This window comes from Canis lupus, chromosome 6 (assembly GCF_011100685.1).
Source record: "Canis lupus familiaris isolate Mischka breed German Shepherd chromosome 6, alternate assembly UU_Cfam_GSD_1.0, whole genome shotgun sequence".
Lineage (NCBI taxonomy): Eukaryota > Metazoa > Chordata > Mammalia > Carnivora > Canidae > Canis > Canis lupus.
The window spans coordinates 77,345,491-77,489,669 of NC_049227.1; the positions used below are offsets into that span (position 1 = coordinate 77,345,491).

At 43.9% G+C, this 144,179-nt stretch overlaps 2 protein-coding genes and 2 long non-coding RNA genes across 8 annotated transcripts; 2 read left to right on the forward strand and 2 right to left on the reverse strand.

The window, feature by feature from the left end:
- The first annotated feature begins 33,840 nt into the window (after window positions 1–33,840).
- DEPDC1 (DEP domain containing 1) lies at window positions 33,841–56,202 on the forward strand. Of its 5 annotated transcripts, none has more exons than XM_038541692.1 (12): window positions 33,841–33,941; window positions 36,918–37,183; window positions 40,853–41,009; window positions 41,446–41,564; window positions 41,974–42,104; window positions 43,401–43,448; window positions 46,301–46,441; window positions 47,767–48,615; window positions 49,060–49,232; window positions 50,970–51,146; window positions 52,501–52,686; window positions 56,147–56,202. In XM_038541692.1, exons 1-12 carry the CDS (start codon window positions 33,894–33,896, stop codon window positions 56,192–56,194), a joined length of 2,343 nt encoding a protein of 780 aa, XP_038397620.1. In that variant the 5' UTR covers window positions 33,841–33,893; the 3' UTR covers window positions 56,195–56,202. The 5 variants fall into 5 exon arrangements, with proteins under 5 accessions (XP_038397620.1, XP_038397621.1, XP_038397619.1 ...); XM_038541693.1 differs by lacking the exon at window positions 56,147–56,202 and adding an exon at window positions 56,079–56,138; XM_038541691.1 differs by lacking the exon at window positions 56,147–56,202 and adding an exon at window positions 53,371–54,900.
- Window positions 56,203–76,790: 20,588 nt separating this feature from the next.
- On the forward strand, window positions 76,791–100,824 carry RPE65 (retinoid isomerohydrolase RPE65). The gene is given in 14 exon segments (NM_001003176.1): window positions 76,791–76,828; window positions 77,755–77,837; window positions 79,256–79,406; window positions 82,300–82,407; window positions 82,515–82,656; window positions 85,424–85,571; window positions 87,657–87,738; window positions 87,966–88,098; window positions 88,222–88,361; window positions 89,418–89,547; window positions 97,841–97,955; window positions 98,286–98,380; window positions 98,701–98,812; window positions 99,940–100,824. Coding segments are annotated over 14 exon segments (1,602 nt in total). The 5' UTR covers window positions 76,791–76,817; the 3' UTR covers window positions 100,092–100,824.
- Window positions 81,843–87,484, reverse strand: LOC119872375. The gene is made up of 3 exons (XR_005360482.1): window positions 87,345–87,484; window positions 84,663–84,794; window positions 81,843–82,386 (listed from the first exon to the last, which is right to left on the reverse strand). It is a non-coding gene; the product is annotated as an uncharacterized LOC119872375 (long non-coding RNA).
- Window positions 87,685–88,934, reverse strand: LOC119876335. Its single transcript, XR_005360483.1, has 3 exons — window positions 88,691–88,934; window positions 88,318–88,424; window positions 87,685–88,237 (listed from the first exon to the last, which is right to left on the reverse strand). It is a non-coding gene; the product is annotated as an uncharacterized LOC119876335 (long non-coding RNA).
- Window positions 100,825–144,179: the final 43,355 nt, after the last annotated feature.

Genomic DNA, 144,179 nt, shown 5'->3' on the forward strand with positions numbered 1-144,179 from the left:
CAGAAAGATGGTTATCTCTGAACCAAGAAGCAGGCTCTTACAAGAATTCTCTCAATGCCTTGATCTCGGATTTCCCAGCCTCCAGAACTGTGAGAGACACGTGTTTGTTGTTTCAGGCTCCCAGTTTGTAGCATCCTGTCATAGCAGCCCAAACAGACCAAGACATTCTTATTCTGTGAAAGGCCATTAAGTTATGAAGTATTTTGAGTTATTTTTATGCTTAATCCAAATCAATATACCACTATGAGTCCTTCATCTATAAAGTCCAGATATAATCTGGTAGTTACTATACCTCACAAGGCTATGTTAAGAGTTGATACGGTATTTTATTACTATGTTAGAGACTTAGGAAAAATAATATTCAGATGGTAATATTATTACTGTGTTATGACCTCCCTTTTATGGCTTGGGTAATGAGTTATCTAATTCCCATAATATTAAACAATTTAAATAAAACTTTTGGAGATCGTCAAATTAAATGGTTTGATGGCATAATGTTTAGAGTTAAGCAATTGAATAAAACTGTAGGGAGTATCTGTAATCAAGCTAGATTTAAGTAACATCTGATGCACTTTTATGGAATAATAGCCTTGATGATAAGCTAATTTGAGAAAAGTAGGTCCAGCTGTATATTCATTAGAACTAAGGAAAATGCTCTCCCTAAAACATAAAGCAACACACAAGAGGCAATCTAGTAAAATATCCATTAGCTTAAGGGTATGTATATAATTCTAACAGCAGTCTCAGCTTCGCCACTGACTAAGCAAGTTCATTCCAGCTCCTTCATGTTCCAGAGCCTCAGAAAACAGAGTAGAACAATAGTTCCACATTTATCTTGCATATTTTATGAATACATTGTGATTATAAGCCTACCGATATGGAGAAAGGGAACAGGTGTATGATCATTTTAGGCAATGCGTTATTTCCATTTATTAGGACTAGAACTTTGGAATTTATTAGAAACTAGAACTTTCAAACTCTACGTAGTATGAAAGAACAATCTGTTATCATTAAAGAGCCCAATGCTGGGCTCAATCTCATGACCGAGCTGACACCAAGTCAGACATTTAACCAACTGCGCCCCTCGGGCCCCACTGTAAGATGCTTTTAGAAGGCGGTTTTTTAAATGTCTATGAATCTGTGGCGAGGTGTGTCTCCACTCTATGAAGGATTTCAATGAAGTATATCACAAAGAAGATGGGTTTTTTGTGCCACACAAACATGAAATTGAATCTTGACAAATAGTTTAAGTTACTCAGTAATATTACCTCTTCACATCTGTTTTCTAATCTATAAAGAGGATATTATAAAACCTACCAGTGTAGTTTGGAAGATTAAGTGAAAAACATACTTATTTAGTACCTGGCATGACACAGATGCTTATAAATATCCTCTCTATTATTAATTCTGAAGTCATTTAACAATTTGTTCTCCCTTCCCTTGCTCTGCATGTTTCACCTTCTTTCTACACCACAATCCGATCATATAATTCGATCACAAAAGGATGACTGATAATTCATGAGTTTGGAGAGAGAAAATTCAATTACTTTCAAATTCCTTTTTGGATTATAATCATGGGTCAGAAAACTAGAGCTCACGGGCCAAACTCAGCCTGCAGCCTGTGTTTATATGATCCATAAGCTAAGAATACGTTGCAAAGAAGAAAAAAGAAGAGGACAAGGAGCAAAAGAAGGAAGAAGAGGGAAAAAATGGGGAAAAGAATTGACAATTCACCATAATTAGCTATAAAGAAATAATAAATAAAAACTTAGACTTGAAAATAACCATTTATTAACAATAAAGAAACCAAACAAAGATTAAAAGTATAACAAACCTGTGATTATTTTTAGATATTAGTAAAAATAATTCTTAGTTACCTGGAGTCTGAGTTAAAATTAAATTCATTTGAAGTGTTGCTTAAATTACTGGAAAGCTTCCAGTTTTGCAACCAAACAGGCTTGCTGCATCATACATTACTTGAATATTACAGTAGTAGAAGTTAAAGATTCTTAATTAAAATGCTTAAACTGCAGTATTAGTAGTTATTTATTGAGCTGCTATTTCAGAGCTTTGGAGGAAATACAATTTATGTCTTAAGCAGGCAATAAAAATCCCAGTATAAAAATCAAGCCTCCAACTACCTCTTACTGCAGCAGAAATTTAACTTTCTTGCCACACTGGATTTATTTTCATATATCCAAGCATATGGAAATGAGTACTGAACTTAGTCAAGGTACAAAAGAATCAATCTGAAGGCAAGAAATTTAATAAAATTAGAAATGTAACCCATAATATTAATAGTCTTTAGTCCTATGCATTCTGATGATCATTGTGTTGATACATGAGCCCCTTTTCTGGAAACTGACTCACCAACACGCGAGCGTGAGGCCCCATAGCGCTGTTTGTCCCATATGATCATATCAGTCCAACCTTAACCCTTCTAAATGCAGGTAATCAAATCTCTCTTCTAAAATTGGGTTTCAGAGTCATAGTCAGCCTCTATTAGCTGCTTGAGATCTTGTGGAACAAAAGGAGGGTTACTTTTTAGCCATATTTATAGAGACACAGGACAAAAATCTTTAAACAAGGAGAAATTCAGATTCACAGAGCAAAGTTAGGACAGACTATTCTATTCTGTGTCTAGAGCTTTTGTCATTGCTTTGTCTTCTGATGGCTTTTCTGTTTCTGTTTCTCATCCCTTGTGAGGCCTCATTGACCTTCCTATTCCTCACTCAGGTGAAATACTATGAATCCATATGTATACATATAAATTTGCTCTATAGCATTGCTCCCTACAATTCCTGATTAGTAGGCTTGAGAATTTATTTCTAAAATGTTTACAGATAATTCTGATATGTGGAAAGGAGATCGTATTTTGAGAATTACTAGTTCAATGTCATTATATATACAAGTCTTTGATTGGAGTGACGGGATGGTGTGATCAGATAGTTCAGCAAATGAGGAAAAAGAGACTATGATCTTCCATCTGGATGATTCCCCTATGGTATGAACTGTCCAATCATCCAACCACCCCTTAATACACTAGAGTTTCTACCTACTGTGTGATAACTCAGGACTTCAGAAATCATTAATAAGTGTCTCAAGCTATGAATTCTAGTGCCACAATCATCTCAGCCTTATAGAAAAACCATCACTTCCAAAAATGGTGAGTTTGTGGGGAACGAGGTTACTCCCAACAGCCTTCCATCATCTATGACACCAAACTCAAGGCCATCTCTCCCAGAAAGAACCACTTCCAAAGGAATCCTTCCTAGTCTAAAACAATCCATTCACATCACCTTGATGAGCCTAGGTTTTCAAAAATAAGGTTCTGTTTGACATCCTGTGAAGGCAATAAACTAAGTTTCTAGAGAGGGAGGGAAAATCTCTGACTATAGAATGCAAGTAATTAGCTTTGGGCAGGTACTGGAATGGAAATATAATAAAAACGATTCACAAAGTATGGAGCTACCTCATAGTTTGCAAGAGAAAATCCACACAAAATTCCTTAAGGTCAGAACTTCAGGGTATCAGATCATTTTGGCATCAATTCCTGATGGCAAAATCCTGATTGGCAAAATTCCCAAAGCTTATTATTCATTCAACAAGTATTTGCTGGGCACACATATTTCAGTGGAAGATCCAAGCTTTATTCAATTCAGGCTTAATCTAACACAATCTGGGTGAAAAGGAGCCTCTTTAACAAAAAAATTATATAAAATTATACATACAAAATCCTTGATAAAAAATATTTAGAATGAAAAAATAAATCAGGACAAATTACAAACTGTATTAAGTTGTAATACCAAAAATATAAAGTAAGAAAATGCCATATTTCTATCATTTAACTTCATTTACTAAATAAACTTTCAGCTTCACAATTTGTCATTAGTAACAAGATGCAAAATTTTAGGATAGTTGTCACGTTTGGGAAAACCTCCAACAAGAAGAAAGCTGTTTTGACTAGGGGTTGATGAGAGTCCATTTCTCTACTTATATTTTACTCATCTGATATTTGGAAGAATTTTCTACAAATTAACTTCTGGCTCTGAACTATTCTGTTTGTCCTCCTCTTCCAACATACTTTAGGGGCTGACGCTGTAACACTAATTCCACTAATTCATATTATAAATAACTGCTTATGCTGCATTTTTTGTTTCGATCCTGATTGAGTCGGCACAGCAGACTATAGTAATATTCCTAGAAAACATCTCTGCATCAGCATGGCTAGCAATGATTTAACTATATGGGGAAGAAAATGCAAATCACATAAATAAATTTCATCAAACCAAGTATATTTTCAAATCAATTTCCTCTAAGCCAGATTCCGAAACTACCCACAGCAACTTGAATACCAAGCCAACACAAAAGGAAGTAAGACAGAGATGAAGATGCAGTGGAAAGACTGAGTATAGATGGAAGAGATCTTACTTTTTAAAAATATTGCAAAATTTTACAAAAATATGTGAGTCCTGTGAGAGCCTCTCCCAAGACTTTATATTTTTTTTAAAGATTTTATTTATCTATTCATGAGAGACAGAGAGAGAGAGAGGCAGAGACACAGGCAGAGGGAGAAGCAGACTCCATGCCGGGAGCCCAACGTGAGACTCCATCCTGGTCTCCAGGATCATGCCCTGGGCTGAAGGCAGATGCTCAACCACTGAGCCACTGGGGCTGCCCATCCTAAGACTTTAATAGGATCCCAAGTAAGTGAGAGGCCCTAAAACTATGCTTCCTTTAATTCACACTAAACCTACCTTTGCATCTTCTCACTAAAAAGACCAGGAATTCGCTTAATGGATGATTCATAAAAGGTAAATGTTCTGGAATCAAGAAGGCTGGGTACAACTTTCAGGCTCCTATTTAATGCCTGTTTGTCATGGGCCATGCACGTAACTTTAATTTCTTCATATCTAAGATGAGGCTGGTGACAATTGCATCTCCCCAAAGATATATTTAAGTGAGTGCAGTTTTTAAACTATAGAGCGAAAAAAAAATCAAAAAAACAAAAACAATAAAATAAAATAAAAATAAAAAATAAAAAATAAATTAAAAAATAAACTATAGAGCGATTTACAAATGTTTATAATTCTTTTTATTAATAATATCAGCACTACTCTTCACACCATAATTAGTATGAATGATCAACTTAAGGTTATAAAAATTGCTTTTACTCTTCTGCATTCTTAGCCTCTCGTCTCTACAATGTTTGTTCCTCTGTGGCTAACCCAGATGGAATAAAAGCAAGATTATAGCCTTGCTAGGCATGGACTGCTAGTGCACAATTATCCTTTTCCAGTGAGGAGAAGGTTTCCCTGGTAACTTGCCTTACTAAGCCCAATCCCTCTAAGAACCTGAAATAGCCAAGCATTTGGTTGAGTGTGCAAGTATTTTTTTAACAACCTCTGTAAACTCCTAGTTATTTTTTTAAACAGGACTTCTTAAAAAGTTATGTCTTTTTTCCTATTCTAAACATTATTGAAATGTATTGGAACAGAACATTATGATTATTTTTCTTTGTGTTTTTAACCGACATGTAGAGGTTTGCTTGTATCAAGCTCAGGTACCTTAAGATGGCTCGTGGCTGATCTCTCAGGTAAATCGACTTGGGAACCCAGCAAAATCCCCAAACCTTTTAAGAAAATATAAAAAACAGCATTCAGTACTTTTCACCAAATTTTATTCATATTTATCTGACAAACTGAATTTAGATTTAGATTTTCTCTTGAATACTTTGCTAGGAAATCAAGTTTCTGGTAAAGAAATTTTAAAAATTAGAATATGGCATTTTAAAGTGAGTATAAAACTCTTAACAAAGTCACCTAAATGCAAAGGGGATCATTTTAATGTGACTTGGAAAAGAATGAAGAAAAATAACATTTCGTAGACCATGCCTGTTAATAATTCTGAGTAGATTTGAAATCATTTCATAGTATTTATATTATAACAGAACTCCGTAGAAACATAGGAAAGTTTTTTTTTTTAAGATTTTATTTATTCATTCATGATAGACATAAAGAGAGAGAGAGAGAGAGAGAGAGGCAGAGACACAGGCAGAGGGAGGTCCGGGGACCCCAGGATTGCGCCCTGGGCCAAAGGCAGGCACCAAACAGCTGAGCCCCCCAGGGATCCCCGAAACACAGGGCAGTTTTAAATATATCCCCACAATTCTTATAATTATTTAACTTGTAAGCAGAAAGTGAAACCAAAGTATGGAAGTGTAGAAATGCACACAACAGTATCAACGGGGCCAGTTTAAGAAATCAAGGTGTCTTAAGCTATTAAGATCTTGATAGCAATTTTTCTGGGTGCCTATTGCCAAGATGGTGTCTTCTCTCCCTATCGTGTGCCACAGAGATTAGAATCAGCTTTTCTATGTGTCCTGTTTGGCTTTTCATTCATTTGGCAAGTATTTATTGAACGTCTACAATTTTGCAGATACTCCGTGGGACGCTGGAGGTATAAAATGAGAAGAGGAAAAATGAAAACACTAATTTGAACAAATAAATGCACCTCTAGGTTTACTGCAACATTATTTACAACAGCTGAGCCACGGAGGCAGGGGAAGTGTCCACAGGTAGCTGAGCAGATAAAGATGTGGTATGTATACATGATGGAATAGTACTCAGCCATAAGGAAGTGTGAAATCTTGCCATTCATGGCAACACGGGTGGACTACAGAGTATTATGTTAGGTAAAATAAGTCAGAGAAAAACACCATATGATTTCACTTATGTTTGTAATCTGAAAAACAAAACAAATGAACAAACAGCATTAACAAAAGAGGTACAGGCTCATAAGTATAGAGAACCAGTGGTTCCCAGAGGGGAAGGAGTCGGGGGACGGGCGAAATAGGTGAAGGGGATTCAGAGTCACAAACTTCAAGTCATAAAATAACCAAATCACAGGGATGCAAGGCATGTCCTAGGGAATATAGCCAATAATACTGCAATAACTTTGTGTGGCTAACACACGGTAACTACACTTGTTATGGTGAGCATTTCATAATGTATATGATTCTACATATATAGACACACTTATATAAAGCATGTAAATCAAATCACTATGTCGTGCACCTGAAGCTAGTATATGCCAACTAAGCTGCAATTAAAAGTTTAAAATCACAAAAATCAATACATAAAATGAGAGTAGAACAACGGTCCCAGATTTCTGGTATTAAAACTTAGTGGAGTGTAACGGGAGGTCCATAAGAGGTTTTGTTCTATGTTCTGGGAGTTACTGCAAAGGCTCAAAATTACATGCAAAACCTACACAGTTCTTTCATTCTAAAGCTGAGAAATTCATTAGCAATTGGGCTCACACTTTTATTCAAGGCCGAATGAGAGGCAAGAATCCAACATCGTCTCTACTGCGCTCGGGGCTCATCATCTCTGACCCTCACCGCACACAGACGATGGGGAAGGAGTGAACTGCCTTTTCAGACGTGCAGTACCCAAGGAGAAAGGCAACTGTCCTCCTTTCCCGATACAGCTACACGAGGGCTCCTCCTTCCAAAGTCTACTGGGAACAGGGAGCTTCGTGGAAATCACTTGTACATATAGGAACACTACAAGAAAAGGGGAAAAACATTTTGTTCCCAGCTGTCTACTAAAGGAACCAAAGGACTCACTAATCTACCCCGATGTAACCATAAGCTGGGAAGAGAGAAAGAAGACGAGGCTAAAAGAGAGAAGCAATGATGCCGCCCTCACTGCGTTTAAGGCCGAGCCAAGTGACCACCTCAGGAGGAGCTGAGTTGGAGCTTATCTCACAGGAACTTCTCACAAGAGGAACCCTGGACCTAAGCATCCAGTAAGATGCTCTGGGACGAGCCTGGACCTAAGGGTATAGGAAGCGGAAAATACCAAACTAGAGCTGGATCCGCCATCCAGGGAATCGTCAGGGAATCTGCAGAGTCCTCTGCACCATGACAGAGGTGACCGATGGCAGCCAAGGAGACCACCTCTGAGAGTTAACGAGTCAGTGCCTCCACGCTCAGTTCAATACGTAGAGGTTTGGGGTTTTTTTTCCCTCCCGTTCCTCTCCACCAGAACCTAAGGGAGGAGCTAGCACCTAGAAGAGGAAGTCGGATGGGGAAACTGTGTTCAAAGCTATTGAAGACCCGAGAGTCCCAGCTGTGCTTTTAAGAGAAGAGAGAGAGCTTCGGATAAAGTTTGAGACAGAAGTCTTAAAATCTCCAAGACTGAGATGGTCGAGGCTGAACTAGGACTGTTGAAATAACTGAAAGAGCCTGTGATCTTAGAGTCTACTCACAAGTGCATTAGGCGGAGCGAATGGAATTGCTCTCCCCAGAGCTTGGCCCCAGTCATGAGGAGAGCTAACGGCAATACAAGTGGAGTTAAGCAGATTGGTCACTGGAGGCTGGATGCGGCATTCAGGCCTGCCGGAGCGACATCTGAACTAAAGGCAGCGATTCGAAAGCTCTCAGCACCTAAAAGATCACCAATAGACAACAATAACAAAAATATAATATTATTATAATAATAATATTCATGGTAACAAGTAACATTTATTGAACTACTTGCGGGCACAATACTAAGAGTTTTACGTGGATTAGCTAATTTAATCCTTAGGACATTCTAATATACCCAATATACCAAAGTGGATACCACTTTGTTTCCATTTTATATAGAAGGAAAATTAAATTCATAGAATGTAAAGGACTTGCCCCAGTTTCTTAGCTGGTAAACAACGGAACAAGGTATCTAAATGAAAGTAGTTCTGCCTCGATTGGCCAGGCCACTTCCTTGATTGAATTCAACAAGCGGCCTTCTGAACATTTTCAACAACATAAAAGTAGATGTCATTATTTAGAGATACATAAAATAAGAAGAAAAGATGAAAAGAAAAGAATGGTTGGGGCGCCTGGGTGGCTCAGCTGAGCATCTGACTCTTGATTTTGGTTGGGTCATGGTCTCTGGGTCCTGGGTCCTGGGACTGAGCCCCACACTGGGCTTTGTGCTCCGCACAACGTCTACTTGGGATTCTCGCTCTCCCTCTTCCTCTGCCCCTCTTGCCACTCATGCTCTCCCTCTCTCTAAAATAAATTTAAAAAAAGAAAAAAACAAGAAAAGTTAACTTAGATATTTTGTAAGATGAAGACAGTGAGTCATTACAGAAATGTAAAAGTCTGGTTTGTTTGTTTTCCAAAGCATTGTTGAGGCCCAACTTAGAATGAAGAACATAAATTTATAATGACACCTACTTTGCTGGTGGTCGATAGGTCTTCACAAGTAAAATGCTTGTTTTCTTTATGCTGTGACATTTGATCTATCAGTTCCACTCTCTATTCCTTGATAGCAGCAGCACAGAATAAACTACATGATTGATAACTTTTGTACACACACACACACACACACACACACACACCTGTATGGAAACCCTATGGTATGGCTAGAGGACAGGTGTCTATACCTTTTCAAAAACAGAGGTGTATTGGGCAGCCCTGGTGGCTCAGCAGTTTAGCACCGTCTTCAGCCCAGGGCGTGACCCTGGAGACCCGGGATCGAGTCCCACGTTGGGCTCCCTGCATGGAGCCTGCTTCTCCCTCTGCCTGTGTCTCTGCCTCTCCCTCCCTCCCTCTCTCTCTCTCTCTCTGTGTGTCTCTCATGAATAAATAAATAAAATCTTAAAAAAAAAGAAGTATATTTTATGGATCACATTCCTTTAATGCAATTCACTTCATGAGTTACAGAACATTCTATATTTCTGGTGCGATGCAGAAAAACTGGACTAAAATTGCTAAGGTCCATTTGTAGCTAAACATCCAAAGCTATTGCATCCAGTTCCCTTCTCACTTTGCGTAGTCACACTTCATTTAATTGACACAGCTCAGGAAGGAGACGTGCAACATAAATCAATTTTCCAGGGAGCTGAAGCTTACCTACTGTAGGACCAAACTGACTCTACTTTAATTAATTCGATGGAAATGTTCTAAAATACATACTTCCAGTCCTTTATCCAGAAATTACATTATGTAAAATGTACCTTTTCTCGGTGGCCCAGGTTCATCTTATAAATGTTCTGAGAGGGCAGCACCGGTGGCTCAGTGGTTTAGCACCTGCCTTCAGCCCAGGGCGTGATCCTGGAGACCCGGGATCTAGTCCCATGTTGGGCTCCCTGCGTGGAGCCTGCTTCTCCCTCTGCCTGTGTCTCTGCCTCTCTCTCTCTCTGTCTCTCATGAATAGATAAATAAAATCTTAAAAAAAAAAAAAAAAAGGAAGATTTAAACATCCTGAGAGTGTTTTTGGTGCACTCTAAAGTATCAGTACTCCAAGGAGCTACGCAGGTCATTTTCCTCTAGACTATGACCACTTGAGAGTTGGCATAATTTTTTTGAACAAAACAAAGGACAACGAAGAACACCACGTACCTTGGATTCGGCTGCATATGGATTAAGATCTTGGCTCTCCTACTCACGACTTGGGTCTCCCTTTAGGTAAGCTACTAACCTAACCACTTCAGACTCTTTGCTTTTCCGTTAGCAAAATGAAGGTAAAACAAGAGCCCGTAATGAGTAGGTACTAGGTCCTGGCCACCATGCTGTGGTCTGGACTCCAGAACGAGCAGTGCAAAGGGAGCTGGACCATTTCCCAGCTCTACTACTTTAGGCAAAGTACTTAGCTTCCCAGTCCTTAGTTTCACCATCAGTAAAAATGAGACCATAGAGATCTTCTGGGGCGCCTGCGGGGCTCAGTGGGTTAAGCTCTGCCTTCAGCTCAGGTCATGATCCCAGGGTCCTGAGATCAAGCCTCACATCGGGCTCCCTGCTCAGCAGGGAGTCTGCTTCTCCCTCTTCCTCTCCTTCTATTCTCTCTCTTCCTCTCTCTCTCTCTCTAACAAATAAATAAAATCTTTAAAAAAATTTAAAATATAACTTCTTCACAGAGTTATTATGAAAATTAATATCTTCAAAACACCTAGAGGAGCGCCTGGATCCTAGTAAGCATAGAGCAAGTGAGAGTGACGAGGAGGAGGACGGGGACCTCATGGAACCCCCCAGCAATCTTGAGGACCTACTATCACAAGTCCTTATTCTGGCGATGAAGAAACTAAAGCTTAGCGACCTTAAGTAACTTGTCAAGGTCACCCTGCGAGTCAGGAAGTACTGGCCGCAGATGCAAGGATGTAACCAGAAGGCCGGCCAGGGTGCCGACCCCAACCGAGCTCCTCCCGCCTCCAGTGATGACCCCGGTGTCCCGCAGGGCCCCCCACGCGGCTCAGCAAAGCACCCCTGCCACGCCCACGGCTGCCTCCCTACTTCACCCCCTCCGTTTGGAAGGCCGAGTGGAAGTACGGGGGCACCGCACACAGTGCCACACATAGCCTGTCCCCACGTGGTCACTGCTTGTCATCTTGCCACGCTTCGATGTCTTTTACCTCTTGTAGCTGCGTCTCATCTAGCACATGCTGAACCTCCAGAGAAACGAGGTGACTTGTCAATTTAACAATTAGCTCCAAGCTACTTTCCGGCCCGAGGGATAAACTCTTACCCCCTACAGGTAAAAGTTCATGGACTTCTTGACGACTATTTTATCCTGGGTGTGTTGGGAGATCTCTAAGAAGGCCTTCAGTGATCACCACCTCCTGGTATTTATGCCTTGGGTCATCCCCTCCCCTACCGTGGGCTGAACCTACTGATTTACTTCTGACAAACAGATTAAGGCAAATTGATAGGTGTCACTGCCCCGATGACCTAGTTTACACTCCCTCCCTTGCCCTCTCACTTGCTCACTCTGAGGAAGCCCCGCCAGGCCATGGACTGCCCTATAGAGAGGTCCACGTGGTGAGACACTCAAGGCGGCCTCCGAGCAACACCAGCCTTCAATCCAACAACCATAAGAAACCGAATCCTGCCAACAAACAAAGTAAACAAGGTACCCGGAACAGACCCACCCCAGACACACCTGGGGAGGACTACAGCCCAATAGCAACTCCAGCCTTGTGAGACCCAGAGACAGAGGACCTGCTAAGCCAACCTAGGCTTCTGACCCACAGAAACTTCCAGATAATGTTGTTTTAAGCCATGAAGTTCTGAGCTAATAGAACTTGCACTAGAAAGTACACTGGGGCTTGGACTATTTAGTCTCAAAACCCTGCTTGGGTTTCATACGGTTCACCAAGAGAGCACAATACTAAAATGAGATAACAATCTCTGACAACCTTTTTGCTACATGGTATTGCCATCTTGTGACCGATTGCTTGTTTTGCTTATCATAGTAGACTGAACTCCTCGAGAGTTAAAACTTTTGCTTTCTTTTTTTTTTTTTAACCAGGTTTGCCTTCATTTTCTAAAAGCAGGAGCCTTGTTATCTAGTCATTAAAATACCAGAGCAAAGTCAAAAGATAAAGAGCAGACTCAGGAGAAACAAAATGTTGGAGGGTATGTGAATGAGGCAGGGAGGCTGGGATCAAAGGAAAGATTTCCACGTTTGAAGCCCTACAAACAAAACAGTCAGAATGAGGGTAATATGTGCAATGCAGGCTCTCAAGCCATTTTTAACTAGCCCAAAGACGATAGTCATATGAGGAAGAATCGGTGGTGGGCTAAGCTCCCTCTATGCTTTTGAGAAAGCAATCTAGAGCTAGTGCTGACAACCCAACCCCACTCTAACACTTCTTGGCCTCAGGGACGAGAGCCTACGACCAGGACATCACACCCAGTTCCATTTCCAGACACAAGCATGCTACAAAAATCTTGACACCATGCTTGGAGCAAGCTGTTAATTAAAAGCAAACAAACAAACAAACAAAAAACAAAAAAAAAAACAGTCTATACGAACTGAACTTTGAATGGTTAATATTAAATTATGTTAAAAAAAAAAAGAATTGTTAGGGTACTTTATCTCCTCAGGTTGACCTCATCTTTGGTGGCAATTCATTTCCACTAATTTTGTGGGAATATTTCAGAAATATCATAACTCTTTTTGTTTAATAGCTGACTTCACTTATATTTGTAAAGATTTATTTATTTGAGAGAGAGAGAGAAAGTGCAAGCAAGGGTAGAGGCAGAGGGAGAGGGAGAGGAGAGAGAAAAATCTCAAGCAGACTCCCACGATGCTGAGATCTTGAGATCACCACCTGAGCCGGAATCTACAGTCGGACATTTAAATAGCTGAGCCACCCAAGTGGCCCTTAAAAGCTTAATTATTTCTTTAGTTTTATTGTCTTAGTATTTTTGCACTTTTAACTTAATTGCAAAAATATTAGAATATCTGTGTTTTTCTTTTCTGTGTTTTTTATATAATGAGGGACAAAGTAAGGAATAGATTATATATATAGCCTATGGATAAAAAAACAAATCACCAATAAAAAATAAATTTATTATTAATAATAATAATAAAAAATCAGAACACAGGGGATTTGGGTTCAAGTCCAGATATTCAGCTAACAAAATGTGTCCTTTGATAACACTTGACCTCTTGATGGTTTGGTGTCCTTATTAATCAAAAATCCAATTGCTATGATAATTGCTACAGAACTTTTATCTGGATAAAGTGAGATGATAAATGTGAAAAGTCTTTGATAAGGTTAAATGAGCTGTTCAATGCAAATCATAACATAGATGCCAATTTGCATCAAGACCTCTTCAAGAAAGGTCACCCTCTCTAAGAAACTTTCTCTTACTCCCAACTTCACCAATTTCCTTGCCGTGAAAATTCTTCCGTCATTACTGTGTGGTTTATGTTAATATGTGCTTGTTTGCTTGTTTCTTTTTTTTTTTTTTAAGATTTTATTTACTCATTCATGAGAGAGACAGAGAGAGAGGCAGAGACACAGAGGGAGAAGCAGGCTCCATGCAGGGAGCCCGACGTGGGACTCAATCCCCGGTCTCCAGGGTCACGCCCTGGGCTGAAGGCGGTGCTAAACCGCTGAGCCACCAGGGCTGCCCAAAATGTGCTTATTTCTAATGACAATTTTCACTCAAGTTAAAGGTACAAAAGTAGAAAAGTTTTTAAAATAAATATCAAAGCGAAATTTCACCTTCCCATTAGCATCAAATGAAATGCATGCCCCCGTGTAAGTCTTTAACGTCTCCAATAACCTGAGTGAACGTTACGCAGCTAGAATATTCCGCAATATCATCACCTCTCACCACCAGTAACAACTTAGCAACACTTTCAGAATCATATTTTCCAGGATGCACAGTAGCATTATTTTCAGGAAGTTAGTTTATAGGGGTATCAAAACCTCCCAGTTCCAGGAAAATCCCTGCCAGAGACAAGACCCCATGAAAAGAAGAAATGGAAAGGAATACCTCCTCTCTGGTCCTAAGAAGCCCAGATCCTTCTTTGTTTTTGTTTTTGTTTTTGTTTTTGTTTTAAGATTGTATTTATTTATTTGGAAGAGAGTGAGAGAGCACAAACAGGGGGAGCTACAGAGGGGGAGGGAGAAGTAGGCTCCCCACTGAGCAGGGAAGCCGATGAGGGGTTCAAACCCAGGACCCACGGACCATGACCTGAGCCAAGGGCAGACGCTTAATCAGATGTACCACCCAGGTGCCCAGCCCAGGTTCTTCTACCCAACTTTACCTAGCATGTGATGGAGGTGGGCCATGGTATGACCTTTCAACACACAAGCCCATCAGGTCTAGAACTCCAGACCAACTGGGAGTAGTCATGCTGGACACTTTGACTACCATCCCCCGACATCCCTCACAGCAGAGTGAGGTAAACTTTGTAGGTTAGAGAACTTGACGCCGGCAGGTCTTGTTCCTCTGCTGCTGATACAGGAACAACTTCATTTTGTCCAAAACTCTTCCCTCTTGTACAACCTCTTCATCGAGCACACGTAACATTGAGTACAAACAGTTCCAAGTTTAAGCAAAACTTAGTTGACTGAGATATCAGTGCTCCCCGCTGAGCAGGGAGACCAACTTGGGGCCCAAACTCATAAGCCATGAGATCAGAACCCGAGACAAATCCAAGAGTCAGATGCTTAACTGACTGAGCTACCCAGGTGCCCCCCAAAATATGTGCGTGTCTTAATATCAATGTATATTAACATTCGAACTTTTTGATTTAATGCTGCTTTATTCAAGTACCACAATAAGATTCTCTCACTAAAATAGAAAACTTAATACTTCTCATTTATAAAACAAATATGATGAGAGTACCAAATAGAATTATAAAAGATTGTGGGTGCTTGGATAAGCAGTAATTAGGAAGCAGAAATGCATCACATTTTCTATATTAATTATGATAATAAATTCTTAAAAGATAATAAAGTCTTAAAACTAAACAAATGAGTAAGTTGGATAAGAGATCAGAAACTATTTTAAGTGAAAAGCTATCGTCTCATCTCCATCTTTTAAGTGAAAAGCTATCTTCTCATAGCCATCTCATTTTTTGTTTTAAACCATTAATCATAGATTATTCTTAGTTATTGCTTCATAGAAGTTTTCATATTAATAAAAGCAACATAAGTTCAGCTCTGTGTAGTAATTCCTGATGGCACCTTGATTTCAGAGTAAACAAATCTCTTTAGTTTATAATGTTTTATAAGGGTGGCCATGCTCATAGGGACCAAATGCTATCCTATCCAAGTATATTTCTCTCTCCAACACTGCCTCAAACCACCCACTTAATCACAAATACACATTGAAAACCTCTAAGGTACAACTTTTATTTTATTTCACATGAGGGTACAACCTAGATCTCTCTGAAGAGAGAGACACAGGTTCCTGGGTGGCTCAGTTGGTTAAGAGTCCGACTCTTGATCTCAGCTCAGGTCTTGATCTCAGGGTCATGAGTTCAAGCCCCACACTGGGCTCCATGCTGGGTGTGGAGCCTATTTAAAAAGAGAGAGACAAGGCTCCCTTTTGAGAAGAGCTCAGTATTGCAGTTTATGCCATTTTTTTTTTAAGTCCACAGCATTTACTGAATAGCCACAATGTCTATCAACCCCTTCATGGAATCTGCAGTCCAATAAGCATACCCCAAACACTCAAGCTCATCACATCCTTAAGAACATGGCACATTCAAACACAACTTAAGAAAATTCAGTTATTTTCTTTAAGCACTAAACTTAGTACAAGCCCATCTACACATACATTTTGTAATACCCAGGTTCTTCATCAGAGTATCCACATGCTGTCATTCTCCTGGAGGTCTGGAGTTCACCTGCAAATAACCTACAAATAAATTATCATCATGTCCCAAAGATCTCTTGTCCATGAAGACAGAAATATTCACTTCCACCATCACCTTTTGGTCATGCTCTCTCCTCTCCTTTGATTCATTCTTCTGTGTTGTCCAGCCAAACCAGATTGTTTTTCTCTCTATGCTATGGGAAGATACTGAGAAACTAACTTGAAGGGATCAAAGTCAGAAGTGGAACTTCCAGTGACAAGAGGAAAAAAAAAAAAAAGATATCAAAGAACAGTTAGTAGAGATATTAAATTGATATACCCAATACTTGAAAGCCATGGTGATGTATTTGTAAAACTAAGGATAAGATGATTAATGAATCTGACAAAAATGGTATTGAAATTTGACAAGGATATTTTGGAATTGACATTTTTACCCTTTATTCAATATGGATAAGAAAAATGGAAAGACTCTGAAAACAAAACTCAAAGCAAATAGATACATGGATCCACTGTCAGATAAGAAAACAAAGGAAGAAAGCTGCTGATGGATGTCATCAAGAATCATTATAATAAGCTTGATTTATGAGGCTGTAAACATATAAAATTATTAGTAATAAGAAATGATGTATGATAACATTTATGATCAATAACTTCTACTAATTTATATACCTGATCATAATTCCATATTAATTAGGTTCTTCATTTCACTTAGAGTAGCAAAAATGTATATAAACTTTTCCAAGTCTTCACTCTTTAGAAGATAACACTGAAGCATCACTATTTTTACAGGCCATCGTTATCAGGGAAATCTCTCTGTTCACAGTCAGAAAAAGTCTCCATCATCTTTTCACTGGCCTATTTTGTTCTTGGTCTTGAGTATTATTCTAGACCTTTGAGTTACATGTCCCCCTTATGTACCATCATAATATCTTACACTTTTTTTCTTTCCACATATACTTCTAACACAACACCAATTAAGCTTTGTGTTATTGGCTTGCATTTCCTGCAAGATTGCACATAACTTTGAGAAAAACTTTGTTTTACTAATATAACCCCAGATCTAGCAAAATCCCAGAATCCCAGGCAGTCGATAAATATTTACTAAAGCAATGAATGAATGCTTAGATAGAAGTGATGACTTACCAAAGAGTCAAGACTATGTAGTCAGAAAAACATCTGTTATTTCCTGATAAGTACTCCTGGAAAATCTTAGGACGGATTAACGTCAACATTAAGGCTATGATTAAATGGATTACGGTCCCTAAGAAATGTATGCCTATTAGAAGCTTAGGCCTCTAGGAAGTAAGCATCCAACCTGCAGTAGCCTGATTCTCAAAGTCCAATTTTACAGTGTCCATGACACTATGTTTTCTATATTTAGGATTCCTTCTAATGACTAAAACCCAGTAAGACTATAAAGTCTCTGAGGTGCAGTTAAGATAGAATAACTAAATGTTCATAAATTTTAAAGTATTAGCTACAATACAATCCCTTTCCAATTGCTTGTAACCGTACCTTAGCTATGTTCTAAAAGAGACAAACTCAGAAATAAATTAGTTTTGGTCATTTTTTTTTTTTTTGGTCATTTTGAGTCTTGGTTATTTTGATACATATGAACACTTCCTCCCTCTCCCCCACTCCTTAAAAGCTAGCGTGTTTACTGAGGAGTGGTTTTCTACTTATAAATCCTTCCATTTAAGATAAGTTTAAAGAATGGTCTCTACTCTTTATGTTCAATTACACAAGAATTTCACTTTAAATTTATGTTTCAAACTATAAGAATGAACCTACCAATTTTAAGAAAAAAGGAAGCAAATATATTAATGGACAAAATCATACTGAAGAGATATATAAAACAGAATTTTAAAAAAATCAATCACTTACTAAACCTGCAGCAAATACTTTGAGGAGTAAACAATTATAATTCTGTGAAGAACATTATTTCTTTCAGGATAAAAAGGAACAACTTGTTTATATATAGAGAAGGCTTTTACAAGGGAGAAATTAAATTTCCTCTCATGAAAGAAAATAAATTATTTCCAAAGAATAGTTCATTCAAAAATTTCTCAATTGAGATACTATGATAATCTCTCACCATAATCAATCAACCAGTTATTTATTAACAATTCATTACTATACCAGATACAGCTGTAAAACCTGAACAGAATGCATGGAGTAGCTACTTGAGGACTCTGGAAAGTAAACAGCAGAAAGAAGATCAATAAAGAAAAACTAGAAATCAAAGTACCACTGAACTGACAGTGAGTTTTAATTTTTACTCTGGAATGCTCTGGCCTGTGCTCAACTTAGCCTGAAACTCAGAAATGGAATTTGGTCAGAGATAGTGCCAAGAGAATCCTTCCAGTTCTGGATCAAGGACCTCAGAGCACAGAAAAAAAACTAATATGGGGCTCCTGGGGGGCTCAGTCAGTTAAGTGTCTGACTGGGCTCAGGTCATGATCTCAGGGTCTGGGGATGGAGCCCTGTGCTGGGCTCTGAGCACAGCAGGGAGTCTGCTTCTCCCTCTGCCTCTGCCCCTCCTCCTGCTTGTGTTCTCTCTCCCTCTCTCTCTCTCTCTCTCTCCCTCTCCGATAAAATCTTTTAAAAAGGAAAGAAAAAACTAAGATTCACAAAGAGTAAGAAGTCTGTTCTTTTTTTTCTTTTTCCCATTGGCTCATGCCCCAGCCCCAAAGCAATCCTATGGTGGCTCAGTGACTGTAACAGAGGTGGCAGTGGAAGAGTGGGAGCCTAAAACTTTATGTGACAGGGATATTCATCTCCAGTCATATAAGCTGTGCTCCAAAAGGATAAGGAAACTCTCCTTGCCCCCCACTCACCCACTGCTGTCCTCCTGCTGTTTTGCACCAAATGTGGAGAGAATCACAGGAAGCATGTGAGTGGAGTAAAGACCTATGGTTCTGGCCAGAGGACCAAAAAGGGAAGACTGAGGAAACAGAAAAGTACAGAGAAAATTGCAGAATGAGGAATGTGAGGAAAAGACACCATAAATTGTTTATGAACTCCTGTGCTCACCTACCAGCTGCATATGTGTATATTTGAACTGAAACAGCATACCAACAACTCTAAAAAGTGAACTATGATAGAGACCACTGCCCAGATCTCACACTAGCCACTGAAGGGGACACATACACAAAACAGATCCTTTGCACTGTAAAAACTTTGGAAACAAAACTAATATGAAACTACAACTTGCAGAAAGCTGGTTACAGAACCCAAATAGGCCAACTGCTGACGAGAACAAAAATATCAGTATTTTCCATACAATTTAAACAAGACCCAGAGTCTCATGATATAATATTCAAAATGTCCAGGTTATAATTCAAAGTTACTTAACATATGATAGATGAACCAGAAAAATCTCAACTCATATTGAGAAAGACAAACAACAGATGGTAATGCTGAAATGATGGGGATTATGTAATTATCTGATAAACTTTTAAAGTAGCTATTATAAAAATGGCCCAACAAGTAAGGGAAAATAATCTTGAAATAAATGGAAAGGTAGAAAATCTTGAAATAGAATATATAAAGAATCCAATGGAAATTGCAAAAACTGAAAAATACAGTAACAAACTTAGAAATTTACTGGATGGACTCCCTAGCAGAACAGAGATTAGAAAGAAAATTTGTAAATTTGAAGATAAAGTAATAGCAATTGTATAATCTGAAAAACTGAGAGAAAATGACTGATAAAATTAAATTAAATTACACAAAACAACAGGAATATGTAGTAATATGTAGTACAATAACAAAAGGTCCAATATTGGTGTCATCTAAGTCACAGAGAATTAAGAAAATGTTCATTAAAAAATTTGTTTAAAGAAATAATGGCTAAAAAGTACCCACATTTGAAGGAAAGACATAAACCTACAGGTTCAAGAAATTCAGTTAACCAAAACTGAATAAACCCAAAGAAATCTATGCCCAGGCCCATCATAACCAAACTGCTAAATACTATAGACAAAGAAAATAACACAAAAATAGCAAGAGAAAAATTATGCATCATTTACAGGGAAATATTATTCAAATAACTCTGTCTCACGTAGGCCAAAAGGAAATGGAGCATTTAATAACATCTTTCAATGTTGAATGAAAATGATTATCAATCCAAAATTCTATATCCGAAGAAACTATCTTTTAGGAATGAAGGTTAAATAGAGATAGTCTCAGATGAAGGTAGATAAACCAAGAGAATTTCTTGCTGGTTGATCTGTCCCAAAAGAAACGTTAAAGGAATTTCTTCAGACAGAAGGAAATAATACCCAAAAGATGCCTATAGCATTGAGAAGAAGAGCAGTAGAAATGGTAAATATCTGGGAAAATATAACAGACTATTCTTATCCTCTATAATTCTTTTAAATATGCTTGATATTTGAAAACATTTTGTTTTTAATGTATGTAGATATAAAATATCAGGCCATCACAATATAGAGAGGGATAATAAAGGGAACTGCACTGACTGTTCTATAGAAAATAAATTCTAGGGGAAAGAGTTAAGATGGCAGAGGAGTAGGGGACCCTGATTTTGTCTGGCCCCTGGAAATCGGCTAGATAGTTATCAAATCATTCTGAACCTACCCACCTGCAAAATCAACCAGAGCCATGAGAAAAGAATTGCTACAATTCTACAAATAGAAAAGTGACCACTTTTTGCAAGGTAGGAGGTGTGGAGTCATGAACCTGAGGGGGTATATAGGATGATAAACCATGGCAGGAGGGAGCCTCAGTAAGTGGGTACCAGAATGTGTTATAAGCAGCAGGGAGCAAAATTCAAACTTTTAGAATTTTGCCTGAAAGTTACTCAGGAGGTGAAGCCAGGCTGAATCCCAGGTAGGAAAGAATGGGCTCAGGATCCCCAGGGTCACAAGAATAATGGAGGTGCCTGAGGGCTGCAGAGTCCCCTTGTGCTGGGGCGGGAAAGCTGATTTGAGTCAGTGAGCTCAGGCACAGGCTTTCTGCTCAGGGTCTCCATGAACCCAAAACACTTCAGTCACCAACCACTCCCTGAGCAGGGGCCCAGCAAGAAGCAGGAGAGAGCCTCTCACCCTCCCCACCCCTCCCCCAGGAGGACCAGTGCATGTGCAGGCCACAGGAGTGCTTAAAATTTGGAGACCCCAAACAAACAGGCTAGGAAGGATTGCCATGATCTACTAATCATACTAAATGAGAAAAAGATGGAGCCAAGAATATTTGATCCAGCAAGGCTGTCATTCAGAGTAGAAGGAGAGAAAAAGGGCTTCCAGGAAAGAAATACAGACTAAAAGAATTTGTGATCACTAAACCAGGCCTGCAAGATATATTAAAGAGGATCCTTTAAGTGAAGAGAGATCCCAAAAGTAACAAAGGCCAGAAAGGAACAGAGACAATATACAGAAACAGTGATTTTAGAGGTAATACGATGGCACTAAATTCACATCTTTCAATAATTATTCTGTAATTATTAAATGTAAATGGGCTAAATGCTCCAATCAAAAGACACAAGGTATCAGATTGGATATAAAACAAGACCCATTAAAACAAAAACAAAAACAAAAAAAAACCCCGAAGACCCATCAATATGCTATTTAAAGAGACTCATTTTAGACCCAAAGACACCTCCAGATTGAAAGTGAAGAGCTGAAGAACCATGTATCATGCTAATGGACATCAAAGGAAAGCTGGAGTAGCCATCCTTATATCAGACAAATTAGATTTTTAAACCAAAAACTGTAGTAAGAGATGAAGAAGGGCACTGTATCATAATAAAAGTCTATCCAATAAGAAGATCTAACAATTTTAAACATTTATGTCCTTAACTTAGGAGCAGCCAAACATATTAACCAAATATATAAACCATTTAATAACAAAATTAAAGGACCTCATTGACAATAACAATAATAGTGATAATAATAGTGTCCCACGCACAGCAATGGACAGAAATCTAAGCAGAAGATCATCAAGGAAACAAGGGCTTTGAATGACACACTGGAGCAGATGGACTTCACAGACATATTCAGAGCATTTCATCCTAAAGCAACAGAATACACATTCTTCTTGAGTGCTTATGGAACATTCTCCAGAATAGGTCACATACCAGGTCTCAATCAGTATCAAAAGATCAGGATTATTCCCTGCATATTTCCAGAACACAATGCTTTGAAACTGGAACTCAATCACAAGAGGAAAATCGAAAAGAACTCCAAACTTGGAAGCTAAAGAGCAACCTACTACAGAATGAATAGCTCAACTGGGAAATTAAAGAATTTTCAAAAATACATGGAAATTAAAGAAGAATTTAAAAAAATACATGGAAGAAAATGCAGATTCAACAACAGTTGAGAACAACAGTTCAGAACCTCTGGGATGCAGCAAGGTGGTCCTACAAAGGAAGTATATAGATATAGCATTACAAGCCTTTCTCAAGAAACAAGAAGTCTCAAATACACAAGCTAACCTTACACCTAAAGGAGCTGGGAAAAGAACAGCAAATAAAGCCTACATCCAGTAGGAGATGAGAAATAAGAGATTAAAGCAGAAATCAGTGATAGAGATATCAAAAAAAATAATAGTATAACAGAGCGATGAAACTAGGAACTGGTTCTTTGAAGGAATTTATAAGATTGATAAACCCCTGGTCAGACTTATCAAAAAGAAAAGAGAAAGGACCCAAATAAATAAAATCATGAATGAAAGAGGAGAGATCACAACCAACAATGAAGAAATACACACAATTACAAGAACGTATTAGGAGCAACTATATGCCAACAAATCAGGCAATCTGGAAGAAATGGATGCATTCCTAGAAACGTATAAATGACCAAAACTGAGACAAGAAGAAATAGAAAACCTGAATAGACCTATAGCCAGCAAAGAAATTGAAACAGTAATCAAAAAATCTTCCAACCAATAAGAGTCCAGGGCTGCATGGCTTCCCAAGGGAACTCTACCAAACATTTAAAGAAGAATTAATGCCTATTCTTCTGAAACCATTTCAAAAAATAGAAATGGGAGGAAAACTTCCAAACACATTCCACGAGGCCAGCATTACCTTGATCCTCAAAACAGACAAAGACCCCACTAAAAACGGAAAATTACAGACCAATATCCCTGATGAACATGGATACAAAAATTCTCACCAAGATACTAGCTAATAGGGTCCAATAGTGCAGTAAAAGGATTATTTCTGGGCAGCAGGGTGGTTCAACGTCTATAAATCAATGTGATACATCACATTAATAAAGGACAAGGACCATATGATCCTCTCAAGAGATGCAGGAAAAGCATTTAATGAAATACAGCATCCTTTCTTCGTAAAAACTCTGTGATCGAGAGCACATAGCTGAATAGTGGCGGGCGCTAAGGAGGGCACGTGACGTAATGAGCACTGGTGTATGTGCCACTGATGAATCACTGAGCTCACTTCTGAAGTTGATACACTATATGTTAGTTAATTAACTGAGTTTAAATAAAATTAAAAAAAAAAAAAAAGAAAGAAACCCTAGGGAGACAAAAGTTGATGTCAGACTCCCATTTGCAATGTGACTATAGGAAAATGACTTCCAACGTCAGAAGCAAGATAGCTGAGGGGTAGACTGGGGAGGGGGGATGTGAAATCCTTCGGTAGCATACAAGCATCTTCGTGATCTGAACCTTGCCTTCCCTCTGCAGCTGCGGCGTGTTCTTTCTTTCCTGTACTATCAGATAAAAATGACTTGCAATCTCCCAAATACTCTATATTCACACACTTCTGTGACTCTCTATAAGCTATTCCTTCTCATTAGATTTCCTTTTTTCCTTTCTTCACCTGGGTAAGTCCAATTTATTTGTCAAGATAAGCCGTGGTGTTCCCTCCTCACCCAGGCCCGCCCGAAGATGGATTTCATGACTTTCCTATGCCTCTCACAGGGTTTAGTATGGTTGTCATGGTGCTTGGGAAACTGTATTATCTGCTTATGCAGTCAGGTGTTTGAATAGTACACTGAGACATGCCCAATATAAAAATGTCAAACAAACAAAAACCTTGTAGATAAAAAGAATAAAATTTTTACATAGAGTAACAGTACATAATCTTTAACTTTTCCTAGGCTGATGCATGTTTTTTTTGTGTGTGTTTTTTTTTGTTAAGATTTTATTTATTTATTATGAGAGACAGAGAGAGACAGAGACAGAGACACAGGCAGAGGGAGAGGGAGAAGCAGGCTCCATGCAGGGAGCCCAACACGGGACTCCATCCCTATTCCAGGATTCCAGGACCCTGCCCTAGGCTGAAGGCAGGTGCTAAACCACGGAGCCATCCAGGGATCCTCTGATGTGTGTTTTTCTAGGTTTTTTTTTTCCTGGTAATTTACATAATTGCACACATGCAAATTGGATCAGAGTATTTGCATTGCTTTGCCACTTCTCCACTTAAAAGTGCGCCCTGAAGTTCTATCCACGTCAGTAGACATATGTCTACTCCAGAGCATGGACGTGGCACAGTTTATGCAACCTATTCCTCTTTTGATAATAATTTAGTTTATTTTCTATTTTTTCACTAAAGAATGTTCAAAGTGAACATTTTTGTGCACAAAAATCATTTACTCTTATAAGCTACATCCTTTAAAAAAAAAGTGGAATTTTTCAGTTTTGCTTGAATTCTGCTATTACTGTGTAACAGATCTGCATGCCACTCATTTAATCAACAAGTATTTACTGAATGCCTACTGTGTGCCAGGCACTACTATAAGCACTAAGAATTTAGTAGTGGACAAAAACATTGTAAACCCATTCTTTCATGGAGTTCATGTTCCAGTGGATAAAAGCAGATACATATAAGCATATACCATGTTCATGCTGATACGGTCTAAGAAGAAAAATAAAGCAGGGTAAAGAGATAAAGAGGAGTAAGATTTATAATCATTCCAAAACAGCATCCCTTTGCCGCACTCTGCTTTGTATGTGATACTATCAACTATCTGAACTTCAAAACTAGAATATATTATTTATCATCCTCCTGATTATTTCACTAATAATTATTTCACTTACATCCAATGCATATTTTTTCATATATTGTCATTTTACCTGATTATTTTATTCAAAAGACGATAAGCTCCTTGCAACCAGTAACTCTATGTTTTTTTGCACCTAGATCCTATCAGAGTACCTGACATAAAATAGGCTCAGTGGTTAAGCATCTGCCTTCAGCTCAGGTCATGATCCTGGAGTCCTGGCATCGAGTCCCACATCGGGCTCCCTGCCTGGAGCCTGTTTCTCCCTCTGCGTATGTCTCTGCCTCTCTCTCTCTCTCTCTCTGTGTGTGTGTGTCTCTCCTGAATAAATAAAATCTTGAAAAAAAAGTGACAATATAGATAGTATTTTATATATATGTACACCTTTTTGAGATATATGTAATGTTAATCACATTATTATTTACATGCCTAATGTCACATGCATATAACATTGTACATGTAAAATACTAATTATTTGTTTGAAAATTTCTAATAAACACTATTAAATCAGTAACATAATGAAATTATACATCAGTAATAATTAGTTTGGGAAATGACAAAAGTCCTCTCAAATCAATGTATCACAAGAATAACTGGAAAATAAATGAAAAGATTCAAAGTCATTTAGAGTCACTAAAAAAAAAAAAATAAGATTATGTCTAGGGGCACCTGGTGGGCTCAGTCAGTTAAGTGTCTGACTCTTGATTTCAGCTCAGGTCACGTTCTCAGGGTTGTGAGGTTGAGCCCCCAGGTTGGGCTCCATGCTGGGCGTGGAGTTTGCTTAAGATTCTCTCCCTCCCTTCTCTCCCTCTGCCCACTATGGCCTCTCTCTCTCTCTCTCTCTCTCTCAAAAAAATCCAAACCAAAAAAACTTATCAGGATGTATCTTGGTACCATTATTAGAACAATCCTAACTAATGTATTAAATGTCCAAAGGTAAAATTGCTCTTATGAATAATACTTAATGATGCAGAAGAACAAAATCAAAGGAAGAAAAAATGTCTTTCAAAACACATTTGTAAAACTTAGTATTAAAGTCACTGTCAAGTAAATGAGTGTCTGGCATTTGACAATTTTTTTGTAAATTACTGAAACAGGAAGAATCTTTGAAATCTACTTTAACCCTTCATTTTTCAGACGAGAAACTAAAGAACCAGGATAGTGACTTGTGAAGGCCTCATAGCTACCTAAGAGCAGAGCTAGGGGAGATTCCATGTTCTTTGACTCCTTCCTAGAGCAGTGCTTGCTACACTACTAAGCCTCTCACAGACACAATAAATTCTAAATTTATAGGTGGGTTGTATTTGAAAAACTCATCTATAAATCACTTTCAGTTAGAATTGGGAACCCAGTTTTCCCTAGAAATAATTTTTTAAATTGGGTTGAATTCTTAAATTAGTCCCCAATTATACGTACCCTGAGGAATAATTGTCCTGTAATGCACAATGTGCAATAGGGAAGAATTAAAGTTAAGGAAGGGCTATTTTTAGGTGTCAATCCTTGAACCTCACAGGTTAAGTTCCTTGAACCTGCTACTAATGATTATTGTTACAGCTGAAAACGCAAGACAACTTCCTAATCATGTCTGTGATTCTAGAACCCGTTCCTGACTCTCACATTCTAATTGCACAAGAGTACGATTTTGGGATTTCCCTCTTACGTATGGAAGCTGCCAAATGTTTTGTAGTCGTTAGCCATCCCCAGTTGTGTGTCTCCTTGCCTCCAAAACCCTCCTATAGGACCTGGAAGGACTTTTACAAAACATGGCACATTCAACATAGTCATTGGCTTAAATCCAATCAAAATTCATTGCATCCAAGGCAACTTAATATTCTTAGTTGCTTAAGGCAATCCAGGGCTACACCTGCAGCTGAATTTATGGGCCATGGATCAAAGGGATGGAAGGTATACGAATGATCTGGGTTTATAAAGATGAAAAAGGGAAAGCAGAGCTGTGTAATCCATCGGTAAACATCCACCATACTAGGAGAGCACGTTCCTCGATCCATGACTGTCCTGCAAGGCAAAGAGTCAGTTACAAACTTCATGTAGCCTTTTCTCACCAAGACATTGACAAATTGCCCTTTCCTCTATAACCCCCTTCTCCCAATGTAATTGTCACACCCTGAGTTCACCACATTTCTCATGCACATACTGTGGTTACAGGGCAGTCCACCAAAGGATTTTTTTTAATTTTTTTTTATTAAATTTTTTTTTTATTTATTTATGATAGTCACAGAGAGAGAGAGAGAGAGAGGCAGAGACACAGGCAGAGGGAGAAGCAGGCTCCATGCACCGGGAGCCCGACGTGGGACTCAATCCCGGGTCTCCAGGACTGTGCCCTGGGCCAAAGGCAGGCGCTAAACCGCTGCGCCACCCAGGGATCCCAGGATTTTTTTTTTTTTCTGATTTGAGAATACATACATATTCCACATTCTAAGATATGTCTTAGAAACATACACTTGTACAGCTACGGATTAATTTTTAATGGATTACCTTTAATAGAAAAACATAGAAGTCATATTAAACAAGGGCAAACTCGGACATTTGATTGTTATATATTACATTAGCATTTTCTCTGTATACTTACTGAAATTCATTAATAAATCTTTCTCCATCCAGGATAGTATACAGAGTAAAAAATAATAATAATCTGGCATTAACATTCAAAGCAATGTAGATTATGTCTATAAAACGACATATCAAAAGAAGTCTAGAAGACTAGACTACCGCTTCCCCCCTTACTGCTCTCCACCAGAAGAGACAAAAGAATAAGAAAAAAAAAAAAAAAGCAAATAGAATGAAGGAAAATATAAGGGAAACTACTTCATATGAATGACTTTGAGGAAAAAAATAAAGTTCCACATTAATGGTTGAATATAATCTATGACATCGTATTACTTTTTTTTCATGCACTGAACACACATGCGCACACAAATTAGAATTATTCAAGCAGAAGGAATCCAAGGGGAGGGACCTAAGTGTGATAATATTCAAGTATAGTAAAATCTTAACTAGAATAAAATCGAAAGTTACTGAATTAAAAATTTTCCCGTGCAATTTCTAATACGCATTTCTAAGCATCAACAAGACCTCAAAGAAAAGGGATTTATTTTAGAAAGATTTTCAACAATAATGCTGAAGCTAATAGTATTCTAGTTAAACAAAGAAATTCAAATTAGCTTGAATACCCCATATACACCCAATTATTTTTTTAATCTGAATCTCAATCTTATGCACACCCACACACACGCACACACGGGATATACTGATTCTGTTTTCAGAGATTAGTTTACACATTCATATGCAGTATTGCCATGTGAAAAGCTATTAAATGTAGCTATTAGTTTTTAAGGGAACGTTCAATTCCCTGCCTCTGAACACCCGTACGTGTGTACGGTCTAGGAGTGAGCAAGCGCAGAGCAGTACACTGACGTGCTACTGAACAGAGAACTCCAGAGGCAAGCCACCGAGATCTAATGTGCAATTATGCAAAAATTACACATAAACCACAGGGAGAAAGGTGGGAAAGCATCCACCGTCCCCTTCTATTGAGTTCTCCCAGACATGAATGAAAGATCTAGGGATGATCACTGCTATTTTTATTATCATGGTCTTGTTCATCAGCTGAACATCAAATTCCTACTTCTCCTTCTAGTCCCCATTAGGCCTCAGCTACAAACCTCCCGTCTTTCCCTGTCTTCCTCTGACACTCTCTTAGCATTTTAAAGATACCTCCGTTATTGCCATTAAATTCTTATATTTTAATTTTTTTTTATATTTTAATTTATATTTAATTTTAATTCTTTATTTTCATGACCAATTGCAAGTTTTAATCTCCAAGAGAAAGACATTGTTATTTTGCCAGAGTGACCGTCCCTTTGTCAGAGCCCCATGATATGGCCGCTGACTTCCCCTAGAACAAATGATCCAAGGATAGATAGCATGGAAGGAACAGGAATTCCTTTTAAGATCTAGTGTCAAGATTCATGCTCATTTCTGCAACATCCTGTTGGTTACCCAGGTTGGCCCTACCTGGCTTGTGATGGAGCAACTTAAGGACATGAACAGCAAGAAGCATGAATCATTGGGGGCTGTCTTACACAATCTTGAGGCTGGTTAATACAATCTTGAATGAGGGGGGGAAAATCACATAATTGAATTCCTCATAGTCTTCTTAACCCCAAAAGTTTCTTTACTATAAATTGTTCAACTACATAAAAACACAACACAGAAAAGTATGGAATATGGCCACCTAACCACAGGTCCCTGTCATCCTCTTCTTCCCAAGTTTCAGTAGACTTGTATATTGTGCTTGAAACTTTGGGACTTCATAGAAGCTCTGGAGAAGTGAGTTAGGGGTTTTCATATACTATATACTAGGTAGGAGACTAGAAATCTCAGGAGGTAACCCCCCCACCCATAAAGACAAGTCTTAGGTCCCAAAATTAGCTTAGTTGTCAAACATGTGAGAAGCTCTTCAGGAAGCCCAGCACCTGATTGTGAGCAATTCTAGGAATCTCCCAAATGTAGGTACACGGCTTCTCTGTCATCTATATAGAGCTCAGTGACACACTGAAATGACATGAGACCTTACTGGGGAGTTGAATGGCATCCTTCCTGAGAAATATCATTAGCCCTCTTGAAAAAATTCTTTTACTGGAGATCTTTGGATGGTAAGTAACAAAAATCCATGCAAACAAACATCTTATTGTACCATGTAATCGAATTCTAGAGATGTTAACTACCCTCAGAAAGAATAAAACCAGTACTCTCTAGCTTACATTTCTCTTCCTCTTTAAGCATCAGTGTATTTTATAGAGTTTAAGTCTCATTCAGCTATAACTATAGCCAACATTGGCTCCTGGTTTGTATTTTCTCAATGTAGTGACCGGAAAAAGATGGCTCTTCCCTCTTGACCCAATCTGAAAACAAAACAAAACAAAACAACCTCAAAGGACTCTCCTTCACTCAGTTTGGTCACATGAGCACCCCACTGAATCAGCGGAGCTATAACGGAATGCTATAACTCAGTTATATTGGGTTCATTCCTGAGAGCAAGGAACATACAAGAGTCCGTTCAGAATACACATTATAGTAGAAGTAGTTCTCCAAGTGAGAAGGCATGCAGTTCCCAAAAGAAATGAGAGCTAATTGACAGACAAAACGAGGGCCAACTATGCCTCCACCCTAAAATATAACAGCTGTCTACATACTTGGGAATGCAAGATCTGGGAAATGGATGGTTGCAAAATAAAAAAATAAAAAAAAAAGCTATTTTAATATTTTCACGGACTTACCCAGTATTTACTAGGACTCATCTCAGTGAGTCATCAGTTACTGATGGCAAATTAAAAAAAAAAAAAATCTCTTACAAGAACATATAAATTAAAGAAAATCAATGCATACAATAAAAAGATCAGCAGTTGGGGCACTGGGTGGCTCAATTGGTTAAGTGTCTGCCTTCAGCTGAGGTCATGATCTGAGGGTCCCGGGATGGAGCCACATCTGGCTTCCTGCTCAGAAGAGAGTCTGCTTCTCCCTCTGTCCTTCCCCTGGCTCATCTTCTCTCTTTCGAATAAATAAATAAAATCTTTTAAAAACCCAGAGGTTCAAAGAAGATCATTTTGAGCATTTTATAGTGAGTTACTATAAAATATAAAGGTGTAAAGGAAATTGGACCACTGAATTCAAAGCTCAGTTGGAAGAATTATCTCAAAACTTACAGGAAAAAAAAAAACAGTAAAATGAAAATTATAGAAGGAAGGACATTAGAAAAATAAGAATCAGGACATTAAACAGCCAATAACACTTTCAAAGGCAGGGAGGAAAACAGACTGGAGCAATTCAAAATAAAAAGAGGAAATTTTCTCAGACCAAACCAAATATTAGTTAAGATTTATGAAATTAGGCTCATTACTAAACATATGGAATGATGGAATGGCTAAACATCAAAAATAAATGAATCTTACAAATGTGCAGAAATATTTTATAAAAAGTTACCTAGTAAGAAAAGGTAATTGGATACATATCACCCATATACAATCTTTGTTTTAGTGATACGAAGAAAAACTCATCCACTCACCAAATATTTATTTAAACTCCTATTAAATTCATACGGGCTGTTTAGCATCTGGAATGAATAGTGAACAAACTAGATAAAGTCTCTGCTCTAGAACTTATATTCTAGTGGGACTAAAGGAAACTGCAGGCAACGCAAGAAAAGCTTGCTGAGATAGATAATTTTGTATGGGTAGGAAAATTTTGTGTTTCATCATATTTTGTTTCATCATATTTAAGAGGTGATGCTACATCTTTTTTTTTATTTGTTCTATCAATTAGGATTAGGTTCACACACATCTACAATTGAATTAACAGAGGTTCATATTTCTCTCATAGAGTCTACAGGTAGGTGGCCTGTGGGCACTGTATGAGGTCACTCCACAAAATCTTGAGAAATCCAAGCTCCTCCATCCCTAGGAATGTACCCTGTACCTACTACACATATACACATACATGCACACACACACACACACGCATGCTCCCCAAAACTATTTGGTGAATCCCAAGAATCAGCGTGTAACAGGTATCCATGGTGATCCTAATGAGGTGGTCTTTTACCCACCTGAGAAATCCTGGGGGAGGGGAATGAGGGAAAAAATGGTGAAGGGAATCCAAAAAACCAGGGAATGAGAGGAATAAAATTACTTCCAAAAATCAAACTACTATATCAATAGTTACTAAGAGTAGAAATATACAAAGTTTACGAAGGAAATCTAAACCACCAGTATTTGACAAAACCCTAACTTTTAGATATTTTCTTATCTACACAAATAGTCCACATGAAGGTGAATGATGCTCAGCAAGTCCAAAGGTGCAATGGGAGCAGCTGGAAGAGTCTCGGAGGCTTTCCCAAGCTGTGACACCTACATCTCGTTGCATGCCTTTTTAGAACTTCTCCAACCATTCTGCTGTGAAAAGTTTGGATTTACTTTCCTTGCTTCCCTGTGAAACACGTCAGAGGACACTTTATCATTTTAAGTTAGTTTTGCACCATTATGTCTTAGAAACTTAGGGGAGGTGAGGCAATATGAAAGGCTGCAATGAGATCGTGCTCCACGAAGGAGCTAAGCCAAAATGCAAAGTGAATTTGGCGGTCACATCCTCACCTCCACGCCCCTCGGAAGAGAAATAGGAGGCAAAAGAAAGGACAATGTCATAAAGCCAGGTAAATGGTGGCTCAGGTCACTTTGTAACATCTACTTCTTCACAAAACTACGAAATTGAGGAGATGGTTGGTGTTCACCGAGTGGCTTTTGAAAGTTCCCATCCCTGATCCTGTTCAGAAAGCAGATCCGTCTGAATGGCCCCGGGGTCCCTGGCTGCGGCGGACTGCAGGCCATTGCCCTCCTTCCCTGGGAAACCTTCCCTGGGAACCTGCCCTGCCCGCTCAGTCCTATCCTCCTAAATTGCTGGTTAAGGGCAGTCGGGGGGCCCAGCGGTGGAGCACCTGCCTTGGGCCCAGGGCGAGCCCCCGGGTCCCGGGATCGAGTCCTACGTCGGGCTCCCTGCGTGGAGCCTGCTTCTCCCCTGCTTCTCTCTGTCTCTCTCTCCCATAAATAAGTAAATAAATCTCTAAAAATAATAATAAATAAATAAATTGCTGGTTAATTTCCAAACTGTTCTGTAGCCTCCCGGTGGCCCACAGGGGGTGTCGGACTGTGGTGCGGGAGCCTAACCCCGCCCGGCGCCTGGACTCTGCGCGAGTCCCTGGACGCTCCGGGCTTGGCGCGCCTCACCCGGAAAACGACGCTTGTTGCACGTTTGCTAAAAGCCCGCGGAGTTTTTAAGTGTACGATGGGGATTTAAGCAGAAGCAGGCTTCTCGGACACACAGGGCAGGTCCTTCCTGCGGGAGGCCCCGGCCGGCGGGGGGAGGGGCGTCACCGAGGCCGCCTCGGGTCCCTCTCCGCAGGCCCGGTGGGAGCGGGGCCCACAGCCTCCCCCCCGGGGCTTTCGGGGCAGCCCAAGGGCGGTGACACTCGGCGCCCCCGCCCCGCGACGCTCTGGCTACAGCCCCGCACCCAGCCCCGCACGCAGCCTCCCACTGAGCCCAGCACCCAGCCCCGCACCCAGCCCAGCACTCAGCCTCCCACTGAGCCCGGCACCCAGCCCCACACCCAGCCCCACACCCAGCCCCGCACCCAGCCCCGCACCCAGCCCCGCACCCAGCCCGGCACCCAGCCCCGCACCCAGCCCCGCACTCAGCCTCCCACTGAGCCCGGCACCCAGCCCCGCACCCAGCCCCACACCCAGCCCGGCACCCAGGTCGGGGCGGCTGCAGGACCGGGCTCGCGCTCCCCCCGCCTCTTCCCCCGAGGGTGGCTCCTTCCTCCCCCCAGGCCGCGCCGCGCGCAGCTCGGGAGGGACCGGGCGCCCCACGCTGCGGGGGGAACCGCGACCTCCCCGCCCCCGTCCCCGTCCCCGTCCGGGTCCCCGTCCCCGCCCCCGTCGCCGTCCGGGTCCCCGCTCCGGACCCCGCCCCGCCCCGCCCCGGCCGCAGCCCCGCCCCCCGGGAAGGCCCCGCCCCACGTGACCCCGCGGCCGGCCAATCAGCGCAGCCCCAGCGCAGTTCAAACCCGCGGCGCGGAGGACGGTTGCGCTGGGCCCGCGGCTCCCCGGCCCCCTGACCCCCCGGCCCCCGGCTCCCCCGGCTCCCCCGGCTCCCCTCCGCTCCCCCGGCTCCCCCGGGCCCCGCCCCCCCGCCATGCCCCGCGGGGCGCGCTGACGGGCCGCATGGAGGGCCGGGCTGTGCCCCCCGGGCCGTACCGGGCCACCAGACTGGTAAGTCCAGCCCCGGCGGGGGAGGGGGGACCCGGCCCGCGGCCCCCGCGCGCCCCGAGGGCTCGACCCTCCCACGGCACCGCTCCCCGCCCGGCCTCGCCACGCCCTCGGCCCTGCGCCCCGGAGACGGACCCGGTACCCGGAGGTGGCAGAGGGGGTCGGCCCGGGGGACAGCGGGGGGGGGGGGGGGCGGGGGGGGACAGCCGGAGGGGGGACGGCCGGAGGGGACAGCTGGAGGGGGACAGGCCAGGAAGGACAGCTGGAGGGGGACAGCCCGGGGGGGACAGCTGGGGGGACAGTCCAGGGGGACAGGCCGGGGGGACAGCTGGAGGAGGACAGCCCGGGGGGGACAGCTGGGGGGGGACAGCTGGGGGGGACAGTCCAGGGGGACAGGCCAGGGGGGACAGGCCGGGGGGACAGCTGGGGGGGGACAGCCCGGGGGGGACAGCTGGGGGGACAGTCCAGGGGGACAGGCCGGGGGGACAGCTGGAGGAGGACAGCCCGGGGGGGACAGCTGGGGGGGGACAGCTGGGGGGGACAGTCCAGGGGGACAGGCCGGGGGGGACAGGCCGGGGGGACAGCTGGGGGGGGACAGCCCGGGGGGGACAGCTGGGGGGGACAGTCCAGGGGGACAGGCCGGGGGGGACAGGCCGGGGGGACAGCTGGGGGGGGACAGCCCGGGGGGGACAGTCCAGGGGGACAGGCCGGGGGGGACAGCCCGGGGGGGACAGCTGGGGGGGACAGTCCAGGGGGGACAGCTGGAGGGGGACAGCCTGGGGGGGACAGCTGGGGGGGACAGTCCAGGGGGACAGGCCAGGGGGACAGTCCAGGGGGACAGTCCAGGGGGACAGCTGGAGGGGGACAGCCCGGGGGGGACAGCTGGGGGGGACAGTCCAGGGGGGACAGCTGGAGGGTGACAGCCCGGGGGGGACAGCTGGGGGGGACAGTCCAGGGGGACAGGCCGGGGGGACAGTCCAGGGGGACAGTCCAGGGGGACAGCTGGAGGGGGACAGCCCGGGGGGGACAGCTGGGGGGGACAGTCCAGGGGGGACAGCTGGAGGGGGACAGCCCGGGGGGGACAGCTGGGGGGGACAGTCCAGGGGGACAGGCCTGGGGGACAGTCCAGGGGGACAGTCCAGGGGGACAGCTGGAGGGGGACAGCCCGGGGGGGACAGCTGGGGGGGACAGTCCAGGGGGGACAGCTGGAGGGGGACAGCCTGGGGGGGACAGCTCAGGGGGACAGTCCAGGGGGACAGGCCAGGGGGACAGTCCAGGGGGACAGTCCAGGGGGACAGCTGGAGGGGGACAGCCCGGGGGGACAGTCCAGGGGGGACAGCTGGAGGGGGACAGCCCGGGGGGGACAGCTGGGGGGGACAGTCCAGGGGGACAGGCCGGGGGGACAGTTGGGGGGGACAGTCCAGGGGGACAGCTGGAGGGGGACAGCCCGGGGGGACAGCTGGGGGGGACAGGCCGGGGGGACAGTCCAGGGGGACAGCTGGAGGGGGACAGCCCGGGGGGAACAGCTGGGGGGACAGCTGGGGGGGACAGTCCAAGGGGGACAGCTGGAGGGGGACAGCCCGGGGGGGACAGCTGGGGGGGACAGGCCGGGGGGACAGTTGGGGGGGACAGTCCAGGGGGACAGCTGGAGGGGGACAGCCCGGGGGGAACAGCTGGGGGGGACAGTCCAGGGGGGACAGCTGGAGGGGGACAGCTGGGGGGGACAGTCCAGGGGGACAGCCCGGGGGGACAGGCCAGGGGGACAGGCCAGGGGGACAGTCCAGGGGGAGAGCTGGAGGGGGACAGCCCGGGGGGAGAGCTGGAGGGGGACAGCCCGGGGGGACAGGCCGGGGGGACAGTCCAGGGGGAGAGCTGGAGGGGGACAGCCCGGGGGGGGGACAGGCCGGGGGGTGGGACAGGCCGAGGAACACAGCGCAGGGGGGACAGCCGAGGAGTCAGCCCGAGGGGCACAGCTTGGCGCCGCTGCACCTGCTACCTGGAGGCGGGCGGTACCGACCCACCTGCTCTGGGCACAGCCGCACCTTTTAAAGCTAGGCCCAGAAGCACAGTCGGGCCCCCCCGCGGATCCAGGGCCGGGCGGCGGCCGCGGCTGGCGGGCAGCGCTCTTGTACTCCGCCGGGTCTTTGTGCATCGACATTTTCAGTCCAAGAGGGCGCAGCGCCACTGGGTAGGAGCCCTAGAGGGCGACCTCACTCCCTGAGCCTCAGTTTCCACATTGGTAACGTGGGGCTCGGGACGCCCACGCCCCGGGGAGGACATCCCGGAGGACACGCTGTGCAAGGGCCTCTGGTCTGGGTCCCTGGCCGAGCCACGGCTCCGTGGGTTTCTGGGCCAAGTAAACGTAGCACGAGGAGGTGGGAAGGAAAGAATTCTGTGTTTTCGACTCTTAAATTTTGTGCTGTGGGCGTGGGGGCCGCGAAGTTCAGATGAGTGATGACATAGCTGTGGGGCAGAGTTGGGATTAGAGGTCAGAGGTCTTGACCCCTAAGATAGGATTTCTCCATTAGAGTGATGCGATTATCCCCCCCCCACCTTAGTACCTATTCATAGAATCGTGAGAATGAAAGTGAACTAATGAATGTAAAGCAGTGTCTGACACAAATGCAACTAGCATTTTACTCATATTAGTTGAGGTGTAAAAAAAAAAAAAAAAGAATGTCTTCCCTGTTAAACACTAAGAGGCAGGTTCATTGCAGTCTTTCATTATTTGCAGGTTTCCTAAATAGGCCAACTAGCCTTTTAGTCAAAAACTATTACAAAGAAACACTAGTACAATACTAGGATTAATAAAGAAAAATCAATACAAGATACAAAATTTTCTGTAGTAAATAGGATGAATGATTTCTTCATGAATTTTTATGATGTAATCAGATGAAATAAAATAATTTTCTTTGATTTGTTTCAAATCGGTAAGATATTCTTTGTTAATTTTAAAATCTATATATTTTCTTTCTGCAGTGGAATGAAATTACCACATCTTTCCGAGCAGGAATGCCTCTACGAAAACACAGGCAACACTTTAAAAAATATGGCAATTGTTTTACAGCAGAAGAAGCAGTGGATTGGCTTTATGACCTATTAAGAAATAATAACAATTTTGGTCCTGAAGTTACAAGGCAACAGACTCTCCAACTGTTGAGAAAATTCCTTAAGAATCATGTAATTGAAGATATCAAAGGCAGATGGGGATCAGAAAATCTTGATGACAACAGTCAGCTATTCAGGTACTGAACAGATAAATAATTTGCAAAACTGAATTATTTGATAAAATTTAACTCCACTTCCATAATACTTTTCCCAAAATTGCAGTTTCTTCGGAAGAAATAATGTCTTCTTTATAAAACGTACTGCTCTTAGTGCAATTAAAAGCACTTAGAAGTTAAAGTTAATTGCTGCACAATTAAGACTTTTAAATGTTATATGTTAATAAAATAACCATTGGGACAAAAAAGAATGAGATATTATCACTTCTACATATTCTGAAGTCTATACCATTTCAAGAACAAATTGTAATTAACCTTTAGTTTCACAGATTTAAGAACCATAAGACAAATTTTCACAGGTCCTTGTATTCAAGTAACATACAACCTTATATAATCTAAGAATACATGTGGTAAAATAAATAGTAGCAAATTTTTATTAAGGATTTACATGTATCAGAAGCCCTGCTTTATGATTCACATGTTTTCTTATTCAGTCCCTAGATAGTTAAACAGGATAGGTATTAGCTCCTTTTTGGGAGCTATGAGATGAAGCCCTGAAACCAGGCTTCATTAAATCCTGTTAGATGGCTCTGACATAGGTTCCTCCACCTTGAAACACTGTAGACCTTTGTCAGGTTACTCCCCCGACCTTGCTACTGTGCCTTTCCCGGTGGAGGTGGAGCCTCTTGACTCCCTCAGGCCAGCACAATTGCTTTTTCTCTCACGCACACAGGACACAGGTCACAAGGTCCTTGGATTCTTAAACCCCTGCATTTTTTTCTCTGCAAAATTAGTCCTGTTCAAATGAAATGTCTTGGAAGCTGATTCTTGCCTATGTATCAAAGATGATTTATGCTGGACAACTAAACTGCAATAACAAGCATATGGACAGTTCATTTTGTGTGACTCTCTACAAATCCGTCCTCTCTCAGCTGCTGCTCAGTGGCCTCTGTGAGCACCTTTGCTGTTAGTCATCAGGGGGCTGTTACTGGTTCTCAAGGCCCCAGGCTTACCTTCGCTTCACCTCTCTCCCTGGGCAATCTCTTGCCATGTCTTCACCTACGCTCCTTATAACTTTCAAACTTCCAACCCAAATATATCTCCTGGGCTTTAGACCCATTTTTTTTGCCCATTAGGCATTTCAGATATAACAGAAAAGTCAGTGTCATCTCTTAACCTAAATCTGTCTTCTTATATCCACACCTAAGTGAATGGCACTGTCTCCCCTAGAGCTGCTTTGATTCTTTTCTTCTCCCCTTTAAGTGATATTTAATTAACAAACCGTGTCTGTTGTACTGCTTCAGTAGTTCTCTATCTGTCCATCCACTCTGATGGTTCTTTTTGTTAGACCATTTTTCTCTCTTACCTGGAATTCTCCGTAATTCTTCAACTAGTTTCTCTGCCTCTGGTGTTTTACATTGATAACAAAATTATAAAGTACTTAGAAATAAACTTTACCAAAAATGTGTAAGGCCTTACTGGACAAAAGTATAAAATTATATTGAAGGTAGTAAGTGGAGGAAGATAGCCTGCTGATGAATCAAAAGACTTACTATCATAAATAAGTCATTTTTCCCTAGATTGACATGTAAATTCAGCGCATTTTCATTCAAAACTCCATTTAATTTTTTTTTAGAGTTTGACAAGCAGATTCTGAAGTTCATTTAGTAATATAAAAGTTCAAGGCTATTTTGAGGTGAGGAGGGGAGAATTGCCCTATTTGATATCTGGGCTTAAAGCAATTAAGTACTAATAAAACAAACCCATACATACGGTTGATCCTTGAATAATGCAGGGGTTACAGGTACTGACTCCTTGCATGGTTGAAAATCTACATATAACTTTTAATTTTTGACTCCCCCAAAACTTTACTAATAGCCTACTGTTGACCAGAAGCCTTATTAATAACATACATAACCAGCACACATTTTGTATGGTTTTTTTTTTAAAAGAGTTTATTTATTTATTCATGAGAGACACAGAGAGAGAGAGAGAGGCAGAGACACAGGCAGAGGGAGAAGCAGGCTCCACGCAGGGAGTCCGATGCGGGACTCATCCCGGGCCTCCATGATGATGCCCTGGGCTGAAGGCAGCGCTAAACTGCTGAGCCACCTGGGCTGCCCCATTTTGTATGTTATATGTATTATAAATTGTATTCTTACAGTAAAGGAAACTAGAAAAAAGAAAATGTCATTAAAATCCTAAGGAAGAGAACACTTCCAACATATTGTACTATATACTTTTTTAAAAGATTTTATTAATTTATTTGACAATGAGTTTCTACAAGTAAGGATTATCGTTTTCTGAGATCTACATAGATATAGTTAACACCTTGTACTTTGTGCCAACCACTGTTTCAGGCATGTTCATATATAATAATTCTCAAAACAAGCCTATGAGATCTATACAAGCAATTCTCCAATGCAGCCTTTGTATTGTCACTCATGACCTAAGCAAAAGAGAACCTCCAACTGAGAGAGAGCACAAATGGGGAACGGCGGGCGGAGGGAGAAGCAGGCTCTACACAGAGCAGGAAGCCCAATATGGGGCTCAATCCCAGGCCCCTGGGATCGTTACCTCAGCCGGAGGCAGATGCTTAGCTGACTGAGCCACCCAGGCGCCCCTACTATACTGTATTTTTTTTTAATTGTGTATAAATGAGCTGCACTGCTCAAACCCATGTTCAAGGATCAACTGTATATGGGAAATTGGTATAAGTTATACATGGATTAATACCTAAATATGAAGGGCACCTGGGTGGCTCAGTGGTTGAGCATCTGCCTTTGGCTCGGGTCATGATCCAGGGTCCCAGGATCGAGTCCCACATCAGGCTCTTTGCAGGGAGCCTGCTTTTCCCTGTGCCTGTGTCTCTGCCTCTTTCTGTCTCTCTCATGAATAAATAAGATCTTTAAAAATAAATAAATACCTAAATATGAAAATGAAACTCTTATGAAGGAATATAAAAAAAAATATTTTTAGGACTGTGGAATAGAAAGAATTTCTGAGATCACTAAAAACTTTTGCATATTTTTAATGTGTAAGATACAATACACCAAACCCTATATTATGTATATTAAAAATATAAAAACATGAGCAAGAAGGAAATATACTAACTGCAAGTTAATGGCTTCCCTAAAAAAGAGAGAAAAATAGAAAAAGCAAAGAAATTCTTTGCTTTTTCAAAAAATAATAATGAAGTCTTTAGTAAAATGTTAACAATTGCTCGATTGATGATTACATACATGGATGTTTATATTTTCTGTACTTTTTTGTATCTGAAATATTTTATTATACTGGAGCAGGGGGAAAAAGCATTATAATCAAAAAGAGTAACAGAGACAAGGTCTGGAAATCAGAACAAGCAACAAAACCCAGAAAATATTTATAAATTATATAGCTTATCAAAGAAATCTAGAAAATGTAACTAGTCTTCAACAGAATTGATCCAAGTAACTCTGAATTATTCAGATATAAAAGTTAAAATATGTATGTACAGTATATTAAGGTAAGTAGGAAACAAAATATTTTTTAAAGGTTTACTGGGAAAATCGATTTATGTAGAATCTTTATTCCTTGAGAATATAAATAAATTCAGTTCTTTTTGTGACGTATTTTTTTTTTTAGATAAACAGGCATTAAAAATCTGTTTCTGATCTCACGTTATTTAAGTGCTTATTATTCTCACACCAGATTTCCTGCAAATTCTCCGCTTAAAAGTCTTCCACGAAGGCATCCAGAATTGAGAAAAAACAGCATAGAAAACTTTTCCAAAGATAAAGATAGCATTTTTAAATTACGAAATTTATCTCGTAGAACTCCTAAAAAACTTGGATTACATTTCTCTCAGGTAAAATATCCATTTTACTAATTACTAATTTAAATATAATTACCATGTACTTAATTATAAAATCATTAAAAGTATATAAATCTTTGAAGCCAATACTGAAGTCTCTTAACCTACATTATTTTCCAAAAATATGTGTATAATTTTATCGTACAATAATAGAACCCATAGGAATAATTATAAAAATGGTAGTGAAACATAGTTGAAATAGTATTTGTAATTTAAGACTTTTTTTTTTTAAATTGATTTGAGGGTAGTAAGGGCAGCTATGAGTGAGAGCTCTATTACCGTATGTTAACATTATTTCTCCAGCTGACACCTGCTTATAGCCTCACAGTAGACTGTTTACCAATAGAATTACGAAATACTAGGAATTACACCAGCTCAGGATTTCCTTAATTCGAGCATAACATATTAAACCAAAGTAATTTTTTTCCAGGAAAATATAGAGAAAATGAACCATAAAATAATCCATGAAGATCAAGAAAACTCAGTTGATAATAGAGAGATAAGCCGGGAAGATGTTGAAGAAGTTTGGAGATCTGTTATTCTGATCTAGTAAGCTAAAGCTAAGCCCTAACAAAGTTCCAGAGGTGTTTAGTATGTTAATTTGACATTTTTATCAAGATATACAAATGCAAAAAGGCTTAGGATGTAACCCAGATGTGTTTCTTAATAAATATTCTTGCTATAGTTCTAGTATAATAGAAATAGAATGTTTACAGTGTGGTTTATTTTTTCTTTGAATCAAAGCTATAGCTATAGTTTGGGGTCTTATATTGGAATCCTTTCAAGGTTACTAAGATAAATATATTTGAAAATGGATACTAAATATAAACCTTGTAAGTTTGGTTTAAGAGAGAAATATTCTGATGGCTTCGTTTGCCATTCTTACTCTTTCATATTTATATCCTATTCCACTTAATTTTATGGAGAAAAAGAAGTTTATATTGTTTCTTCTGTTTAGCCTGCAAACCATTTTAGGTGTGCCATCCCTAGAAGAAGTCGTAAATCCAAAGCAAGTAGTTCCTCAGTACGTAATGTACAACATGACCAATACAAGCAAACACGGAATAGTTATACTGCAAGACAAATCAGGTTGGTATCAATGACAGAAGTTGGAATATCTTTTAAACTTGCCAACATAGATTGCAGCTCTAGGAGGGGTGCAGAGAGACTCAAAATATAGAAAGCACAATACTTTAACTGAGAGACCATCGAGGGGAGATTGTTGTTTTATCATAGGTGCTTTAGTACTCCTCTTATTTATTTTTTAAAGATTTAATGTATTTACTTGACAGAGAGCACACAAGCAGGGGGAGCAGCACAAACAGAAGGAAGGGCAGAGGGAGAGGGAGAAGCAGGCTCCCCATCAAGCAGGAGCCCAGAGTGGGGCTCGATCCCAGGACCCTGGGATCATGACCCAAGCAGAAGGCAGACATTTAACTGACTGAGCCGCCGGCACCCCTTTAGTAATCATTTTAAGTGAATATTATTCATACCATTATTTTAGCTACTGAGTGGATTTATGCATAAATTTTTGGATGGCAGGACTAGACGCCCACAAGGTATGCATATAAAATTATTGATTAACTACATTTTAGTGAGGACCCCCAGTGTATCAGGCTAATATTATGCTAAAGATTTAGTGATAAGAGAGAAATGGTCATGCCTTCCTGGAGCTTACATGAGTAGTTACATATAAATTTACGTGGGTCAGGACATACATGCAAAACTGAGTTAACACACAATAAAATAAGCCCAAAGTCTGAAAGCTGATATTTTAAAGATTACTGACTTTATTACATATACTTTTATAATGTATTAATTTTAGGTATAAGATGGAAAAATGAGGAATATAATTCAAGCCAGATGTGCTACAAAACTTAGCATTTCAAGAAATGTGTCAGTAAATCTCAAAAGTGTTGCCTCATTTTTTATAATCAGTTGCTGCCTGTAGAATTAACTGCCACGCATTACTTGAGTTTTTTCCTGTTGGCAAGAACGAAAGCAAAAACTTAAGAACTTTGTTGCATATGCATCTAGCTCTGGTCCAGTCCCTTCTTTCATTACCTAAAATCACTTAACAGAATATTCTCTTATTCAAACTTTCTGTTCTTTATAACCGTAAACTTTTCAAGTAAAGTATGGCTTTTATGTTGGCATCAAAGAACTGCTAGATTTTAGGCAGCATATTTCAGGTAGTGGCTAATGGAAGATTTAACAAGTAAGCGTCACTGTGGATGCACCCTAATACTCAGATTTTTAATCCTGGTAACATGCATATATATACATAAGTGTGTATATATGTTTTTGGGTATAATTAGTGTAAAGTTTTAATATACTATCAAAAATAGTGTGATTTACTAAGCAATATAAATTTTTTTTGTATAGACGACCTTCCTCACTGGGTGTTATCTGCCATGAAGTGCCTGGCAAATTGTAAGTAAACAAGCAAAATATGTATGTATATATATGTGTTCTCTATTCATCATATTTAATAAGAAGTAAAGGAATTTTAAAAATAATTTATAGAGGTCCTGATAAACTTAGAGTTTGCCAATTTCTCTTGATGTTTAAAGGACAGTCTAGTGGAACTGATTATATTTCTGTGCGTGTGGAATATGCTATAGAGTCCTTCGCTTTTTCTCTGCAGATGGTGGTTTTATAACTCAAGCCCATCATTTATGGCTCAGTTTTCATAAATCATAAAATCACAGGCTAGTGGATCTTAACGACCTTGTAGATGTAACCCACATCTGTTGCCTTAGTGAGGCCAATAGAGTTCAAGAAGCAGCTTGTAGGCAGCGTAGCTCTTAGAAGCCGGAAAGGTTCCACCAGAACTAAAGTCGCGTGCTATCCGCCTCAGCCCTGTTGCCATCATACGAGGCTTCCGCACTGAAGTGCTTCATGACATGCTTGTAACTCCGTAAAGACTATTAATGGGACTTTTATGTTTATGGGGGATAAAATGATCTGTCACTAATCAGCAGATCTTTTTTTTTTTTTTTTTAGCATTTTGTTCATCAAGCTTTCTCCATAATGATCAGTGATTATTGATTTTTGAGACCCTAGTTCAAGTACCAAACACTAATTGCTTTAAAATCTATTTTAAAATTATGCAGAAATATGTGCTTCTAAATCATCAAAAGTTAAATTTATGTGTTGATAGTTTTGTTACAAAAGGATTTTTCCAGTTCTTATGAAATGAGTGTTTTAATAATGTTCAAGATGGGTATATATTCCCTTGTTGTCCACTGGGTGTCAATATGACAAAATAACAGAATTGGTAGCAATACAGTAAATAATGTAAGTGAAAGAAAGATTTTATTTATCAAATTGAGGTTAAGATTTTAACTGTAAGGTCTCCTACCTTGGCTCATGGTTTGCCACTCAGATATTCACACTTTCAGGGATTTCATGACATTCCATGTTGAGGGCTTTCTTTTTTTTCCTTCCCTTTCTTACTAGTCCATGTTAAACCTAAATGATACCAAAGATACAATACTAGATTCCAGTTTAACAACGTATCTAGCCAGAGGTAGTATTTAGACTCAGTTATTATTTAATTCCCTATGGTAATCCTGTAACATACGGGAATCAGTGATTAATATATTCTCCCCAGTTTTTTTCTAGAAGAGAAAGTAAGGTTTTTGAAAGTCTGATCTATAAAGAGTTATGGATTCAAACCTAGATCCTCTAACTATAAACTGTAATTTTAATTCTAGTAAAAGTGTTTGGTCTTAGAAAATTTTGTACTGATTATCAAATTTTTTTATTCTACATATTAATAATTTTTCTTACCCTCTTTAAAAAGATGTTTATTTTGCTCTACACAAAATCCCTACCAGCCTTTAAGCTATTAAATGTGTAGGATTTGTTTTCTTTAATCCTTTTCCAGTGTGTGTAACATTTGTCTGGTGATACAGAAATTTGAAGATAGGGACGCCTGGGGGGCTCCACGGTTGAGTGTCTGCCTTCGGCACAGGGCGTGACCCCGGGGTCCTGGGATCGGGTGCTGCGTTGGGCTCCCTGTAGGGAGCCTGCTTCTCCCTCTGCCTGTGTCTCTGCCTCTCTCTGTATCTCCGATGGATAAATAAACAAAATCTTAAGAAAAAAAAATTGGAAGACAGAGAAGTTGAGAGATTATTTGGGTTTGGAAAGGGAAAGATTTTTAACTTGAAAGATAGAATAGTGACTCTCAAAGCTGAGTGTGTTTCACAGTAACGAGGGAAGCCAGCCAGAGATTGATTCCTTAGGCAGTTTCATTCAGTTGATCGAACACACCTCAGAAGATTCTTACAGTGAAGATTCCCAGATCAGCTTTTGGAAACTACTAAATTAGTGAGCCAGAAGCTAACGTTTCTAAGTCAGTAATTATTAGCTTCACCTCTATAAATTCTGGTCCGTACAGGGGAACTTCTATTATTAATAGACCTCAGGGCCCTGGGTCTTGCTGTCACTTTACACTGCTCTTAAGTTCTGGCTCAAGCTTTGCCACCAATGCCTCTTTCATCTTAGGCAAGTTACTCTGAGCTTCAGTTTTCTCATCTGTAACATGAGGTCAGATCTTACTCCTCCGTAAAACACTAACTAGCAGGAGTGATTCTTTCAAGATCACTAAGCTAATGAAATGGGAATGTAAAGACATTATTTAAATCAATGGATGCTTTGTGTCAGGCAAAATTTGTTCATGAAAATGTAAATTTACAAAAGATAATTTGGAAGAATTATTTGTATTATCTAAATATTCTTTGTTTTATAAATGATTTAAAATAAAATCTTATTAAATAACCTTAATACTTTAAAATAGATTTCAAATTTTGCCTTATATACAGTGTTCAGGTCTATAAATATTAAAACAAAATGCTAATAGTTGTTTGCAGTGATTTCTAATGAAAACATAGTGAGAAAGAATGAGATATACACAACTCTAAAGTTTTGAATTGTGACAGAATTTGTTAAACTTTGCTCCTTCATGGGTTAAAGGTTTTGTACTTTTTATAAGTATATTTAAATTTTTATTTAAAATAGGGGTGTCTGCATGGCTTAGTGGTTGAGCATCTTTCTGCCTTTGGCTCTGGTCATGACCCCGGGGTCCCCGGGATCAAGTCCCGCATTGGGCTCCCTGCATGGAGCCTGCTTCTCCCTCTGCGTGTGTCTCTGCCTCTCTCTCTGTGTCTTTCATGAATAAATAAATAAAATTAAAATAAATAAATAAATAAATACCAAAATGAAATTTTATTTAAAATAAAATATATTTTACCTATTGTTTTTTGCTTCCTATTTCTTAGGGCCAAGAAGTAATGATCTGAATAATCCAACTTATGTTGGATTTGAACGAGATGTATTCAGAACAATAGCAGATTATTTTCTAGATCTCCCTGAACCTCTGCTTACCTTTGAATATTATGAATTATTTGTAAGCATTTTGGGTATGTATGTATTTTTACTTATTATTTAAATTTGTTTTATTAACATTTTCAAGTCTCCCATAAATTAAAAGATCTAAAAGTGTAGGTAAATATGAAGGTGGCACGCTATGAATTTTTTTTTCATGCTCTGAATTATTTTAAACTTTGGGAATACTTTGGTTCCTGTTATGTTGTTTTCCAATAATTCAAATATGTCATCCAATATTTGTTCTCCATATCATTTATGTGTTCTACAATTCACTTCATTTCTGACACTGACTACCTATCAAAGTTAGACCAGACGCCACAAGTTAGTGACAAAATCATCCAGTCCTGATAATAACCACCCAGAGTTAATGCAAACTCTACAGATGAAAGGCTCAGCTCCACAGGACTGCCATCCATTCAGGTACCAGGTATAAATGAGGTCCACAGGGTTACACACACTGCTGCCCAACTAACTACCAGTTTGGGAATTCCCACAACATTCCTTGGGCTTCCTAATTGATTAAAACTCACAGAACTCTGGAAACTGGTTTATTTGATGAGTGCCAGTTTTTATAAAGGATACAAGTCAGGAACAGCCATATGGAAGGAGTATACAGGGCAAGATGTGGGAGTAAGGGCTGTGCAGAGCTTCCATGCCGTCTCCAGGAATGCCATCCCCCCAACCATGTCCATATGTTTACCAGCCCATAAGCTCCCTTAGTCTTGTTATTTCAGAGTTTCTATTGAGGTTTAATTACATAGGCATGATTGATTAGATCATTGGTCATTGGTGATTGTGCTCATTCTTCAGCCCACATTCCCCTCTCTAGGGAGGTCTGAGGTAGGCTGAAAGTTCCAACCTTCTAGGTAAGACCAGCCCTAAGTTACCTCATTAGTATAAACTCAGGTGTATTCAAATAGGTGCATTATAAATAACAAGAAACTCCTATCACTCTGGAAATTCCAATCATCTTATGAGCAGTATACCAGGTACTAGAGACAAGGACCAAATATGTAAGTTTTATTGTATAGTAGTTGTCTTATGATTAAGAGCTTTCTAATACACATAGACTGAAACCAGTTATTGTTTAATGTATTTGACTCATAATTTAGATTGTTGAAATAGATTTTAAAGTTATTTATATCACAAGTTGGAAAACCTCTAGCCAGTCTTGCACTTTGTAACTGAATGTTGCATGTGTCCTATTTAAGTGGCTTCTGAATTAAGCAACTGCTATTTGTACTATACTAACAAAGTATACTATAGTGATGCTTTATTTTTTTTTAACTTTACTATTGTTTTATTTTTGTCTACCATCACACAGTTGCATCTTAATTTTTGTTTCATTTCCTGGTAGTTGTTTGTGGCTACGTCACAGTTTCAGATAGACCCAGTGGGATACATAAAATCCAAGATGATCCACAGTCTTCAAAAATCCTTCGCTTAAACAATTTGAATTCCTTCAAATCAACAGAGTGTCTTCTTCTCAGTCTACTTCATAAAGACAAAAACAAAGAAGAATCAGATACTACTAAGAGACTGCAGATAAGTGATCAAGGATTTCAAGAAAAATGTGCTAAGAAAATGCAGCTAGTTGATTTTAAAGATAGAAGAGCCAGTGCTAATGCTATAGTGGGAGGAAGTTGTCATAATTTAATAGGCTTAAGTAGTATGCATGCTCTGTCCTCTAACATCAAACCAAGGTGCTATTCTTTAGAAGGAATTACAGACTTACCAGGGAGTTCAAGTAAAGAGATCTTCAGTGCCTTCCATCAATCTGTTCTGAATATAGGACAAAATAATGAGCAGCTTTTAGAGCCTAAGATCAAACAGGAATCCCTAACGAATCTTCATTCAGAGGAAAGTAATCAGAAGTCACTCTCTGTTGGTTTTAAGAGAACCTCTACTTTGACTGTTGAAGACCAAGAGGAGTTATGTAATGGGAAATGCAAGTCAAAACAACTTTGTAGATCTCAGAGTTTACTTTTAAGAAGTAGTACAAAAAGGAATAGTTCTATCAATATGCCAGTGGCAGAAATTATCATGAAACCAGATCTTGGACAAGGCAGCACAAGTGTGCAAACAGCTATGGAAAGTGAACTCGGAGAGTCTAGTACCACAATCAATAAGAGACTCTGCAAAAGTACAGTAGAACTTTCAGAAAATTCTTTACCTCCAGCTGCTTCTGTGTTGACTGGCACACAAAGTAAGGTTGATGCTTTCAATGCATGTGATATTAACGTTTAGTGTCTACTAACTGTTCTGTTTGCCTGTCTTTTCTTCTCTAAAACTGCTTTATATTTTTCCTGCAAAAGGAAAAGTTTTTCTTGTAAAAGACTGTCATGGCACAACCAATATTTATTCTACTTACCTAAAGCACTTATTTTCTTTTACTTCATTTTAACTTCAGAGTCACTTCAGTTGTAGTAGGTAAAGGATATTAATTAATATTCAAATAGGTCATGAAGAAAATAATGAGAATCTTACCATGCTATTGAGGAATGTGGAAATTTCTAGGAATAGTTAATTATTATTATTATTTTAGTATTTATATGACTATTCTTTATGTAATTGTGTATGCTCATAGTGTGAAAGCGACTGGTGTCATTGATGATTTCTTGCGGGGGTGGGGTGTAATTTTGCCTTCTAGGTTTGCTGCAACCTCATATAGAGAGGGTTGCCATCGATGCACTACAGTTATGTTGTTTGTTACTTCCCCCACCAAATCGTAGAAAGCTTCAACTTTTAATGCGCATGATTTCCCGAATGAGTCAAAATGTTGATATGCCCCCACTGCATGATGCAATGGGTACAAGATCACTGGTAAGTTGATTTCTTAAGGAAAGAATAAGCCCTGGTTCATACACTAAAAAAAGAAAAGAAAATCATCCAAAAGTACTACCTGAGTGATACTGTGGTCTCAAAATCCTAGATTCTCTGGATAGATAGGCTCTTAAAAGTCTGTTTCCTACTAGCAGAATGTTGGTGCATTAATCCTTTGTGCCCAGTATGCTATCCTTTCATATCCTGATCTTTATCTTGTCTGATGGCTTTGCCTCTTCACTCCTAACACTTGATAATAATTGACCCAGACTCTCTGACCATATTCCACTGCTTTGTGCCAATTCTGTTCAGTGGAGAAGGAAAAGGAGATACAGGCACAGTTAAAAAAGCATAAGGGCACCATACTCTGTGAAGGAGAGAATTAATAGGAATATTGTGGTAGTGGGAAGGTTGTATTTGATGAAATACATGAATTAGGGTAGCACATCACTGTGGGCAAGAAATTGGGACAAACTACTGTGAAGCAGCCTCAGACTCCATAAGAGGATGAGAGTGGAAGCATTTTATACAGATATTGATTGGAAATGAGCTTAAAATAGTATCTAATCTCTCTATCTCTCTCCTTCTCCCTCTCTCTCTTCAAGAGCTGCCACTCCCTCGGTGCAGCTTAAAATGGTGTTGCTGCAGCGAGGAATCTGGAGCTGAGCTCTATTCTCAGTAGGGACGGTTCTTTAACGATGATAGACCCGATGTAAAGAGGAAGAATTATTCTTGGGTAATTGTGACACCATTAGAAAGCAGAGAGGAGTTTGTAGGGGAATATATTTTAAGAGACATGATTAGTAAGGAGATAATTTCAGTTTTACACTTCTTGAGTTTGAGTTTATACGACATCAACTGAAATTTATCCAACAGACTATTAGGAACGTGAGCCTGATGAAGAAAGACCAGGGCAGAAGGCATTGTTTGGAGAAAAGTGGTAGTTGGAGCTTTGACAATAAATGAGCTCTAAAGCTAGGAAAGAAGAATAAAAAGCTGAGGACTGAATCTTGGAAGGGGAGAGGTAAAAACGTCTGATGTGTAGGAATAAAACCAAAAATATTTCAGTTCAATACATGGGTTCCTCATCTATTATCTACAAAATACTTAAAACAGAATTCTGATAACTATTTTAGAATGAGGTATGTGTTTGTGTATATCATACTTCATGGGTAATATGAGTATGAATGAGAGTACATGAATTTTGAAATACAAAATTTATCCCAGGATTTGAAGATTCTTTATGATGGAAAATAAATATGCATTGTCTTTAAAGACTGATGGAATAAGGATTAAAAGCTGTTTTCCAGAGTTCCAAGAGCTAAATGCTACCAACCTCATAACCACTAATGTTTACGTGTTATGTGTTCTCCTGGCTTGTGTTTTATGGGTTAATTTCTTGTAACAAGTCATTGTTCTTTAACATTCTTTAAGTGACATATCTATATGACACTAAGAGAACCCGTGGTATTTACAATAAAATTGTGACAAAATTAAAGAAAAAACGAAGTCTTTTATGATCCTTTGGAATTCTATTAAGGAAATACTTAAGTACTTTAAAAAGAATACAGATTCTTCACTTTCTAATGTAATTAATTGTCCTTATTTTTAAGCTGAAGCCTGCTTATCACTTTATCTCAGTACTTCAGCATGATAGATATCCAAAAATTACTGATACTCTTATTTATATAAAGCCTTAGGTTTTTTTGAATTCATGTCTTTTTAATATGTTTCTAGATGATACACACGTTTTCTCGATGTGTGCTGTGCTGTGCTGAAGAAGTGGATCTTGATGAGCTTCTTGCTACAAGATTAGTTTCTTTCTTAATGGATCATCACCAGGAAATTCTTCAAGTACCCTCTTACTTACAGGCTGCAGTGGATAAACATCTTGACTACTTAAGAAAGGGCTATGTATGTATTGTAAATCTTAAAATTCTCTGCCTTAGTCAGTTACAAGTGGCAAATTCATCTCAAACTAGCCTAATTAAAAGGAAGACTTTATCAGCTCACATAAACAACCTCTAAAAGTCAGGAATATAGACAGAATCTAGAGACTCAAATAGCAATAAAGCTGTTTCTGTCTTTTCATCTCTTATTTCCATTGTGCTCCTGTAGTTAACAAATGGCTCTTCCACATGATACAGGGCTTGTGGCTGATTAAAGCCTTTAAGTCACAGACTTATATTTTTAATTTAAAGAAGAAAAGAACTACCCCTTCACCTACCAATTTGAAAAGTTCTTCACATGGACTCTGGCCCAACCTAGACTAAATACACATCCTTTACATGATTGAGGGTGAGTGCGTTGGGGACAGCGCCATACTCTGGCTCTACATAGATTGGAAGGGAACTTGTTCTTCAAAAAAGGTGAGGACAGGGCACCTGGGTGGCTCAGTCAGTTAAGTATCTGACTCTTGATTTCACCTCAGGTCATGATCTCAGGGTCGTGAGATCAAGCCCGCCATCGGGCTCCATACTCCGTGTACAGCCTGCTTGTCCCTCTCCTCTGCTTCTCCTCACGTGCTCATACTCTCTCTAGCTCTCAAATACATAGAATCTTTAAAAAAGAAAAAGAAACGGTGAGGATAGTGGAGCTGGAATGGGAAGGAACCATTACGAGAGGGAGAGAAGGAGAATGCTGAGTAGCTAATAACAATAGATGTCTATTATATCCAATCTTTGGCTTCCCGGCATATATATTCATGTTTCTTTCCATAGGTACCATCCAAACATTGCCATGGCTTCTCGTAATAATCCTTACAATTTCCTTCGGTTGTCAGCAGATGCTACAGTATCTGTCCATGCTCCTACACCTCAAAAACAGTAAAGGAATACTAATACTGTGTCAGAACATTAATGTTTTAAAGTGAATTAAAACGTCACTCTATTTTTGTTGTTTTGTAGTTAAAAGAATAAAATGGGCGGTTAATGGCAATAATGATGATGGATGCCTTTACTTAATATTTATTCTGTGCTAAGCACTATATATACATTATCTCATGTAATCCCCATTTTACAGATGAGGAAACAGACTAAGAGAAGCAAAATAATTTAATGAAGGCTACAAAGCTCGTAGATTGTGGGTCTTTAGATTCTGGGATTTATCTGTTACTCTACTGCATAATACAGTAGTATATTATACAGTTTCCCTGAATTGTTTAATGTTTGGTGGCAAATCGATACTAAATCTCATCAAAAGAACCCTCAGCAAATAGGAACATGAACAGAATAAATAGACTTGGACTATATCATTTTGTTCACAACAGATTAAAAATCCTGGAGATGGACTGATTGTTCCTTTGCCAACGTATTCATACTGTAGACAAATTAGTGCTCAGGAGTTTGATGAACAAAAAGTGTCTACCTCACAAGCTGCAATTACAGAACTTTTGGAGAATATTATTAAAAACAAGAGTTTGCCTCTAAAGGAAAAAAGGAAAAAACTAAAACAGGTAAGGGAATGAATAATGTCTCAATCATGTAAATATTTTTCAATATGCTCTTGCTGATTGTTATTTAATAACAATTAGAATCTAATTTCTCATTTTAATGTTTAGATTTTAGATACTATATATATAGGCCACCTGTATAGCCTACCTGCCTGTCTTTACTCTTTATCCTGAATAATAAAAATAGTAATAACAGATACTCTTTCTTAACTTCTAATGATTATAGTTTAGGTTAGTTTGGGAAAACCAATACAACATTTTGATTATAATACATAGCTTTTTACTGGCTCATTTTTACCATTTAGCATTTTTATCTCCATCAAAATCCAGTAGCAACATGACTCTGGAAAGTTTAATTCCAGATCTGAGATACTCAAATAGGAAATATACTAGATCATTCTGACCTTCGTAGAGGTTACCAATGGGAAGGAAGAAGATCTGGAATTTAGGAGGAGAATACATCCCAAGAGAATCCTAGACCATTAATGCTAACTTGGATCTAAGAAATCTTACATTATACCTTTCATATATGAGAAAGCAAAGGGAGGACAGGATAAATTGAAAGGATTCTCACTTCTGAAATACATGTTTGAGAAAGGCACTGAATTCTTCTAAAATGTTGAACACTGGATTTCAGCTAGGATAATAAATGTGAAAGACCCTCTAATTTCTTACCTCACTTTTAAGTTTCAGAAGGAATATCCCTTGATATATCAGAAAAGATTTCCCACCATGGAGAGCGAAGCAGTACTTTTTGCTGACAAACCTACAATCAAACAACCTATGCTAATTTTAAAAAAAACAAAGTTTCGTAGTCTAAGATACTGAATTAAAAATCATGGTGTAATACTTGTGGAACTTTGGTAAATGAAGCCATATCTAAGAATCGAGCTTCTATAAAAGAAGTCTATTTATTAATAAGGTTTTTGTAAATAAAATATATATATATATAAAGAGGTACCAAAGTAATTTTTTTTATCAATGTAAGACTGGTAAGAAACTAATACGTCTCAACTGAGAGCAAATAACAAAAGTGGTACCAGACACTTTAACCAGAAACAAACAACACCTGTAAAAGTTGTTGTGGGATGTGCCAAAATTTCACTTACTTGAATTTTAAAGACTGGCATGTTCATCAAGATTAAGCTGTAATTCTGTTTTTAAAAGAAATTAACTTTATCTGCACATGTGCTTGTGAATATTGGCTAAAGTACTAGTTGTTAAGGGGTACTTTTGTTTCTAAGTATAAAAATGTGAAGAATATTGGAAAATCCAGTGAATCCTCTATGCTAAATGTTGCATTCTTTTGTATACTATTTTTCTACTTTTGATCTATTTACATATGTGTGTGTTTTTAAGATACGTGCATGTAAGTCTTCAATTTGCTTTAAACATTTATCTCAACTGCTTCAGTCATTCAGTTTTTCAATAAATATCTTTTGCAACCTTATGTTCATGTATGCACTAGAAGATTGTGGTGTAAAAGAAGTATAAGGCAATCGTGTATTCATTCAAAAGATATTTATGTAGCAATTACTATGTGCCTTTTATTTTTCCAATATGGAGAGACAGTGTTGAATGAATCACAAAAATCTCTTCCTTTATTTATTTTCTAATCAAGGGAGATGTACCTACCAGATACTTAAAATAACAATATATCCCCTGAAATCAAGTCGGGCAAAGGCCTACAGCTGAAGACTGAGCTCCTTAGTTACGTAATAATACTTCTCTAAGCTAATGTTTTCAAACGGTTGCATGTTAGAATCTCCTGGAAAGTTTTAAGACTATAGGCTCAGGCCCTACCTTGTATCAATTAAATCCAAATTTTAAGAGATGGTATATAGGGATCAGTATTTTTCAAACTTTCTGGGCAATTCCAATATTCAGCCAACTTTAAGAATCAGTCTCTAAACATTTTTATAAGCATTTAAGTAAATGCCAAGCTGCTGGCACACTGGCTTTATTTCATAGGAAGAAAATGCAAATTTTAAATGCTTATCATCTTACCACAAAATTATTCATATTTCTGCTTTGCTGACCAAGTACCAACTTGAAGCAGTTTTTCTTCCATATTTTACTCCAAGATTGTTTAATATCCATTCCTTGTGTGTAAAGACATGTACATAGTGTCTGGAATGTAATAGACACTTGCTATTCAATAACTTGATTTCTCAATGTAATGTAATGCTATATAAAATGACAGTGTTTCATTTGTAATTACTATTTTTTTATTAAAAACCTAGACAGAAAATGATAACTATTCTTTTGCCCTTAGCTATAAAGTTAAAGAACCAAATTAGATCTTTTTTCAAGGTGTTTGTATAATACAACTTTTCCTATTTAAAGATGTGTAATGGGGTGCCTAGGCGATTCAGTCTGTTAAGGTCTAACTCTTATTTCAGCTCAGGTCATGATCTCAAGGTTTTGAGATCTAGCCCCACTTCAGGCTCTGCTCTGGGTGTGAGGCCTGCTTGAGATACTCTCTCTCCCTCTCCCTCTGCCCCTACTCTCGTTGTGCTGTCTTTCTCACTCTCTGTCTCTCAAATAAATAAATAAAAATAAATAAATACATAAACAAATAAATAAATAAAAATTTTTTGAGTAAGGATTTGTAATGTGAATTCTGTTGCATATCGAGGTAAAAATTGTGGAATTTATAACAATTTAATTTTTGTATTTATTGATATTAAATACATAAATATGTAAAGACATAGTAACTTTTTATCTGCACTAACGTGCATGCAACTGAGATCACAAAATTGATGTAACAGTTTAATAACATGAATTGTGGAGTCAGATTTGAATTTTACTGTGCTGTACTGTGTAACCTCAGACAAATTACTTAACTGCTCAGAATTCTACATTCCTTATCTATTGGTAAAGATTATACTAGTACCTCTCTTTTAGGATTGTTGTGAGAATTCAATAGGATAGGTGATAGGTAGATGACAAAATCACGATTGGATGCCTGGCTCATGGGGGTTAATCAGATTAAAACAGCCTGCCAGCAAGCGCAGAAAACCCCTAGACGTTAGAAACTCCCATGGCAACTCTCTCAGGTCCCCTCCCTCTTCGGGAGCCATGTACTCTGTTATTTGATAAACTTTACCGTCACTCAATAAGCCTTTTTTTGCTGCCCACCACTCTGTTTGGTCTACCTCTTCATTCTTCGAAGCATTGTGACCAAGAGCTGCGGGCACCAAAGGAAAAGGAAATCCTGCAACAGCATTTTTAATTTCTGCCTGATTCAATTTTAGTTCTTTTATTTCTAGAGTAAGGGATTCTCTAGTGTCTTCTATGCTTTTTCCCAAGCCCAGTTAGCATCTTTATAATCATTGTTTTAAATTCTAGTTTAGACATTTTACTTCTATCCATATTGATTTATTCCCTGGCAGTGACTACTACCTCCTGTTCTTTCTTTTGGGGTGAATTTCTCCATCTTATTATGTCCAAACAAGAACAGAAGAAAGAGAAAAGGCAACAACAACAACAACAACAGAAAAAAAAATAAGAAAAAGTCAAAACAAGAAACAAGACAGAACAAAATAATAAACCAGACCCTGGGTGTATTTTGGTCTGCTTGTTAAAAGAATCTAGGTCCCAAAATAGGAGAGAAAGAAAAACATATATATACAATATAAAATGAAATAAAATAAAATACAATGAAAGGAAGCCAGGATGCCTAGGTGGCTCAATGGTTAAGTGTCGCCTTCAGCTCAGGGTGTGATCCTAGAGTCCCGGGATTGAGTCCCGCATCAGGCTTCCCGTGGGGAGCCTGCTTCTCCTGCAGCCTGTGTCTCTGCCTCTCTCTCTCTCTCTCTCTCTCTCTCTGTCTTTCATGAATAAATAAAATCTTAAAAAAAAAAAAAGGAAGCCAAAAGTAAAGTATATATAGATATATAAATAAAAATTTTAAAAATTAAAAAGGAAGAAAAAAGAAAATAGCTGAAAAAATAAAACTGGAAGACTAAAGAATCATCTTAAAAACATGAATGCTATATACTATTTCCCCCAAGAGCTAAAGTTTTGCAGTTCTCCATGATCAGTAACCGTGGTGCTAGCCATTTGTTCCTGCCAGTATTCTGGAGGTGGGGCTTGTGCTGATTCTCAGGTGCCTTTGCAGTGTAGAAATGTGCCTCCCTGGCCAGGGGCAGGGCTCAGTGTAAGTGGCTCTGGATTCTACTATGTGGTGTTTTGCTCCCTGAAGACTTTGAGCACCAATGGGGGGGGATGAAAATGGTGGTGCCCTCTTCTCTAGCCCTGGAGCTGAAAGTTTACACCCCCACTCTTCATTGAGCCTCACAGAAAAGTAGTCCGTCACTTTTCTCTCCCTAGTTTCCATCCAAACTGTGTTCACCCAGCCTGTGACTGAGCTCCAAATCTCCAAATTTCATAGGCTCCCCCAGCTTGGACCTGCACTGTTCACAAAGCTCCACACTTTTAAAAATTCAACAAAAGCCAGCATTCAACAATGTCCAGCATCTAATAAAAAATTACTAGACATGAGCTTTTATGCAATCATTTCATAATAGATACAATATTGAACATTATGCTGTGTATCTGAAAGTAGTATGTCTTTTGCCAATACACTTCAATAGAAAAATAATAATAAAAAGAAAAGAAAAATTACCAGACATGCAAAGGAACAGAAAATCTATTCCCCACGACCAGAGGAAAAGATCAGTCAATAGAAACATACCAGGAATGACAGAGATAATGGAATTAACAAACACTTTAAATAATTATTATAAGTATATTGTAGAATACAAAGGAAATAGAGAATATAGTGATAGAATGGAAGATATCAAAAAGATCCAAATAGAAGCTGTAAAGATTAAAAATACAATACCCCAAATGAAAAATCTGTGTAATGAAATTAAGAGCAAATTAGGCACAGCAAAAGAAAAGGTCTGTAAACTTGAAAAACCCATAGACCCTACCCAAAATAAAGAAGAAACAAAACTGAAAAAAATAAAAGTACAAAGCCTCAGTGAGCTGTGGGAAAGTATGACATTGAATAATGCATGCAATAGGAGCCTGGAGGGGCACAGTTGGGTTAGGGTCCAACTCTGGTTCTGGTTCAGGTCATGATCCCATTGGTCAGTTGAGGGATCCAGCCCCACGACAGTCTCCTCACTCAGTGGGGAGTCTGCTTAAGGATTCTCCCTCTGCCTCTCTCCCCACTTGCATGCACACATGTGTGTTGCTCTCTCTGTCTCTGTCTCTCTCAAATCTTAAAAAAAAAAAAGAAAGAGAAGAAAGAAAAGAAAGAAAAAGAAAGAAAGAAAGAAAAGAAAAGAAAGAAAAAAGAAGAGAAATAAACAAAGAAAGAAATAAGAACAAGAATAAAGAAAGATAAAAAATACACTCCCTCCCTCCCCCCCCTAAATCACTCCCTCGCCCCTCCCGAATAACTCCCCCCCCCCCAAGACCCCACCCCTCCCCTTCATGTCCCTGAAAGAACAAGGAGGACATAAAAATTACTGGCCACAAGTAATGGCTCCATTTTTTCTAAATGTGATGAAGATCATAAGCCCACAGAAGCTCATATAACCTCCAGCAAAAGAAACAAAACTCCACCAAGACACATATAACCAGATTGCTGAATACTGTTGATAGAGCATCCAGAGAAAAACATTTTATACAGAAAAATAAAAGTGACAGTAGAATTCTTGCAAAAACCTGCAAACCCAGAGAACAACTGAATGATACCATTTTAGATTGGCCATCCTGGCTGAGGGTCGGGGGCAGTTGAGCACCACAAAACTTTAGGCAGGGACTATCAGCCCTTTCCCAGCCGCCAATGATGTTCCCTCCTTACGGGCCAGCCATCGGCTGAGCCAGCTCCACAGTAGAGTCATCTTCCTGGGACTGGTCTTAGTTCTCCCCTAGGTCACATATTCCCCATATTTTGAGACAAATATTTGCACAGGAGGTTACTGGGAAGTAAACTCAAAAACACGTAGAAGAAAGTGACAGGGGTGAGATGGGGTTAAAAGAAAAAGTTAAACCGCGATGCAGTTGCAACAGAGGCCTCAGCTGACCCCCGAGGGGCTCTGAAGCGGAGCTGACTCTTCAGAATTGTCCCAAACTCCGAGAAAGGGCTGGGCCTTTGTACCTTTCCATAAACCAGTCACTGAATATGGGTTGATTCTGAAGAGGAGGTATAACCTCCTCTGAATGGAGGCCTGTGCGGAGCACCGAGGATCCCTAGCACTAAAATGACAAAAAAAAAAAAAAAAAAAAGGCAGGCAGTGGGGAGTAAGGTGGGGGGAAGGATTTGTGTTAATATGAGAGAGAGGGCAGAGCGAGGAGAGGTGGTGAAAACCAATTTTCAGTTATTTCTTTAGTGTTTACTAATTTTAACTTCTCTTGTTAAAAAATAATGTCTGTTGTAGATGATTTGGGAATGAACGTTTAAATCACCCATAGTCTTGTCAACCAGCATCAACCCTATGAAAATCTTGAGCTCTTTCTCCAGAACTTTACATCTCCCAGTGACTCAAAACAAAGTAGCTCTCTTTGTCTTCTAAAACGTTTACCATTGGTTAGGATTAAAGACTGATGATGGTTTTTCCTGAAAGTTCGTGGTGAAGCTAAAACTGCAATGACTAAGACCTGCCATTCTTGTTCACTCTGCCCAGTGTCTCAGACTTTTGTGTTTGTGGATTTTCATCAGCTTCCAGGCTACCTGGAAATTCTAAAGGCTGCATCCATCCTTAGAGTTTAGCAGGCTCCGTCTCTCCCGCGAGCCTAATGAGCCGATCTGTCAAGCGGCACCTCAGGTGCAAGCGGGGTCCAGATTCCTTTCTCTTCCCAGCTTGGTATTCTTGTGTCCCCTCCACGAGGACTTGTAATCCACCTACTGCTAGACTAGAACATCATCCAGCGTCATACTCTTCGTTCCCTTGAAAATTAAGTCTCCACATCAGGCCATAAATTGGACGGGATTACACAGTTTATAAATCACCCAAGTGTTGGTTGAATCTAACTTTCGGGTTCACTGTTGGATAATTCCTAAAATGACTATCTTTTGTTTTGTTTTTGTTCAAACTATTAGTAAGTGTGGTGTTGGTGACACGGGCAGCAGTGCCATCTGCAGGTCTCCTCTGACGCAGCTCGTATTAGTCCCTGGGATTCTCAAAAGGGATTGGAGTCTACTGAATATTTATGGCTTTATAATGTCAAATATAAAGTGATACTAGGCATAAACTTAAGAAGCATACATTTACCGGTACAGATCCCTGCTAGGGATTTTTTAAACCATTGAGCTGATGTCAATTGTCATATTCATATTTATAGCCAAAATAATCGCCAACATAACGTACAGGACCTACAATGCACGTTGAACGAACATAAATATTTGGATCATACAGCACTGGGTTCTAACTGTGGCTCCGTTACTTACCAGCCGTGTGACATTAAAAATTTTAATCTCTTTGACATGAAGTTTCCGTATTTATAAAATGAGAATCGTACTCTGTCCCTGACATCTTTGAGAGCTCAAATGAACTCACATGTGTAAAGTGCCTCAAATAGAACATGCAGCCGACGTGCCCCAGTGAACAGTAGTTCCCTTTCCCTTAAAACAAACAAGCAATCTAAAGACTACCGGCTCTGTACCCCGTCAAGCTAAGAGTTGTAAAATATACCATTACTGAGGCACCTGGGGGGCTCGGCAGTGGAGCATCTGCCTTCGGCCCAGGGTGAGCCCCCGGGGTCCTGGGACCGAGTCCCACATTGGCCTCCCCACGGGGCGCCTGCTTCTCCCTCTGCCTCTACTTGTTGCTCCACCTGCTTCTGCTTCCTCATGCTCACTCTCCCTCTGGCAAATAAGTGAATAAATTCTTAAAAGAAAAAAAATATATATATATATATGCGCTATTAACTTTTGGGGAGTTTGAAGGAACTGTCTTCATAGGATACTTATTATTCCCCCTGTCCTCTGTTTTCATTTTTACGTCTTTTAAATTTTAAAACTATATAGACTACTTGCAAAGAATATTTCTGCAGGATATTTACAAGAAATTGTAAACAGTGATTGCTGAATTTGGGGGGTATGAAGGCTTATTTTTTAATGTGTATATCTTGGGAGCTGTTCTAAATCCTATCATGTACAACATTTTTTTTTCAAATAAAAGCAAATAAATATAAATATCTGAAAAAGGAAAATATATGAGATTATCCATATAAAAAAAGGGGGGGATCCCTGGGTGGCTCAGCGGTTTAGCACTGCCTTTGGCCCAGGGCGAGATCCTGGAGTCCCCGGATCGAGTCCTGCGTCGTGCTCCCCGCATGGAGCCTGCTTCTCCCTCCTCCTGTGTCTCTGCCTCTCTCTCTCTCTGTGTCTATCATGAATATATAAATAAATAAATCTTTAAAAAAAAAAAAAGGAGGGGGTAGCCCGGGTGGCTCAGCGGCTTAGCGCTGCCTTCAGCCCAAGGCCTGATCCTGGAGACCTGGAGTCGAGTCCTGCATCCGGCTCCCTGCGTGGAGCCTGCTTCTCCCTCTGCCTGGGTCTCTGCCTGTCTCTTGCTGCATCTCTCATGAATAAATAAATAAAATCTTAAAAAAAAAAAAAAGACGAGTAATCACTTCTCCCTGCCCCAAATCTTTTCTTCTCCCGTCTGGATGAAACAGGACAGAAAGGGAGAAGGCTTCACCGAATGATTCGGACTTGGGACAGACTTTCTGAAGTCATGGGCTACCCTCTGAAGGGAACCTGGATCACGTAGCAGACGATCATTTCCCTGTGTAGACGTTTTTATGAAGAACTCAGGAAAATCTTTGCCTTGGGGGGGATTTGCTCATCGTCGTGGAAAGCTCCCGTGGGTACAGCTACCCGGACGGGTCTGCCCTTAAGGCCTGGCACAGGCATGGGCTGCGCTCCACGGTGGGTCCCTCGGTCCGGGTCACCTGGGCATCCGGGCACGGCTAGCAGCTCTGGGGCAGTCCTCTCACCTCCTGCTCCCCGACCTCTGAGCGGACTCCGTGCCCGGGGACCAGCCTTTGTCACCGCCCGCTGGGCACTTGTTGCCAGTGCGCGCCGCGCCCCACCCACCCCCCCCAGCGCTGGGCCACCGCGGGGCTCCCCTGCTCCTGGGCCCAGACCCTTGCACCTGCGCCGCCTCCCGCCGGGCCTGAGCTTCCAGAGGCGGGACGACTGCGGCGCGAGGGGGGGAGGCTGGGGGGGCCCAGGGAAGGGGCCTGGGACAAGGAAGCGCAGCGCAGCTCCGAGGACAGGTCCGCTCCAACGCCAGCCTCCAGGCTCAGTCCCCGGGCACTGGGCGCGGTGTCCCCCCCTCCAAGGTGGCCTGGCGTCTCCGTGCGGCCCCGGGGAGGGTGACCTGGGGCGTCTGTGCGCCCCTGGGAGGGTGCCCTGGGGTCTCCGTGCGTCCCTCGGGGAGGGTGACCTGGGGCCTCCGTGCCCCCCCCGGGGAGGGTGACCTGGGGCCTCCGTGCATCCCCTGGGGAGGGTGACCTGGGGCGTCTGTGCGCCCCCGGGAGGGTGCCCTGGGGTCTCCGTGCGTCCCTCGGGGAGGGTGACCTGGGGCCTCCGTGCGACCCCCCCGGGGAGGGTGACCTGGGGCCTCCGTGCATCCCCCCCCCCCCAGGAAGGGTGACCTGGGGTATCCCTGCGTCCCTCGGGGAGGGTGACCTGGCGTCTCCGTGCGTCCCTGGGGGGGGTGGCCTGGGGTGTCCGTGCATCCCCCGGGGAGGGTGACCTGGGGTCTCCGTGCATCCCCCGGGGAGGGTGACCTGAGGTCTCCGTGCGTCCCTCGGGGAGGGTGCCCTGGGGTCTCCGTGCGTCACCCCCATGGAGGGTGACCTGGGGTCTCCGTGCGTTCCCCCGGGAGGGTGCCCTGGGGTCTCCGTGCGTCCCCCCGGGGAGGGTGACCTGGGGCCTCCGTGCGTCCCCCCCGGGGAGGGTGACCTGGGGTCTCCTGCGTCCCCCCGGGGAGGGTGACCTGGGGCCTCCGTGCATCCCCTGGGGAGGGTGACCTGGGGCGTCTGTGTGCCCCCGGGAGGGTGCCCTGGGGTCTCCGTGCGTCCCTCGGGGAGGGTGACCTGGGGCCTCCGTGCGACCCCCCCGGGGAGGGTGACCTGGGGCCTCCGTGCATCCCCCCCCCCCCCCAGGAAGGGTGACCTGGGGTATCCCTGCGTCCCTCGGAGAGGGTGACCTGGCGTCTCCGTGCGTCCCTGGGGGGGGTGGCCTGGGGTGTCCGTGCGTCCCCCAGGGAGGGTGACCTGGGATCTCCGTGCATCCCCCGGGGAGGGTGACCTGGGGTCTCCGTGCATCCCCCGGGGAGGGTGACCTGAGGTCTCCGTGCGTCCCTCGGGGAGGGTGCCCTGGGGTCTCCGTGCGTCACCCCCATGGAGGGTGACCTGGGGTCTCCGTGCGTTCCCCCGGGAGAGTGCCCTGGGGTCTCCGTGCGTCCCCCCGGGGAGGGTGACCTGGGGCCTCCGTGCGTCCCCCCCGGGGAGGGTGACCTGGGGCCTCCGTGCGTCCCCCCCGGGGAGGGTGACCTGGGGTCTCCTGCGTCCCCCCGGGGAGGGTGACCTGGGGCCTCCGTGCATCCCCTGGGGAGGGTGACCTGGGGCGTCTGTGTGCCCCCGGGAGGGTGCCCTGGGGTCTCCGTGCGTCCCTCGGGGAGGGTGACCTGGGGCCTCCGTGCGACCCCCCCGGGGAGGGTGACCTGGGGCCTCCGTGCATCCCCCCCCCCCCCAGGAAGGGTGACCTGGGGTATCCCTGCGTCCCTCGGAGAGGGTGACCTGGCGTCTCCGTGCGTCCCTGGGGGGAGTGGCCTGGGGTGTCCGTGCGTCCCCCAGGGAGGGTGACCTGGGATCTCCGTGCATCCCCCGGGGAGGGTGACCTGGGGTCTCCGTGCGTCCCTCGGGGAGGGTGCCCTGGGGTCTCCGTGCGTCACCCCCATGGAGGGTGACCTGGGGTCTCCGTGCGTCCCCCCGGGAGGGTGCCCTGGGGTCTCCGTGCGTCCCCCCGGGGAGGGTGACCTGGGGCCTCCGTGCGCCCCCCCCCCCCCCCGCCGTGGGCAGGCCGACCCCGCCGCCAGGCAGGGGCACAGGTGCGCGGGGCTGCGGCCGGCCCGGCCCCCTCCTGCTGCCTGTCCCCCGGGGAAGTGCCCGGCCTCGGGCCTGGGCCTGGAGGCGGGTCGCCAAGTGTCCCCGTGCGCGGCGAGCCTCCCGCTGCCCCCGCACCGCGGCCCGGGTCCCCGGGGGCCGTCGTGGGGTGGTGCGGGGCGGCCCCCTAGCCCCTGGCCAGCACGCGGCTGCCCCCCGGGAGCTCCCTGACCTGCGCTTGGCGACTGTTGGCTCCGCAAAGGAGGAAACAACGTCCCAGGGACGCGCAATCATTTAAGGGGTCGTCTGGTGCACGAGGAAGAAGGGAGGTGCTGGAGGGTGGTGGAGTGGGGCCGAGCCCCGGGGGGCTGGGGCGACCTGCGGGCCCCCAGGGCGTCGGAGGCCTGCACGCCCCGAGCCTCCTGCCACTGCCAGGGCCGGTCGCGGAGCCCAGGGCACCCAGCAGGGCAGGTGGCCCCGGGACCAGCCCCTATCGGCCCCTGAGCTTGGGAGGCGACTCTGGAGGCGGCCTCTAAGGGGAAGGGCTGCTGTGCAGGGCTTCGGGGCCATCCCAGTGGGCCCCAGCGAGGTGCACCAGGGGACAGGGCCCCAGACCAGGGAGCAGCAGCCCCAAGAGTGCCACGTGGCCAGGGGAACTCCAGCTAACTAGCGGCACTAGGGCAGGCGGTGTCCCAGAGGCCCCCAGTGACGGGGCCTGCAGCTGGGCCTCTGGGCCTGACCTCGCAGCTCCTGCCCCTCAGGCTTGCCCCCCCCCTCGGGGGCTCCCCACCTGGGCCAGGCTATCCACCCAGCCTCCTGGGGCTCAGCCTCTCCCTAGGGAGACCTTAGGGCTCATGGAGCTCGGCTTCCACCACCGGGACTCTGAATCTAGCCCGACTCTAAGCCTGACTCTGGGTGGCTTGACTGGGCCCTAAAGCTGCGGTCATGAAAACTGGTTTCCATGGTAATCGGTAACTTCTGCTGGGAGCTCAGCCTGCACTCACGTCGGGCATAGCTCAGATAGGAGGCAAGAGCCGGAGCCCCCCCTGGGCTCATCACGGACCCGCAGAGAAGGGCCGAGCTGGCATCGCCCCGGCCCTGGCTCTCGGGCATTCTCTGACGGGAAGAAAAGGTGAAGACTGATGGATACGAAAACAGACACGCCCTCCGCACCCCAAACCTGGTCGTTATGTTCCACACCGAGGCCATTTCAATTCGGCCCAAACTGAGGGTAGATGCAGTGAGACCTTGGGCTTTTACTAATAGGTTAGATACATAATCTTTTTGAACTTTAATATCCTCACACGTAACATGGGAGGCTCATACTAAACTACGTCTAAGCTCCTCGTACTAATGTCGGGTTCCAAGAGGAGTCGAGCCAAGTAACCTAAGCCATTGCGAGGACCGAAACGTTTATTGAATGTGTTGTAGTTTTACTAATCCGGTTCATTCAATAAAGACCAACGCACCTATTTATTTCTGCAAAGCCAGCTAATGTTTCCAACTTAATCCAAGTTCATAGGTGGGCCAGGGAGGAAGAAGGAACTCCTGGTCACTTCCTTTCCTCTTCACCTCTCATCTCTCCAGAACCTCTGAAAGGGCCCGGGGTCCAAGGATGATAAAATAGTCTCACACATTCCAAAGTACAGAAACTCATGGCGTGCCCTTCAGAGAAGAGATGGCACCCGTTTCTTCTACCCTATTTCAAAGGTGAACTTTATTTATACTGCTTCTTTCAGATCTATGATCTGCTAGTTATGAGGTTCACGGCCATAAAAAGCAAAAATAAATCTTTTGAATGTAACAGTTAAAATGTAATTTCAGTGCAACTGGAGCCTTTCTAAATCAGTTATTAAAAGGACTTCCAAACTAAATAAAACATCTCTAATTAATGAATGTAAATAGCAACACGTTTGGCACTCAGAAATGTGTCCTCGTGCAATAATATATTAAAAATAATATGTAACTAAACAGGAGATGATTCAAACAAAAAATTTAAAGTATTTATTCAGAAGTACGAACACCAAAAATTGAAGTGGTTTTTAAGACCTAGATTCTTTGAATAATTGCCTCAACTGCAAACAACAGGCCAGTTATGATTAACTTAGCTAAAAAAAGATTATGAGAGATTTACAGTGGAAAAAAAAAGCTAGCAAATCTGATTGAATGTGAATTTCTGCATTTGTGATTGATGCCAGAAAAAGACATTGTCGCAGCTTCATGGAGTATCTCACAGCTCTAATGCACATTTTTGTGCCATTATCAGCAGCATTGCAAACTAACCGTCAAAGCTTTCATGCTAAGCTATTAATATCTACTAATTTGGTTTTTTTCCCCTCCTCAGCCTTTTTTTTATATAGAAGATAAGCAGAGTTTGGAAATAAGTAATTCAACAAGTCTGATTTGAGCATCTTTAAAGGTTTTTTTCCTGATATTTCACTTTTTCATAATTAAATGTGATGCTTTATCAAATATTTGCCCAAATATTTAATTATAAAATATCATTAAAGCTCCATAACTTACGCACACCTTTACCATATTTTCTTTTATGCATGGCTTTTCTCCTTCTCTTCCCCTGTGTGCCCTTGGACTATTCTGCTGATTACTGGAAGGGCCTTCTGAGAAGCAACTTAATTCTGGCAGAGGTTTTCAATTTGACATCTCATTTTACAAACTTGATTGGAATTCAGGGTATTGAATCATGGCTCAGATAGGTTGAACTGAGCTAAAGCGTTCCATTCCACAAATATCCTAAAAAACAATCTCCTTGCCCATTTTCTGCCGTGGCCCAAGGCCACCTGGGTATAAGATACCTGCTTTATTGAACAGGCAGGGTTTTTTTTTTTTTTAATAGGTATTCTCTTCATACGCTGTAATAATAGCATCGTCATCAGATACGGATACTACCTTGCTAAATGGCTTACCCTTTTCTTTTGTTCAGTTATGCCCCCAGAGTCATTTTGACATAGTGAATTAGCCTTGAGAAGGATGAGGTTTTGTTCATTCATCTCTTCAGTCATTCATTTCTAGGTATTGTTCTTGCTTCTAGAGACCCAGACAAGAATCCTGCTGTCCAGCACATGGTCCACAATTAACCACTGACTTTTAGAAATTTGATTGATTGATTGATTTTATTCTTCATATTGGAAGATCATAGAGCTGCCTTTGCCATATTATGAAGTAAATACTGGATACTGCTCAAGTGTACATATAATTAGCTTCTCACTTATTTGAATATAGGAAGTACTACTGTTCATTTGTTTAAATTCGAAGGCAAAAAAAAAAAAAAAAACCCTTAAAGTTGTAATAGAGATTAGTACTGAAACTTATAAAAACATACTGAGCACATAACCCTATTGTTATTATTACACACCACCTCAGTTGGGCTTGAGAATGAATGTGTTTGCTATTTTGACCTGTAAGCGCGAGGGCAGTGACCTAACAGTAACCAAAATATGCATTTATCCGAAACTTCCTTGATAGTCAACTCTAATCCAGAAACTTTATAGCATTCATTCATCTATTTGTCAATTCGTTTATTTACTCACTAATACCAGCTATATGCTCTGCATTGTGTTAGACAATGGGGATGAAAGGCTAGATAAGACACCCTAATGAAGCTGACAGACTGGTTAGAGAAACAGATAAATAAATTGCCAATCATAATATAATACAGGTGCTATAACAGAGAACTACAAAGCTGGGAGGTAATACATATCATATGTTGTACATCCTTGGGATCATATTGTCTATCCTAAGGAAATAAAATAATGAATGCAAAACATAATAAATTAGACAATCAAACACTTGTCCTCATGCAAACTGTAATGATGTTTGATGAAGAAAGGGACTTTTGTCTTTTGATTCACTACCATGTAGACAGTGTATGACACTATATCTTGAAAGTCTTAACAATGGTCTTTTTTAAGCTTCTTGCTTCCTGAATTATCCAACCTCCATTACCAGCATATTACATGTAATGCCTTCAGTCATAAAGTTCCATAATCTCACTTTCCCACTTCCAAAGATAGGCAATCCAGGCCTCCCAAGCTGTTCTATATGAAGTTCAAGCAGTTCCCTGAAATGTATTTCAAACAAGTATTTACCAATTGGTGAACTTCAGCCCCCAACCAAAATTAAGCACTAAACACTAGATTTATCCTCTTGCTTGAAATAATAAAAAGAATTAAAACAACAGTGTCCGAGATATTCTACATCACCCTATAAAAAGCGATGATCAGTAAACAAGGTAAGCCATCCGATTGCACCAGTTTAGTGCTATGAAAGTTTTCTGTGTTGTGATACCCAGAAAGTGAACCTAGATAGAACCTGGAAGATTCTCTGAGTTGAGGAGATGAAACTGAGAATATGAGGAGAATGAGGTGACTTAAAGTTCACAGCAAGGAGTCCTACAGAGGGGGCAATCTACGCAGAGAGAATTTTGAGGTTCTGCATCATGTCCCCCTTTAGTGCTCTGCTGAAATATTTATCAGTGATTTTCTGTAAGCAAATAACCCAAAGCCAAGAGAATCACCTGGCTGGATTAGAGGTAACAACAGTCTACTCACCCACACAGAGCCGAGAATACGACTTATCTATTCCCATTATTCAGACTAGAAAATCTCATGATTCGTGGGACATTTGATAGAACACACAGAAAAGTTTTGCCTTAGTACTTGGACAGTATTGGAAAATTGCCCTTACACTGAGCACTGCTTCAATCTCACCTAAGAAATCTTAAAAACAGAACTCAAAAGGACTTGCTTCCAAAAACACTGAGTCTCAGAACAAAGCACAGGACCATTTAAAGGAATACAAATAAATCTAGCAACCCATGAGGTAAAAGTTAAAATGCCTGGTAGCCAATAAAAAATTACTAGACTTCTTAAAAAAGCAGAAAAATATAACCCATTATTAGGAAAAAATCAGTCAATTGACACTGACACATATGTTATAATTACCAGAGACGCATATTAAAACATTCAAAAACTTAAGTTCCGATAAAAAAAGACCCAAATAGAAATTCTAGAGATGAAAACTACACAGTCTGATACGAAGATACACTAGATGGTATTAACGACAACAGCAAAAATTGATTAATCCAAAAAGAAGGCAGTAAAAGAAGGCGAAGGTGACAAAGAACAGAAGAGATGAACAGAAAACAGTAAGATGATAGGCTCTAGTTTAACCACATCAATACTCACATCCTACATAACCCAACTAAAAGACACATATTGTCAGACTGGATAAAAAAAAGCAAGACCAAACTATAATCAGCCAGCAAGAAATTCAGTTTTAAACATAAACACATAAATGGGTTTTAAAACACGGTTAAATATAATTCACCATATTAACAAACTAATAAACAATATTCATGTGATAATCGTAGTGATGACAGAAGAAGCATTTGACATAATCTAACATCCTTTCCTGATTGAAAATCCTCAATAAGTAGAAAATTTACTCAACCTGATAAAGGACATCTATGAAAAAAGCTAGAGGTGATACCATACTTTATGGTGAAAGACTCAGTATTTGCTAAGATCAGGAACCAGACAGGATGTCCTCTCTCACCACTTCTATTCAACTGTCTTGGAGGCTCTAGCCAGTGCAATAAGGCAAGAAAATAAAAATAAATAAATAAAATAAAATAAAAAGCATCCAGATTGGAAAGGAAGACATAAAACCGTCTTTATTTATAGCAACATGATCTTCTACTAGAAAATGTGATGGAATTGACTTAAAAGCTGCTAGAATAAATGAGGTTAGAAAGCAGGATACAAGATGAATTCACAAAAATTAAATTTATTTCCATATGCCGGCACCTAACAAGCAGAAATTCAAGTGTAAAAAAAACTACCATTTACAATAGTATAAAATATTTAATAACTGCTTACTAAGTCCCGGGCTTTACTGTACAATGACAAAGAGAGGCACTGTCTCAAGAAGCTCTCTAAGTAGGGACACAAACACAAAAACAGATAATACACTTTACGTATTAAAGGTAAAGCCTTTAAGTAAAGGAATAAAAATAAGTAAAGGAATAAAAATATATCTGAACATCCAGTCAATTGTTAACAACTTTCTCCAGTTAGTAAAACTATTTCCCTATTGTCTGAATGACCCATAAGCACCCTGAAATTTCATAAACTGGATTAGCACAACCAGGATTCCTAATGCTATTAGTAGAATAGCTCTTTTTTTTCTTACGTTCATGTGCCTGAAGTTAAGAGGATAAGTCATTCCTAATCCATGTTTGAGGTTCTTTTGTCTAATAAGCCAGTTCTCAGGCCCAGAGAGGGTGGAAAAAGTCCATTCTAGAAGATTTCAGCTGCCCATTCTTCTTTGCATTTGTACCAACTGGCAGAACCAGAGAACTTAAAAGTATACTAAGGCCTTAAATAGCTGGGGCACCATTAATCCACTAGACTGGCCCATAGCCTCTTTTGTGCTTTTGTGTGTGTGTGAATCAAGGGCTAGTTCATTAAAATAAGGCTACAATTGAGATTTTAAGTAAAATATTTTAAAATTCTTTAGAGAAAACAAACCCAAATTGTTAAACACTCACTTATTAGCACAATTTTAAGATTATTCTTCTGCTCAATTCACTAAGGCAGTTCTTTTTTTTTTTTTTTAAGATTTTATTTATTTATTCATGAGAGACACAGAGAGAGAGGCAGAGACACAGGCAGAGGGAGAAGCAGGCCCCATGCAGGGAGCCCGACGCGGGACTCGATCTCATGCCCTGAGCCACCCAGGCCTCCGGCACTAAGGCGGTTCTTTTAGTGACTTACACTAACTTGGTTGAGCAAACGAGTCTTATGGAGTTCTTATCTGATGCCCTGAGCACAATGATGCACAGAGTCTACCTTGTTAAGATGTCAGACGTCAAAACGCGCCCAAGCCAAAGACTACAAATGATTTGAACTATTACTCACACAGGTGTGTGCAAACAAGGAGGAGTCCCTGAGGGCGGAGCAGGACCCTCCGGCCAAAGCTCAGGGCAACATCCACTAGCCCGAAGGGAGACAGGGTGTGTGTGCTCGGGGGCTGTGGATGTCTCTGCTTCCCATGACATTATTTTTTTAAAAAAAGATTTTATTTATTTATTCATGAGAGACACACAGAGAGACAGAGAGGCAGAGACCCAGGCAGAGGGAGAAGCAGGCTCCCTGCAGGGAGCCCGATGCAGGACTCGATCCCTGGTCTCTAGGACCAGGCCCTGGGCTGAAGGCAGGCGCTAAACCGCTGAGCCCCCCGGGCTGCCCCTTCCCCATGACATTTTTAAATGATGTCCGGGCAGACAGAGTCTTGGCCGTGGGTGGGGGGACTCGGGGGGCGGGATAGGTTGCCTCGCATGTGGCTTACGAGGTGCAATCCAAGAGGGCGCAGCTATCGCTGGTCTGTTGGTTTTCCCCCGGGGGAGCAGTGGGGTGGCTGCCAGTCTCCACGGTGCCAGGTGTTGAGTGCTGTAGCCACGCGTCGGCGTGCGGGCGATTCGTTCCCTCAATCTGCGCCAACCCAGGGGCCTACAGACGAAGGGGGGCAGCCCTGCCCACCAAGGAGACAACACGCGCGATCTGTACAAAAGTGGACTTGCATAGAAGTTTCCCAAAAAGTACAAGACAGAGAGCGCTCCCCTGAGGCCCCACGGGAACCTCACGCTGTTAGGTTGGGACAGAAATTAGGCACCTGTCAGCTGAGTGGGGAGGCCCGGGCGCTCGGGCCAAGGAGCCAGGCGGTGCGAAGCCGGGGAAGCACGAGAGGCGCATGGTGGGCAGGAGCCGGGACGCCTCCAGGGGGACAGGGTGGCAGGCAGGGACACAAGGATGCAGCAGGGACCGGGGCCAGGGCACCCCGTGGCTGCGCTCAAGTGCTCGGCCTGGGCGCAGTGGGTGGTGCAGGCCCCTGGAGCGGCCCCAGGAAGGACATGGTCTAGCTCCCCCAGGAAGGAGGCCTCCGGCAGCGCCGTCGGGGAACAGCTGGGACACGCTGGGGGCGAGTGGGCTGGGAAGCTTCCCGGAGTTTGAGTCCCACCTCCACCCCCCAGGCAAGCTCCTTCAGGGACCTGACCTCAGGGCGTCAGAGGCGGCCAGGAGGCAGAGGAACGGACGCCGAAGTCCCAGGGAGGAGATGGAGACCTTACCATCTCAAACGTAATCACGAGCTCTTAAAAAAAAAAAAAAAGATTTTATTATTTATTTGACAGAAAAAGGGAGAGTGACAGGGAGACGCAGGCTCCTCGCTGAGCAGAGCACTGGACACGGGGGCTCGGTCCCAGGACGCAGAGATCATGACCCGAGCTGAAGGCAGACCTCGAGCGGCTGAGCCCCGGAGCCGCCAGGAACCTTGATATGCCCGTTTCCACCCCTCACCCCCACCCCCACCCCCACCCCCGCGAGCCCTGATCAGTAGGACCCTCGCTCAGTGGCTGAAACTCCCACTCGGTTCCCCTGTGCCCCTGAACACGAAAGCAGCCCCGATTCTTCATGCCTCCCGGGCCCCGCGACCTCGCTGTGCGACACCACGGTCCTTCCTAAAGGCAGAGGCTATTGTCACGCCCCTCGAGGGACGGCTGGGCCCCTTGACTGGTTCTGGGTAACAGAAGGCGGCGGAAGTGACAGTGTCACCTCGCCCGCTTTCACCTCTGCCGTGGGCAGGAGAATGTGCCCCGTTACCCTGCCCGACAAGCGTGGGGTGAAGCCAACCCCCCAGCTGAGACCCAGAGGGCAGCCGACAGCCAGGCACGGCCAGTGGCGGGAGCAAGCGCAGCCAATCCCAGCAAGCCCGTGTCGCCTGCCACCCCAGGCACTTGCTGTTGTGGGACAGTGAGGTCTGATGCTTGAGTTTTGGGCTACAGTAGGCAGATGATAGGCCCCATGACCCCAATTTCTTATATCCCAGGCATATCAATTGCGCAACACAAACTCCCGTACTTCTACTCCAAAGCAGACCTCGCGTGTACCCACTTTTCCCGCCTGCGTTGCCCCAACCTAGCCTGATACCCAGCCCCGCCCCGCCGAGCCACCACAGCGTCCTCTGCTTCCACCTGCACCCCTCCGGTCCGTTCTGCCAACACCAGGGCGACTGATGCAAGTCAGGTGGCCTCAGGCATCCCCTCATGTCCTCTTGTTGCCCTCAGAAGAGTCTAGTCCAAGCTCCTCACCGTGACTTCTGAGCACGGCAGGGCCTGCCTCACACCAAGATGAAAGAAAAGGACCCTGTAGGGCTTCACTTTCGAAAAACGGTTTCTTCGAAGAAATGTGGAAGCAGTTGCTCCTAAGAAACCTCTGCTTGAAGAAAGGTGCTTTGCTGTTTCGTTTCACGGAATACCATTTTGGCAAATGTACCAAAATATATCAGAATGGAACGGTTTCAAAGGACTATCACTCAGCCATCAAAAAACGGAATCTTGTCATTTGCGATGACTCTCGGGCAGAACCAAACTGTATTATGGTAAGTGAGAGAGGCCCTGGGGGACTCCGCGGTGGAGCGTCTGCCTTTGGCCCAGGGTGTGACCCCGGGGTCCCGGGATCGAGTCCCGCGTCGGGCTCCCTGCATGGAGCCTGCTTCTCCCTGTGCCTGTGTCTCTGCCTCTCTCTCTGTGTCTCAGGAATAAATGAATAACACCTCTAAAAATAATAATTCAGTCAGAAAAAGACAAATACCACGTGATCTCACTCATATGTGGACTTTAAGAAAGAAAACAGATGAATATATGGGAAGGAGGAGGAAGGAGAGAGGAAAAGAAACCATAAGAGACTCTTAACAATAGAGAACAAATTGAGGGTTGATGAAGGGGCAGGGGGCGGGGCTAGATGGATCCTAGGCATGAGGGGGACACTTGTTGAGACGAGCGCTGGGTGCTGTACGTGAGTCATGAGTCACTGAATTCTACTCCAGAAGCCAGGGTTGTGCTGTGTGTTAAGCAAAATCTAAATTCTAAAAAAACGAAAGTTCGTTTGGCAGACACATGAATTGAACGTGAGGATCCGATTTTTCCGGCCAATAAAAAATTGAGGTAGAGAATAAGAGGAAAGGATGAAAGAAAACGTGGCACCAGGTAGGCGATGGAGCGTGTAACAGCGGGTGACCGGAGGATACTGACTTGAGGAAGCGGTCGGCGGTTGGGGCTCGGGAGGTCAGGGGGTCAAGACCACGCTTTGGGGAGGATCCTGCGCGGCTGTTCTCTGACTTCACACCGAGGGGAACACGGAGAAGTAGGCAGGCCCTGAGGTCGGGGTTGCTGGCTGCGAGGCTGGACGTGAAATCAAACTCCCTAGGAACGAGCGCTGGGAAGGTCGCTGAATATCTGCACAGAGAATACTTGGGGCTGAAAACAGGCTTTTGCATATTTTCCTTGTTTTATACCTTGGAGAGCTCGCGGCTCCCTGCGGTGCAGCGCACAGTAATTAGCTTTCATTCTGACTTCAGTCACGTTCGCCAACTTGACGACTCGCACGCCCCATGAGCCTGTAAGTCTGCCAGGAAAGGGTTGCTAGGAGTTGTATTTTTATTATTTTTAATTTTTTTAAGATTTTATTTATTTATTCATGAGAGACACAGAGAGAGAGAAGCAGAGACCCAGGCAGAGGGAGAAGCAGGCTCCATGCAGGAGCCCGACGCGGGACTCGACCCGGGTCTCCAGGATCGCACCTGGGCTGAAGGCGGCCCTCAACCGCCGAGCCCCCCGGGCCGCCCAGGAGTTGTATTTTTGAAAGGCCCCTCAGAGCGCTGGCTTCCAGGATGGAGAGAGGCTGAAGACTAAAAGCTGCCACCGATGCAGAATTAAATGCCGCGGTCACCAAAATGAATTCCTGCTATTGAGCACCGTGGCCCGGGCCCCGCAGTACCTGAGAGGGGCGTCGGTACCGTCGAGGGCACTGGTCAGGCGGGTGCCGTGGCTCCGTCCACAACCCAAGCGGCCGTCCTTTCTCTGCCTTCTTTGCCTCGAGGCGCTGACCAATCACAAAGTGTGGTCGGTCCTTTCCAGAAATTCCTCTCGGATCCGAGCACTCCACGCCAACCCCGGTGCATCCCCGCGTCGGTTACCTCCACTCGTCGGGTCTCTGGGTCGCTCCCATCTCCGGTTGCAGCGGGTTGCACCGTGTGCCCCAAGCGGCCCTAACTAAACGCCCGGCCGGTGGGATCGCTCCCCCGCAGGACACCTTCCCGCGGCTCCCTCCGTTCTCACGCTCGGGCCTCGGCACCCCCACAAGGTTTACAGAGCTCTGCGGACCCGGCCCGGGGTCCTCTCAAATCTGGCTCCTCTCTGGCCGTCTCCCATTCCATCCGCACACCCCAGCCCCCTCCATCCATCCTGTCGTCGTCGAGCCTCGACCGTGGCAAGCACGGCCAGCTGTGCCCGCACACCCCCGCCCTGCCCGTCCCCTGGCCTCCTTCCTGGCTTAGAGACCTCCCCAGACGGCTCCCGCGCATCCAGATGCCGGTATGATGCTCATCCTCCGTGACTCCCCACTGGCCCGTGCTGCCGTCCGTCGACACGCACAGAGCTCCCGGCCGTAAACCATGAACCGACCCCACTCAGGCGGACGGCCCACAGGCAGTTTAAACGTTAGGTCGTTGGGGGAGTCCCTGAGGCGGCCAAAGGCGGGGCGTGGAGGTACCAGGCCGTGCTAATGCCCAGCTCCGCTGCGGGATGGCTCCACGGGGACACCAAGGGCCTTGGGGGGCGGAGGGCTGGCCGGTGCCCCCTCTGGAGCCTCTGCCCCTTCCGCTGGCTGGTCGCGGGGCCGTGCCCTCCCTGGAAGGCAGGCCGGGCCCAACTGTGGGGGAGCCTCGGTGCCCGTCAGGGATGATGGGTGAGACGCTGTGGTCCGCGTATACCCTGGGATGTTCCTCAGCCGTTGGAAGCGACAAATACCCACCATGTGCTTCGACGTGGAGGGACCTGGAGGGGGTCATGCTGAGTGACGTAAGTCAATCGGAGAAGGACAGTCATCATATGGTGTCACTCATACGGGGAATATAAGACGTAGTGAGAGGGGGTAAAGGGGAAAGGAGAGAAAATGAGTGAAAATATCAGACAGGGAGACAGCACATGGGAGACCCCTAACTCTGGGACATGAGCAAGGGGCCATGGAAGGGGAGGGGGGCGGGGGGGGGTGACTGCATGACGGGCACCGAGGGGGGCACTTGGCAGGATGAGCACTGGGTGAGATGCTGTATGTTGGCAAATTGAACTCCAATTAAAAAAAATGAAAAAAAGAAAAAAGAAAAAGGCGGGCTGGGAAAGTAGCTCCTGTTTTCTAACTTGGGGGCGCTCGGGTCAGTGGTTCTGTGGAGGAGCCTTGGGGTGGCCCGTCCTAGCTGCCTCTTACGTCTGCGGTGGATGGTGAGTGTCCCAGGAAACCCCGAGGTCATCAGCTGGCGCAGTGGGCACCGCGTCTGGTCCAGGGGCTCCAGGCCGCACCCCGGCTGTGCTGGCAAAGCTCCGGGGGTCAGCGGCCGCCAAGGCGGGGTGCCCTCTAGGCTGCGCACAGCACACACGCCGGACAGACGGACGCCGAGGGCAAAGCGGGCCGGTAGGTGCCCGGCAGGGCGTGCAAAGGGCGCATCCGAGGGACATGCAGCTGGTGGGGTGCCCAGAGCAGGTGCAGGTGCAGGTGTGACCCCGACCTGCACACGTCCCCACCTCAGGTCTCCGGGAACCCGGCTGAACAGTCGCTGGCCTCCTGTGGTCCTCGCAGAGTCACAGCCCCCGCGATGCCAGCGCAGTGCCCACCTCCGGGGGGATGGAGTGGGCGTGCAAGGCCGCGTGAGCCGGTGAACGGGGCCGCAGCCTCCTTCTCCCCAGCCCACCCGCCCGCCGTCTCCTCGGGAGGGATTGAGGTCTCTGGAGGACAGCCAAGGGGCCGCCACGGGAGCGGCACAGCCCGGGCTGAAAGCCGCTCCTGTTCCCGCCTGGGCCGGGGCGGGGAGGCCGAGCTGCCGTCGGGGGGGCGGGGGGCCCGGGGCGCATAAAGGCCGCTGTCAGGCCTCGCTGCCTCCGTCCGCTCGTGCTACCTCGACCGTCTGTCCTGCCCTGGGAGACAATGTCCATCCAGTGAGTATGCCCGGGGCCGTTTCCAAGTGCCCGCGGGGGCCGACGTGAGCGGCGGCTTCGGGGGGCCCCGGGGGGGCGACGGCCTGCTCACGGCCTCGGGCCTCGGAGGGGACACTCTCCTCCTGTTCATGGATTGAAGCAAATACCCAGAACTGGGGGCGACGTTGCCGCAGGATTTTTGTCAACCGGCCTAGGCAGCGGCAGAGGCCGGGGAACTAAGCCCGGGGGGTGGGGGGAGTGAGCTTAGGGGCCCGCCTGCCCCTTGTGCGGTGTGGCACCGGGTGGAGGAGTCTGCGCAGGGTCCCCTCCCAGTCACAAAGTGGGCCCAGAGTGACGAGGCGGGGGACAAAGGCAGGACCCCGGTCCCCCGGTCAGAGACTGTACTGTGGCCCCCGCGGCTGGGGAAGAGCCGAGCAAAGGTGGGGAGCGGGGCACCAGCTGGAGAGGGGAGCGGGGCCGAGGGCCCGGCTTGGGCGCCTCAGCAGTGGGGATGCAGCTGGTCCCAGGGATGCGGCTGGTCCCGGGGATGCGGCTGGTCCCAGGGATGTGGCTGGTCCCGGGGATGCGGCTGGTCCCGGGGATGCGGCTGGTCCCGGGGATGTGGCTGGTCCCGGGGATGCAGCTGGTCCCAAGGATGCGGCTGGTCCCAGGGATGCGGCTGGTCCCGAGGATGTGGCTGGTCCCAGGGATGTGGCTTGTCCCGAGGATGTGGCTTGTCCTGGGGACACAGGCCACAGCAGAGGCCGAGGGGAGGCTGCATCCCCGACATGGGCACAGCGCCCAGGACAGCCCTGCCCCGCAGCCGCAGCTGCTGGCCCCACACCAGCACCCACCCCGAGGCTGCCCCAGGCCCCCCAGCCCGGCCAGTGCCCGGCGGCGTCCTGGGGGCCGACGTGGGCTTCTCCCCGCCCTCGCCACCTTCTCAGAGTGGAGCATCCCGCCGGCGGTTACAAGAAGCTGTTTGAAACCGTGGAAGAGCTGTCGTCGCCGCTCACCGCCCACGTGACAGGTGGGTCTCACCCGGCCGGAGCCACCTGCGCCTTTGGGGGGAGGCCCCTCCCTGTGGCTCCTGGGCCCTGGCACCTGCGGGCGGGGGGATCCATCCCGGGGGCTACACGGAGGGCGGCTGTGCCAGGAACCCAGCTCCCACCATTCGCTTTGCCTCCCTAGTGTAGACATGCTGTGTGGCCGCGATGCCCGGGTTCGAGCCCGGTGCCTGATGTGGGCCTGGCACAGGGACACGTCCTGGGAGCGTCTGTCCATCAGGGTCGGGACAAGTAGGCACCCAGGACACATGTCCGGGGAGGTCAGGGTACTGGGTGCGGGGCCGCGCCGCCTGTGGGTCCCCCTAGCCACGCGGGGCAGGGCTCACGGCAGCCGCAGCGTCCCGCTCGTGGGAACCCCTCATGGGACTTGACGGTGCCGACCTTCAGTTCCCTCACCTCGTGGGGACGTCGTGCAGGTCGCATAGGATGACCCGGGCTTCACCTGGGGCCGCTCTGCAGTCAGCAAGCGCCGGCCACACGCTCGCGTCACCAAGGACCCCGTGACCCACCCGGCACACGCGGCGTGGGCTCGCAGGTCCCTTCCCCCCGGGCCCTCTCCCCTAAAGTAATGGGGGAGCCAGTGCTCCCTGTCGGCCCACGTGACGGTGACAGCGGGCCCGCAGGCCAGCGATGTGCCGTGGGCTCGGCCTCACCTTCTCCAGGTCTCACCCGACCTAGAGGTTCCTATGGAGCCGCCGCCGAACCCGAACTGTAGGAGGTGATCCATGTGTTTAAAAAAAAAAAATTGGTAAGGACCAAGCAGACACGGCGCCCTTCGGAGGCTCGGAGGGCACGAACCTCACCGCTTAGGCCGACCTTTGTGCGGGGCCCCGGCCAGCGCCCTCGCCCGGCGGGAGCCGCTCCCTCGAGGATGGAGGATCGAGGAACGGAGCTCGGTGCGAGGACGCCAGCACCCCTCTCGTCCCATTCGAGTGGTCTCTGCTACGGGAGCATCTTCCCCGAGCGCCCCGTCCCCGCTCCCAGTGCACCCCTCCCGCCCCTCGCTCCATCCAGCTCGATCAAGAGATTTGCGATTCCTCTTAAAAGCGAGATGGCAAAAGAGGCAAACGTGTTGGCATCGGGGACAATCTGTTAGGAGCAGGAACCCGTTTGCCCCGCGATGCTTTTCCTCAGCTCCTTCCAACCTCGCGCCCAGGGTCAGGCACCCCGGGGTGCCCCCCACCGCGTGGTCTCCCAGCGAGGGGGGTCGTATCCGCGGGCACCCAGTGAGGGCGGGCGGCGCAGGCCGCCAACGAGAGCCATCGCCGGCCCCACCGAGGCGCGGAGCTGAGCGGCCACCACCACCGCTGCCCCCGAGCAGCGCCCAGCCCAGCGACGGGCCGGCCGAGCGGCGACGCTCCAGGTGTCCCCTTGGTCGCAGGCAGGATCCCGCTCTGGCTCACGGGCAGTCTCCTCCGATGCGGACCGGGGCTCTTCGAGGTTGGATCTGAACCATTTTACCACCTGTTTGACGGACAAGCCCTTCTGCACAAGTTCGACTTTAAAGAAGGACACGTCACCTATCACAGAAGGTAAAGAGTCCCAGCTCCTCCTCCTGCCGGGCTGGGACCTGGCTCGGCTCCTCCTTCCACGCCCTTCTCAACTCCTCGACCCCAAAAGCTGACTTAGGATTCGCTTCCTGCCAGAACCCACCGGCCCAGCCCGTGGTCCCAGGTCCCCGGGAGCTGCGCCACCGCACAGGTGAAACCAAGAATAGGGCCTTCGGCTCCAACACGCCCGGCCTCAAAGTCTGTACCTACCAGACACCACTTGCCTAGATGGGCAAACATTGCCAAGATGTTACTCTCTAATTCTCGTTTTTATCACCTATAAAATTCTTTTTTAAAAAGATTTATTTATTAATTTATTCATGAGAGACACAGAGAGAGGCAGAGACCCAGGCAGAGGGAGAAGCAGGGTCCCTGGGTCCCTGCGGGGAGCCCGATGCGGGACTCGATCCCAGGACCCCAGGGTCACGCCCTGGGCCGAAGGTAGATGCTCAACCACTGAGCCCCCCCGGGGCATCCCATTGTCATCTATAAAATTCTACTTTAGGGCTCATTACGAGGATTAAATGAGGTACCTGGGAAGCATTAGTAATAATAAGTTCTTATTATTACAGTGACTATTATTAGACCATTGGTTCTCTTGACTCCTTTTTTCTTTCTTTCTTTCTTTCTTTCTTTCTTTCTTTCTTTCTTTCTTTCTTTCTTTCTTTCTTTCTTTCTTTCTTTCTTTCTTTCTTTCTTTCTTTCTTTCTTTCTTTCTTTCTTTCTTTCTTTCTTTCTTTCTTTCCTTTTTTTTAATAATCCAAAAGGTCCCTGGGAAGGAGGGAGGAGTGGCACAAAAGGGAAAGGACCAAATTACGTCATAATGAACAAGAAAGAGAAGTTCTCTAAGTACAGGAGGTTGTTGCTAAAAGGCTCCAAGGCCCAGGCCATCGCTCCAAGCGCCCATTACCACCACCACGAATAGTTTGTCTTATGCTTTAATAATCAGACCTGGGTGATGCTTTGTTGATCACCGCAGGGGTTAGGAACTCCAAGGAGACACCCAAAGGGAGAGCGGGTGGAGGCCTGAGGCCGTCAGGATAACTCAGACTGTAACACAAGAGACATAGATCCGGTCAAACAAAAATTTAGCCAAGAAGTCAGACAAAGGGGATCCCTGGGGGGCTCAGTGGTTTAGCACTGCCTTTGGCCCAGGGCGTGACTCCGGGGTCCCGGGATCGAGTCCCACGTCGGGCTCCCAGCACGGAGCCTGCTTCTCCCTCCTCCTGTGTCTCTGCCTCTCTCTCTCTCTCTCTCTCTCTCTCTCTCTATCATAAATAAATAAGTAAATAAATCTTTAAATTAAAAAAAAAAAAGTCAGACAAAGCTTTCGCATGTTGCCCAAACACCTTGGCACTTTTTCCCTTTTGTGACTTTTGTTTCTTCATCTGTGAAATTTTAAATCTCATTATATGGATTGAGGAAGTGCAAAATCAGATTTTAACTGGCTTCCCACCTGAGAAATCCTAGGAGACATATGGGATAAGGTTGAGGAGTTCTGATGGGGCAAGATACCGGAGTCGAGAATACATATTTTTTTTCTTTATTTTTAATTTTTATTTTTTGAAAACTGGTTCTTTAAAAATAAAACTGAAAAACTACAAGCAAGAGCAATCAGAAAAGAGAAATGTCACAAATTATCAAAATGAGGAGTTGAAAATAGTACATCATTACAGAACAAACAGTTGTTAAAATGATGAGGACTTTTAAAAATGATGCTGCAATAAAGAGATAGTAACAGAAAAAAATACTCAAGTGTTCATTACATAGTAGAAATAATACATAATCTCATAAAGTAATAATCATTTGATGAAAAAGATATAAAGCTACGAAAACTTTAGGGACTGCTCCCAAATATTTCAAAATTCCTAAATCATTATTTTGCATTACATAATTAATGTTAAACTAGCCAAGTTAGGGGCACCCGTGTTACTTGGTCAGTTCAGCGTCTGCCTCCAGCTCAGGTCATGACCCCAGGGTCCTAGGATAGAGCCCTGCTCAGCAGGGAGACTGCGTCCCTCCCCACCGCCCCCTGCCTACCACTCTGCCCACTTGTCAAATAAGTAAATAAAATATTTTTAAAAAAAATAAAAAGACAGGGATCCCTGGGTGGCGCAGCGGTTTGGCGCCTGCCTTTGGCCCAGGGCGCGATCCTGGAGACCCGGGATCGAATCCCACGTCGGGCTCCCGGTGCATGGAGCCTGCTTCTCCCTCTGCCTGTGTCTCTGCCTCTCTCTCTCTCTCTGTGACTATCATAAATAAATAAAAATTAAAAAAAAATAAAAAATTAAAAAAAATAAAAAGACAAAACTAGCAAAATTAAACTTTCAAAATGAGGAAAAAACAGGAGTGACATAAAGGAGGTTGAAAGGACTATAATTTGGCACACCAGCTTTTGTATCTCTCGCTTCCGTGTGAGGTTGACGGGTTAGAGGCCACAGGAAGGGTCCACGGAGGCCGTGTGTGACCCACCGTGGAGGCTGCGTGGTGCGAGGCGGAGAAGCTCTAACCCAGCTCCCTCCCATGTGCCCATCACTTGACTTCTCCGCTCGGACACGGCAAGTCCAAGCCAGGAGCCTCCAGTTCCTCATCTGCCACTGTGAAGTTTATCTTATAATTTATCTTATAATTTATCTTATAATTATCTTATAATATATCTTATAATTTAAGTCTTCATACATTTAAGCTCATAGCACACGGCCTCCTTCTCTCTTAGTCACCCTGAGAAAGTGGCCAGACCACACCCTTCATTCTTCCTGGTGTCATTTATGATCCCGACTTCGTGAGGACACACAGGAGGACCATTCTCAGCTCCGTGTGGGCCGCACGGGTTGCCCCTGCCCATGACCCTTTCCCATGTCTCCGTGTCCTTCAGGTTCATCCGCACCGATGCTTACGTCCGGGCAATGACCGAGAAAAGGATCGTCATAACGGAATTTGGCACCTGTGCGTTCCCAGATCCCTGCAAGAATATATTTTCCAGGTTATTGAAACTTGACTGCATGTTATTGAATCAAGACATTTTACATTAGCCCTTTTCTTTCACAGCTTGAAGGTTACTGGACTGAAAAACTCCGTTTGCTTCTGTAGGTTTTTTTCTTACTTCCGAGGAGTGGAGGTCACTGACAATGCCCTTGTTAACGTCTACCCAGTAGGGGAAGATTACTACGCCTGCACGGAGACCAACTTCATTACAAAGATTAATCCTGAGACCCTGGAGACAATTAAGCAGGTAGGACGAAATGCTCAGGCGACGTTGCTCAAGAATTTAGAATTTGCAGTTTAGATTTAACTGCAATTTTGGGGAAAGCTCATGAGGGCCAAATAGATTGTCTCGCTGCCTTGCTTTGTCATCAACTACTAGCCATGTGACACGAGGCACTCTTTATCTACAAAATTTTAAATATTTATTTAATATTATATTAATATATTATATTATTAATATATTGTTGATATATTATATATTAATATATTAATGTATATTATATATATTATATTAATATAATATTATATGGGTTGGAGGAAAACCTTATAAGATGCCTAACATGTTCATTCATTTATTTGTGACACAAATATTTATGGAGTCCCTTCCATGCATCAGAACTTCTACTAAAGGCAAAGGAAACATCAATAGGTAAGACAACACGGATAGGTCAAAAATTGGGAAGCTGTTTAGCTAATGGGAAGCTACTGAAACTTTTTACTCAGAGAAATGGTATAAGCAGAGCTCTGCTTTAGGATATTTGATCCGGAAGCCAAGCATAAGCCGTAGGGGAGGACGAAAGAGATAAGGGATAGTTGGAGACAGGTGAGGTGGAATTTAAGGCCAGAACTAGAAATTCAGTGTAGTAGAAACAGAAAGGAAAATAGTCCCAACCCTGGGTCTCAGGGTCACTAATCTGTAATTCTCAGCAGACTATTTATTAAGGCTTAACATATCCTCTCGATAGCTCTTTCTTGTTTTTAATGTGCGTTTGTGACCATATAAGCGTATATGTGAGCTCACGTGGAGAAGACCTGAAGCTGAATCCCAAACCACTCATTCAACTCTGATAAGTGAGTCTGTCCTCCCATTGCTATGGTCATATGACTGCACCTGTAAGGCTCAGGCACAGCTCCAAAATAGCCTTTATTCGGGGGCCAAGTCGCATCGTGAGCATCACCGCGCCTTGACGTCATATAAAAATATGCTCAGAAAAATTTGAGATTTTTTTTTGAGATTTTTAAAAATTACCATTACTAAAATAGGCTCCTAATCAGTGCCTTTGCCCCTTTGTTGCCCCCAACTTCTCTGATTCGGGAGAAGCAAATTTTCTAAAAGAGGAGTGTGAATGTGTTACTCTACCCGAGGCTCCCACGGTTCCCAAGGTAAAGTCCACCCCGGGCTCTGCTGGCTGGCGGGTCCTTGCTTCTCTTCTCCGCCACACTTTTCACAGCAGCCACGTTCAATGACTAGTCATCTCCTGCCAGCACCTGCTACTTCACAATTCAATGCTTGTGCATTAGGGATCCCGCTCCTGGAACACCTGTCATCCTCTCCACCTGGCTAATCTCTGCTCGTCTCTCACGCATCCGTTGGGCACTGCCCTTGAGAGCCCGGCCTAATCTCCCAGTGTGGGTTAGATGACCCTTCTCTACAGACACCCTTTGCCTTTGCCAGCAATGCAGCATGTTATACACCAGCTTACTGGCCTAACAGTGCTCTCAGATAGAACTTTCTACCACTGAGGACTTGGAAAGTGGCTAATGTGATGGAGGAACTGAATTTAAAGTGTTGTCTAATCATAACCAATCCACCTCAGATTACGTATGGCTACCACACTGGACAGCACCAGTCTAGACTGCAGGGTTTTTTTAAAAAAGATTTTATTTATTTATTCATGAGAGACACAGAGAGAGAGGCAGAGACACAGGCAGAGGGAGAAGCAGGCTCCATGCAGGGAGCCTGACGTGGGACTGGATCCTGGGACTCCAGGATCACACCCTGGGCCAAAGGTAGATGCTTAACCGCTGAGCCACCCAGGGATCCCCATAGACTGCAGTTCTCGAAAGCGAAGGCCGTCCCTCTTCTCCTAGACCCTAGCACAGCGATAACAGAAACTCAAAGAGCACTTGAGAATGAATGAATGAATGAATGAATGAATGTCTTGCCTATTGCTTAAGTAAGAATGCTAAAAACTTCCCTTTAAAACAAACTCTCCCTATAACAGAAAGAATTTTGTTTAAATAAATACACACCTCATCAATTATCCATTCAATAAATCTGTACTGAGCAGGTCACAGGAGAGATTCTCGCACTGATGTTGGCAGCGTGTGGCTCTGTAGCCTTGAAGAAGTCACGTGACCTCTCTCGGACCTCAGCTTCTCTTTCTGTAAACAGATTTATGCTAGATTTGTGATTTTGAATTTCTTATGAGACTCCAAATTGAATTAAAGCGCTAAATCTTCTCTCCACAAACATTTGCGTGTAATTCCAGGAGATTCATGGTTCTCCTGAAGTGTATTTAGGTTGACTCTATACTAAGTCGAATCCTGGGGTTTCTTTCGGTTCCAGACTTCTACTCTGTGCAAGCCGCTGGATTTGGTGTCTAGGGACTACTCTACAAAATTGCCATTTTTGTAAAAATAAAAATTATTGTACATCTCAGCAACTTCACACAACTCATCTAGTACAATAAGGGGGATGGAAAGAAATCCGAGGATTCAAATGATCAGTTTGAGGACAACCCACATGTGCAGAAGGAAAGTAACTAAGCAGAACTGTGTATGACGATCTCCACGATTTCCGAGGTGCGGGGCTTCAGCACGAGGGTCAGAGGGAGCTCTGCACCGAAGATAGGAATTCAGGCACCCTTGAACGAGGGTAGAGACCAGAAAGATGGAAGGAAAGGGAAAATGCTCTTTGGGTGAGGGTGCAAGCCGTGTTCGGTGAGACCTGGGGACGAAGGGGTAGCAGAGTCTTCCTCCTTCCATGGACGACACCTCTTCTCCTCCCGCAGGTTGATCTCTGCAACTACGTCTCTGTCAATGGAGCCACCGCTCACCCCCACATTGAAAATGATGGGACTGTTTACAACATTGGTAATTGCTTTGGGAAAAATTTTTCGATTGCCTACAATATTGTAAAGATCCCTCCACTCCAAGCAGGTCAGTTTACCAAGTTGACTCGTCTTAGATCGAGTATCGATACTGTGAGAGAATTCCTGGAAACGCGGGGGTTCCTGGAAATGTCAGGAGGGCACTATCCACGCGCAGTTAAATGGCTCTCAGATTGCCCCTGCCCCAGCCCACCAGGGACCAGCGCGCAGGAGCACCCGAGCACAAAGTGACAGCTTGAAAATACAGAGAGCAAGGGGCCAAGTCGTATTCCACAGCGTTTTGAGAACGTACTGCATAGGACTACTTGCTCGTGCAAGGGTCAGACTCAAATTCAGGAAGTGGCTATTGAGGGCCGACTCCTCCGTATGCCAGGCAGAAGTAAATTTCTAAACAAACGTGTCAGTGTGCAGAGTAGCACACGCACAGGTATGAGAGGGTGCTAAGTGGTTTGCGTGTGTGTGATTCCCAAAGACACAAACAAATCTATGAACTCATATTAGGAAGGAGAGAACTCTTTAGAATTCTCCATTCATCCTCCATTCATTGCCAGAAGATTTGATAACCATCTTGGTAAGAGAATTATTTGTGTGTGTGTGTGTATAATTATATATATCAGAATTATTTGAATATATATTATATATAATAACAGAATTATTTGTGTATATATATAATTATATATATCAGAATTATTTGAATACATATTATATATAATAACAGAATTTGTGTGTATATATAATTATATATATCAGAATTATTTGAATATATATTATATATAACAGAATTATTTGTGTGTATATATAATTATATATATATCAGAATTATTTGAATATATATTATATATAATAACAGAATTATTTGTGTGTATATATAATTATATATATATCAGAATTATTTGAATATATATTATATATAATAACAGAATTATTTGTGTGTATATATAATTATATATCAGAATTATTTGAATATATATTATATATAATAACAGAATTATTTGTGTATATATATAATTATATATATCAGAATTATTTGAATATATATTATATATAACAGAATTATTTGTGTGTATATATAATATATATATATCAGAATTATTTGAATATATATTATATATAATAACAGAATTATTTGTGTATATATAATTATAAATCAGAATTATTTGAATACATATTATATATATCAGAATTATTTGTGTATATATATTATTTGAATATATATTATATATAATAACAGATTTATTTGAAAATATATATGTGTGTGTGTATATATATATATACACACACACACACACACACACACACACACGTGGATCTCTGTTTCGTGTTACATAGCATGGTTGTCAAGGTGTAGTCCCTGCACCAGCAGCAGCATCACTTGGGAAGCTGCTGGAAATCCAGAGCCCCACCTGTGGTTGCCGAAAAGAGGAATTCTGGGTGTGGGCCTGCAGTTAGTATTTTAAGAAGCTCTTCACGTGATTCTGATGCGCGCTAAGGTTGGAAGGCCACTGACATAGTAGTCAACAAACTTTAATGTTAAGAATTACTCGGGACGCCTGGGTGGCTCAGCAGTTGAGCGTCTGCCTTGGGCTCAGGGCCTGATCCAAATTTCAGGGATCGAGTCCCACGTCGGGCTCCCTGCAGGGAGCCTGCTTCTCCCTCTGCTTATGTCTCTGCCTCTCTCTGTGTCTCTCATGAATAAATAAAATATTTTTTTAAAAAAGAATGTACGGAACGGAGGACACAAACCCATGTACAGCATACTTCACAGGCAACTTGAGAGATCACGAAAGGCATTTTGACCCCACTAAAGTCTTGCCTTACTCACCGGCAGCACCTACCACTTCCAACTGTGAGATGCGACCCCACTGTCCTCTGCCCGTCACGACACGGTTTTGAGCACACTTTTCCAAACCTGCTGCTGTTTGGATTTTCCTGGGTGACCGCAGCTTCCCGGGAAGTTTCCCTAAGAAATGCCAATGACGGAGAAAATGAAAAGAAGCCCTAAAAAAACAAATAGCCCCAAGATCTGCAAATGTATTTCTTTACTTGCATAAGCTGTTCTAAATGCTTTGTATTAAAAGAGAAAGAAAAAAAAAAAGAGGCTTTTCCGAAGCCTTTTAAAACCGCTTTATTTCAGACAAGGAAGATCCAATAAGCAAGTCCGAGGTCGTCGTACAATTCCCCTGCAGCGACCGATTCAAGCCATCGTACGTCCATAGGTAACTTGAAGGCCCTGCTGTGAATCTTCAGGAAAACTCAAGTTTAAAGATCTGCTTTGCCTACCTTTGATACCAATCCCGATCACGACATTTTCTTGCAGAAACCTAGATTTAAATGTAATTAATTTCACGTGGGCACCGTTGATTCCTACCCACCGTGCACAGATTTCTTTGTGGTTTGAGAATCAGCCCCTCCCGTTCACAAGTCTCCTTGTGTCTCTAAACAGTTTTGGTTTGACTCCCAACTATATTGTTTTTGTGGAGACGCCAGTCAAAATTAACCTGCTCAAGTTCCTTTCTTCGTGGAGTCTTTGGGGAGCCAACTACATGGATTGTTTTGAGTCCAATGAAACCATGGGGGTAAGTCGGGCATTTACTTGTCACGCTTATGATTCTGAAGAAGGTGTTTCATAGTGTGCACTGTTTTCCCTTATAAATGCATCAAAACCTTTTCCTCACTTTTTTTTTTCCTCATTTTTCAAGGTTTGGCTTCACATCGCTGACAAAAAAAGAAAAAAGTATCTCAATAATAAGTACAGGACCTCTTCCTTTAATCTCTTCCATCATATCAATACTTACGAAGACAATGAGTTTCTGATTGTGGATCTCTGCTGCTGGAAAGGGTAAGAGAGGACATCGGATAATGTCACATCTCCGGTCGTGCCTAGAAATTAGGGCCCCTACATCTAAAAAAAAAAAAAAAAAAAAAAAAAACTCAGAAAGCCAGAAGTGTGCTTTGGTCGCAGAGTATCATTGAAAGAGCAGTCGGGAGGGTAGGAGGTAACCAGAAGCGCTCACAAAGTGAACGTGGAAACCATGGTTAATGATTGAAAATTGATCGGGTCTGTGAACCCGACCTGGAAATCAGGTGCTGTATGACCTGATAAGCGAATGTGACCTTAACTTCACTGCACCTAGACAAGATCCCTTGGGGCGCTTGACGTCTGCTCACTCTGGGTTTGGGAGAAAGAGGCACGCTTGCTTTCCCGTGAAGACCAAGTCACCAGTGGCCCCTAGTGACGTAGATGAAAGGATAAAGGGACACAGGACAGAGGTCTCCAAGGCTGCTGTCGCTTGAGCATCTCCGCGAGGCGGCGTCCTTTGCTTGCCTAGGTTCTCGTGCTGCTTGGAGAGGCGTCCTGAGCCGAGTCTGGCTTGGGGGGTGAAGAGCAGACTCGACGGGATGAGCACTGGGTGTTATTCTGTATGTTGGCAAATGGAACACCAATAAAAAATACATTTATCATTAAATAAATAAATAAATAAATAAATAAATAAATAAATAAATAAATAAATAAATAAATAAATAAATAAAGTAAACCCTTAAAAAAAAAAAAGAGCAGACGGGCTGGGCCCTGGGTGCTGCAGTGGGTGGGGGTCCGCCTCCTGGCTGCAGCCCAGCTTCTGCTCTCGAGGCCGCTGACCTCCCGTCCCTCTGCCGCTGCCCACGCCCCTTGGCTCACTCCTGCCCTCGCTTGCTCACTCGCTCGACAATAAGCAAATCAATCAAAAAAATAAAGTAAAATAAAAATAAAAATGAGCAAATCAATACACCACACACACACACACACACACACACACACCCCAGAGCAAGCAGGCACCCGTTCTTTTAAAAGACACGGATCATCCGAGATTATTTGCGATTGTCTGTGCTCACGTCTGGCTTTTTATTTTTGCAGATTTGAATTCGTCTACAATTACTTGTATTTAGCCAATTTACGTGAGAACTGGGAAGAGGTGAAAAAAAATGCCAGAAAGGCTCCGCAGCCTGAAGTTAGGAGATACGTGCTTCCTCTGAATATCGACAAGGTAAGGGCCTCTCCACGGTCTCAGACCCATCGGGCGCCTGCGCTCCCCGGGCCCGCCCGCCTGCCTTCTGCGCATACGTACGACCTTGCCATTTCGGAGCTGGAAGGAACTTTAAAAACACGCTCGTTCAACTCCCCTCCCCGAACGACGAGGACCCTGGGGCTGGGAGGGCGACGCGACTTAGCCAGAGCCGGCTGCAGCTGCGCCACAACGGAAACCCGGGTTTTAATGGTGAATCTGCGGTTCTCTCATTTGCAACGTCCTTGCAAAGCGTATTTCCCCAGTGAGTAGAGCAGGCCACGGATTCCTAGGACCCTCGGCAGGGATACACGTGATTTAATTTAAAGAACTTGAAATTCCAAAGAAACGAAGCGTTAAAAAGTAGCCCCCGCAGGGAAGTCAGGCCATTATTGTGGTTTTGACAAAACTCCTAGAAGTATCGGTGGAGGATGCGCATCCTCAATGGCCTTCGGCCGTCACCGTCTAGTCCTACTTTCTCTCCCTGTATTCAGTGGCCGTGTCTCTAGACTCTTGGATTAGCATCAAGAGGTCTCAGAGTGGTAGAAGGCCAGGCACCACCAAGGCAGGCGTGATTCTCACGAGAGGTACGTGAGCGCTCCCTGCCATCCGTGGGCGTACAACACGCACAAAGCGGGTGAGGCAGGTGCACGGAGGGTAAGTGTCCCCGAGGCCACACAGGGGTGGTGGAGAAGCAGCCCAGTTTAGGGGGAGATCGCTGGGCTCCCAGGCAAGCTGGTGAGGTCTCCGCAGGGTCGCAGGGGGGGGGGGGGAACGTGGAGGTGGCGCCTGGGTAAGCAGGTAGATGAGCTTCCAGACGGCCCGGGGGAGCAGGTAGATGAGCTTCCAGGTGCCCAGAGGATGCAGGTAGATGAGCTTCCAGGTGCCCAGAGGAAGCAGGTAGATGAGCTTCCAGGCGGTCAGGGGAAGCAGGTAGATGAGCTTCCAGGTGCCCAGAGGAAGCAGGTAGATGAGCTTCCAGGCAGCCCGGGGAAGCAGGTAGATGAGCTTCCAGACAGCCCGGGGGAGCAGGTAGATGAGCTTCCAGGTGCCCAGAGGATGCAGGTAGATGAGCTTCCAGGTGCCCAGAGGAAGCAGGTAGATGAGCTTCCAGGCAGCCCGGGGAAGCAGGTAGATGAGCTTCCAGACAGCCCGGGGAAGCAGGTAGATGAGCTTCCAGGTGCCCAAAGGAAGCAGGTAGATGAGCTTCCAGGCGGCCCGGGGAAGCAGGTAGATGAGCTTCCAGGTGCCCAGGGGAAGCAGGTAGATGAGCTTCCAGGCGGCCCGAGGAAGCAGGTAGATGAGCTTCCAGGTGCCCAGGGAAAGCAGGTAGATGAGCTTCCAGGCGGTCAGGGGAAACAGGTAGATGAGCTTCCAGGCCCCCAGGGGAAGCAGGTAGATGAGCTTCCAGGTGCCCAGAGGAAGCAGGTAGATGAGCTTCCAGGCAGCCCGGGGAAGCAGGTAGATGAGCTTCCAGGTGCCCAGAGGAAGCAGGTAGATGAGCTTCCAGGCGGCCCGAGGAAGCAGGTAGATGAGCTTCCAGGCGGTCAGGGGAAGCAGGTAGATGAGCTTCCAGGCGGTCAGGGGAAACAGGTAGATGAGCTTCCAGGTGGCCCGGGGAAGCAGGTAGATGAGCTTCCAGGTGCCCAGGGGAAGCAGGTAGATGGGCTTCCAGGCGGCCCGGGGAAGCAGGTAGAAAAGCTTCCAGGTGCCCAGGGAAAGCAGGTAGATGAGCTTCCAGGTGCCCAGAGGAAGCAGGTAGATGAGCTTCCAGGTGCCCAGAGGAAGCAGGTAGATGAGCTTCCAGGCGGCCCGGGGAAGCAGGTAGATGAGCTTCCAGGTGCCCAGGGGAAGCAGGTAGATGAGCTTCCAGGAGGCCCGAGGAAGCAGGTAGATGAGCTTCCAGGTGCCCAGGGGAAGCAGGTAGATGAGCTTCCAGGCGGTCAGGGGAAGCAGGTAGATGAGCTTCCAGGCGGTCAGGGGAAGCAGGTAGATGAGCTTCCAGGTGCCCAGAGGAAGCAGGTAGATGAGCTTCCAGGCAGCCCGGGGAAGCAGGTAGATGAGCTTCCAGACAGCCCGGGGGAGCAGGTAGATGAGCTTCCAGGTGCCCAGAGGAAGCAGGTAGATGGGCTTCCAGGCGGCCCGGGGAAGCAGGTAGAAAAGCTTCCAGGTGCCCAGGGAAAGCAGGTAGATGAGCTTCCAGGTGCCCAGAGGAAGCAGGTAGATGAGCTTCCAGGTGCCCAGAGGAAGCAGGTAGATGAGCTTCTAGGCGGCCCGGGGAAGCAGGTAGATGAGCTTCCAGGTGCCCAGGGGAAGCAGGTAGATGAGCTTCCAGGCGGCCCGAGGAAGCAGGTAGATGAGCTTCCAGGTGCCCAGGGAAAGCAGGTAGATGAGCTTCCAGGCGGTCAGGGGAAGCAGGTAGATGAGCTTCCAGGCGGTCAGGGGAAGCAGGTAGATGAGCTTCCAGGTGCCCAGAGGAAGCAGGTAGATGAGCTTCCAGGCAGCCCGGGGAAGCAGGTAGATGAGCTTCCAGGTGCCCAGAGGAAGCAGGTAGATGAGCTTCCAGGCGGCCCGGGGAAGCAGGTAGATGAGCTTCCAGGCGGTCAGGGGAAGCAGGTAGATGAGCTTCCAGGCGGCCCGTGGAAGCAGGTAGATGAGCTTCCAGGTGCCCAGGGGAAGCAGGTAGATGGGCTTCCAGGCGGCCCGGGGAAGCAGGTAGAAAAGCTTCCAGGTGCCCAGGGAAAGCAGGTAGATGAGCTTCCAGGTGCCCAGAGGAAGCAGGTAGATGAGCTTCCAGGCGGCCCGGGGAAGCAGGTAGATGAGCTTCCAGGCAGCCCGGGGAAGCAGGTAGATGAGCTTCCAGGTGGCCCGGGGAAGCAGGTAGATGAGCTTCCAGGTGCCCAGGGGAAGCAGGTAGATGGGCTTCCAGGCGGCCCGGGGAAGCAGGTAGAAAAGCTTCCAGGTGCCCAGGGAAAGCAGGTAGATGAGCTTCCAGGTGCCCAGAGGAAGCAGGTAGATGAGCTTCCAGGTGCCCAGAGGAAGCAGGTAGATGAGCTTCCAGGCGGCCCGGGGAAGCAGGTAGATGAGCTTCCAGGTGCCCAGGGGAAGCAGGTAGATGGGCTTCCAGGCGGCCCGGGGAAGCAGGTAGAAAAGCTTCCAGGTGCCCAGGGAAAGCAGGTAGATGAGCTTCCAGGTGCCCAGAGGAAGCAGGTAGATGAGCTTCCAGGCGGCCCGGGGAAGCAGGTAGATGAGCTTCCAGGTGGTCAGGGGAAACAGGTAGATGAGCTTCCAGGCGGCCTGGGGAAGCAGGTAGATGAGCTTCCAGGCGGCCCGGGGAAGCAGGTAGATGAGCTTCCAGGCGGTCAGGGGAAGCAGGTAGATGAGCTTCCAGGCGGCCCGGGGAAGCAGGTAGATGAGCTTCCAGGCGGCCCGGGGAAGCAGGTAGATGAGCTTCCAGGTGGCCCAGGGAAGTAGGTAAATGAGCTTCCAGGAGGCCCAGGAGCTGTCACAGGAGCAAGAGCTAATGGAGAAAGGCGAGGTCGTTGGTGGGGCTGGCACTGCAGCAGCATAGACGGCATGAGGGCGGCTGAGGCGCGGGGGGGTGGGGAGGGCTGAGGTGACACCGGGTACGCGGCCACCACCGGCTGAGGCCCACATGACGCCCGACGGTCGAGTCCAGTGAGGCCAGTCGTGGCGGTCAAGTCACAGCGCTCCTTAAATTAAGGACATGAAATCATTTAACTCGAATATCCCTCACCCCGCTCTCTCCGCGTCCGGCAAGAAGGAAAGGGACGGATGCTCGTAAATGCGCAGTGGTCGCTGCCCGAGGAAGACCCGCCCGGGGACGCGTGGAGAACTTCGGTGTCTCGTGTCCCCGAGGCCCTGCTCGCCTCCTCCCGGCGTCGGGGGCTCCACCCCAGCAGGTGCTGGTGGTCCCGGTGGGGCCATGCGGAGAGCAGCACGGAGTGTGGGACCGTGAGGACGGGGACGGTGAGGGTGAAGGGGTGGACCTTTTTATTTTTTAGGATTTTATTTATTTATTCATGAGAGGCACAGAGAGAGAGGCAGAGGCACAGGCAGGGGGAGAAGCAGGCCCCATGCAGGGAGCCCGACTCGGGACTCGATCCCGGGACCCCAGGGTCATGCCCTGAGCACCCCGGTGTCCCCGTGAGGTTGACTTCAAGTCAGACGGAGCCGGGCCTGCGGTTCCGCTCCGCCCCGTGCTAACTGGGTGATCTCACCTTAAGTTTCCTCTTATCTATTAAGAGCAACATTAACCTCCTTAAACTTCCTTCTCTTTGCATCCGTCCTCCGGGCCTGCTGCGGCCGCTCCGGGAGTGGACAGACATCAGTCATTAGAGCCCTGGACACAGGGTAATCCTTAAAGTCAGCGTCAAAACAGGGTCACCAGGGGGCCCTGGCGGTGAAGGCCCCGTGAGGCCCACCCGTGGAAGGGGCGACGCCGAGATGAGGCTCAAGAAGGGGAGCAGAGCCCGAGGGGGCCGCAGGGCAAACAGGGCTCCGGGACGGTTAGGGCCGCACAGCCGCCCCTTCCTGAAGAGGCCGAGCGCCCGGACATGTGGGAGGAGAAAAGATGGGCAGCCCCAGCAGTGTGGGGCGTGTCACGTACAGAAAGAGCCGGGGGGGGGGGGGGGAGCAGGGGGGACGGGGGGGGGGCAGAGGGAGGGGGAGGGGGAGCAGAGAGGCCTCGCGGAGCTAAGAGGGGACGAGCCGCAGATGGCAGGTGCCACTTGCCAGCAGGTGCATGGGGACGAGGACTGAACCCTCCCCCCCCCCCCCCCGCCCCCGCCAGATCTGGGGCCCAGGGCCGAGGGGGAGGGTGACGAAGTGGGGATTCCAGGCGCCAAGGGGGAGTGACTGGCAGGCGGTGAGCAGCGCCGGGGGGTCCACAGCTGGGGAGCGTGGCAGTGGGGGAGCGGCCCGCGGTGGTGGGAGGGGACGGGCTGGAGGGCACAGGGCGCAGGGCCGCCTGGCTGCTAGTTGGGACCGGCGGCGCCTGTCAGATGTGGCTTGTGTCATTCTGCGCGGACGGCCGTGCCCTCACCTGGTCAAGAGCCAGAGTGACGGGGAAAGGCAGGGACCCGAGGTGTCAGCCCCCCGGCCGTGTGAACCCCATTCACCCCCCCTCACCGCCCGGGCGGGACTGCTCAGGCCTTCCTGCGTCTCAGGTGTGTCTGTGCAAACAGGAGGACACCACCTACGTCGCTGTCACCGGCCGCTCTCACACCCAGGGCCCGGTCGGCCGTGCGCCTGCCTTGCTCAGTCCTCAGCCCCGCGCAGTAGCCTCTGGTCCCCGCGGGCAGGTGCAGCCCCTGGTCCCCGCGGGCAGGTGCTCCCGTGGCCGGCCCGTGGGACGAGTGTCGTGGCGCCCGGGCCGGGCCCAGAGGGCGAGGTCCTCAGAGGTGGAGTGACAGGCTGAGGCACTCGTGTGTCTGCTGGAGAAGCGGACGCGGGAGGGGACAACGCGGGGCTGGCCTGCAGGGGAAGCCGGGGCCACACCGCGTGTGTCCTGCCCAGAAATTCCAACTGGGAACGGGAATGAAGTGACACGGGGAACTTCAGCTCACACGCGCGTAGATGGCTCGTGTGACACAGGCACGTGATGCGTCCCCGCCCCAGTGCCACAGGGCACCTCGAGGCCCCGTGTCACCAAGTCTCGCAGCGTCCCCTTCGTCCCACTTGCTCTTGGCCCAGCCCCGTCCTGCGAATCCTCAGCTGCCTCCTCGGGATTCACGGTCCCCCCCAGGAGGCTCCGCTCTGTCCTCTTCTCAGAGGCTCCTGTCTCCAGGCTTTAGCTTATTCTTTATTTTATTTTTTCACCTTTTTTTTCTTTGAACCAAACCCCAGCTCTCCCGAGGATGTGGGGGCTCCCGGCCACTCGCCCAGCCTGGGGCCAGCCGACCTGGGGTTGCCTCTGCGCTCTCCTGCTCCGGGCCTCCGCGACCGGCCGGCCTTCCCTCTGTCCATCCTTCCCTCTGTCCGTCCTTCCCTCCAATCGTCCTTCCTTCTGTCCATCCTCCCCTCCATCCTTCCCTCCATCCGTCCTTCCCTCCGTCCATCCTTCCATCCATCCTTCCCTCCATCCGTCCTTCCCTCCGTCCATCCTTCCATCCGTCCTTCCTTCCCTCCGTCTGTCCTTCCCTCCATCCACTCCTCGGATGCAGCCTCGTGGCACGCACGTGTGCTCCCCCGCGTGACCGCAGTCCCTGAACCACCACCCGGCCCCCCTCAACCGCCCCCCCCCCGAGTCCTGGTCACTCTGCCCACCCATCCCGGGCGACGCTTCCCACAACCCAGCCTCTCAGGGCCTTGACCTCATCCCCTGACCTCATCTCCGTTCCGCGCCGGCCACTCGCTCCCCCTGGACCCTTGACCCGCGCGGCCCGTGACTGTGGCTCTTCCCTCGGCTCCGTTCCCCGCGGGGCACCCTCGGGTCCCCCCGTCCCCAGATCACTGGCCCTGCTGCACCTCCCACCAGAACCCTCCGGCCCCGCGACCTTCCCAACACGGCCCAGTCCCCTGAGGACTTACTTTTCCTCACCATTTCACTGAAGTCGCATCGTCAACAGCTATGATCCTAGTCCCCGTGTCCCCCGGCTCGTCCTGGCCGTTGGCCGCCCCTGCCGCCCCGCAGGCCCTCCCTTGTTGGGCTCAGCTCCCGCCTCCGTCCGCCTGTGCCTCTCGGGGTGCAGTTAAGGGCCGAACACAGCCTGTGAACTGGCCCATCTCGGAGCCCGTGAGCACCGGCCCACGGCCACATTCCCGACCTCATCACGCTCCCACTTTGCTAGTTGAGAGCTTCTCGGCCTCCTGGCCTCGACCTTCCAACACCTCCCGCCTCCACACTGCACCCGGCTGATGCCTCTGCTGCCCACTCCATGGAAACAACCGAAAGAAATCCTAAACCCGTCAGGTGTCTGCCGCCGACTCCAGCCCCCACCCCCAGCATCTGTACTCGGCGTGAATCATCTGTCGTCGCCCAGAACTGGTCCTCCCCAGTCTCCTCCCGTCCCCCCTGCCCCAACACCAGGCGGGCAATGCTCCCCGTTCTCCGTTATCACTACCTCCCCTCCCTTCCGTGGGCTCCTTCGCGTCCTGCTATTACTTTGCCCCCTTACACAATCCTTCTCTTGACTCTTCCTGCCCCCCGGGCTACCCGCACTCCTCTTACGCACCCCCAGAGGGGAGGGCGCCAGCGCTCGGCCCTCCGTCCTACCTTCTGTCCCTACGTTCATGCCCTGGGTCAACACTCACGCTTCAAAGCCACCTACGTCTGCATTTTCAATGTGCCTTGCAACGTTGGCTCGTGTATGGCCCTGCCAGCTCCATGTCTCCCTCTGGGTGTCCAGCAGACCTCTCAGGCTTAATGCGATGAAATCTAAATTTCTCCTCTTCCTCTGCCAAAAAAAAAAAAAAAATCACGCCCACCTGCAGTCGTCCCCATCTTTGTAGCAACAGCTCCAACCCTTCATTGTTCAGGCCAAACACCTCGGAGTCATCCTTGACTCCCGTCTTGGTTTCACGCCTCCTCCTGACCACCTACTGAAATTATAACTCACCAACCCTTCAAACCGTTGATCCTCCTAACTCTGCTGTATTTTTTCTTCCCATACACTTTATTAATTGATATTTATTGTTGATGCTCCCAGACTAGAATGCAAGCTTCATGAGTACGGGGCCTCTGTTCTCTGAATTATCCCAAGTGTCTAACATAGAGTCTAGTACAAAGCGTCTACTCAAGAATTTGATGCCTGGTGTTAACAAATGTGCTCTTCGAAAGAGCTCATGGTACCCATTCCTTTCATAAATCATCTGAAAACCACCAGGCAGGGTAAGGGAGTGACAAGAGACCTTCGGCAACATCTGACTCAGTAGTTCTCCTTTGTATTTTTTTTTCTTCTCGACAACACAACTGTATGATTTCTTTCAAGCAAGATCAGAATCTATCCGAACTCTAAAGGAGATAAACCCTGTAAATGAACCCCTCGAGCTTGAAGCCTTCCGTTGTTCCACACAAGCCCCTCCTCAGAGCCCTACGTTTTCTTGAGGGCAATCTCGTTGTCCCCATGTGAGGGCCTAGAGGTTACGGGACAGCCGGTGACAGGGGCTCAGGAGGCTTTCCCGCGCTAGCTGCTGGGCTTGCCTTCCTATAGCTTTCGTCGGAAGGACATAAGAAGGCACGGACGCGGGAGACAACACTCAGAGAGACTTTCCCCTCCTTCTCACTGAGCTTTCTGTCCTCCTTTCTCCCTAGGCCGACACAGGCAAGAACCTAGTCACCCTCCCCAACACGACGGCCACTGCAACTCTGCGCAGCGACGAGACCATCTGGCTGGAACCTGAGGTTCTCTTCTCAGGGCCTCGTCAAGGTGAGGTGATGTGAGAAAGGGAGAGTGAAAGGGAATAGAAGGGAAGGGAGAAGAAATGTGGGGGAAATATCGGAAAGGGAGACAGAACATGAAGACTCCTAACTCTGGGACACGAACTAGGGGTGGTGGAAGGGGAGGAGGGCAGGGGGGTGGGGGTGACTGGGTGACGGGCACTGAGGGGGGCACTTGGCGGGATGAGCACTGGGTGTTATTCTGTATGTTGGCAAATTGAACACCAATAAAAATAAATTTATTATTAAAAAAAAAAAAACTGTCCCTCCCCGTCCAGAGACTGACTGGGTTTTCCTAAGCACATCCTCTATTTTGTAGCCTTTGAGTTTCCTCAAATCAACTATCAGAAGTATGGCGGGAAGCCTTACACGTACGCGTATGGACTTGGCTTGAATCACTTCGTTCCGGACAGGGTAACCGCTCCGTCTTACCTAATGCTAGAAAAGTAGTTTGAGGGATCCCTGGGTGGCGCAGTGGTTTGGCGCCTGCCTTTGGCCCAGGGCGCGATCCTGGAGACCCGGGATCGAATCCCACGTCGGGCTCCCGGTGCATGGAGCCTGCTTCTCCCTCTGCCTGTGTCTCTGCCTCTCTCTCTCTCTCTGTGACTATCATAAATAAATGAAAATTTAAAAAAAAATTAAAAAAAAAAAAGAGAAAAGTAGTTTGAGTCACACCCTGGTCAAGTAAAGCACATGGACGGATTAACTGGTTGATTGTTCCTTCTCACAAGCAGCTCTGCAAGCTGAACGTCAAGACTAAAGAAACGTGGGTATGGCAAGAGCCCGACTCATACCCATCAGAACCCATCTTTGTTTCTCACCCAGATGCCTTGGAAGAAGATGATGGTAATGAAAGCAATGGATGTGTCTGAACCCTTTCTTTTCCTTGGAGTTCTCTATGTTAGTGTGTTAGAGGAGGAGTCACAGCGATAACCCCCTGCTGTTCTGATATGAGCCTTAACGTAATGCAGCACGGAAGAACTTAAACTTATTTGAAAAGAGGTGTCCTCTTATGGCCAATCTCATTGATTACTCATGGAAAAATGTTAAAGCACCATCTGGTGTCCTGATGGAACATCCATGTTGCTCTAGAAGGAGGGATGGATGAAGAAAGAACAGCATGAGTTGTAGGGTTTTGCCTTTTCTGACCTAGGTAAATTTCTGGAAGAGAACAGAGTTCTCAGGAGAGAAATGGGGTATTGCAACAGATCAAAGAAAATGAGAATGAGGCTGGGTGACCCGGCCTTGGGCTGCTGCTTTCAGCAAGCTGGACCTCCCGCCTGTACCACAGCAGCTCAATTACAAAGCATCAGTCTTTGTTGACTATTGAGTAGCTGGGGCACGAAGGTAGATTATATCCTCTGGGATTAAAATATGGAACACCACCGAGGAGTGAGTAAAATAAAGTATTATGGAGCTATTTCATGCTACATGATTTTACATAGACAGCCCATCCAGACAAAACTGCAAAGGTTTGCTCCCATTTTGTTGGAAGGAAGTAGGCTTCTAGCTAGGTCCTGGAGAGTATAGGATTCATCTACTTTACTGCTTTCAAGGTCTTTTAATATGTATTTTTCATTTGAGTGTCACAATACTTTTTTTTTTTTTTTTGGCAGTAAGCTATGTTAAATCTTATGTTACAGATAAGAGCACAGACCCACCCATCAATAAGAATTAATGAACATCTACTATGTCCTAGTGATTATAATAGGTTATTGGGATACAACAGTGGATAAGTCAGATATGGTCACTCCCTTCCTGGAGTTTATAGTCTAGGGAATATAAAGAGTTTGAAAGACCCCCTCAGGTGGTCACATGGCCAGATGGTGGAAAACCCAGAACAAGATATTAAATCATACGGTTTTCTTCATTTGTCAATGTAATATCTCCTATATTATTTCAGTGACATTTAATCTATGGTTCTGGGATTTTTTCAAATTTTAATTTAACATTGCTTTACTTTTGATTAACAGGTGTAGTTCTGAGTGTGGTGGTGAGCCCTGGGGCAGGACAAAAGCCTGCTTATCTTCTGATTCTGAATGCCAAGGATTTGAGTGAAGTTGCCAGGGCTGAAGTGGAGATTAACATCCCTGTCACCTTTCATGGACTGTTCAAAAAATCCTAAGTACATTCTAGCAAATTATATTTCTATTGACAAAGTCAAGAAAAAGTGAGGTCTGCAATCAAATTCTGTTCAATTTTAGCCTGCTGTATTACATGGTTTTAACTTGCAGATGCACACGATTTTGCAATATTTTACAGAAAGCACAGAGGGTAGCAAGCAATTCCTTCTAAAAAAAATGAGATTTAGATAATCATAATTTCTTTGTGATACAGGCAGACCATAACTAAAAACTCTTTTATATATTTAGCAATCTAATAGACAACGAATGTAGATTTATTAAACTTTCTTGTTCCTATTATGAAAGTGTATTTTAGGTGCCCATCTTCTCCAATTATTTTTTAACATTTAAAAGCCAAAGTTCTCTACACCTGATTGGTATGTGGCTTTGCTGAGGCAAGGCGGTACCATGCAAAAAGGCTAAATTACTAAATGTCAGACCAAACTTTTTCACAAACCAGGGACTATCATCTAAGAGTAATCCCAGTAATTAGTATATGTATATGTATGTGTATATATACCTAAGTGTATGTATATGTATATATATACACTCCTATTATTGTTACAAGATTCTCAAGCTTTATGACCTTCAACACTTCCATTTAATATAGGCAATTACTGATTATTTCTGATTTTACAATAAGAAAGCCTCTCTCTCTAATCAACTGACAACTTAATCTCTGTGATGTTATTTGATTAGAGCTATCTATTAAAAGCTTACATAACATCAAAGCAATTACACAGAGTAATGACTAATTTTTGAAATAACTTACACATAAAAAAAATAACTTACACATAATTTGTACTTAAAATCAGAGTATAAGATCATGTCAGGAGGTTATACTATGTTGTCTCATATTTAATTATATTTAAGCACTGTGCAACCAGCTGACCCAAGTGAAAGACAGAAAAAGAGAAAATATTAAAATTAACATTCAGATATTAATACATTTTAAATACTCTTATTTTTAAAATTATTCTCTTATTGCTACATGTTGAAAAATGGAGATTGACAAATAATTATATTCTCTATCTTAATCCTGGTATGCATTTTATGCTAAGTAAGAAAATTACATATATCATGGTATTTAAGATAATCAGCATTGTGTTTGACTAAGTAAAAATAGCTTGAAGGAACAGACTGACTCGGGTACTTGATGCACCCATTAGATTTCTTTATTTAGATAAAATGCAAACTCATTTTTAAAATTATAAATACTCATTGAAACACACTTCTCAAAGAAAATTTAAAATTACAGAAAAGTAGAAATTATAAAGTAGAATCATACAGAGCCCATCTAAGCTCAACTACTATTAAGACTAGGTACTATTCTTTTCCATCTTTTTTCCTTCCATAGTTAATGTAATCATTATTTCATTGTGGCTAGTTCTTAGCTAGAACTAGAAATTTCACCAAAGAAAAGAAAATGCCAGACAATCACATGGAATGGGTGACCATACATAAACACCAGCCTGTTAGTTTTTGTCCCTAGACATGGCATATGACATAATTCCACAAAGAAGGCCATTTATCCATTTCTTTTAAAAATGCAGAGGATAAATCACTGAATAATTCCTAAGTTTTGTGCTTAATAAAATCTTCCAATTTAAGAGAATTCCTAAAGCTGCCCCTTCCTACATTTGCCAGCCACTTCCTGCCTTCTTCCCATTCATTTTCCATGAAGCAAGCCTTGCAATTTGGTGTGCCCAACTTTCCTTCTTTTGCAGGATCCCATTGTGAGCACTGTGCTCTGTGAAGATCACCACAGTGTTTGTTAAGATAGGGGAGAGGCAGATCTAACTAACATCCTGCCAACATCATTTCACTATATAATCATTGCTAATATTATGCCAAGAAGGCTTAGGAGCTACTTTTAAGACCAAAAGTGGAACATGGGCTTTACAATTTTTAATCAGAATAAGGAAGATTTAGGTCAGGCAAGAGGGACTAACTTAGAAATTCAGATTGAAAAAATTAAGGAACCTGCTTTCTAAGAACCAGAGCTACCCATTTGGAGCATCTAGAGAATCATATCCCATCTACAAACAAATAAATCCAGTTTAAGGAAAAAAATCAACTGAATTAAGACAAATAAACCTGTTCGTAGTAGTTATTTAAAAAAAAAGTTATTTGAGACTTTTACTTTTTTCATTTTTATCATCTTATATTTGTCATAGTCAAGTCAATAAAACTTTTGAAAATACCATCAAAGGCTAATTAAAAACTGGTAAATGCTGTATGGCAAACAATCTAGACAGAGTCCCTGTGCTATATTCTAAACCAGAAAATAGCAATAGACAGCAAAGCCAGCCTACTTTCCAAGAATTCTGTGACAATATTATTCCATCATCCCACAGTCTGGCTAAAGAATAAAATTCAGTGCTTTCTTCTGTAAACTTGATAGGAAGAGTATCAATAATTAGGGATTAGGGGGCAGCCCGAGTAGCTCAGTGGTTTAGCGCCGCCTTCAGCCCAGGGCGCGATCCTGGAGACCCGGGATCGAGTCCCATGTCGGGCTCCCTGCATGGAGCCTGCTTCTCCCTCTGCCTGTGCCTCTGCCTCTCTCTCTCTCTCTCTCTCTCTGTGTGTGTGTGTGTGTGTGTGTGTGTGTGTGTGTGTCTCCCATGAATAAATAAAATCTTTAAAATAAATAAATAAATAATAATAATAATTAGGGATTATAAGAAAATATGCTCTTAAAGAATCTCTAAAGAACATCCCTAAGGAACAAACCTGGTAAAATTCAGCGTCGGTGGGAAAACAATCTCTGAAAGATGGGAAGAAAGGAAACTCCCACTCTTTGACTGCCTTTTACTTTTAGAGAAAAGTGAAAGTCACTCCCAATGCTATACCCATCATGGTACTTCCTGTACCATTTTCAAGATGAGGGAAGGGAGGTCAAGTTACTTTTCTAATGAAAAGCAAAACTTAAACCAAGTCTAAACCTAACAGTTCCCCTTGAAAATTTGGTTTCTGATACCTTCTGAAATATTTCTACTTATTGAACATTTTTATTTCAAATACAACCACTATCATACTACTTAGTCATCAAGTCTGAGTGCAAATAAAATCTTTACCTGGTCAGGAACTCTTACTATTGATTAGTAGGCACAAATGTTTCTTAAATAATAGTGACCATATAGCAAGTATTTATTATGCCAGGGATTCTACTAATCAATCTCCATGAAATCCTATGTGTAGATTTAATAATCCTATGTTGCAGGTGAGGAAAGTGAAGCTCAATAATGTTAAATATCTTAGCCAAGTTTCCGCACAGAATGGTGATCTAATTCCAAATACTATCTGTCTCTGTTGGACACAGTGAACTACTACTTGGAGGTGGTTCACAATTTCAACATTAGATTACCACATTCTTTTGGATGATATCCAAAAAGTAGACATGCAGGAGATATTTCCCAATTCATTTGGAGCCCAGTATTACCCTGATAACAATTCCAGACAAAAACATCACAAGAAAACTACAGAACAATATCACTTAGTAATTTATATGAAAAAAAAAAGTGGTCAAAAAATACTAGCAAACCAAATTCAACAATTCATAAAAAGGACCGAATCAAGTGGAATTTATTCTAAAAATTCAAGGTTGGCTTAACATCCAAAAATTAATAAATGTGAGTGACTGGTCTGAGTGGCTCAGTTAGTTAAGTGTCCGACTCTTGATTTTGCCTCAGGTCATGATCTTAGGGTCTCGAGATCCAGCACCGAGTCAGGCTCTGCACTGGGTGTGGAGTCTGCTCAAGATTCTCTCTCTCTCCCTCTGCCCCCCACCCCACTGCTCACAGGTGCACATGCGCTCTCTCTCCCTCTCTAAAAAAGAAATCAATAAATGTAATGCACATATTAATACAGTAAAAGACAAAACCACACAATCATCTCAGTAGATGCAGACAAAGCATTTGAAAACATTTAACAACTCTTCGTGGGAGAAACAGAAAAAAGCATTACAAGTAAAAAGGAATTTGTTCATCCAAATAAAAAGCATCTATGAAAAATCCACAGTTCACATGATGCTTTATTATGAAATATTGAATTTTGCCTCCCAAGATCAGGAGCAAAAGAAGGATGCCTCTCTCCCCACTAGTACTCACATTGCACTGGAGCTTTTAGCCACAGCAATTAGACAAGGAAAAGAAATAAAATGTAAAAGGAAGAATAAAACCATCTCTGTTCATGGATGACATGGTTTTGCATCAAAAACTATTAGAATCCATCAATTCTATCAAAACTATTAGAACTAATAAACAGTTCCACATAGGTGCAGGGTACAAGATCGGCATACTAGAACGTGCACAGTTGAGATTATGGAGAGTTTGCAGTAGGGGATAGGACATCAGAAGGAAAGCCAAGGAAGGGTGAAGGAGAACGAGAGGATGGCCTGAAAATTCCAGGCCCCATAGTATGAGGGACTTGGGAAAGAAAGCATTCACCCCTTGCAAAGGCTTCAGAGATGCATTATTATCATAGTAGAGTCATGGTTTTTGTTTGTTTGGTTTGGTATTTGGGTTTTGTTTTGTTTTGTTTCTAGCCATGTTTTGGTTTCAGCAAAAGGAAAACAGAAAGTTCACAAGTGAGACTGAAGATAAAAAGGATCTAATTCACACAGAATTCTAGGGTTTCAGAGCTGGGCCTGTGGCAGATTAGAAAAGGCAATGCCTGGAACCCTAGAACTAGAGTCCGGAGTATGAAAGAGTATGAACAGAGATGAGGGATATCATGACTTCACTTCTGATGCACCAAAAGCACAAAGTGATTGAAAGGTCATGAGTGTTTAGGGACAGGAAGCAAGAACTACTAAGGGCCTCACGCTTGGCTCCTAATGATGGAGATGAGGAATCCTATAGAAGAGCAGTCTTAGCTTGAGGACACTGACACTCTTTGAGGCTTGCTGGTTTTAGTTGAGATGACGGTCTTACACTTTCTTGACCTCTACCAAATGGCAGCCTGACATGGGAGTCATCTCACTTACTCACTCACTCACTTTCATGTGCTCACTTTCTATGTTCTATACATTTTTCCTTGCATTAGCTCACTTAATCATTAGGTTATATCCTAATGATTAAATGAAGTAGATACAAAAAACCAATATTTGTAACAAGGAAGTCTGGCTCCAGAGTCTATGAGTCTAATCACACTGTAGGTGACATTTCAGATGATGAAAGAAATGGGAAAATATAATCACTTCCCTTGAGTCCACCTACAGACTTAAAAAGTCAGAATTATAAGAGAGCGTAGGACTCTCAGTAGTCCTTGTTTCTTTGACATCATCTACCCATCACCCATCATTATTATCTTCCCTGATAACGATGTTGTTAAAACTGTATCTACTTCTACCTTTGATTTCAGAGGTAGTTCTGAGTGCAGGACCATAACTGAGGAGAGGTTGAAATTAATATTTCTATCATCTTTGTTGGATTGTTCATGGAATCAAGACACTGTTTGGAGTTGCTTCTGTCCTGGTTAGTGCTTGGGAAACCACTAAAACTCATCTTGTACGACCCAGTATTCGAAATATCTCATATCCATGACCGTGGTATAGCTTTTGCTGCTAAAACAGCCACCAATGACCAGAGTTAACTTGGATGCAACTGCACAGGCAACTGTGGCCTTCATAAAAGTCTAAGCTCTCCACCTCCAGAAAGTTCTGCTTGCAAGGAGGATAGATGTTTAAAAGGACTTAACACTATAAGGCTTACTTTTCTAAGAAATGTTTATGGCCATCCCTGGGCCAAAGACAAAATAAATAGAGAAAAGCAAAACAAAATAAAACAAAACAAAATTCAATGCAAAATAGATCACCATCATCAACAACAAGAACAAAAATAAAGAACAGAGTAAATAAGACTGTGGGTTAGAGGAGATGATTTTTAAAATTCTCTGTACAATGGAATATTCCTCAGCCATTAGAAATGACAAATACCCACCATTTGCTTTGACGTGGATGGACCTGGAGGGTGTTATGCTGAGTGAAGTAAGTCAATCGGAGAAGGACAAACATTATATGGTCTCATTCATTTGGGGAATATGAATAATAGTGAAAGGGAATAGAGGGGAAGGGAGAAGAAATGGGTAGGAAATATCAGAAAGGGAGACAGAACATGAAGACTCCTAACTCTGGGAAATGAACTAGGGGTGGTGGAAGGGGAGGAGGGCGGGGGGTGGGGGTGACTGGGTGGCAGGCACTGAGGGGGGCACTTGATGGGATGAGCACTGGATGTTATTCTGTATGTTGGCAAATTGAACACCAATAAAAATAAATTTATTATTAAAAAAAAATAAAAAATAAATAAAAATCTCTGTACAATAGAGGACCATACAGAGGAGGCCACTCAGTGGCCATACCTGGAGTGTGTAAGAGACAATGAACTTTAATGCACAGTGCCATAAATAACTATACCAACAATAAGACTATTCTTCCTGTGTGCCGTGCAAAGAGATTCATACTGTTTTGTGTGTTTAATACTCCTAACAAACTAGAGAGATTAGGATTATTATTTTCATTTTCCAGCAGAGGAAATTGAATCTCATTCAGCCTAAGTAACTTCCCAGTTATGCGGTCGGCTAGGGTTTGAATCCGAGTCTATCCCATTTCAAACCTTGTGATCTTAACCTCCCTGAAGCATGAAGAATGTTCTTCGGAGAAAAAAAAAAAAGTGAAAACTTTAATATAACAGTGCTATCATGGTTTCTTTATTACTTTTAGTTAAGAACATGCCTAATTCTTCCAGGGACTAAGTAACAAGGTGACTTAGGGTGACTTAGACACTATTTTACTGATGCAGCTAATAAAAAAGACCTAAAAGATAAATATAACCTATGTTTCTGATGACATATCCATCAGGGAATTTTTTTTATGCAACTCCTTCTGAAAGAAATTAAACTGAGCTTCATGCAGGAATGGAAATATCTCATCTGTTCATTGTTTATCTCCCACTCCAGCCACAAAACTAAGTAAACTGAAACCGCTTAGTAAATATTTGTTGAAGGAAAGAATGCTAAAATATTCCATGGATTCCAAGTCAAAAAGAATCAGAAACACTAATTTTGCTGAAGTTTTAAATAGAAAACACAGAAACCTCATTCACTGAGAAGACCCAAGCGTTTTTCTGACAGCATTTTAAAAATCTAAAGTGACATATCTGTGAGAGACCAGTTGCATATTGATGCTGTGGGTTGTGTTTGGGAGAAACAGAATCAGGATATTTCTGTGACTACACAAAACTGACAAAGTTGCTCCCTTTAAGGGATGCCACCATTATTTGTCACGATTCCAATCTGCTGCCTGGTAAAAGAAAAACACAAAATCACCCCTTAGTCTTACGCGATTTCTATTTCTGTTCTTACCATTGCCAAAAGCTTTCAAGGTGCATGCCGAGTCTTCACCCATGAACAAGGGTGTGTAAATCTGCATTCTCCTTTCTATCAATCATAGAAAAGCAACAGGTAAACAATAACAACAACAAAAAATCCTTTATATTGCATTTTTAGTAAAATGTATCAATATATTTGCAAACTCCAAAATAAGCATAGGGCTAACAAAAGCCATTGAGATGGAGCATAAGGGAAGAAGTAAAAGAAAAAGCAGAGGAGAAAGAGGTCTTGGTATTCAAAAGATCACATATCCATTACCATGGCTTGTATAGCAAGCACAGAACTTGTAAAAGCCAGTGAAAAACCTAAGGTAAGAAGGGCTGGCAACCTAAGCCTTCCCAGATTTATTTGGTAAAAATCAGGTGAAAAGCTGGGGCTACATGCACAGTCAAGCCACAGTTGTGGAAACTATCTGTCTCTGAAGGAGCAGCAAAGAAGAGTCTCATTAGGGCTCGGAGCTGGCATGTTACCTTGGCTCTCTGCCCACTTTCCTCAAATACACAAAAATAAACCCTCTGAAAACTACTAATCCAGGAAAATCCAATGCAATAATTAATCAAACTCAACTAGGACAGCCATAACGAAGTACCACAGACTGGGTAACTCAGAATAATAGAAATTTATCATCTCACAGTTCAGGAGTCTGAAATCAAGGTATCACCAGGACCAATCTCCCTCTAACCTATGAAGGGAATTTTTCCTCACATCTTCCTAGCTTCTGGTGGTCCCAGGCATTTCTTGGCTTCTGACACTGTAATTGGGGTCCTCGGTCTTCAGAAGGCATTTTCCCTGTGTATTTACATTAGCTTCACTCTATGCATGTCCATTTCTGTGTCCAAATTTCCCCTTTTTATAACAACACCAGTTATATTGAAATAGAAACCATTCTAATTACCTTAACTTGCTCCCCTTGTAAAGACCCTATTTTCCAAAAAAAGGTCACATTCAGAGGTATAGGGGTTAGGATTTCAATATATCATTTGAGGCGATACAATTCAATCCATAACAATGAATCCTAAGAGGAGACTAGCATTGATGAAAGAAAAAAAAAGACACTGATGAAATTGATGAAAGAAAAAAAAAAGGTGAAAAGTATAGCAAAATTTTGCCAAGAAATGAAAGACTCACACAAAAGGTACCACAGAGTAAAACACAATTAACAAGAAACATGTGAGATTTTCATGAAGACTATTTTAAAATCCTGCTAAAAATGAGTGGGAAATATCAGAAAGGGAGACAGAACATGAGAGACTCCTAACTCTGGGAAACGAACTAGGGGTGGTGGAAGGGGAGGTGGGGGTAACTGGGTGTCGGGCACTGAAGGGGACACTTGATGGGATGAGCACTGGGTGTTATTCTATATGTCGGAAAATTGAACACCAATAGAAAATAAATTTATAAAAAAATAAATAAATAAAAAATAAAATCTTGCTAAAAGACAAGAAAAATTCAAAAGAAAGCTAGAGGGCACAATAAAGATAGAAAAAAAAAATAATGGATTTCCATATGTCTCTGAGTCTCTGCCAAAGTCACAGAACTTCTGAAAGTTGGAGGTAAATGGTTGCCCAAGGTAATGACAACAATTCTCAGCTTCCCTTCCAGCTTTTGTTAACTTCTCAATAAGGGGACATGAGCAGAGTATGAGATTAGGTCCTGCCCTTCAGAAAAAGTAAGTGACATCTTCATCCTCCTCTTTTTTCTTTCCTACTATCTCCAGTCAAGGCCTGGCATGGAGACACTTGGCACTAGGTCAAAGGCTAGGCCAGGTGGAACAACAAGATGGAAAAATAGGGGCGCCTGGGTAGCTCAGTGGGCTAAGCATCCAACTCTCGATCTCAGCTCACGTCTCAATCTCAGGGTTGTGAGTTAAAGCCTTGCATTGGGCTCCATGCTAGGCATAGAATCTACTTTTAAAAAAAAGAAGAAGAAAGGAAGAAAAATATGGAAAAAGAGTGAGTACAATGTTGAAACTCAGCCCCTATAGTCCCAGGAGCCACACCAGCCCCTGCAGACCCAGCCTCTAAGCTGGCACTCATGGTCCCAGGCTCTAGGCCTGTCCCCAGTGCCAGATCATCACCTGAAGGCCTAGGCTCCAGAGAACCAGGGTTATTTTGATATTCGTAATGTATTATTTATACTTTTATGTAAGTATATACTTATATATACATATATATTCATGTGTTTTATATATATATGTATATATATATAATTCTTTTTTCACAAAAAAGAACTTGAATACTAACAAAAATATTTTTAGACATTTCAATAATGGAACTGACATTCAGTAGAGTTAAATCAGGGATGGTGTCTGAAAGACAGTGGTAGGTAATTTTGTTGCTTCATCTTATTCTCCAAGAGAATATGTTTAAATTAATTTAAATTAATACATCCAATATTAAAAATTGTCAAAGCAGTAATCAATCATTATGTCATTCTACTTTTACTTTTTGGTGCTTATCAAATGTCAAATTGATATTTTCAAAGATATAAACAACAAATGTAAATTAACCCATCTGACGAGCAAGATCAAATATTATTTTCAATATTCAATGTCAAATGTTATTTTCAAATAAAAGTAATTACTTCAGAAATATAAACTCAAGATTCTTTGAAGTGTATGATCACTTTGATTTTAAGAAGATTAAGTATGATTTTGGAAAAATAAAGCCATTGTTGCTTTGGTTATGACAAAATTATTTACCAACTACCGCAATGATTTAATTTTTTCAAAGAATGCTACAGTAACAGTAATGTGACTTTTTGCCTACTTACCAAAAACTGTCTTAAGCTTCAGATCCAAAAAAAATTATGATAAGAAGCAGAAAGATTGAAATGTATGGGCTGGAGAATATTTTCATGAACAACTAATTTTTTATTTATGTTCCAGAAATCAAGAGCACAATGTGCATGTGGATAAACTTTTCATTTAAACTTCTGGTATAGAATCCTTGTCCGTATTTACTGTGCAGTAAATTAAAACATGCTAACTTCACACTAGCCTTGACCCCCTTCCAAGTGGTCTTTTGCTCTCACAACATGGTGAACTGTTGTTGGTCCTAACTATGTCACTCCACATTTAAAAATTTTTATGGTTCCTCCCTGCATTCAGGATCAAGTTCAAGACTCTCAATCATTCATAATCTCAGTCACAGCCACCTCCATATTCTCACCTCAAAATTGAACTTTGCTGTGACATCATAATTCTTAGTTTCCCTTATTGATCACATTTGCTATTGCTCATGCTGCTTCCCCCGTGCCTGAGAAGCCCAATTCCACTCAACCTTATGCATTTCCCTTGCTACTTCTACTCATCCTTTAAAATTCAGCATGAACATCACCTTCTCCAAGTCATCTGTGACTTACCCAACAAGCCATCCACAACACACACACACACACACACACACACACACAATCTCTCAGTAGATGAGGCTTTTCGTTGTCCCCACATGCTCCACACACCTTTACGCTAAAGCATTTACCTACTATTTTATCGTTTCTCTGTCTTCTCCGCCAGACTATATATATATCTTGAGAAGAGGATCCATGTTTTATTCATCTTTGTGTGTCTATAGCTAACGCAGTGGATGGTACTTAATAAGGACCTAAAGAGTCATTGGTTGAGTACATAAATGAAAAGTGAATGAAAACCAAATTGCTATTTGTACCCATGCAGAAAAATCACATATAAAAATTTAAATGTAAGTGTCTTGACCTTAAATATCTACTTGACTATTTCCAAAGGCCAAATAAATGTGTAAGAAACTTGCAAGCTTATCGGCATAATTTTCTAAATATAGACTCAGTCTCCATTTGCTATTCTCTTGTCATGAGGGTTGCTGATAATCCATATTTCAGTATATTTTCAATCCTTAAAGGAGTCCTCAGTTCCTTAGAGTACTGCTAGTAGCATCTAAGAAAATAAAAGGTTAAGGTTTAAACATCCTAAGGAGCGAATTAACTGTCAGCATGCTGTTGCCCTTTCTCGTTGTGGTTACAGCTACAGCCTTCGTGGTGGAACCATCCCAGAACTGTTGTTTTTTCACCTAGAGCCAAACAGCCATCCTCTAAACACTCATGATCTCAGAGACCAAAATACTCCAGAGCAGAAAGTCTCTTTGGGGCTGAGACAACCTCAGGGGGGTTTTGGAACTATGTGGCACACATGGGGTCATTATGAAGACAGAAAAGGGACACACTGATGACAGGTAAAGCCCATCCAGTTTTCGTGTAATATAAGGGACAGTGTAGTCTTTATAACCAAATATCCTGACACTTAGTGAGTGAAAAACTTGCTCATAATTATCAGAGCCTGGAACATAACTCAATCTTACCAAAGAAAAAAACCTAGTATATTTTTTTCTTGATTTGAATATACACAGAAATCTCCAGGAATATATGACCATGTGTAATGAGGCAAGATTATCCTTTATTGGTTTGAAATCTTGACTGTCAGTCATTTCATATGTCACTGTTGGCAAAACAACTTTGAGTGTAGCTAGTGTGTGAGGAACTGAATTTTTAATTGGCATTTTTATAAGCAAGAAATCCAGGCTCAGTATCCTCTTGAGGATATTGAGAAGCCTAAACAGGGCTCATGACAGGGAACAGTAATGGAATATCTGGACAAATTCAGACGGACTTGGGTGAGGATTTGGGGTTTTATCTGCTAGGCTATAGAGAATCATTATTGATTCTTCAATGAATGAATCACATTATTTGTATAGTATCAGCCCAGGTTCAGTCTAGTCTCTTTTTCATTATGGTTGGAACTGTTACCAACTAGTTGTTTTTTGACAGAAAAGAATACAGGTGAAACTGCATAGCTGAACCTGTCCTGTAGCTAACAAACAGCATTGAAAATTCCTATTTCCATAGTATCAAGAATACATCCACATAACTGAGGCATGATAGGAAATAAACATTGCTTCTCTGGCAACCCAGATTTTTATCATCTATAAAAACCCAAAATACTGGCTTCGGGTTGAACGCTTTGTCCAGCGACATAATTTAAATTTCCTGCATAGTAGCTCACGCAGCATTCTTCGGTTATCTAAAGGAATGCTATTCTGAACTATGCGTGAGAGCAGTTGTCATCCACACAAAGCCTCAGCGCGTAGAATGTAAGGGAGCTACTTTGCCAAGTGTGCAAGGTGATAAAAAAAAAAGAAAAAAAACTAAGGCAACTTCTTTATCAGTGAGTGGTTAAGTGTTAGAGTTTGGAGATAGCCTTGGGTTTGAAGACTGCCTGTGCCGTTTCCGAGCCAGTCCTGGTGTCCCATTGGTAGAAAGGGACCAAGGGAAGTACCAACCTCACTTGTCTACTGTCAGGATAAAAGGGGACAAAGCACGTCAAGGGTCAAGCGCGGTATCTCGAACTTGGGGAGTGCTGAACAGATGCTGGCTCATGTTGGGATCACTGGTTTCGAGTCGTATCAGACATTCTCTCAAGCAGCAGAGAGGGTTTTAGAGTCAGGTGATCTGGATCCGAATTCACATTCTTCCACATAATTGTCTTTGTGACCTTTACAATTTATTTAATATCTTTATCTGTGAAATGGGAATAATAGTGGTAAATACCTTGTTTTCTTCTCCAGAAAGTAAAGTACATTCAAGAGATGGCCACATCTTACTCTTTTCATATCATCTTGACACACTGCCCAATTTGAGTTCTCAACAAATAATATTTATTTACTAACTGATAGACTGTGCTCAAAATCTCAAAAGATGGGGCACAAGGACTACATTCCAAGGAGCTCTGTGTAGCACATTTCCAGGCAAAGGGTCGATGCTTAATGAATACCTATTGATTTCAATGGGATTTTAGTTATTCTAAATGTTCACTCTAAGATCTTTCAGGAGCCTGTACACTGCCTACACGTTATCTGAGATCTACATTCACTTTTTAGTTCTAAGGAGGGAGAACGACTACGGTATTTGTGAAAAGCTGGCTAAGTTTCAAGAGATGATTGTCACAATATACTGGTGAGGTAGATAATATCCCTAATTTCTTTATTTGCTTCTTTATTTTTTTAAAGATTTATTTATTTATTTTAGAGAAAGAGAGAGAGAGTGAGGGGAGAGGTAAAGGGTGGGGGAGAGTCACTGAGCATGGAGGCCAACATAGGACCCTGAGGTCACCACTGAGAGGAAACTAAGAATTGGATGCTTCACCAACTGAGCCATCCAGATGCCTCTTCTTTATTTTTTTTAATGAGTAAAACGGAGTTTATAAAATGTAAGTAACTTGCCCAAATATACTCATCTAGTAAGTAGTGGAAGAGAGAGTAGTGGAGGGGTCAAACCTGTCTGACTTCAAAGTCCATCCTTTTCTATCATCCTTCATTGCATCTACATTAAGCGAAGATAAAAGAAAGGCAAAATCAGAACCCGGCTAAAAGGGTGTTTGAAGAAACTGCAATGGATCACCTTAGTGTCTACATCTGCAAAGCCTATCAATGGTTTCATCTCCCCATAAAGTAAATTAGGCAGCACAGTTAAAGGAGTAAGGGTCAGAGGCTGTGGGATCCACCCCTGTTTTGCTTCTTATAAGCCCCATAACCTGAAGTCAGCCACTGACACAAAATGCTCTGAAGTTTGTCCACAAAGTTGGAAGAATTACGTCTGCCCCATCAGCCTCTAAGACTGTTGTAGGACACGTAAGATGACACACATGAACATCTCTGGTGACTGAGGAGGATCTAAGGCACTGACTCAAAGAATACAACTGTGAATTTTGAGAGTAATGAATGTCTCTATTAGGAGTGAAGTTTAAGTATAAAGCTTAATGAAAAATTAAAGGCAAATACCAAAGAAGTCAAGTCAAGTTTACTCCTATTATTGAAAGCAACTTTTTAGGGACACCTGGGTGGCTCAGTGGTGAAGCGTCTGCCTTCAGCTCAGAGCGTGACCCCGGGATCGAGTCCCGCATCGGGGTTCCCTGCAGGGAGCCTGCTTCTGTGTCTCTTAGGAATGAATGAATGAATGAATCAATGAATAAATAAATAAAAATTTTTTTTAAATGACTTTTTGTTATCCACACAGGTTGCTTGGGAAACCGCCGTAAGCAAACTACAAATCCCTTGACTGCCAGGCTCTGCTCACAACCACCACCAGCACCACCACCCACGCACACACATACACTTCATAATACTTCCTATCACAGACTCACTTCACAAAATGTTCCTAGGAGTGGTCCCAAAGGGGCTTTGAATAGAGAATCGAAAAGTTGAGGGGGCCTGTTGGAAAAGGGAAGAACAGGGCCATCCAGGTATGTCAAGTTCACCCTATTTCCTGCAGTCAAAAAGGAAGTTTTGCTTAATTGCAGGAATAGTGGCCATAAGGAAACACCATTCCTAAAACATAACCAACAATAAAAATTTATCATACATCCATAGAACAAAAAGTCATCCATTGCAGTAGTTGCTTGGAGGCCATAATAGCAATTAAAGCCGTTCAATGTGCCCAGATCATTCACCATTTGAAAAGACCTTTTGATCCTCAAAAACCTCTGCAAGGTAGGCAAGGTAAATATTTTTTGTTCATGCATGCCTTTCACTCAGCTCCTATGTACTGGGTAACCACTGTGTTCCTAGTACTCTCTAGGCCAGTAGAACTTTCTGCGATGGTGGAACTATTCTATCTTGTCCAATAGTGTAACCAATGGCCACATATGGCTACTGAGCACTTCAAATGTGGTCCATGTGACTAAGGAATTGAATTTTTAATTGGCTTGTCTGTAAACAGGGAAACCCAGTCTCCAAACCACATCCCCTGCCTCCATCGAAGTCGCCTCTCTCTACCCCTACCCTTTCTTCTCAAGGGTCAGGACACAGCCCTGAAGCCACTCTCTGCCTTAGACTAATTTTCATATGTCCCCATGGAAGGCCAACTTGCTCTAATTAGCTGAGAAAATGCTCCCATCATACCCCTAAGAGAACTCTGCTTGTCCACCCAGGATAGATGTCTAGCGCCAGATTAGGATTACACCAAGACTGGTTTGTCTCTTCATCTACGGAACTCGATATTTCCAATGTGTTGCTGACCAAGCTCTGGAGAAATTTATAATATATCTAGACAGGTGAGGCATAAATGTCCAGGAACCAGAAAATCAGATCGTCCTGAAAAATTCACCCTAGCATGAAGAGAAACAGAAGCATGCTATACTAAGAAGGATCATGTGATGGGATTTTAAAGATGAGCAGAGAAAAAAGAGGAATAAGGATTCCTTGTGCGTGTCTTTCCTAAAGGTGCGTAACATTAGCAATAATATGAATATTAACATCCGTTGAGCACTTGTCGCATGCCAGGCTCTATGCCAAGTACATGGATCATAGCATCTCATCTTTCCCCAGTACCTATTTCACAGGTGAGACAGCAGAGGCACCAAGATGTTATATGACTTGCCTAAGGTCTCCCTTCTCGTTAGGATGGAAGTGAGGAATCGGACCAAGGCAGGCTGGCTGCAGTCCTCACTCTCACCCACCAGCCCCACTGTTCCTCAGTGTCCAGCAGCGGCTACTGTTGTACTAATTCTACCTCCGGTTAGTCTCTTCCTCCTCCTCCTCCTTCTACCACATTCCACTCCTACTGCTTCTACAATATTCGGGGTGAAAGCACAGTCTCTGAGGTCACACTGACTTGGCGCAAAGTCCAACATCAGCACTCACTAGTACTGATTTGGCACATTACTCAACTATTCTGTGCCTTAGTCGCATCCATAAAATGAGGGTGATTGTGATATCTGCTCCATAGGACTATTCTGATTATTAAATAAAGATAGATAGATAGATGATAGATAGATAGATAGATAGATAGATAGATAGATAGATAGATAGCCAGCCAGCATTAATAACAGGTCCTGGCACAGTAAGAATTCAATATATGTTCTTTTGTTACCATCTCAGTTGGGGCAATTCATATAGTCATCTGAAAATCTGTTTGCAGCTTATTTTAATGGCATCTGTTTCAATTATTTCCTGGAACATCCGATCAGGGAAAATCATTAATTCTTGATCCAACAGGCTCTGGTGTCCCTCCAAAATAACATAAGCAATGAAATATTTACATAAAAACATTGGATTTATTAGACCACTTGTTCTTACACCTCTCTGTAAACTCAATACTGATCATGTGTCCAGCATATTGAAACATGCCCAGTAGATACTCATTAAATATCTAGGCTGATGATACACGATACAGTATAATTTGCCTCTTAATTACTGTGAAAAATTTTAACCTAAGCAGGAAACAATGAGCTTCCTCCGGAGAAAATGAGTTTGCCCGACAGAAGAGAAGCATAGCATTATGAAGCAACTGGCATAGCACTCAGCGCAGCCTAAATTTTTACTTTGAGCTGTTGAATACTTGGATGCTGCAGGATGTTTCCGGCTGCAGAATGTTCTCAAACCCCGCGAATGGGTCTAATATTCATCATATCATTCTCTCTAATGGGACTTTCCCTGAGGTTCTATTTCATCCACAAAGATGCTTAGTTCTCTCACATGGTTGGTAAGACGGGATTTAGAAGAACTAGACCTAGATTACGATTGAAAAGATCAGCTTTAGCAGAAGGGGAGAGTGCTCGGTCCTCTTGCAGCCTAGCTCACGGGAAGGACGTGCTCCTGCAAAGTGAACCTCACCTTCCCTCGGGGCGCCTGGCGGGCGTGGTTGGTTTAGCGTCCGACTCTTGATTTCAGCTCAGGTTCCATCTCAAGGTTGGGAGATCACCCTACTTTGGGCTCTGCGCTGGCTGTGGAACCTGCTTGAGATTCTCTCTCTCCCTCTCCCCGTGCCCCTCCCTCCTGCTCACATGGCGTGTGCGCTGGCTCTCTCACTCTCTTTCTATCAAAAAAAAAAAAAAAAGAGAGAGAGAGAGAGAGAGAGAGAGACAGAGAGAGAGAGAAGTAAATCCTACCCTCCCGGATGAGTAAAACCTGTTACAAGTGTTGTCCAGTATTCTTCTTTGAACTATGGGATCAACTTCCATCTGCCAACCAGCTCAAAATCTACAAAAGACACATGACGAGATGCACTCATAGCTCAACTAATTTAAATGTTCTTGCAATGCACTCTGCAGAAGTCTAGTTATAGTTTTAAATTCACGTGTAATTTAGTTCAGTTAATGTGTGCCTCCTCTACCAAGACGCCTGCCAAGTCAGTTCACACAGTAGGCGCTCAATGATTGTCTGCTGAGGAAATTATGAATCGAGTAAAAAACAGTTTAAAAACTCATTGTATCCAGACATTCATTCATTTACTTAACAAATGTATTTTAGTCCCTCCAAAGGACAGAGATCTTAGAGCAATAAGCTAATCTCCATGTCCTCTGCTTTCTTGCTCTATAAATAACAGCAATTCCCTGCCTGAGGGTTGACGCATGTACCTCACCATCACTTATAATAGCTATTGTGGTTTAACATGGTGCCGGGGAATTTACACAAATATTTGATTAATTCCTTACAATAACTTTATGAAATAGATGTTATTATTGGATGCACCTTATAGATAAACAGACCTAGAGAGTAAAGAACTTACTAAGGGTGAACAGTTATAAGTGGCTGAAAGGAGATTCAAAACCAGGATCGTTGAATTCCAAAGGCTGTTTGTGAGTCTCGTGGCTTTTCTAAGAGCTCATCCCTGCTTGATAATCCCCCCAGAACTCCTACATTTCAAAGCTCTCTTTCCTGACATTATTTCTCTACTTCCATAGAATCCTATGGAATCCTCTAACTCTATACAGGCAGTCATAGATTCTCAAACTTTTCTATCTAATGGTTTATTTTGCCCAGGAATTTAAAATGTACTAGGAGTTTAAATATAAAAGTCACATTTCTGTAGGAGTCATAAAAATCCCATGAAATTGGCATGAGCTTGAAAATATATCAGGCTTATAATTCAAGTTAGTCTTTAGTTGATTAAATACAAAAATTTATTTATATCGTGTCTTTATAAAAGGGAGAATTATTCCCTATCACTAAGCTTTAACTTCTGGTGCCACAGTTTATAACTCCTCTAAATACTTGGAATAAATAATGCACTATAATTGGGTTTTGGTTTTTGGTGGGGTTTTTTTTGGGGGGGGGCATGTGAGCAGGTGGCGAGGAGACGGGGGTAGGGGGTAGAGGGAGAGAGAGAATCTCAAGCAGGCTCCACGCTCAGTATGGAGCCCCAGGGAGGACTCCACCTCGCAACCGTGAGATCATGACCTGAGCCAAAAATCAAGAGTTGGTCACTTAAACAACTGAGCCACCCAGGTGCCCCAAATGCATCCTAATTTTTAATGAAAATGTTTAGTCGTTGGTCTATGCAATCCATCTAAAAACAAGTTTACTTTTCTTCTCTTACCAATTTAAGCTGTAGCGAGACTCAAAATCCTGAGTTGCCAGTCCGCTTAGCAATTTGGGGCTATATAAAGGGTCATTACATTTCATAGGGTTTTCAGGTGGATATCCCTAATTTAATGTGCGAAAAAAAGATTATTTTGAGAGGCTCCTGGATGGCTCAGTGGGCTGAGCACCTGCCTTTGGCTGAGGCCATGATCTCAGAGACGTGGGATCAAGCGCCCCTGCTGAGCAGGGAGTCTGCTTCTCCCTCTGCCCCTCCCCGCTCATGTTCGTTCTCTCTCTCTCTCAAATAAATTGATAAAATATTTTTTAAAAATTTTTTTGAGAAAAATATTTTTAACCTGGTTGTAGGCGTCCTCTTCAGTAGATATAAAATAGTCAATATCACCACTAACTCTAAACGGAACCAAATAAAAGTATGAACAGAAAAAAACACAATTTGAGACATAAAAATGTAAGCCCTTAGATTAGAAAATCATTATATTCTCACATATGCAGTGCATATTTTGTACATATTTTACATCCAGAAAAAATCCTACCTGGTCTTGACAACAGAAAGAATCGTGTTTCTCTGGTCAACTGGACTGTTTTTACCTTGTGTGCCTTGTAAAATTGATGCAAATTCCTTTTGCTGCTGGTTGTTAACAAAGTTAGAACCGGGTTTATGTCCAGTGATGCTGAGGTACATGTCTTTTATGGGCTCGCCATTGGTTCTATTTTTTATACCCACCTCTCTGCCATCTTCTTTTCATTTCTCTTCATTTTAACTATTCCTTGTACTTCAAATAACTTAGTAAACTGCTTTAAAATGCTTTTTTAAATAACTTATTTCTTCCTTTTCAACCTTTATATTTTTTTCTCGCTTTATTATGCTAGGAAGAATGCTCAGAATCAGGCTAAAGCAATGATACAAAATATTCTTTTTTTTTAAGAATTTTTAAAGATTGATTTATTTATTCATGAGAGACAGAGAGAGAGGCAGAGACACAGGCAGAGGAAGAAGCAGGCTCCATGCAGGGAGCCTGACGTGGGACTCGATCCCGGATCCTGAGATCAGGCCCAGAGTCGAAGGCAGACGCTCAACGGCCTAGCCACCCAGGCATCACAATGCCAAATATTCTTATTTATGATCTCAGAGAGGTGGCTTTCAGAAACACTTTTGTTTATTTATTTTTTTTAGTATAAATCCCCTTTATCAGATGAAGGATAGTCCTTTCTATTTCACATTTCCTGAGAGTTTTTATTATAAATGGATGTTGACTGTTATCGAATGGTTTTTCTGGATCTATCAATCTATGTGTCCTCTATGTTGATGTGATGAATTTCACTGATTTTCCAAATTTGCATTAACAGAAATAAACCCAGATAGTTTGGTTTTATTATTCTTTTCATAAATCCCTGGATTTGGTGTCCTAATATTTTATTTAGGATTTTTATATTCTAGGTTCAATAAAAAAGATTGGCCTGAGGGGCTTTTGCTTATTTGTTTTTCAAGCTCTTGTCAGGCTTTGTTATAAGAGTTATGCAAGTCTTACAAAAAAAATTGGGAAGGGTTCTTTTTTTTTGTCTATATTCTAAAAAAGCTTGTGTGACATACATTATTTCTTCCTTTACATGTTGTGAAAAACTCATTGCTGATGCTATGTCAACTTGAAGTTTCCTCTACAGAAAGGTGTTTACCCATTAAATTTCTTTAGCAGTTATAGAATTCCTTGATTTTGTATTTTTTTGTTACTTTTGGTGTTTTATTTTCCTAGAAATTTATCTATTCTATTTAAATTTTCAAGTTTTCTGACATGAATTTGTTCACAATGCACCTCTGAGATCTTTTCAACATCCTCTTTTTCATTCTTTCTCACTTTTTTAACCTCTCACTTTTTATTTTGATCATTTTTATCTGATACTTGCCAATTTTATTATTGTTTTCAGAGAGATAATTTTTTACTCTTGAATTCTTTATTATATTTTTGTTTTACATTTCAATATTTTCTGCTTCTATTTATTTCTTTCTCTGGCTTATTGTGTTTTCAATTTGTTGGTATTTTTATAACACCTTAAACTATTCTTTGTATGATGACTGCAATCTTCTGGATTTTGTCTGAGAAGCTCCCAGTCACATCCCTAAGCAAGGATGATCACTTAAGTTATAGTCATTGCATAATGCCCAGCCTGAGTTGATGAGAAGAAACCGATCCTTCCGAGGGCGCCTGCGGGGCTCAGTTGGTTAAGTGTCTGACTCTTGATCTTGGCTCAGGTCATGATCTCACGGTCTTAAGATCAAGCCCCACATCCGGCTCCATGCTCAGCAGATGTCTTCTTGAGATCCTCTTTCTCTCCTTCTCCCTCTGCCCTTCCCCCACTCCCTCTCTCTCTCTCTCTCTCTCTCTCAAAATAAATAAATAAAATCTTTAAAAAAAACCTGCTTCATCCATATAATTAATCCTCAGACTATAATTACTCAATCTCCCTGAGAACAGCCTGCAGTTTACCCTGGCTTTTGAATACCACCCTGGAGAGCAACTAATTTGCTTTTCATCTCCTTTCCTACCAAGCATACAGAATGGCTCCTCCCAGTTCTTCAACAGAGACATCTTCTTTTGTAGCAGCTTTTACTAGAGCAGGCCCAGCTAGGAACAAAGACTGATTTTGTTTACAATCTATTCCTCAGTTAAGCTAGAAATGTAAGCAGCTCCTGCCACACAATAACCACATACCACACTGCTAAAGTGATTGAGAGAAACAAACAAAATATGTTATTTTTCAGGCCTTAAGATTAGATTGTTTTATTTATCTTCAAGATCAAAATCTGAAGACTTCATCTTATGAAACAGTAAAATAAAACTTATAAAAACATGATAGTACCCAGCGAGGGCAAGGATCTAATGAAACTGGTTTCGTCCTATATTTTTGCAAGAATTACAAATAGGCATACCTCTCATTAAAGCAAGTTGGCATCAGGTATCAGGTGAGAGTGGTACAAACCTTCTGAAAACAATTTGCAAAAATGTATCAAGAGAAATCAGAAAATTAATAACTTATTCATTTATTCCACTGTTAAGTAATCTAGTCTTTAAAAAATTTACCAAATGACTTTATTATAGTGGAGTATTAGGAATGACTTAAATTTCCCACAAAAGAGAAATGATTGAGAAAGTTACTGTGCATTTATAAAATTTACTGTTATGTAGCTTTTGATGATGACTATGAAGGTAACAGAAACTTAGGAAAATGCAGACAATACTGATGTAAAGTATAACACACAAGATGCAAAGATTATATGCATACTCTGATTATAAATGTGTAAACATACATATATGAAAAGAAGAATAGAAAGAAATGTGCCAAAATAATAAAAATGATGCTTTGTCAGTATTGTGGGTCATTGTTTTTTTTTTTTTTGAATTTAGATTTTGTTTTCAAAGTTACTGTGATACTTTTATAAGAAAAAATACATAAGCTTTCAAAGGAAAGAAAAAATTAAAATATTTAAACTTATTTTTAGGTAACAGTTTTATAAATAGAATGTAATATGTTGCATAAATAATTTATTAAAATATAATTTTTAAAATCTGATACTAAAAAATTAAAAATTTTGTGGTTACCTATGGGATTTTTATTAAAGATAGTATTGTTATGTTGTGTATCATTTTACCACTATGATTTTAATCTGGAAAAATGTCTGCCTAAGAAGGGAATAAAAGACATAAACTAACAAGTTCCACAGAAGACTTCAATAAAGACCTGTAAGAGAAAAATCAATTTCTGTTTAAAAATTTACAAGTTGTGGGACACGTGGGTGACTCGGTTGAGCACTCGACTTTTGATTTGGCTCAGGTCATGATCTGAGGGTCATGAGATCAAACCCAACATCAGGCTCCCCACTCAGTGCGGAGTCTGCTGGAGATTCTCCCTCTCCCTCTCCCTCTGCCCCTCCTACCCCCATATATACTCTTTCTCTTTATCAAATAAATAAATAAATCTTTAAAAAATTTTCCAAGTTGAAATACATACTAATCACCATGTCTTATACATCTTCAAACTTTTGACTCAGCACTCTAAGATTATAAGCTACAAAATTATATTCTAAATTTTAAGATATTAAAATACTTTTAAGACCCCTGGGTCGCTCAGCTGGTTGGGCATCTGCCTTCAGCTCAGAAGGGATAGGCCCAAGACCTGGGATAGAGCCCTGCATCGGGCTCTCTGCTGAGCAGGGAGCCTGCTTCTTCCTCTGCCTCTGCCTTCTTCTCTACCTACGTGTGCTCTCTCTCTATCAAATAAATAAAATCTTTAAAATAAAAAAATAAAATACTTTTAAGATATTACTATAATAGAGTTTTTTAAAATGAGAAAAATCTTAGAAATTTAAAGAAAGCTGACTAGTAATTTCCTTTTTTCCTCTGTTTAAAAAAATTTCAGAATTAAAATGTACTTTTATACATTTTAAAACAATTGTGATGAAAGCTCCTAGTAAACTAACAATACTAGAAATGTTCTTAACTTCATAAAAGTCGACTATTACAAACTAGCAAGATACATTTATTTAACTTGTAAACTGTACAAGTATTCTAATGAGATCTCAGACAGGAATACTATTAGCATTAGTAGTTATTATTGCCTGGATGTGTTAGGAAGTACAATAAAAAAAAGAAAAGAGAAATAAACAGGATAAAATATTACAAAGTAAAGGGATTTTTATCTCTACATGCAGGTGACATGATGGTCTATAGAATATCAAAGAGAATCAACTGCAAACTTTAGAATACATAAGAAAATTTGTGGTACAGTTTGAGAGAGAAAGAGATTTTCTTCTTATACAGAAGAAAATTTTATTTTTTAAATGCAACAAAAAGTAATCCCATTACAGCAAATTTTATGAAATAGCTCAAAATAAAATTAAAAAAAAAAGACACGTCTCAAAAGGCTAGAAATTATGGAAGACATAACTAGAGTAACTAGAGAAATATACTACATTCTGGATTGGAAGACTTGACATAAAACGGATTCCAAAGTTCATCTGGGAGGAGAAATTTCAAAGAATAGCTTAAATATTGCAAAAAAGAGGACAAAAGAGGAGGAGAAGAAAAAAAGAGAACAAGAACAGAAAGAGGAGGAGAGGAGAGGATGAAGGAGGGAGGAGACAAAGAGAAGGGAGAGGAAGAGTAGGGCGAGGAAGAAAAGAGGACAGGAAGAGAAAGAACGAAAGGAGCGAAGGAGGGAGAGAATTTGTTCTATCAGGCACCAAAACATACAACAAATCCATAGTATTTAAAACTGTGAATTCAATTCTTTTTTTTTTTAATATTTTTTTCTTTATTTATAATAGTCACAGAGAGAGAGAGAGAGAGGCAGAGACACAGGCAGAGGGAGAAGCAGGCTCCATGCACCGGGAGCCCGACGTGGGACTCGATCCCGGGTCTCCAGGATCGCGCCCTGGGTCAAAGGCAGGCGCCAAACCGCTGCGCCACCCAGGGATCCCTGTGAATTCAATTCTTGATCACAAATGAATCAGGGGAGCTAATTAGTTGGTCCAGAGAAAGACTCATGTATATATGTTGGGTTAATATAAGATAAAAGTAGTACTTGAAATCAGTGGGAAAAGTTCCTACCTTTTGAGAAAAAATGATGTTGGGTTTATAGCCCCCATTACACACAAAAATGAATTCCAGTGAAATGCAAATGACCAATAGTGTATGAAAAGGTGTTTAATGTCATTACCTACTTGGGAAATGCAAATTAAGGCCACAGGAGATACCATCGTATCCGGGTGAGAATGCCTGCAATTAAAAGACGGGCAATAGCAAGTGTTGGGAAGCATATGGGGTGCAAGCAGAACTCCCATACCTTGTTTGTGAGAACATAAATCATTACAGAACTCCGGAAGATGATTTGGAAACATCTATTGGAGCTAAAGATCTCCCAACTCTACGACACAGTCATCTCAATAGCGAGGAGGCTATATGCCCACCGAAGACACGTGCAGGAACGTTCACAACAGCTTTATTCCGAACTGCCTCAAACTAGAAATAATCTAAGTGCATCAACAGGAAAGTGACCAAGAATCTGAGCTACTGATCACCCGACTGTGCGGACGAAGTTTGCAGACACGGTGTTGAAAGAAACCAGACACAGAAGAACCCCGACGGTATGATTTCCTTCACATGGAATTCAAGGATAGATGAAAGTGATCTGTGATGAGAGGAGCTGCCGTATGTTAATTCTGGTGGTGATTCCATGGCATCACACATGTATTAAAAATCAGTAAGTTGCATAACCGAGATTAGTCTACTTTATAGGCTTTGGAGCATATATATCTCCATAAAAATAAAAGTAAAAAAAAGAAATATAACAAATTTTACTAGATAGTGCGTTACTGTCCACCAGAACATTGTACAAATATGTACCCCATCGTTAGAAACAGGAGTGCCAACCTCTTCTCATCTTCTTGTAAGGGTTGGTCATCCAGCAACCGCGAAGGACAGCAGCCTGAGAACCAAGGTAAGGCCAAGATACAGGAGAACTATAACCAGGTCCTTAATCAGACTGTGTTTGCTGTCTACATTACTAGTGCAGTTCTTGATTTTGTGAGCCAATATATTCCCTTTTTCATTTAAGCTACTTTGGGTTGTATTTTCTGTTGGGTTTTTTTTGGGGGGGGCGGCGCGGGGGGCACATCCAAAATAATCCTAATACAAAGTCTAAGAGGTTTACTTCAAAATCAAAATATCTAGCTATGGTGTCTCTTCAGAGATATTTCAAAGACTATCTCAAGCCCAGTTCCATCATAAAGCTCTCTCAGACAAGTCCAGGAAACAGCATTGCCAGCACCCAGGGCCTCCAGACACCACTTGTTCACCCTCTGCCGCCCTGCACCTGCTCTGCGACGGCCGCTGGTTACGTGGTGTCATCAGTCCTCTCCTCGCCTCCGTGCATCGCGCTCCCGGCAGCCCTGCCAACCCGGGAGCTCACGGGCCATCCTTTCTTCTTCTACACCGTGTTTCAGTCCACAGATTGCTGACGGGATTCAAAGTTAAAAGATTCTTTCAATTTTCCGTATCAGTCAGAAAGGCCGACCTATGGTGTTGAAGGAAAATGTCAAAGCCAGCCCATTGCGAAGGGACAAAGGGCAACAGCACTTGCGAGCACCTAGTCTGAGGGTCTTAACCTCAAGCCACAGCTGACGGGCCATCGGCCCTCACAGAGCACGAAAGCCTCACCGAGTGCGGCCCTTCGGGGAACACGGAGTCAGCGCCAGGACAGAGCCTTGCCTGTGTCTACCCTCATAATCTGGCTTATCACCGAGCATTTTTTAGGGATCAGTCTCCCTGAATCTCTAGGCTCCGGTCGATTCCCCTCGTGTAAATCCTCACCGCACCCCGCACGCTGCCCTCGTTCGACCAGTTACATCTTCGACGACACACGTACCTATGTTGGAACCCAGCCGTCCCGCCGGACTAGGCCGCACACGCGGAGAGGGCCCGAGCCATCCCACTCTCCCGTGTGTTCACACCGACTGGGGCGTAGCTGGGGAATCCTCAGTAAACCCCTGCAGGACGGATGAGCGCTGCGCGGGAGGGTGGCAGACGCAGTATGGTCTCGCCCTTAAGAACAGCCGCCGGAACTGTGCCCCTCTTCTCTGCTGTCCTTGCTGATCGGCCAAAATGCAAGCTCCGTGGTCCTCTGTTCCCTTACAAGCTCTCTCTGTTCCTTCCCCACTTGTGATTCTTCTTTCCACAGCTGTCCCTGTTCTCTGAGCTTTACAGAACTCTCGAGATCTTCCAACAATCCTTATATCCCAGCTTAGTTACACGATGTGCTTCTGCCTTCCTAGTCTTACCAGAAACTTGGATTCCCCATGAGAACTTGTCTTCCCTAAGTGCTCCCAAGGCTATTTTCTCAAACTCCAAGTACTGCAGAGTCCAGGTAGCACGTGAAGGCGGGGAGAAGGATGGTTCTTCTATATTTTTCTATAAATCATTACTTTTCCGCGCTTAGGCTAAATCACTTATACTTTTGATACCTGTCTATGGCGCTCTCCATCCCAAATTATAACTATAATTTACAGACATCCCAGCTACTCTCTTCATTCACTGGGCCCTTTGACATTCGGCTCAGGTCTTCCTGTTATTTAACTACTGCCTCCTTTATGGTAATTACAAGGTCCAGTGCCACAAAGACACTGGCAACGTTAGGAACCATCTCAACACAAATAATCTTGATTTACTTTCTAGTCTCCAGACCTCTGTATGCAAATGCCAACTACACATCTCCATTTGGATATCCATATGGCCATTCAACAGAAGCTCATTTAGTTCTAGGTAGTGAGGATGTAGTGTTAAACAAGATATGCAAAGTCTGTGCCCTCAAGAAGCTTATATCCTAGCAGGATAAATCAACAAAAACAAGAAAATAAATAATTTGCTTCTCCTTTTTTTAGTAAAATAAGAATGGGGGTAAGAGACAGCCCCACATCTCAGCCATGAAGATGCCTGCATTGTGGATAGCGCCATAACGTAAGCCATGGCTTGCTCAGGGTGTCAGCCCCAGAAAGTCTTCATTACCTGGGAGTAACCTGAATTATTCATACACTAAGAGCTTGTGATGATTGCCCTCCTGTCTCAGGATGTCTTTTTTTCTTTTTTTGGCAAGCTATCATGCAAAGGACTCTGAGTATCTAAGTTAAAAAAAATAGGGGATCCCTGGGTGGCGCAGCGGTTTGGCGCCTGCCTTTGGCCCAGGGCGCGATCCTGGAGACCCGGGATCGAATCCCACGTCGGACTCCCGGTGCATGGAGCCTGCTTCTCCCTCTGCCTGTGTCTCTGCCTCTCTCTCTTTCTGTGTGACTATCATAAATAAATAAAAATCAAAAAAAATTTAAAAAATAAATAAATAAATAAAAGTGAAAACTGGTGACAACTTTTAAATTGATTCATTCCATTAATTTATAAGCACAAGATGATTTTGTTTGGTTGATTGTAGTTTTTTACATTTTTATCTCAGTTTTGAAGAAAGACAAAGTAGCCCCTGTTTGCATTTCCAGGATCATTTCCGTGTCTTCGTACCCTACATTATATGGTTCCAGAATACACCAACTACTTGTGATTCCCTATGTAGTATTTGTTTCACACTTTCAAATATTTGCATCTTTTTCCCCTTTCCTTGGAAGGCCCTTTCCACCCATGTGAAGCCTAAGTAACTCCCGGTTGGTCAAGACTTAGCTCAGATCCATTCTCCCCAGAAATACTCAGGAATCCCTCTCCCATGACTCATAAACATTTTTGCATTGTATTAAAATTATCTGTGCATCATCTACAAGACCAGATGCATTTATTCGCTCGTTCAAAAAATATTATACCTATTACTAGACAAGCGTTCATTTAGCAAATATTTATTGAGTGCCTGCTAGGAACCAGGCATTTGTCTTGAGTGCTCAAGATTCAGCAGTGAAAAGACCACTGTCTTAATACCCACCATTTGCTTTGACGTGGATGGAACTGGAGGGTATGATGCTGAGTGAAGGAAGTCAATCGGAGAAGGACAAACAGTGTATGGTCTCATTCATTTGGGGAATATGGAAAATAGTGAAAGGGAATAAAGGGGAAAGGAGAAAAAAATGAGTGGGAAAATCAGAAAGGGAGACAAAACATAAAGACTCCTAACTCTGGGACACAAACTAGGGGTGGTGGAAGGGGAGGAGGGCGGGGGGTGGGGGTGACTGGGTGATGGGCACTGAGGGGGGCACTTGATGGGATGAGCACTGGGTGTTATACTATATGTTGGCAAATTGAACACCAACAAAAAATAAATTCATAAAAAAAAAAAGAAAAGACCACTGTCTTGATCACCTATGATCGTGAAGGTGGCATTGTCTTGTCCAATTTCAGCGAATGACTAAGAGGGCAAGTCAGTGACTGGGGGTGGGTAGGCTCTCGTGGGTAGGGAGGTTAGCAAACGCCCCTTCAGGACGATGGCATCGGAGGAGAGAGGTCAATGAAGAAAGGAAAAGCCGGTTAACTAATGTCACTGGCAGAGAGAAGAAGAGCATTTTTCCAGCTCCTGGGGCAGGAAGGTATCGCTGTGCTGTAGGGGCAGCAAGAAGCATGATGTAGGTGGGAGAGATGAACAAGGCTGGAAATGGTAAAGAGGAGGGTGTGTAGGCAGCAGCCAGATTATGTAGGACTGCGTAGGAGTTTGGATTTTATTCTAAGGGACATGGGGACTCACTGGGGGTTTTGACGAAGATAGTAACTCGATCTAACAGTTTCTAAACATTATTCTGGGAGCTGTGTAGAGAATAGATCAAAGTGGGGCAAACATGAAACTGAGCGGCCACACATGACACCGAGTACACCCAAGAATGGGACGGACGGCGTGAAAGACACTTAGAGGGAGGCACGTAAGAAAGTGATGAAGAAAATGGAACCCCCCCAAAAAATAATAATAAAAAAAAATTAAAATAAATAAAAAAATAAAAAAGAAAATGGACTCCAGCGACTCTACCTGGGTTCAAACCCTGGCTTCCCCGTCTAACGCCGGGTGACCATGGGCAACAACTTGATGTCTCTGTGTTTCAGTTTATTTGTATATAAGCATAGAGATAAGAGCAGGTGCTCGCTTCCTAGTGTCGCTGCAGAGATTAGACATTAAATCAGTTAATACATAGTCGACGCTTACACACGGGCCCTGGCGCAGAACTCTCCAGTATAAATGTTACCTATAAGCCTCACAGCCCGGCGGGGGGGTGCATCACAGAAATATCGGACAGCCCTGGACTCGATCATTTATGAGAGCGACGCTGAGCGTCCGTGCACAGTGCTAAGGGAGCGCACGGGAGCGGCTCCTACCGAGGGCTAGCTGGTCAGCACGGTTGGGCGCTAGTAGGCGCCCAGATGATTCCTTATTGTGGTCAAATTACAGGGTCCTTTTTTGTCAGATGGATCTTTTGGGTATTAATTTTAATTCCAGGCAGTGCTATTTCTGGTGTACAAGAGACATTAATCTCTCGGTTTATTTGTTCTGATAGCAGTTAAGTCATCACGAGGCGCCGGGTGGCTCAGTGGGCTACGTGTCTACCTGCGGCCCAGGCCGCGATCTCGGGTCCCGGTGTTGGGCTCCCTGCTCGGCGGGAGGTCTGCTAGCCCCCCTCCCTCCCCCTTGGCCCTTCCTGCCCCCACTGGTGCTCTCTCTCGCTCAAGCACTCTAAAATAAAGGTATTTTTGTTAATATTTTCTCTTTAGAGCTTATAACGGTATTTAAACCTAGTTATTCTTCTAAGAAAAAGACAAGGTACTCCTTGATAGCAGATAGATAATGGGAAAGACCCTGTGGTCTCTACACACGGCAGGGTTGTGCCTCTGCACCAATGATTTACTAAATGGACCCCCCACCCTTGGCCTGCAAGCGTCCCCGCCTTCCCTAATTTATTAGCAATGAGTCATTACGGCTCAGGAACATCTTGCAGATGAGAGATGGGAACAAAATGGACTAAAGCAAACGGCCCTGTAAGAAAGCGCAGGGAAGGACTCCGTGTCACTACAGCACCACAGGGCCCGTGTCCTCCCTCCGGCGCGTGCGCTCTCCCGACTGAAGGCCTCTAAGCCGTGCGACTCCCAAGGACAAGCGCATAAAGGAGATGAATCACTTTCCAGTTTTCATCGGTGAATCACAGTTGAGATCACCACGACTTAATTTGGGCTTTTCAAACGTATGAGTCATCGCACAAGCCTCTGCCTTCTAAGGTAGCGGAGACACGTCTCCAGGCGCTCAGGCCAGGGCTCTGCGGGCCTTCGCTCCCGGCCCAGGAGCAGTTGGCGGGGCCTTGGGGGGTGGGTGCCTCGGGTACGCTCCAGGGGGCTCGGCGGAGCACACGGCCAGGGCAGCCTCGGAAACGGGCCGGGCCAGTGACTTCCCGGGGCTGGCGATGGAGAACGCGGCCTAGGACCATGCGCTGTACCCATCAGGACTCCGTGCCCATCGTGACTCCGTGCCTCTCGCAGCCCTGGGCCCATCGCGGGTCCCTGCCCATCGCCATGCCCATCACGACTCCGTGCCCGTCGTGGCTCCGTGCCCATTGCAGCTCTGGGTCCATCAAAACTCCGTGCCCATCAGGACTCCGTGCCCCTCACAGCCCTGGGCCCATCGTGGGTCCCTGCCCATCTCCATGCCCATCAGGACTCCGTGCCCATCGTGACTCCGTGCCCCTCGCAGCTCTGGGCCCATCGCGGCTCCCTGCCCATCTCCATGCCCATGACAACTCCGTGCCCATCGCGGCTCCGTGCCCATTGCAGCTCTGGGTCCATCGAAACTCCGTGCCCATCAGGACTCCGTGCCCACCCCAGCTCCATGCCCATCACGACTCCATGCCCATCGTGACTCCGTGCCCCTTGCAGCCCTGGGCCCATCGCGGGTCCCTGCCCATCTCCATGCCCATCACGACTCCGTGCCCATCATGACTCTGTGCTCATCCCAGTTCCGTGCCCATCGCGGCTCCGCACAAGGCACGAGATCCAGACCCCGTCGGGCACGGAATCCGACCAACACAGCTCAGGTGTTTCCCTCCCATAGCACAGGCGTCGCACGTACCCTTGTCCCCTCCAACCCAGGTCACGCTGCCCTCCCAGCAGAGCCCCACAGTCGCCTGCGGGCGTCCCCAGCCCCTGGCTCCCGTGACCTCGTAGTGCTAGTGGCCTTCACGTCCCCTGTCGCCGCCTCGCTTGTCACCTCGGCCCGCTCGGATCCCCCCCGCCGTGTCCTGGGCAGCGACTGCCTCTCCCAGAGCCTCACTGTGCCCTGCTCACCCCAGCCTTCCGCGTTGCTCCTCAGGCACTGCCGTCCGTTGCTCCTGGGCCCACCCTGAGCCCGCATGCCCCCCTGTTACCGGGTACCAGCCCCTCCCGGCCTCACTTCCTTTGGGACAGCAGTTGCCACGGGATCGCGGGAGCAAGAAGGAAGGAAGGGCAACTGCCCACCACAGCCACTTCCCTGGAGGGCGAAGTGTTCTCCAGTCTCACATCTTTTGAATGTCGGGGCTACGCTGTGAACTGGGTGATGAGGCCTTGGTCAAGTCCTCCTGCCAAGCCCGTGCTAGGTCTCGGACTGACTAGACGCTGCTCGTGTGCCAGCATTCCCGCACACGCTGGATGCCTAGCCATCATCCTGGCAGGATGGCACCGGGATGGCACTGGTGCTAGGTGGGGAGCTGCACCCAGAGCCTGTGCACTTAGGTACAGGTAATGGGGCCTGCCCAGCCTCAAGGAGCAACTGCGCTAGTTTGGATGTGACACACCTGAGGATGTAAGAGACCTGGGCAGTCCCTACTGAGGGCTTCCCGCAGCACGGCGGGGCCCCATCCGAGAGGGACACGACCACCACCAACGGAGGCAGTGCTCGGTGGTCAGCCACCCTGGCCTCCCAGAGCTGGGGGCAGACATCCAAAAATGCTTTGCCCAAAAGGCATCCTTTGCCCTCACAGCGTCTCTCCTATGGTGTCCGAGTCTGCCAAGCCTCCGGCCCTGTCTGCCAGTGTTTGCTACAGATAAATTATGATCCTGGTTTTACAGACGAGCAGCGTAGCTTTATCACTTCAGCCGTCCTCTGGCCAACAACTTCAACTCCTTTCGCTGACGGTGACTCACTGCACCCGCCTGTCCAGCCTCTATCTCTCCGAGATCTGTCTCCTGTCTCCTAGAGAGCAGCTCCCTCCTTGACATCTCCCTCGGCGACCTCACGCGCCAGACCCAACGTGTGCAAAACCGAGCTCATCTCCTCCCCAAACTGCTCCCGCTCTGGGTCCCCAACTTCTTAACGGAGGCAGCCAGTCACCTAACCTCAAAAGCCTGAAACCTGGACGTGAACCCTTGTTCTTCCCCTTCTTCACGGCCGGGGTCCAAGCAAACACACGCTGACCCTTTCGTCTCTATGATCCTCAAGGCCACGCACTCTTCTCCATCCCCACCATCGCTCAGTTCACTTATCTCCAATCTGGAAGGGTTTGCCCTGGTCTTCCTGCAATTTGGTCTTACTCCCTATAACTCATCTCTACACTGCAAACAGATTTTTCCAAAGGGAAGATGTGGTAACATCCTATGCTTAGTCCTTTAAATGACTTCTCCCACAATTTTCAAGATAAAGTTTCCATTAGCGCACAAGACCCTTCATAACTGGTCCGCATTCACCTCTTCATCTCCCTCCGGCCACTTGCCCCTTGCATCCTAGCTCCAGACACGCTGAAAGACTTGTAGGCCCATCAAATGCTCTCACACCTTCAGATCTATTTTATCTGTATTTCTTGTGCTCAAAAACTGCCCCCCCACCCCACCCCACCCACTCGTGCACACCTACACATGGTATCGCAACTTGGCTGTCACTTCCTCGCTCCTCAGATCTGAACGATTTCCTATCACTGTCAGGCTGCGATTAGGTAATCTCCGTATGTGCTCCTGTTTTACCCAATGACAGCCGTTAACGCACCGCATTAGCGTTGTATGTTTATTGATTGTTTCCCCTGCCCCACATAAGGCCCCTGGAGGGCAAGAAATATTTATCATCCAACCCCAGCGCTAACCCAGTGTCCGGTAGTGCATACAGGGCGCCCAAAGATTATTAGTCGAAGTGGTTTGGTCTGAGATCTTGCATATCCTCTGAGAATACATACTACCCAGGTATGTATATTCCTCACAGAATCTCCCAGAAAGAGAAATCATTAAGAAGCTTAAACCTAGAGCTTCCCCTCTTTATAAAGGGCTTTTTAAAAACAGTTAGAATAGTATGTGAACTATGAAAATTCATTTAATCAGTGACCTACAAGACTGTCCTATAAACCTCTGGCTAGATTGGTTTTACCTGGCTTAGTAAAAATGTGATTTCTTTTGCTGACGAGTCTACATATGCAGAGAACACCACACACACAATCACAACACTAGTTCTATTGCTGCATAGCAAATTAGCACAAACTTCCAGCTGAAAATAATGCAAATTTATATCTCGTAGTTTCCAGGGTTCAGGTGTCCAATGCCCTTTACTGAGCCCTGTGGTCTCAAAGGTTGAATGAAATCAAGCTGTCGGCTCAGTTGTGTTCTCATGAGGAGGTTCCAGGGCAGAATCGGTTTCCATGCTCATTCGGGTGGTTGGCAAAGTCGAGTTCCTGTGGTTGTAGGACTAATGTGACCAGGGGTCGCTGTCAGCTCCAGAGGCTGCTCAGCATGCGGCTCCCTCTATCTTCAAGCCAACACTGGTATGTTGAATTCTTCTCATGTTTTGAATCTCCGACTTCTGCTTCTCCAAGCCACTCAAAGAAAACTCACTTGTTTTAAAAGATTTATGTGAGGGACTCCTGGGATGCTCAGCGGTGGAGCATCTGCCTTCAGCTCAGGGTATGATCCTGGGGTCCTGGGATCGAGTCCCGCATCGGGCTCCCTGCAGGGACCCTGCTTCTCCCTCTGCCTGTGTCTCTGCCTTTTTCTGTGTGTTTCTCATAAATAAATAAATAATAGATAAAATCTTTAAAAAGATAAAAACTAAAAGATTCATGTGATCAGGACAGGCCTACCTGGTACCATCTCTTAAACTCAACTAATTAGTAACTTAATTACCTCTGTAAAATCCCTTTTGCCAGGTAACATCAGCGATCACAGAAATAACCCCACAGAGGGTAGGTCATGGGAGCCATCTCGGAATCTGTCTATTCCATATCTTTGCAGAGAAAATACCCTAGAAACATATTAACAGTGGTATCTCTGAGTTTCCCTCTCTTTCTGCCCTTTCATTTTGCACAATTAAAAATATATTTGACTTTGCAACCAGGACAAATACAAAATGATATCACTATTAGTTTAATTAAATCTCTGTGGTCTTACAGAACCTCGGAGCTGTCTGCTAATCCATTTGCAATGACTACCGGTGCCTAAAGTGCTGGTCACAAAAGACACAATTATCCGTTTTCTGACAGCTGGTTCTGTTACGTGGCAAGTTTTCTCTGCGAACACATGAGCATACACATTTGTAATAAAATGGATTTATTGTTTTTGAGAATAAATGGTTTAAAGTTGTGCCCTGTCTTCTCACTCTACCTATTTTCATAGCAAAAGAAATCAAGATGCTGAGGCCCCATTAGGTATAACCACGGAGCTGCTTTGACTGAAACAGCAGAGCAGGATCGCATAACGCAGTTGGTTTCAGTTTCCCCACTCATTTGCCAAATGTTTATGAACTCCCATTACATGCCAAGCACTTGGGGACAAAGACACAGATGGTACACCCTGAACTCAAATGAAAAGCTCAAAATTTCGCATTTTGCCCAGTAGGCAAGTATCTTATTTCACTTAAACATTTATACCGTAAATAATAACTACCAAATTTTGGAGGTAGTTTGAGATATCCTAAACATGTTTTCACAATTAAACAAAAAGACACCTTCAATCCAACCAGTGTTTATCTCCTACTTCTTAACAAACTGAAGTTAAAAACAAATAATTTGGCAAAATGCAGTTTTTCTTCCAACATGACCTTCGGTCAACCTCCTCTGGACTGTTTTGACAAATAAGAATCAGGCAAAAGACTAAAGTTGCGTACTTTTGAGGTCACACGCCTTTAAGATCACATCTTTTTGTCATCGTCCTCTGTTCTTTGGAAACATACAGTAGTTACCCCCAAATGCCACTTACTTTGAAAAGATCTTCTTGGCTTAACCTTAGCCCCACCCAGCCAACCTTCCAAATCAACCCAGCAGCAATTTTGGCAGACCTTGGAGAAATGGCTGCTCATGGGCTGTTTCCACTAGAGCATACTTCATTTTATAGGGGAAAGATGATTCGTCATTTAGAAGATCTACCCCTTGAGCAGTGAAACATGATAATGCAGCCTGGCATTTTAACGTAACTTCACATTTCTTGGCTAAATAAATTCCTAACCCTTACATTCAGTGTCGTTCTCCACCTGCTTGCAATTACTCATTCTGCACTGCAACTCTCCTGGCCAGAATTAGAGCAGGTGGGGAGGCACTACAAAGAAAACAAGTGCAGCAGGTACTGGAGCTGAGGACAGGTAAGGAGGAAGAGCCCAGTCTGACAGCTGGTGGTTTTTCCTTTATTCCTCTTTTCTATCCCCTCTGCCCCATTCAACTGTCTCCCACTAGCTTCTTTCCCTTTCCTCATCTGAGAGATCTTCCTTGCCACCATTAATTCTCAAATGCTGCCCAAATATCCCCAATTTCTCATCCTTCTACTAACATTGGCCCTACAGGTGCTCAACACAGTCATGCTGTGCTTCTAGGGGCTGAAAGTTAAAAGTCGCATTTATCAAGTGCCTTTTAGGTATCAGGCCCAGAGCTAGCCTGTGGGGATAAGGAAGGGAACAAGACCTTGTCTCTTACCAGCAAGGAGATGGAGAGAACAGTGACGCACACAGGGGCCTACGGTGCAAAAAGCTTTTAGGCGAGAGCACGGAGCAAGTGTGGATTTATCCTAAATTGATGCACTAAACGAGGCCACATTTAACAGCCCCTCAACAAAACCCTGTATGCTAAAACAAAGAAATAAGCAAACAAGCATTACCATTCAAACCTAATTAAGTACAAGACAGCAAGAATTTCCCAAAGATATCTGGGTGTTTGTTGAATTTGGGGGTAGAACTGCTTTCCAGGGAACAGTAACAGTGGAAGACGTATATTTCTAGAAAGAAGTGCATTTATCAGAAGAAAGGGAGGTCAAGTTTGTGAAAGTGCATTGCAGGAGGTTTCAGGACATACTATGTATCTGTTTATCTTGATAAACTCTTTGCTCAGAGAGAAGAAAGAAGTGTGAAATGAGATTAGTTTACAAATATGGGAGGCAGGACATGAACCAATGCATTTTTAAGTGCTTATCTTGGCTACGAACAACGCAGTGTGGCCTCTTTGCAAGTCAATAAGTAAAATCATAGAGAAAGAATTGGTGAGACCTAGAGGTCATCTTCTTACCCAACATCCTTGTAAAACGTTTGGAAAAAACTTGATATTCCCTTACAATGTTATAAAGACTTTGTAACATTATTATATGTCCTTCCCATGGAAAGTTCTCCCCATTCAGTCTTTTTTTCATTACTAGCAACCAAAGACACATATTTGCAACCTAATTCTAGGGTTGAAGGCCATGAGCTGGGAAGACCATTTTCAAAGTTGCATGTTTTGGGGATCCCTGGGTGGCGCAGCGGTTTGGCGCCTGCCTTTGGCCCAGGGCGCGATCCCGGAGACCCGGGATCGAATCCCACGTCGGGCTCCCGGTGCATGGAGCCTGCTTCTCCCTCTGCCTGTGTCTCTGCCTCTCTGTCTCTCTGTGTGTGACTATCATGAATAAATAAATAAAATCTTTAAAAAAAATAAAAATAAAAATAAATAGTAATTCTTTAAAAAAAAAAAACAAAGTTGCATGTTTCAACCTATAACAAAATGTGTTTTTTTTTTTAAATGGGATAGAAATAGTACAGATCCCACAAAGGGTGTGGCAACTCAGGCCAACTGGGGGACGCAGGAATACGGTGAGAGGAAGCTTCAACGTTTTCTCTGGAGGCTGGCCTCTCTTCATTCTTCTTTCAGGCATCCCCTGTTCAGTAGTGAAATATTTATTACGAGCTTTCTCCATGCCACCACTGTACTATGTACTTGGGATGTAGAGATGCATCAACAATTCAACTCAGCCCCTCAAGATTTTCTTCTCCATCTATGGCTGAGAACAGGGAGGTACATGATTATAATACAATATGAGGAAGACAAAAAACAGGATGGGCACCAAGCTCCAAAGGAGAGTGTGCCTCATTAAGGTGAAGGAAAGCTTCTTGGAGGAAAGAATAATTTGAGTTGAATCTTGAAGGTGGCAAATGACTTCCCAGTAGAAGAGAGACATGACAAAAGGCAGAAGTATTCGCAAAGCTCTAGAGACGGGACACCTTACAGGTGCAGGGAAACAAGAATAATCAGACTAGCTCCCTCCTTTCCCACCAACCTCATACCACTAATGATGATGGTGACTTTCTCAGAACTCACTTCAGGCTGGTATGAACTCGTAGGTCCCGTTGGGGGTCTCCCAACCACCACAGAACCACCCCTGTGTTTGAATTACCTCTTTGTACAGCTTTGCTGTTCTGGAGGTTTGTTTTCAAGATGGGTCTGTGGGCTGGTTGAAAGTGACCGTCCACCACTGGGAAGGACCTACTGACCCTGGCCTTGCCCTCTGGTAAGCCACAAGGGACAGAATTCAAAGCATCCTGAAGGTTGTCTCACTGTTATGTCTGCCTCCCAGATTCCCAGCAAAGACCAGGAGGCCCCATGGCTGGTGAGTAAGTGCCTAGAACTGGGCTTTCTCTGGGTGTTGGGAAGAAAGGGCCTTTGACCATGTCCTCCAGGGAGTATAATTCAACCTCACACTGGCAGGAGTCACAAGAGAATAACCATTTTGTTCAACCAGTGTGCCACAAATTCTCCAACTACCAAGGAAAAAGGGAGAAGAAATGTAATTTAAGTTGCTAGAAAGTAGGGCAAAATTTCATTACAACATTTAAAAAGACAACAAAACAAAGCAGACACCTTGCATACACATAATGCAGCACAGCCTATGATTCAGTTGGCTCCTTTGGTCTGCTTCTGCGCCGGGAGCTTCCATGTGCTTTATCATGGACCGTAGAAATGGCAAATATTGATATTAATCTGTTTAGTATTCATTAACTTATCTAGAGAGTTCAAAAAAAAATAATGTTTTAAAGTTTTATTGACTTATACACATCAGAAGATCCACTTTCCCCAAAATTTGCCTCCTATTAAGTGTATAACTCAATGATTTTCAGTAAAAGTAAATTTAGAGTTATCACCACAATCCCATTTTAGAATATTTCCATCACCCCAAAAAGATTCCCTCGTGCCTCTTTGCAGCCAGACCACTTTTCCACTTCCAATCTACTTGACGTCTCTATAGGTTTGCCTTTTCTGGACATTGGATATAAATGGAACCTGTAGCAATGGGCCTTTTGCATCTGGTTTTTCTCAATCAGCATAATGTTTTTGAGGGTCATCCATACTGTAGTCTCAGTAGTTTACACTCTTTTATTGCTGAATAATATTTCATTATACAGACATTACGGACATATCACATTCTACCTATCATAAATATTTTAGTCTTGAATTCTATTTTACTTGGTATTATCAGAGCCACGATAACTTATTTATGGTTAGTGCTTCCATGATACACATACACAGACACATAGACACATATATACATTCTTTAAATACCGAATTTTTTAAAGTTCTGGATTTATAGAAAAATCACAAAGGTTGTAAGTCCAGAGTTTCCACATAACTCACGTTAATCTCCCCCTACTATTAACATCTTATATTAGTGCAGTACATTTGTTAAAAATTAATAAGCCAATATTGATACACTATTATTAATTACAGACCATTCTTTAATCAGATTTCCTCAGTTTTTCCATAATATCCTTTTCCCAATGCCAGATCTCATCCAGGATGCCGCATCACATTTGCTCATCATGCCCTCTTAGGCTCCCCTTGACCACAGTGATTTCTCACACTTGTCTTGTTTTTGATGACTTTGACGTATCTGAGGAGTACTAGTCAGGTACTTTGTGTAAGGAATGTTTTATGTATACATATAGAGATACATATATCTATATGTAATAACTATATGTATATATAGTTATTTTATATATACATATATAACTATGTATGTATATACATATATACATATTTTGTATATACATATATAACTATATATGTATATATAGTTACATATAAAATATGTATATTTTATATATAAAACTGTAGTCTATATAGTTATTTTCTGGCATTATTTCTTTTTTTTAAGGTATCATTTATTCACTTAAGAGAGAGAGTGCAAGTGAGCCAGAGCAGGGGGAGGGGCAGAGAGAGGCAGAAGCAGAGTCTCCCCTGAACAGGGCGCCTAAAGCAGACTGGATCCCAGGACCCCGAGATCATGGCCTGAACCCAAGGCAGCCACTTAACCCTTGGGCCACCCAGGTGCCCTCTGGCATTATTTCTCAAATATATTTTCTTCCCCTCTTTCTCCTCTACGTCTGGAACACTTAACGTTGGATCACTTGTTGGTGTTCCTTGGGTCTCTGAGACTGTGTTCATTTTTCTTTCTGCAATTTCTCATAATCCTTGATGTATCTTCAATTTCATGGATTCATTTAATACTGCCAGCTGAAATTTGGAATTGAGTGAATTTTTCATTCCAATTACTATACTTTTCAATTCCAGAATTTCTGTTCGATTTTTAAAATCATGTTTATTTATTAACATTCTCTACTTGATGAATAATTGTTATATTTTACTTTACGTTTTAAGATATTGGTTCCTTTAGTTAAATATGTTCCTAATCATTGCTTTCAAGTCTTCCTCAGCCAAGTGCAATATATGGCCCCCTCGGAGAAAGTTTCTATTGATTGCTTTTGTAGGAGAAGCAGAGACTTTACCTTGGCTCTCTTAGAGTCTCCAGCTGGGCCTGAGAATTAAATTGCTATAACACATATTACCAGGAGAAATACAAATTTATTTAAAATTAGTTTTACATGACTTGAAAGACTTCACAGGGAAATGAAAATCCAAAGAAAAGTGGCAAAACCTAAATGCTTACCTATTGCATTGAACAAAGGGTGGCAACTGCAGAAAAGCAGCTAAAATAAATGAGGAGAACAAAGGAATATGAAGAGTTAATTTAACAAGGTTAGTTTATACAGAATCGTCTTGGCTTCAACCGCCAGTTCTGGTGATTAGGATGGTTCTTTCCTCCTGGCATAGGCAGGGCAGCTCTCCCATAGTAACTTTAACTTCTGCTCTCAGAAGGAAAAGGGGGGAATCCGAGTGCCCTTCCTGCACTTGCTGTTTTTTAAGCGCTTTCAATTCAAAATAATCAATATGCAGCTGAGTAGGCATAGGGCAACCCAACATGATTTCCTAAAAGGGGATCAACTGTGTCCCCTCTTTGGACTATTCCACATTTTTATAAGGACAAAAAAGAATGTTTAAGTCCATCTTCTTGCAGACTTTCCCTAAAGTCTCTTTTATGTCTTGGTTTTTATGTTCCATTTGCCCCACTGATTGTGGATGGTACAAGGCATGGAATTTTAATGAGTACCTCAGAAGTTTTGCAAGCAAATGGTTTCTTTCTGATGTCAGATGAGTCCCGTGGTCTGATTTAACCCACAGCATGCCCAAACAAGGAATAATCCCAGCTATTAATTTCTTTACCCCTGTTGCAGCATCAGCACAGCTGGTTGGATAGCATTCAGTCCACCCACTGAACGACAGATGAGTACCATGCAGTAGGAACAGCCAAAAGCTGGAGGCCCGCCTATAAAATCCATTTGGGAGTACTGCAAGGGGCAATGTGGGCCTAGGAAGAGTTCTTCAGGCATGTTGGTTTCTTCTAAACTTTTGGTGAAGTTTACGAGTAGTACACCGGGAAATAATTTGGTCAGAAATGTTGATGCCAGAGCAGAACCAATTGTCTTTTAATTCCATGACTATCCCCCAGGTACACCTATGTCCTACATGATGGGTGATAAGAGCAAATCTAAAGATCAAAAGAAAGGGGACCGCACAAGTCCATTTAGCCCAGTGTATAATCTGTCTAACTGTTGGGCACCCTTTTGTATTCATCTTCATTCAGCCTTTTTCAGATTTGGGAACATGTGATCATCAATAATATCAGTCAGAGACAAGGCAAGTTCATAAATTGGGTGGTGAAGAGATAGGGGGTCTGTGTCAGGCTGCATGTGTGGCAGCTTTGGCAGCCCTAGCACTCCCTGGAGATACGGCATCCATCTCCTTGGTACAGGCTGAACAATGGGCCGTTTTAGGAGGGAGGCAAATAGCCTGTAATAGGACCAATTACATGCCCACTGGCAACAGGAGCACGAACAGAGGCTTACTGTCTGTGAGCTTTCCAGATCGGGCCAATAGCACAGCTGACTCAAAGAGCATGTCTGCTTCAGACTCTCTCTCCCTCCGTCTCCCTCCTGCTCACTCTCTGTCAAATAAATTGAATTCAAAAGAAAAAAAAAAAGAATGAAAGAAAGTATGTCTGGAGTCAGGGTAAATAGAGGCAGTTTTTCTTCTCATCAGTGTGCAAGCTCCAGTACGGCCTGTAAGGTTAGCAGGCCAGGCTGATCTTACGGTAGGCAGCGTTCCTCGTGCTTCACGTGGGGAAACTAAGGCAGAGCCGCCTGTCAGGTTTCCCCAGAAATGTCATTTACAAGAGTCATTGCAAAATGGAAGTAAGGCTCGGTTGTCTCAAGGGGTATCTGAGAAGTTTTCTGGTGGCTTCGGGACCAGTTCTAGAGCTGCGAGGCATCCACACGGGATCAGCAGGGAGCCGTAGTAGAATTGCCAGACTTCGAGTGTTTCAGCGCTGTACGATGATGGAAGGCCTGCTGGTAGGCTTGTTCGTAGGCAGTCGGCAGCCCTGCAGGGAGATGCTGTCTCATGTGCTTGTAAGAGAGCAGACCCAGTATGGGGAGCATAGAGGCAAACGGAGGAGCCTAAGGTGAGAGTACGGGCCTCGACAGTGAGGGCGGCTGCCACGGCCAGCGCAGCCACCACACAGACACAGGACCATGCCTGCTGCTACAGGGCCCTATTGGTATGGGAAATATGCTTTGGGACATATCCGAGAGGTAAAAGGTTGTCCTGCAGAAGTCCCATTATTTTCATGGTAATACAGGTGAAAAGGTTTGTCAAAATGAGGCAAGTTGAAGCTGGGGGTGTGATTATATTAATTTCTGGGCTTCGAGGGAAGTTGATGCCTCTGGGAGCCAGGAAATGGGCTCTGAGTAATGGAGGGGGAGCCTACAAGGGGGGGTAGCAAAAGCAATGAGGTTAAGAATCCACTGATGGCAATGGCCGGCTGCCCCTAGAAGTGTACATAGGTGCTTTTCTGCTTCAGGGAGAGAGATGGACGAAATGGACTCAAGGCATTTTGGAGGGAGCTCCTGAGTGCCCAGAGGTATCTCAGTTCCTCATAGGTTACAGTTGTTCATACCCAGTGAAGTTTAGACTCAGGGAGGCCTTATCGCTGCTTTCAGTGAGTGCCTTTAGGGGAATGAGGGCGTCTTTAAGAGGACTCTGCAGGTTAGCTGAGGAGCATGAGGTCATCAACGTACTGAACAGCATAGAACTTCAAGTAAAGGCTACGGAATCTAAGCTGGCTTTAAGGATGTGGAAAGATACTGAGGGAGACTCAAAATATCCCCTAGGAACAGGAGTCTCCATGCCAATTGTCTCCCTCGAAAAGTAAATGCAAAGAGAGATTGCGAGTGAGAATGCAATAGGATTGAAAAGAAAGCTTAGCAGACATGGATGACCTAAACCGGCTGCGTCAGCCGGAACGGAGGTAAGAACGGCGGCTGGATTAGAAGCTCCGGGGCCGAGGAATTACAGAGGAGTTTGCACTCTTAGATCCTGTACAAGTCTATAGATTTCATTCCCATTGGAATAAAATGCACCACTACCCCCCCGTGTTTTTACTGGCACGATTAGGGTGTTACAGGGTAAAGAAGGAAAGATACGAACTCCCTGCCTTCAAAAAGAGTCTGTTATATGTTCAACTCCTAACCCTGCGTCTCCCATATGGGATATTGGGAGGCCGATAGAGCAAGTTCGTTCTTTCTCTAGGTAAATGCACTCAGGCTCTGCGCTCACTCGGTGCAATCCAACCTCATTTGCATGTGAGGCCCAAAGGGTAGTTGGGAGACGTTTTAAGGTGGGACTCTCTTCAGAGGATTTGAAGTTGAGATGGGTTTTCATTTAGGAAAGGAGCAAGCTTGAGGCTTAGTCTGAGGGCAGAGAAATGAAAAATCCTCTCCTACTGCATTGTGTGGTGGCAGTAAAGTCTATACCAACGGCGCCCGGGGGGCTCAGTAGGTGACGCGTCCACCGTCAGCTCAGGTCGTGCCCCTGGGACCTGGGGTGGAGCCCTGCATTGGGCTCCCTGCTCAGTGAGGAGCCTGCTTCTCCCTTGGCCGCTCCCCCTGCTTGTGCTCTCTCTCTCCCTCTCTCTCTCTCTCTCAAATAAATAAAATCTTAAAATAAATAGAGTTACATACTGGTGAGGATTCAGAAATAAGACAGGCGTGAGGGGTGTTAAGAGACACTAAGACTATTGGGGTGGCCTGAGGCATGGGTAACGGGATACACAGTCCAGAGACTCCAGCAGCTTGAACAGAACCAGAGGCGACAGCGAGAATCCTGCACGAATGGTTCAGAGGGTCGCACGGGTGTCAGGGAAGAAGTCCCCGTTCCAGGGGATCCCCCGGGGGCTCAATGGTTGAGCGCCTGCCTTCGGCCCAGGGCGTGAT

Excerpts from the sequence above, each read along its gene's own strand:
- DEPDC1 (XM_038541691.1), top strand. The coding sequence starts at position 33,894 with ATGGAGGGCCGGGCTGTGCCCCCCGGGCCGTACCGGGCCACCAGACTG. Across the intron at positions 33,942-36,917 it reads CGTACCGGGCCACCAGACTG|TGGAATGAAATTACCACATC; the intron begins GTAAGTCCAGCC and ends TTCTTTCTGCAG. Across the intron at positions 42,105-43,400 it reads TATACTGCAAGACAAATCAG|ACGACCTTCCTCACTGGGTG; the intron begins GTTGGTATCAAT and ends TTTTTTGTATAG.